Consider the following 144179-nt stretch of genomic DNA (forward strand, 5'->3'; position numbering starts at 1 on the left):
TGAGGTGGTAGTTTATAGCTAAAGACTGTGGAGAACATCAGAATCTGAGCGGTTTTGAGCGCTGTTGGGAGTCATACACAGCACTAATGGCTGGAAAAAAAAGGTGCTGTTCCTTGGAACCGTGAGATCCCCTCGTCTGGCCCCAAACCCTGACAGGGAAGGCTACGTGGTGGCAACCAGCCTGGAAACACCCAGCAGGATGGAAGCTTCACATCCCTCAAAAAGAAGCATTTCACTGTTAGAGAGCTGCCTGGAATGATCCTAAATAAAAATGAAAGTTGTATTTTGCCATTATTTTTCTTCCTATGTTTTCTACGCTAACAATTACCAGAGAGCCTGCTGGATGTGCTTTTGTACGAAGGGGTGTTCTTTTCATACGTGTTTATTTATCCTTTTTTTTAGTCCTGAAATGAGTTCCCAACACATGATTTTGTTGTCTCCGCGCTTCTCACAAGCTTGAATAAACAGAGGAAAGCAGCTTGGGTTGGTTTTATCCCCATTCCTGTTCTGGAGACATCACTGCCCGTACAAGATGCAAATGCTGCCAGCAACTAATTGTATTAAAGCACAATTAACCACAGTTTAACACATCAACAGAAATTTTCCTTGTGATCTTCAGTCTTGAAGTCACTTTTCATGAAATCTGAATAAAAGACTAATCTTAATTTAACAGTGTCCTTTCAACTACACCTCTAGATGAACAATCACATGGGCCTATGACATGTCCCACGGACACCCCTGTGTCCTGCTCCATTATCTTCCCTCGGACCTTACTGGTTTTGTTTGCCCAGACAAAAGGACTAAATTGCAAAAAACTAGGAAAACTGCTAGAGTCTGTCTCAATGATAAACATCATTTAATTCCCAAAAGACAAGAATCTTGAGTTTGTGTGTCTATATGATGAACCAGGCAGGATGTCACCCATCTGGTTTAGTTTGTGAGCTACTAAGACTCACGAAGGGAGCAACTACCACAACTAAGAGCAGCATTTCTAGATTCTACAAATACGCTCAGAAAATTTTGCTTTATATTAAATCCATAAATATCCTTAATGTATTTTCTAGTTCATGACTGATTTTGCTAAAGGGACCTTATCAAAACCTGCTTTTAATTTTCACAAACAGGAAATGTTTTAACACATGAACAAGGAAGTTTGGAGGCTTGTCCCAAACAAAAGGCACAATCTTCCAAGCTTCTGTCAGGTTTTTATTTTCCTGAAATGATAAATCAGCAAACATGGGTGACTGCATTTTACTAAGTTCTTGCTTCAGTTTACTGGACCTAGGGGAAAAACTGTAACAAAAGCTGTAATTAATACATACACTGACTGTCCAGGCCCTCGGCCAGCCGGGTCAGCTGTGCCTGCAGTCCCTGAGCTTTCTCAGGACACTTAATGGCCCCGATCTGTAGATAATGGATAAATCTATAATATAGAATAAACCAGCAATGCAATCTCCTGTGCCAACCAAAGGGACTCCAGGAACAGGAGGATACACTCTGGCCATAACCAGCAACTCCAGAACAGATGGAAACAACAGGATGAAGATGAAAAATAATTTTGGAGTTGGGCTTTTAAGATCTAAGGGCAAGTGACAGTGGGCAACTCCTTTTGGTAGCAGGGCATTTGCAGGAGCTGGTGCATCCGTGCTTCCCACCATGCTGGGGGAAATAGAAGTTTTTTGCATAAGAAGGTACTTTCCCTGCTGCGTATTTCCCCCTCCCTCCCAGGAGAAAGACCAAAAGCCATTTAGTTGATGGACTTTACGCAAGGTTTAAAGGAAGGCTACCTAACTGCCTTCAAGGGTAGGCCACGTACTGTTAGCACATCAGACACGCATAAAGATCCGTGGGCAAAATTCCAGCACAGCTCATTTCACAATTGCTCCTATCTTATAAAATGGGCTCTGCTAATTTCAGAGAGTCCTCGTCTGAGACTTGTACAGTTTTGATCTGGGAAGTAAAAGGCATTCAACAGCAGAAAATGGGTGCAGTTTTTTTGGCAGGGATATGATCCCTTCATCTATTTAATGGCCCTTGGTACACTTCTGAATCAATAAAAGCTTTACTACTGAAAACAGCACGTATGAACATCTTTGGTAATTAGATTTTTTAATTTTTTTTTTTTTTAGATTGCACTTTCAATAGCCAAAACCCTTAACAGATGAAATTCATGACAGGAAAAACTATAGATCATATTCTTTGATTCAAATTAAATTTTCCATATTGAAAACGCACAAGTGACTCAACATTGTGGAATTATCACACTTGTGAAGAACAACCATTGTAAATGCTCTGAAAATTTATCACTAGGCAGTAAAGAGAACTGCACTGAGCAAGTGTCATCATTCAGTGCTGCACAAATGCTCCAATTGCAGCTGATAAATATAGCAAGAGATGGCTTCATTTCCAGAGACACTAGCTTCTCTGGCATCATCTTTGGTGATACTGATGCGTGCTAATCCTTGGTTAAATATCCATTTAGCATCTTCAAGGGCCATAAAATAAGAACAATAGTTCATTTCCAGCTAAACATAACCACACTGTTTTTGGAAACAGTCAGAAAACAAACAACCCCAAGTGATATGTGACTCCTGATAGACTAGCTTACAGTGGACTTTGGTCCAGTTGCCAACTCAACCAGATTTACTTCCTTTTTTCGAAAAAAGCATGATTGTAATTGCAGTAAGTCTCTCATAGTCAGTGTCTGCTCAGAGGAAATGTCTCAACACTATATACAATCAAGGAGAAAATAACACTCATAGATGTAGAAGCAGCAGCAGGAACACATTGGTTACGCCAAGACTGTACAGAAAGTACCTTCAGATCCTTGTTTCAAAGGCACTGCTTCCGAGAGCAGAACCTTCATCTACGTAAAGGATCATTTCATTTCTGAAATGGATTGTTTTCTAAGAATAAGCGTCATTAACAGCAACACTGAACAAGTGATTCAACTGAGAAAATATCACACTAACCTTTTGTAAACAATAGAAGAGTTTCAGATGAAAATGTAGTTCAGGCACAATCTGCTTATCAGAGGTATTGGAGTTACTGTTTCCTTTCTTTTCAGAAATTCTGTGAACCAACAACTGGATTCACCTTCTGAAGTTCTATTTTACTTCTAAACAGCAATCTACCTGCAAATGCACATGTCCAAGCAACAGCAAGATCAATTTGGACCTCTTACTCCTGTACGTTTGTCTCACAAGTTGTTACCCCTCTGGTGACGACATGAAAGACTTTTGCCTTTGACTTTCCACTCTGTTAGTCTTGCATCAGCTAAAACCTAGCAGTAGGATAGATCTAAAATACACTGGCATACATTCAAATAGCATCAACAAACAGGCGCATGACAGATGGAGAATATTCTAGAAAAAAAGCTCTTATTCAACTCCGAGTAAAAAGCCCAAATATTTTTTCAAATATGAGTATTCTCTCTTCCTTTCCTTTTTAAACCTTGGTGTTATGGTCTGACACATGTTGGGAGTGCTTCCTCTAGCAGTAACGTATCAGATGAGCCACATCTCCAGCAGAATTTACCTTGCTAAACTCAGTTTGTATCCTGTGCAAAAATTTCCCAAGACCTTTCTGCCATTAGCGTCGGCAGTTGTTTGGGTTCATGATGGAATCCACCTTCCTAAAAAGCCATGAAATACGTTTATATGAAACTCCACCTTATTTCTACTAGAAAGTGAGTTTCAGGATGGCTTCAAGTTCATTCCCTTCTTAAAGGGAAGAAACCTAGTGGCACATTTGCCACAACTTGCAAAGAAAACCAAAGACTCATCCCCCTGCGTATTGACACCGCCACAGCACAGGGAACCGTTACACCATGGGGACCGAGGCGTTTGGATGGAGCAATAACCTCGGTTTTTTCCAGCCCCAGCTACTCTGTGATTTTACAGACTTACCAGGTTACAAAACAACATCAGAGGAAGCGATGACCGCCTGTGCTGCAGTGTGTGACTCTTCCTTTAGCTACAGGAAAGAATTTCCTTTGCTGGCGAACGCCGCCGTTTCATTCTCCACCTATGAAACTGCTGTCTGGAGACAACCAGGCGTCTGCACCGAAGACATACAGACACGTTATTTCTTGGCCCGTTCTTATGAACTATATTTATTTTTTTAACTTGCATCTTTCCTTTTGTTTCTGTGTCTTTTGTATGACTCATATGTTGAGGGGGCTGGTTTTATCTCATGAAAACAGATCCTCTGCTTGACCTAAAGTGCCTATTGATCAATTATACATGCACAATTAAATGCTTATGTGCAGAATTACCGGCATTTACTTCAGATTCTAGTGCAACACAAAAAATTTTAACTCCAGAAATCGTTCCTTCTGGTGAGTCCTGTGCTAATAAGCAATATGCAGATGATTCTCACTGCAGATAAAATTTATTTTCGCATTTTAACAGGTTAAATATTTTTTTTTTTTCATGGGAACACGTTATGAAATGCGAGTTCAGGCTCCTGCTGAGAGAGGACGAGGCGGGCAGCGCTGCCGCCGCGTGGCTGCCAGCACTGTTGCATTGCCCCAGGTCCAGCTGAAAGCAAAAATCCAGCACGTGCCATTAAAACCTCTATCTCTATCTTCCTATCAAACCCTCCAGTGATGGAATCTTTACATGGTTTTCATATAATCCCATTATTTCTAGAACATTTTGAAGAAAAACTTTTTTTTTTTTACCTAATTCCCGTGAAACTCAAAAGGAGCCTTATTTACCACAGCATGAAAACCTGGAATAAAATTATTACAGCTTGAATTTTAATTGTCCAAGTACACACACAAAAATTGAGCAATTAAATATTTAAAAAGACATTTTTTTCCCACTTTAATAACCTGCAGAAGGATTCTCAGCATAGGTAATGAGGGATCCCATGTGCAGCCACTGTGCTTCCAAGTCATCACTGATCTCACTTCAGATCTAGCAAAATTACACCACAGAAAAATGTGAGAACAGCTGAATTAATGTGGTTTAGTGCAGTAGTTCTTCAGACTTACTTGTAAGAAGGAAAGGTCTCACCTTCTCACACAGGCACACATATTAAACGATTAAATGGACTAATTCTAAAAAAAATGAACAGAATGTTCTCAAAAGCAGAACTAAAGGAACTTAAAACCAAAATTTAGAAGATCTGAAATACTGAGCTCCTTAGAACCAGTGCCATGCTGGACAAACGGCAAAGAGGTGCCGTATGTTTACTCACACGTTTCAATTTTTTAGACTGACAAATCCATTTAAGCTTAATGAAAACAGTACAGAAACTTCAAAGCAGGAAGAGAGCTATTAAAAATTATCTGACAAGAAGTGACACTTCATCTGCATCCACAGTATTTAATTTGTTTGAATAATATAGTTACAGATAAACAGGTTCACTCCATATACAATTACTGATACTTTTTTTTAATACAGCTCATATTCCAGTACATCAACACTATTTTATTTACAAGGTATTTATGTACATTAACATCTTTCTAAAGTCAGTGCATTGTCAATAAGTTTTATACAATAATTTACAAAGTGAATGTAGTTAATAGTTAACTTAATAAATTTACTACTAATTCATGAATTAATTTAATTTAAAAAAATTAATTACAACCAACGTAACAAACACAGAAGATCAAATAACATTAGTAGATTGTGCTACCTGCTTAAATAAAACTTTTTAAAGTAAATCAGTTGAATATCTTTCACTTTTCATGGAGTTTGCAGAGGGAGGAGTAGACAAACGGGTGTTGAAAAAGCTTCTAACCTAGAAATTCACAAGTCATGTTTGCTTTTCTTCAGTCTCAATGTTTAAAGATAAAAGACCATATAGGATAGGGAGCAACGCTTTACAACTGAGACGATACTTATTTTGGAACCCATCTGCTGTCCTCAAAGAGGCACGACCTCCAGCAAAGGCAGGGAGGTTTTTGCCTGAGTAAAGACAGCAAGATCAGCTGATACAACTTCTTAAATGGATAAAAGATCTTCCTGGTAATTATAAACTTACTGGTAGGTTTGGCATTCTTGTAAAACACATTAAAATGAATCCAAACATTTATTTCAGAGATCAACTATAAGTCAATTTTGTTAGCGAAGATACAAAAATCTCAAGAATTTGGATGATGACATACGAAAAAATTAGTAAGCTTCTTAGACTCAGCTGAAGAACAAAAGGCCAGAAGAGTGAAACTTTTTATCTTCATTCAGATATGCAAATAATTTAACACTGAAAATGTTTAAAGAAATGCCTACTCAGAAAATAACCATCTTTGTTCCAGTCTCTTCTCAGACTCAGTCATGCTTTCCTTCATGCAATAAGCCTGTTGACTTAAAAGAGCATGTTGCAAGGGCATGGAAAGCAATTCTGGTTTATCTGCAAGTATATGCATAACCTGTTGAAAAAAAAGGAAAATTTGAAAAGGCAACCAAATTTTGAAAAAAAAAAAGAAACTCCATTAAATTATGAAACCAATAATGAAAAAAAAATAATCCATCCATGAATGCTACGATAGCTACCTGACAGCCACAGCTTCTTATTTGTTTGAAATACACAGTGGATAATTCACAGCCATTCACTCCAGAGCCCTTACAACAACAAAAACAAACCATGTTTTTGAATTTAATTATATGAATTTTTAAAAGTGCAAATTTAAAAGCAACACCAGTCATGAAACATAAGCTCAAGCATCTTTCTTTCCAAAAGCTGGGAACATTTTGTGCAATGTGCACATTTTAAGACACCGTGCGTGTAATCACAACTACTCTCTTCAACCTGAAGTTTCTTCTCGAGGCATCTCAGCAGTCTGAGATAGCACTCTTCAGGCAGAAAAGCCATTCCTGAAACATGTTGATCTGCACAGCCAACACATGGAGAAAACACAATTATAATAAACCATTCAAGTGTAGAAATGAATCTCTTCTCAAATTATGATTTGGTTGTGCTCCCAACATACAGAAAGAAAGCAACTGACACATTAGTGGTGGCAAAACTGGAAACTTTTCTTACTCTTGATGATAATTCTTTAAGTCTGTGCACTAGTCATTCTCTTGCTTTCCCTGTTTTGCCAATAAAATGCAATAAAACTGCAGGAAAAAGGAGGTAGCAATATCGTGTTGCCCAAAGACAACACTACATTTTTTTTTTTTCCCCATTATCTTAAACCTAAAGAGAGCCTTAGGGATTTGTTAGAACAGTTGGTAAACTCTACACTACTTCGTTTAGCTCCTGTTTGGACTATTTAATTTAGCTCTTATTTGGTCCTAGTTGGCTTTTCTCAAACCATTTTATTTAAAGGCCAATGGCAGTCTCAGCCTGATGTCTAACATCAGAAACGTTTAGAGCATGTAGTGAGATAACAGAACAAAACAATACTATCTTTATATTAACTGCTATTTAATTAGGGTTTTCCTTTTGTGCTTTCAGATCACAGGGTACAATAACTACATTTAGGTTATCTGTTTCAATGACTTTTTTGTCAAATGTAAGTTTCAGGATGTTATCCCTCACATTCTCAAAACAGTCCGTGGAAGATCATCCGCTTACTGTAAAACACAGTATTTCTTATAATCTGACTCAAAATCTTCATCCATGCTGCTTGTGTCTGCCATCTTTTTGCCGTCTATCTTTGGCAGAAATTGTGCATAGTCTACCCCCTGCTGCTCGTAGAAAAGAATGTAGGCAGAGTCGGTGTCGATCTCATCGGGATGCAATTCCTGAGAAAGAGAAAAACACCGTCTGAAACGCGCAACGGGACAGTGGCGTTACTCTCACAAAATACACACAATTGCCCTAGAAACAGTGTTTTTAACTGGCTGTGTAGCACAAGAAGAATCCCATTTTCTGTCTCCCCTGATCTAGTTATCAGGCTCCATTATTTACTTGAAAAGTCTGACAAATTTTAGAGTGATAAATGCAAATACTTTGAAATGTCGGAACTTAGTTATTCAAGTAATTGAACACAAAAACCGCTAGCATCACGAAAAAATATTCTTAGACTTCCATTTTTAGTAATTTTTCCATCTCTGTACAAAACAAGCATCTTTCCTTAAGCATGGTGGCAGCCGGTGAACAGATGTTGACTTGAAAAAAAAACCAAAAAACATCTCATGCACAATTTCAGTTAATAATTTTAATATTTATCCAGTGCAGCTTTTAAGACTCATGATCTCACAGAACAGTTTTCACCAAATGTAACTTTTTTTTTTAGCGCTAAGTAACCAACATGAAAATTATTTGCTACAAAAAAATAAATTATTTACCTTACAGCTACTGTCATTGTAGCAGTACCACTTGTTGTTCGGGTTTTTGGCATAAGTGACATAATGACCCCCTCCCATAATTCCTGAATGGCACTGAAGAAAATGAAGAAGAAAATTAATTCTGGATCAAATAGCAAACCCCCGAATTTATAGAATAAATGATTCACAAATTCATGATCTTTAAGCGAGTGACAGTGGTTCATGACGATCTCTACATCTGGAGCTGACTAACTTTATATACTCGAGCAGAAAAAAAACATTCTGCAGAGATATATTTTTCAGTTGTACTCATTTTCTGGCAAATTTATTTTGCTGACAACGGCTCTGCTTTGCTCTCATCAATAAAGCCCTACTTTCTGTAATGGAAACAGAGGAAATGCATTTAGTCAAAACAATGCTGCATTAAAGATAGTTTACTCGCATAAAGAAAATCAACTTACCGAAATTGCATAAAGATTGTAAATAGGGTTAGCGCAAACTTCTTCTCTTTGGTCATCTGTAGTATCATCCTCGCTGTGGTTGTCGATTTGACCGTTGATGCTGCCATTGCTATAGGCGTTCTGCTCGCAGATGTATCCGTTGGCTAGAGTCAGCTCACTGTCCTGAGCAGTACATAGTTCACTCTGGCTACCACCCAGAATCTGCCCTCTAGTAAGAGCATCGCCTTGATCCGAAGTAAATCTCTGTTCCTGGTCAGTACCGTTCTCCTTACTTGAATCCAAATTTTCTTTGCTACTGGAGAGTTTGTTTTTGCCCAGTTGTGGTAGCCGCAGACGCCCTTTACCTCTTCCTAAAGTCCTTGGGCTACTATTTGGGCTACTGTTTTTACTTGAAGGACAGCTGGCTCCACTCTTCCTCCCCAAAGATGGAGACGCTAAAACAGAAAACATGTGGACTACTAAGATAAGTAAACACATAGTCCAGATTTTTTTTTTTTAGAAGTTGGTTGGGTTTTTTTTTGTATAACTAAACATTAAAAAACACTGTTTCACTACAACTAATAAGTAGTCTATAAAAGTCTTTGCACACACATAATAGGCTACATTTATAAACTGAAACGTGGAGGAGCACCTGCCTCACTCGAGCAGATAGTGCCAATATCAGTTGATAATGATTAATTCTTTTTCTTTTTTTTATTATGGTAAAGCTTCACTAAGCTTTCCAGGCCAAACAACAACAGAAATGAGTGTTTCAGAATCAATGTAGTGCTTTGACCAAAGAAACATTAAATTTTTTTCCTAATTATGTTTTTTTCCCCCTCCAAATATTCGTATTGACTGGAATTCTCCCTGATTACTACCTACCTTTGATATTATTCAAGACAGTAGTGTTAAGGGAGGATGGACTTCTGTGCAGTGTATCTCCTTCTCCTGGCGTGTAGGTGGCCTGCAGATCTATTTTTCTAGCCTCCCCTTGGAGAGTCCGTGGTTCAGGAAGGCTGTCAACCTGGAGCGTTAGCTGCTTTCTTTGAAAATTACTTGGATCCCTTTGTACCAAAAAGGCACTTGGGTCAAAATTTTCTCTGGGAAATTTAACAATTTTCTGAGATTTAATCCAGCGGCCATTTACAAACTGAAATCTTTTCAGGTGGATGATCTAAGGAGAAACGTTAGAGAAAATTAAAGGAGGACAATTACATCACAGTAACTTCACTGTTTGAAGATAATTTTTCCTGAAACATACACATTTTAGCACATGCTAATTTAAAACAGTAACGTTGTTTTAATGTGACAATTGGGATTTTGGGATCAAGCTGGTAAAATACAGAACAAATATTTTCATGGGGAAACGATGGAAAGGGTTGCTTCAGTGATTCAGCACTGTGTTTTGAACAACCTACCAAATTTGAAAAGCAACAAGTGCAGGTGTTACACAACTAGACAAAAGATCATGTTACCAGAAAGACTGCCTGAGCGTGAATCCTATGGCAGAACAGATGACACTGAATGCAAAACACCACCATTTCCTGCAATGTGTCAGCTAAAAAGATTCAAAAGGATTAGAAGCTTGTTTTATTTGTCTGCATTACAAAAATGCATGAAGCAAACGGAGTCAATGCCCCTCCTGAGACTGTCAGCAAATCAGCACAAGGAGACATACCTAGCAATTCAAGTTTGTGATCAATGTGCTTTTGGTTTTGTTGCTGTAGAGGGAAATTACACAAGATCATACCAAAATAGGGGGAAGTCTCCACAGATCCAGTTTTTTGGTGGCCAAACAATGGGTCTTGCATTTGGAACAGTAGTACATCTCATCCTCTCCCAGCTCCTCCTCACTGGTGAAGGCTCTAAGACAGCTATCGAGATTGATGGGCTCTGCTTGAGCTCGTCGGCTTTGTTCAACACTTTCATGTTCTTCTACAATCTGAAGAGAGATAAAACTGTATCTGACTTGGAAACATAAACCACTGCTCAGAGGAATGTTCTATTCACCATATCATACTAATAACATCATACAGTTATTTAGGATTAAAGATAAAAACTAGATGTACTAAGTTTTAGCAGAAATTTAATTTCAATTATGAAGAGGCAGACATACAAATAATGCTCCACCCTTATTCTTGTGTGCTGTTTACAAAATTATCCATAAAGCACAAGTTTACAGATTTAACTCACAAATTTGAACAGTTATTCTAGATTAACTCAGCTATAGGCTTACCTTTAGTTAGGTTTTGTTGACTCAATGAGGAAATAGGTTTACTCACGTGAATAACTGTTTATAGCACCGGTATGCTTAGAAAATGTATCCTATTAGCATATTTTGTAATATATTGTGGAGACTAGATCAAAAGCAACTCACAACACACAGAAAATACACTGTTGTGGATTCTTAAAAGCTTCCCTTCCACATTATGGTCACATTAAGACATTAATTTATCGAGAATATACTGTTCAATGATTACTGGCTTTAGTTTAACAGAAAATGGACAAAAGAAACATTGACTGTGAAAAAAAAAAATTAAGAGTTTGGTGGAATGGATTGTGCTTCGGGGCTATTAACAAACAACAAAGGGTCTGCATTGAAATTTTACCCGTTCTTGCGACGTCTGGTAGCGCAGATGGAGAGCTGTTGGATCCCAGTCTACAGCAATGTAGGCATTCCCAACACAAGCCCTATCTTCTGTGCACTCAATTTTACAGCCACGGCAAAATCTACATCAAAAAGTTCGATGTGGTAAGTAAACTGTCCCAAACTAAGTTTTATATTACTTCACACTCCAATTCTGCTCCTTATTTTGTAACATATGCAGCCCCAAAGTCTCAGGCCTTGCCTTCAGTGTAAGGCAGGCATTTTCATAAAATAAAGATTTGTGTCAGTTTGCTATTTTACTTCAAAACTTTAACAGAGATGAGAAATTGAAGCAGTTGGGTGAGCTCATCCATCCGACCGACCCTACCTACAACACCAGAACTGCAATGTTTTGTCTCCACAAGTATTTCACAACCTGATATGTACTTTATTTATCTAGCCGCAAGAGACTTTTTTAAAAAATAAGCATATGGTCTGAATACCTTCCAGCAAGTCTGAAAGCAAGGTCTTTGGGGAAAATTCCTAGTGTGCTTCCAGGGTGAATTTCTTATCATCCATTTTATTTTTTACTCTTCAAATGGTACAGGAACTAACCAGGGTAGACGATTTCTATCTAAAAGTTTGGGGTTTTATGAAAACCCCACAAATCCTCCAAACAGGAACACATATGTGCCTGCATATGTACACACACGCACACAGATTATTGGGAGGAGTTAAGAGGTTTTTAATACTGTCGTGTTTGTTTCCTAATTTAAAGTTTCTGTGTCAGCAGAGCTTTCAGCTCTCGAAGTCATAAAAGCTGTTCCACAGTGAAAGCCTGCCATGTGAGGGTTTTGGTTAAATTAGATTCTAGATTCTTATTGGTTGATATTACCTCTGAATCTGAAACATCTCAGAAACACATTACCATAAATTACATTTCTGCTGGCGTGATTCCCTTTCTTAAATCTTGAAAAGGACAATTTACCTGTACCACGGACACCAAGCACAAGAATTTCCATCCTTCTGAACTACCCTTAAGGTGAACGGATACTGATAGCCCATGCTGTCGTCACTGAAACAGAGAACACAACATGAAACACGAGCACTCACTGACTGCCAATTACCTTCCTTCACTATGCTTGCCATGTTTACTTAGAAAAACCCACCCAAAAACCCCCTTGAAATTCTAATTTTTATTAGATTAAGCTATTATACAAAACCTGTCTTTAGATCACCTAAATTTGTCAGATACAATGAATTATCAGTCACTGGATGAGAACGAACAAACCAAATCACGTAAAGCCAATCCTTAAGTGCAGCTAGAAAGTATGCTACATTTAACTGTATTAAAAAGGATTAGAAGTTATTTTTAATTACCACCATTATTAAATTGCAGGACTCTAAAATGATTTCTTACAAAAAAAAACCAACAAAAAACAACCACTAAATGGAATCTGCAGGCAGAAAGCGTGTGGAGTAAAAGCACAGACAATCATTCCTGAAGTTGTTGACATTTAAAGCTTAGTTATACATTAAAAGGCATATGTTCATTCAACAGAGGCATTACGAGAAGTCAAAACTAATAAAGCTGAAGAATGAATGGATTTTCAAATCTTTTAAGCCGCTGTAAACTCAAGCCAAAGACTGAGATGCCAAACTCACCAGTCTTGGGCATGATTACTAGCTTCCTGAGGCGGGAGGGGGCTAGCAAGCCTGGAAACCTGGATCCACACTGCATCATACAGGTCTTTTTTCCGTGTATGAACTGTACAAGGAACAATTAGTGGCATTCCAAAGAGACTGGGACGATTCTTCTGAGATGAAAGAAAATATAATTCTGTCCGCATCTGCATAGGTCAAATAAAAAAAAAATGACTCAGATATAAGTATGTATTAACTCACATTACCATAATTACTAGGATGTTGACCTTGTTACTTATTTCAGGCTTTGGCAATTAAAATAAACCATTAATTCTATTAAAAGTACTGCGTTTCAACCATTGTTTCCAATATTAAATACTGTAAATCTTGATCATTGACTTGAAATTGCCTGAAAACTTTTTTGTATGATATTATGGCAATGTTATTTAGGCACTAGACCACACCTAACATAAATCTGTATTTCAGCCACGTACAATATTTCGCATTTCCTGTGGTATTTCTTACATTTCCCACCACATGGTACTACTGTAATGCAGACATGCAGCTAATGATGCTAATACCTGCCCCAAAACAACCTCTGCTCTAGGCAAGCTCATGTTTTCTAGAGAAAGAAAACCCTTACGTCTAAAGGAGGCACTACAGACTTGTACACAACTTATTCTAAGCAGACAAACTAAACTTTAAGGCTACATCTCCCATTTCTAAGAAAGATTTACTGTCACAACTTAATGACACTGAGGTACAGCAAACAGCTACTGCCTTGCATAAGTTTTATACAATTAACCCTTTCCATTGATAAGATTTTTGACAATGGCAAGCACTGGTTCCTGGAATAGCTTCCACAAACAATTTTTAGTCGTTTTTAAGCTGTATAACTAGCAGCTTGCAATGGCTCAACAGCATTATACCAATCACCTCTGAGATTCTGCAAAAACCTGAATCAAGATAACAGTGATAACAGTGCTTAGTGGCCATTACTTGAGAGAACAAAGCAAAAACCCCTCATAAACACAGAGAGCGAAGAGGGAAGTTAACAGCCTCCTGGCCCACATCCCCCAGGCTCTAAATGCCAGCAGACTAAAGCCTGGACACAGCACACGCAGAACGTGTGGCTATTTGAGGTGTTCAGTCATCCGGCTTTGACATTTAGAGTTCAGCTTAACTACAGATGCTTTTACAGAGAGTAGTTCATGCTAACAGAATGCCCCAGGAATGGACTATTTATCTTCACTCTGCTTCCGTATGAGAAATAAGGCTTTTCCACATAATGGGAAAGAAATACATTTCTAGTAGCTCCTCTAATTAGAATTTTTTCTGCTCAAAGAGTCTGGAACATTTAATCAGGGAGTTAGCGAACGCCCAAGTATGCATCTCGGCATTAAAAAACTGGGAAGCATGCCAGTACTAAGGAAAGAAAAACACACCATTAGACATTACTATTTAAATTTACAAGAGTTGTGTTTCTGTAGAACTTGGCGCTCACTTAAGGAGAAAATATATTCATGCTCCCTCTTCTTAAGAAATAAAGATTAATTTATCATATGGACATTAAAAAAAAAAAATCCTCGCTGACTTTCTTTCAAAGTGCGTTACGTGAGCGATTTATAACAAATGCAAAAGCTACTCACCATTTTTCTGTGGACTGCAATTATATACCCTGTACACGGACTATCAGGAAGCGAGGGCACGTGGCCGTTGAGAGTCCAGTTGGCAAGGTTACGCTCTGTTCCACATGGCACTACAGTATTTGGCATTCCGTTTGGAATTAGGGTTGGTTTAGGAAGGTCCCCGTTCATCATTATATTGGGTGTCCCATTAGCTGATGGCCCAGTTGAGACATCTGTAGATAGACAGTTACATTCTCAATTACCTACAGTAACCAGAACTGATCACGAGACTTTTCACCCTTTCCTTTCTGTTCAGTGCATTTCATGAAATATGTCCTACTCTCCTTAAGAGCAACATCTAACCTTTTACTTGCCTACAACTTTGCAAAATCAGAGCATGCAAGAGCAAAGAGTAACAGAGGTGTTTACAACCTATGTATGAAACCACAAACAATAAAACCAAAACCATGCTTCCAATTTTTTATACGTCCTGCCTTAGAACCAACCCACAAGTAATAAAATACTTTGTGTGTTTGTGTCTTTAACTAAAGTAAGTATATAGCAATCTTCAGGCTGTTATCCTGGGCACAATCCTAAAAAACCACTCCCAGACTATCAGTAGATACTGCGACTGCTCTAATTTATTCGTCTTTTCTTTAATCCTCACTGTTTACCTATTTTTAGGAATTAAGGTTTTCTCCTGAATTTCTCCAGTACCTAAACCCTGGGCATTTTAAAAGAACAGGAAAATAAAGATGTTTTCTTTTACCTGTCTGCACAGGACTTGATGCTGATGTAGGTGATCCTGGAATTGGTATTTCAAACGCACACAAAAACCCACTCACTGATAACCGGACTTTCTGGTTGTCTTGAGGGAAGTTCTTCAGTAAAAAAAGAGAAAGTTAGTCAGACGTGTATATACTCCTACCTGTGACTCCAAACACGTGTTGTTCTTTTGAAAACGGTGTATCTAACAGCTTATCTCTCCCCTCCCATCTGCTTTCTTACACCTTTCTAGAAGGTAAAAAGGGAGCCAACACCTTTTTGCAGAGTTATTAATGGTTCTCTAAAGACACTGAGAGCACCCAGTTTCAAGCAGTTTTAATCCTATTCAATGACAGCAAAAAACATTAAATATATACACACATAGTAAAGCCGGTCATTACTTATGCCTCCAATGTCTCAACAGTGCTTAAACTCAAAGCACTCCACCTTGAGATTTATTACCTCAAGATGATTTTATCATTTTTTTTCCTAAAAATATAATTAGTAATCAATTCAACTAAATTTCTGCAAGCTTCTACATGACTATTAATTTTGTTTACAAGTGGTTTATTTTGGTTCAGTTTACTTTGATTTTAAATCTATTTAAAAGCAAGCCGAATTACGGTTTAAGAATCAAATAAAAGTTAATACAGAGATAGAACTAATCTGACTTTTTAATCACACGTTCAGTTAAATTATTTCACAGTTCCTGCAAGCAAAGCTTAATGTGAAAAAGAATGAGGTATGCCACGATACAAATAACAAACACAAATACCGTAAGTATGTTGCAGCAATTATTTTTTTTCCCCCCTTACCTTTATATTGGAGCTATGCACTTCTGCAAGTAGAATCTGTTCTGGTTTTAGCCCACAGAGTTCACTTAACTGTTTTTTCAAACCTGTATACTTCTCATCCATGTTCAATCTCAGGCCGTACCGAACAGGAGTAGTACCATCTAATTTAATTACTTTAAAGGGGAAAAGAAACACACTGGTCAGCAAACCAGGAAAGTTTTAATGAGAGTAATACATTACAGCTACTTAAAGTTTTTTTTTTCCTTACTTGAAGATTTTATATTTTTTTTAAACCAGCCAATTTTCAAGGTCTGCACATAAATGTCAGAAAAGCTCTTGCTGCCTAAGCAGTAGAAAATGGTTTCAAAACTTGTTTCACTTTATCGCCTTTGCCTCTTTTCCAACAATGCATTGGTTCTTCGCAGTATAGTTCATGACCTGTAAGTTAATTTTTGTTTGTACACTCCCCCCAACCCTTCTCTTTTGCTCTAGACAGATTTAGGACAAACTCCACAACACAGTGAACCAAAGGAAAGTTCCTTAGAATCTCCATTTTACAAGTTTCTGTATTAAGTCCTTTAGTCAAGACTAAAAACTGGCCATCTATGCTGGTTTTCAAGGTTTTATTTAATTTAACTGCATTCCAATTAAAATTCTTGTACTCTATTATAATGGTTATACTATTTTTAAATGTAAGTACCAACACAAACAAAATTTGGATGTTTTATAGCTATTGAAAATCTGTTCTACATATACAGTTCTTATTTTAGCACTGCTAAGTTTATAGAGTTAAATGCTACTACTCACCTGTAATTTCTAGGTGCATATAGCTATCCATTGGCAAAGGCAAGGATAAAAAATTAAAAGGGTCAAATCTAACGCTTATATGTCCACAAGTTTTACATTTTACTTGTGACTTCAGCTGCCCATGAAATAAATCTACAACAATGGATCTGTTTCTTCTCAGATGGTTTTCCCAGGCCTAAAATGAAGTACAAAAACCAATACGAAGTTAGAAACTGAAGACTACTCGCTGGAACTACAGGAAGGAGGATATGCTGCAAGACCTCCGAAGTTTCACTGGCCTATGGGAGTCAAATTATTTTCATAAAAGTTGTTTACCAGTTTCTAATAAATAGGAAGTATTTAGTTTCAACGTAAGTAAAGTTATTTCAATGAACACAACAATCAAGGTATGACATCATTTAAAGTACTTCTGAAAGGATCCATCAGGTATCTTGAAATATTTTGACACTCTGTAATTCTGAGGAGTTGCCACAATGATTGTTAAGTATCATATTCATGCTTCTATTACAATATTTAAAACTAATTTGAAAGGTGAAATTGACTCCTTGGATCACAGACCCAACAAGTTCCCAAAGACAATACAGTCCTGAGAGAGTATTGCCACAGCCAGCCTCATCAACAACTTAGCAGCTTAGGACTATAAGGAAAAAAGAAAACAGCAAACAAAGAAATCCCAAACCCCAAATTTTTAACCCATACCTCTGCCGCTACTTCCCAGTCTGGTCGACCATCACTGTCTTTCAGTTCAACATATGGCTTATCATGAACTCTGTTCAAATCCTCATGAAGACCATCCAAAAGAAAAGCCAGAAGCTCCTGCGAGTCTTGCTGTTGAAAGCCATTAAATCTTGGAGCATATTTTGCTATTGTCCACTACAAAAAAAAAAAAAAAAAACCAAAAAAAAAAACCAAACCCAACCCGGAAGTTATTTAACATCAGGTAACAAAAATTGTACCAATAAATCAAAATACTGTAGACAAGAGGCACGCTGTCAATGAGCACAAATTCAATTGCCAAGAGTTAAAGGTAACCCCCACGCCTGCAGAATAAGAGACCATTTACAGGCAAATGCATAGTCTTTTGTCCCTAACACGGGCTAGAGAAGCCACATCTACTATCACCACCTCTGATTCACATCAGGTAACTCCTTTGAGCTTACAGCCACTGAACCATGGTTGTACTCCACAGAAAGCTGCTCGAGTCCTGAGCACCAGGACTGATGAACCCTGGGCTCCTCCAGATGTGCACCTTGCCCCTGCACAGCCCCTTCCTGAACACTTCCCCTCCGCCCCTTATAGGCAAGAAAGCAAATTGTGAGACCTGCTTGGAGCAACACACGTGATAACTGACTGCCCAGGACGTGCTCACTGGCCTCAGAGCCACCTTCTAACGTGTGAAATACATGTCCATGCTTCCTTCCCTTTCTCTAGGGAAGATACTGGGTTGAGACCCAGAACCATTACAATAAAGGTAACATCAGGAAAAAGTACATTACAAGATTTCTGTTATTCAAAGAAGTTCTTGCTTTCTACCTTTAAATAACAGACATCACAGACTTACCCGCAGCTTTAACGGTGCTATATTCTTCTGAGTTCCACTCCACAACTCCTGAACCAAATCCCCATAGCACTTGGCCATGTGTCCTTTCATGCCTATTGGATTTGTCCTAGAAATCATCAAGTAATTAATACCATACTAAAATTTAAACAAAGTTCAAACATGGAGTAAACAAAGAAGGGCAAAGGCTTCTTGCTGAAGTGTTTTAACTCCCAGACACAAAAGAGTTTGTGTTTTCATGTAACCGATCTAGTGTCTGCTGTAGAGCTGATGGTTGATGATACTGAGCTTAAAAGGATTTATTCATATTGCCTACTTCTGAAAGCTGAAACTCATTTTAAAGAAATGTTACAGCATCTAAAATGCCAAAGGCCTCAAATAGAAAATTACCTGTTAAGTTCATAAAGGTGCCTTCCTGAGATGAAATAGCGTGTCAGAGGTTGCGTGTTACTGACACACTGGATACTGGAGTTCATGAAGCACGTGTTACCCAAATTGCTTAATCCAGTGGCACCCTTTTCAGTGGGAACTGAGATAAAGAGAACATAATTTATACCAACTGTGCAGAGATGAAAAATTCAGAGTGGTGTATCAGTAAAGTTAAGAATATGACCTGTTCACAGTAACCAATTCCATTTAACCTGCTCCCAGTTACGAGACTGCAGCTAGCATAGATGCAACAGAGGACCAAGCCTGTTCAAAATGTCTGCTCCTCTCAACAGAAGCGAACAGAAATGGAGATATTTTGTTGGATCTGATCCACCACAGACATCCGCACAAGCCGTACAAACTATTTTCAGGTAAGTAATTACGGTATTGAAATTTCGGGATTAAATTGTTAAAATCTTAACTATTCGTTACCTTAAAAAAATCCACGATAATAAACACAAAACCCAGAATTTGCTATGTGCCATTTGCTACTGCTGCACCTGAACATCTATAAATTTATCTATCTGTACATCCAACCCTTCCACATTTCCAGCATCTGACTTAATAAAACAGAAAGAACAAGCAAAGCAGCAGAGGCATAAAAGACCTTTTCCAAGGTTAAGAGCACTTATATTAAAAAGAACTGTTTCAACAAAATACAGCCTTTCGGATTTTTCTTCTCATCACAATTCAATTACTATGCTGAAACACTTACCTTTATGTCTGTCTATTTTACTGCTGTTTGCTATAAAAGACATCTCCTCTGGCCAGCTCATGTCTTTGTTTCGAACTAGAAAGAGATATGGTATAAGGATTTTTTTAGATTTGTTTGTAACTTACTCCTGAGAGCTTATACAGCTGAAGAGGTTTAATTAAAATTTTCTAATATTTGAGATGAGAAATTAGCTTATTTTTAGTTATTGTTTTTCCTAATTTTCATTTCAATGTTTCCTAACATTATTGGAAATCATTCTAATACTGGCATCATTCCAACCATGCCAGTAACATCGTTAAAAAAGCAGCCTGGAGATTTCTTTCCTGTTGGGTAACAATTTTTTTCAGAACTTATTCTAATACTTAATAAGGAGGTCCCAGATTTGAACAAATCTATTCACTTTGTGAGTGATCATTACTATTTTTTGTTGTTACGAACCAACAAAAGATTCAAGTGTCTTTCAAAACAGGGACAAATTACATGTGTTTCAAGATAAAGTGGGTCAAAAAAAAAAAAGTAAGCTTTCCTAAATTATCTGTACCACTGCGTTCCCACAGGATCCCTCTGTAAATCTCTATCTTGCACTGACACAAGCCATACAGCACACTGGCTTAAGGAACCTGGCTGAAGAGAGGAAAAGGGAGTTATTTTTCACCAGGTCGCCTCTCACAGCGAGTTCCTCAGATGGGTGCCAAGTAGTTGTCCACGGGTAAAGGCAAATGGCATAATAAATAGAGGCAGGGTGGACTGCAGCTTTCAGTGGCAGTGCTGACTTAATGCTGGTTTGGTTATTGAACTACGGCCTCGGGGTTCTGTTTCACCTGACAGAGCAAGGTCCCAGTCCTTCTCCCCTCCCTCTACAAATTCCCATTTCTCCTCTTGCATCTAGCGATTAATGCAGCTACACAATGAACTGCAGCAGCCACTCTGCCAACTTTAAATTGATTAAATACGAGCTGAGCCAAGTGGCAAAAAATATGAGTCCATCTAGCACGCCAACCTGAGGTGTAATAGTAAACCGCCCTAAGTGAAACTTGTATAGAAACAAGGCGAGACCCAGATCTTGCTTCTGTGACGTAAGGACAGCAGTAGAGTGGATTAAGGATGTACACTTCTGTTTCTCACATTAAAAAAAAATCAGCCAGAAAGGTCAAACTAATTGAAAACTCAACCAATCCATGCACCCTGATACCTCTGACAAGGGCTGATGGTATTTGTGACTGATGGCACTGCCTAGCGAAGCAGCACATGGCAGGAGGGGGAGACACAATAGACAAACTGAAACAACAACGGTTGAGATTGTTCATGATGCCTTTTTGTTGTGACAAGAGTCAGTCAAGCAGTCAAGTCCAAAGGTGTTAGGTTTTCTCCAGATGTGAAAATAACGGCAGCTTGTAATGAAAATCTTAGAAATGAACCTGACATGGACTGAAACATGCAGTTTTCTTCGCCTTTTGCTTTGTGAATAAAAGTGTCTTCATGCAAATATCATAATCTGAACTCGTGTAAAGTTAGTGAAAAGAAAAATGAGATCATGAAAAAGGCTCAGATGCTGCACACCACTTTCGTTAAATCTTTGGCATTTTAGTTATTACTGTAGGGGCAGTGGATTATTTTAAGCTTTAGTATTTCTTCTTGTATTTCTTTCAATACATACAGATAAAGAGACAGACAACTATTTACACATACTCTTCCTTCTCAAAACATTTCCAAAAATAACATATTTGGGCAGAAGGCCCATATATTTGTGTAGTTTGGGCAATTACAGAAATGGGCACTACATACAATTTATTAACCATATCTATACCTACAGAAAAATATTCATTTTTAGTATGTAAACCAGTGATAGGCCTTTTTTATACCTTCTATTACTAAATGCTGCTCATCTTGGATTTTAAGATACTCCAGTCTGTGATCTTCATCATCCAACAAAGTAAGATAGTTCTGCAGGAGAAAAAATACTCCATATAGTTATTAATTCTAGATTTAAAATCCTCTGAGGATACTTTAATCTTGAAGCAATGAAATTAAAACAGTGTTAACTTCACAAAAAAATGAGAGCACCAGTTTCCTACCTATGTTAATTCAATATAGTAGTTCACTGATCTCCAGAAGCATGTAGTTAATTGTTTTAATTTTATGTGGCATTTCTTTAGAATGAGAGAATTACATGCACTTGATGATTCGGAGGGATACATTCTGCTTGTTCATTGTGATTTCTTAACATACACGTTTGAAAAAGATCCTGGTTGGTTGTTGGCTTCTGTGCCAACAGAAGCCTAGAGCATCATGTGTGTCGAAGAAAGGATGTATTTTTATTTCCATTTAAAAGTTTCTATGAAACTTCCTATGAAGTCTTTTAATAGGTCAACCAATTGCTAATTTTTAAATACGTCACAGGATAATTAAATGTTTCTCAGGCTACTAGAAAAACAAGAGATAATTTTTCTGGATCATTAACTCCAAAATCTAAATTTCACTGCTTGGAGTGCATGCAAAACCTCTAGAAAACAAGGGGCAAGAATTTTCCTGCCTGCACAGTTAAACTGCAAAGGAAAGTTAAGTCTACTGGTTTTTATTTTCCCTGTGCACGTGTAGTTAATAGTTTCTAGAAAATAATAAGATACACAATATTCAATAGCTGATTACAAAAAAAAAAAAAAAAAAAAAAAAAAGACAGACCTTACCTCACTATTGTACAACCAGAGGCGCATATCTTCTTCTTTTATACGTAGCCTCTGGGAGAGATATTCATGAATCTCTTTAATTGTTTGCATTCGACTAAAGCAGCCGGTGTAGGCCAACACTCTTTTTAAAGGAGCATTCGGTGAAGGTACGTTCCCTGCGTTCACAATCGTAAGAAAAGGGCAAAAGATAATGTACACAGCAACAGGCCAACTGAAATCAGATCAGTAACAACTTAGACACTACATACTATAAGTACTTTTTGTGGGAAAAGTAGCACACAGTTCTACTGCTTCTATGGATAAAATGAGTTAGACTGAAAGCTAGCTGTTACTAACCCTTTGGGACAACAAACCAGCTATCACAAAGTAGATAAATTTATCTCCCTTCTAACCAAAAGCTATTAGAAAATTGCTCCCCTAAGATTCTCATAGGAAATAAATAATTTAAAAGAGGTTTTAAAAGACTGGGATTAATCTTTTTTTTTTCCTCTTAAAAAGAATCAGAAACAACAGTAATTTTCAAAATAAAGGACTTGAAAATTTCATGAGAATTTTCTTTCTGAGAGAACATTGTAAGTAAAAGAAAAAAAAAGTCAAAACCAAAAAAAATCAGTCTGACTATACTATGAAGTAGCATGACTTTGCTTCAGCTCTTCTATGGAGATGAATGCTATTCTGTGAAGATGAAATCAGCAGTTTCACAGCAGTAATATTCTTAATAACAAAATTCCTATAAACGTATTCTGTGAAGATGCCTAGGATTTTCAACAGAGTTCCTCAACAATCTCACGTTTGCAACACAAATTAATTCCATCAGTTGAGATGGTTGCTCTTTTCTATAATATCTTTGGCACAAGAGGTGAGGCCAACTTTACACGCTTTATTTTTTGAGTTTCTTCAATTTAAACTTAGGAAGTTCCCCACTTCTCACTGAGACAGGTCTGTAACACATTCATGAAAAACTTTTATTATGCAACCAAACCCAACTGGGCAACTGCATTACTTAAGCAACCAGAGAAGTGACATTGTTCTACTTTCACTGTCAAAATAAAATAAATAGGATCATATGAAAAGATGCAGCATTACATGCAATTTAACAAGAGAGAAAAATCATACTGTAATCATCTTGTAAGTCAGCAAAGCATCAGTCTTGTTTCAGTATACCAAGCAAAGTTGGTTTTTTTTTTTTAAAAACCAAAAAGCATTTTCTGAGATTAGGGATCAGAGGATTAGTTGTAAGATTACAGCAAGAAAGCATCTTCGAAAACTCAATAAGATTAATAACTGATTGGACAAATAAATTAGTGCAGAGCAAAATAATTCCAAATCAAGATCAAATTTAGCACATCAGATGATTCTCTTTATTTGAATTTGAGCATTTTAGGATGTCCAAACAAAGCAGTTTCCATTTTATTAGGTCAAGTAGGAAAAATAAATTTGGGTAGCAGGCAGTTTCTGTAGCGGAACTTGATCAAGCAGGCAGCTGCTATCATTAAATTTTAGATTCTACCAAAGCAGTGAAGAATTGAGCATCTGCATGAGATTTTTAAACACAGGCTAACACTAGCAAGGCTAAAGGATTTAATTTTCAGTAGTCAGGTGAGCCCATTTCTGGACAGATGTTACTGTGGATGCATATATCTGTGTGTATCCAAACACACATGCACGTGAACATCAGGTATTGCTTCAAACCTGTTGTGCAAGGCAAGTGTGCAACTGTGCACACAAACTGGTAACAGAAAACGAATCCTGCAACACACTTCAGCTGAAATGTGAAGCTCCATCTAAAGATTATTCTTATAGCCCATTACTTGTACAATCTTTCGGTGAGCGTTACCACCACAATCATGGCCATTATGGCACAATTTAGCTGGATATTTACACTTGCTACTGAATTGTCTTTCTAAATTGCAGCAATAATAGTCTTCATATGCCATTAATGCAATCGCTTTCTCAAGAGTATTAAATCATTTGGGGCATTAGAGCCCAGTTGCCCAACTCGGATGCAGCTGGCTTGAACAATGATTTCATTTGTTACACCCCTGTACTATCAGACACACACCCCCACCCCAACACACAAATTCATCTATTCTATGGCTGCAAAATCAGCTACCAACAGGATTCAGCACATGTGCCCTTCTTGGCCATTTAGTTTATGCAGTGCTCAGTTCTCACTTTCAACTCACCGATCTATTTGCCGTAACTATGCGACTTAACTGACTTCCCCGAAAATGCCCCCTCACGCCTCTTCCTTTTAAGAGAAGATATGAGGAAAGCCTTTAAATCTTTACCAAATGCTGATTGTGCCTTACAGTTGATTAGCTGGTGTACAAGCACAGTGGCAGCAAGCTTCTAGAGCTGTGGGTCTTGCTTTCTTAGAAACTGCACACTTGTATTCTTGCTGCATTCTTAAGTTACCTCTAGGTAAATGCTGAGGAAACATTCTCAGGCTCATCATACCCATATTCACCCAGATGTTTGACTGCTGTGTTCGAGTGGCAGGCTGCTGTCTCAGGAAGAGCAGATAGCGAGGAAATAACTCGAGTTCAGGCACATTTGTTTTGCTGTTTTTGATCACCTAGTAAAGATGTTTAAAACGCATTTTAGAGACCGCTGTTTGAAACGGGTGGGAAATCCCAATAGGAACAGGAAGTCATGATTAAAGCAGATGGTTAAAAAAAAAATAAACTGTGTTTTACTAGGAGACGAGAAATCTTCTGAACTTCTTACAGGGTCTTAGGCAAATATCCACAGAAACAACAATTTCCTGATTTCTAAGCACTTTCTGAAGCCTATTAGTTGCAGACTGTCAAAAGGAAACACCTTATTTAGTGGAGCATAGCTTCCTGTACAACACAGCATTTTTATAATTCCTGAAACGTTGTGAATCTACAATCAACCTCATTAATTCTAGTCAGTATGTACTTCAATATGTAAGTTTCACAACCGTTGAAAAAACTCACACATGCTGAGTAAGACATTTGTTCTGACCTTTTTGAACTACAGGACTGAATTAAAACCTTCATATTGTAAGAACAGGCTGAAGCCTGCTTCTGTCGTGTGTTGTTACGTTGATAGAAAAAGCTGAAAGTACCCCAGAACATGACTTGCAGCTTTTTCAGTCACCATTTCTAAAGATTTTGCTATCTAGATCTGCCTAAACATTGACATACATAAATGGCAGGACTGTTCACTATTTTTGTGACCATGTGAAGCAGAAGAAAACACTTAAGCTTAAATTGTGAGAAGCAATAGAATGTACTGAAGTGCCGCGGTATTAAACTTCAGTTACAACAATAGTGATGACATTTTCTGGAAAAAAACAACATAACAGTCCCTACTGCAGGGTGGGAGACCAGGACTGTGAGTGCCTGTATACACAGTTGCAAGTAATCAAATAGTCTTCAAGAATTCAAGTGTCAAATCTGAACTCGAAGTGTCAAAATATTCCTTAATTATGGACTGAAAAGCTACAGTTTATACATAAATTATTTATACTTTTTTTTTTCCCCAGACAGGATACCCAAACTAATTCTCTCATTCTGAACAGAAGTCTCTTTTCTAATGACCCTATCGCAAAAACCTCAAGCACGTTAGTTTGTGTATGAAGAGATCTGGCCTCTTCTGGATCATAAAAAGGTATTTGTTTCCATGGAGAATGTGTGGGAGGAGGGTAACAGAAGCCAGTGAGTTTTTCACTGTAAAATAATTGTCAGTACTACAGCTAACAGACCAAATCGTCAAAAAAAAAAAAAAAAAAAATCATACAGCTAATTCTCTCCCATTTCTGACACTGAGTCTTTGTGACACCAACCACCTAAACTCTGCTGCTACCACCAAAAAAAAAAAAAAAAAAAATCCCCTCATTGACTTTTCTCAAGTGTAGCTCCTGTAAGAGATTACCTGACAGAGAATAAACCAACCACTATAAGGAATAAATATACTCAACAGAAACTGAAGAAGCTTTCCAATGTTAAGAGTGAACTGACCAAATGACATCAAAGTTTGAGTCTAATATCAGGCTATTTTTTAATAAATTCATTATTTCTAATTCAAGGCATGCCAGATTTAGCCCCAAATGTTTATGGCCTGTTAATTGTTTTCCAGTATTACACACAGAGAAACAGAGAGATCTCAATAAATAGCAAGTAAATGATATGATTCAAAGGCTATTGCTATATAATTACTGCTTCTCTTTCAGAAATGTTGCTGTTTAACTGCAACCAAAAAAAAAAAATCTCACTGGGAAAACAGACTAAATTTTTAGTCTACTTAAGTCAATTCCATTTAATATATAGCACTTTCACATTTGAAAATTACATTCTGCAATACATTCTGCATTGTGCCCCAAATTAATTTTTAATTGAAGAGACTACAGCTTTAATGCAGGAAATACTAGTGTTAGTTACAAAAAGTCAATTTCAGTTCAAGTTTTTCCTCTTTTTTTTTTTTTAACAAATACAAATACCTTATCTTTGATAGGCTCTTGCTAATTAGCTCATTTTATTACAAGGCTTTAAGTGACTACAGGCAATTAAATAATTGTTGACATAAAAATGCAGTATTACCTATCTGTGAATACATTTTTATTATACAATAGAAATACTTATGTTAATTGTTTTGTAAAACTATTTCACAATTCGTGAGATACACTGGCTTTCCCGCTTGTAGTTGAATCCAAGAAATGTGAAAATTAAGTACATATGAATTATTTGCTGACATAGGAGTATTTCCTAAGTTTGGAGGAGTGTTACTGATTTTGTGCTGAAGAATGAGAATGACCATCACTTGCCTCACCAGTAAGATTTTTAATTACCCATTAGAAAAAATAAAGGCAATTATCATAATACTAAAAGAAGAATGACACAAAGGAACTCTTTATTTTTAATATATGATCTGCTCAAAATAACAAATGGTATTCACATGGCCAGGATACAGAATACTTGCAACAAAAATAAAAACTGAAGAACTGAAGCAAGGGGGGGCCTGACTGGATGAGTGTATCGGGTGAGATTCCTGGTGTTTGCTTTTAGCACTGAACACAGCTGGCCAGAATGATGCTGACACAGCCTTAGACAGTAGATGCCAACTCAGTTTTAGCATCTACTTCTCGTGGAATTGCTTATGATAAATGCTGTATTGAAAAAACCTTTGATTAGAAGCTGAACAGCACCACTAGTCCGTGCAGTACTCAAAAGCTGATACACTCACAGCAAATTCTTTTGAGGAATACCTACTCCTGCAGCTGGCAGCTACAGCTCAGAAGAGTTTCTGAGCAACCATTTTGACAAGGAATAGTCTTTGCCTGTTTTCTTCACCGGGATCACCTATTGTTAGCTGCTTTTTCAACCTTCTCCCAACCTTGCACATGGTGTTTTCTATGACACTGAGCTTGAAGGACAGCAATTGTTACCTTTCCCCCCACCTTCATCAAATAGTAAGAGAGAAGAAATGCGTTTTCAAAGCTGCAGGTGCCCCAGTTCTAATATTATTGGTTTTGCAGACCAGTTTAAAATTTATCTTAGCTTTTAAAGATGAGTGTTTTGATGACAAGCCTTCTAAACTGATCTCAAGTTTACTTGCGGCTGCTTTAGTAATCATGGTCAGTTGAGCAGCGCTTCTGTCCTGTTGCAGTATCTCCTGGGGATTGTGCTGCAAATCTCCTGGCAAATATCCACAACTTTCTAGGCATGTCCCTTTCTGAGACGGCTTTTTCAAGGCTTTTCCTTTAGACTATCCATTTTGGATGAAGTGGGAGATGACCATAAATGATTACCGTGTACAATGGGCAGAAGTTGGGACACATCAGGTTGTTTACATTATCTCGGTGCTTATGGCAAACAAAAAGTGCCAATAATCACAACTTACCGGCCTGGGCAAGGACAGATTTGCTCCATACCAATGGTAAAGTGCTCTCCAAACTGGTTCTGGCACCATTATGTAGTCCTTTCCTTCAATCAGTTGTGGAGATCGCTTTAATCTTCCACCTTCCATTGTTAATGATGCAGCCTTTAAATAAAAAGGGATTTTGTTAAATCTCAAGTGGAATAAATAATATACAGCTCCAATGATTTCAGTTCATAAACACAGGACAGTTTTTAATTGTTAAAAAACTTTTAGGTAGCAATTAATAACTGCTTTTCACACTGAAAGATGGTACTTAAAGCTAACACTACTTAATGCTCAAGTTTCACTATTTAACATTTCTCTAAAAGTCAGTCCAGCAGACAATTTGTAATATGTTTCTCTTGTGTCACCTTCTCCGACAACTTCAGACATGCATAGAGAAACCTGATCTACGCTCATCAGTGATGGTGCTGGTCTGTGTTTTACATTTTGTTTGCATGAATAATGGAAAAAACTGTCAGCTTTCTTTTACTGTTTAACTATTTTCTGGTTTTATGCAACAGCAATGAACTCTTCTATTTAGAACGAAAACACAGAAGTGTTTAATTATTAAACTATTCTACATTTAAAGGTAAAAGTTGTGTTTTCATAAATGCCTTTTCCATTTGTAAGTTTTAAAGAACATTTTGAATGCTTCGCACAAAACACTCAGTAGTAGCCTTAGAAGTAGAACATAGCTTAATTTAGAATTAATCCACTAGCTGAAAAAAACAACATATAAAAAAGCTGTGATAAAAATACACTAAAAGATACTTTCTTTATATTCACATGATTCAGACACATTTACCTTCACTGGTTCTTGTGTTACTAGGGGCTGGTTATCAATCGCTCCTGGTTTCTGAGGATTAAGCTGTAGCAAAGTATTCCCGTTGGTTCCAAGGAAACACTGGTTATTATTGTCCGAAGTATTATGCTGCCTAGCAAAACATACATCAGTCCCTGGTGTGCCAGGGTACAGAGTATCTGTAACAGAATACAAGGGGGAAAAAAAAAAAAAAAAAAGTTTCTGGTCATGACTCCATAAACCATGAATGAATGAGTTCCTGTATCCTTTGTTTTTTAAAAAAGGTTGTTGAAGGTTGCTATCCTTCATACTTCAGTAAAACATGCAACTCTTCCAAACTACAGTGACAAATACACTATTACTCTCAGAAAAAGGGAAAGAAGTGAATGTAAGAGATCCAGACAACAAAGCAGATACTTAGAAATATACTGGTTTGAAAACAGCCTAACTGGGTTTGCATAAGCAAATGAGTTTGGCATTTGCTTGTTGCCTGGATGTTTGACTATCAAACTCCTGAAAATTTTATATACAAAACTGAATGTATGTGCAATAATGCCTTATTTTTATTTTTTCTCTTTGAAAACGCCAATGTTTTTATTCTTACAGAACCTCCTTTGGTTATGCAGAACACAATCTAAATTTCAGGCTAAAAAGAAGAAAGAACCTTTAAACTAAAACTTGTCTCACTTCCTCTATAACCCCCAACCTGTACCCTAAAAACGATCAACAGTCATTTATCTACTTTAAATTGAAGTTACAGTTTTAAGATACAGATTTTTAAATACCAGATGCAACATTCAGATGTCGTGTAAGAAAAAAACAAACCCACATCTCAAATTTTCACAAGAACTGACTGAAAATCATCACTAAAAATCTCTTCTTTCACAAAGATGGCTCCTAGAATCTGCATAAACTCCTTTAGATCACATGCCCTGTAAAACTAAGTATGCTATTCCTAATTTTTTTTCAGCTTCTTTCCTTTTTGTAGTATCTGAGGTCATCTCATTGCAAAACATATTGCAGTATCAACTAGGTATGAGCTAGAAACAACTTAATGTGAAGAGGGGAAAAAAATCCACACAGAAAACAAATGATAGGACAAAAACTATCTTGAAAACAATTCTGGAAACTAATCATAGCATAAAAGATGAATTGCTGTTTAATCAAGACTCCTTCTTGTTTATTCACCACAGACTAAAAAATTCTAGTAATTCACCAGCGTCCACACGTAGGCCACTTCTGCACTCTCAACTGTGTTATCTTTTTGCCTGGAGGAATCCATGCAGTATGTAGTTTTCTCAAAACCTGTTCGACATTAAACCTCCAAGGAAATAAGATGTTATGCTTACTGCTGCTAGTAGTCTCTGAGGCTTCTGATGCAGTAGAAATATTATCTGAAAACTTTTCTTCTGTTGCACTGAAGTAATTAAGACCTCCCATTTTGTCTTCTCCCTGTTCTGAAGTATTGGCTGCAGCAGCTACGAGTGAATTCTTACCTCCACTCAAGACAGATGAAGGTTCTATCACAACAGGGTTTGCATCCTAAAATTGGTAGGCAAGTAAAAAAGTCAATTATAAGCCAATCAGAGATGTTTAGCATCAGCCAAACCAATCATCAAATTTCACAGCTGTATGACCACTTTTGCATATCACAACGAGCTTCATCGGGAAATATTTTCTACATCTACTGACAAAAAATCTGCAGAAACAAACAGCCAAAATTGTTAAACCAATCAAATGGACTCTTCTGCACACTGTAAAAACTGTGAAATACCAGGATTATTTTCTCTACCTAGATATATAAAAAGACAACCATTTAGACAGCTATAATTATAAATATTTGAAGATTTGTCCGTGTTGAATTTCATATGGTTAAATGAGAACAACAAGCAGAAGAACAAAAAAATTCTTTCCTCAAACCTGCAGCATTTTATCCTTCCCTGACTTTGTTTTGAAACAAAGTTCCTTTGTTTCCTTTGAAGAAAGAACATTCCAAAGCCAATCTGACTCACACTTGGGCAAGATAAAGGTGCAAAAAAAAAAAAAAAAAAAAAATCTGCATCCCCCTGAAAAGCGTATCTTGCCTGCCTGGTACAGGCAAGATGTAAGAAGAATCCTACCCAATTTACAGCACCAGTCACAACAATAAATGGCAATAAATGAGAAAACAAAAAAAAAAAAAGGGAATTAACTGAGCCTTAGGAGAAGAAAAAAGAAAACCCATGCAGTGAACATCACAGTAACACACTGGAAAAAAAGGGGTGTTGCCTGTTTTATGTTGTCCCCTATTTATCCCATCACTAAACACAGTGTCTTGTCAAATAACAAATCTGTACAGTAAAGCTAAAAGTACAAAAATAAGACTAAAATACATGTTGGAATTACAGTAATCATTTATAGAGTTTCACTGAAAATCTGAGTGTTCTCTCTGCTCGAGAGGCAGAGTGACTAAGAGCATTGTGCTACTATGCGAAGGATTAGGTATGAAATCATGTGCACATCTACTACAACAAGGATCAAATTACCTAGTATTTCAGGCATTGAAGCCTTCCTTTGTCCAATTCATTGTGCACAAAGAATAACTAATGACATGGTTAATTAATGCATGGTTTGCAGTTTTATGCAAATTTTTAGTTATTTATATTTATAAACCAACTCAAATACTTATATGATTACTCATCACTATATAAAACTCTTTCGAGAAATAGTTTATTTCACCTGTGTAACGTGCAAAGAATATCCCCATCTCAAATTTAATTTTATTAAATATGCTTTGTTTTGTAAAATTCATAGTGATGTTTTAACTGGAATAGTTTAGTTGAACAGTATTAAAGAGCACCCTGTAACTATAAGGTTTTAGTAGGACTCCTTTGATTACCATGAGGTACTGAACCATGTTTCATCATTGCCTATAAATCAAATTATACCAATTCCCTCATTTATCTGCCCAGAAAATGCACAGTATTTGTGGCCCAAGCAAAGTCGAAACCAAAGCAGGTAGCTTTATTATCAAATGGATCAGAAGACTTAAGGGAAGTACTATTGTGAAAGGATGTTTTTATTCAAAAAAATATTTTGACATGCAGGAATGATGAAAGAAAGTACAGAAAGAGATGGCAGTTTAATTAAATTATAGTGAAAAGCTCACCATGTGACGATGATTCAGCAAAACAATTATTTTCCACTAAGAGACAGGAGATGCTTAATTTCAAGCATTATTGGTTGAGCAGTCAATTGCTCCACACTCTTTTTTCATCAGCCATTCAGAATTACAAAGCAATCACTTGTTGAGTACACGTTGTTATTATTATACTTACGTATTTGACATATTCTTTCCACTGGTGCCACCATGGCATTGCAATAAGAAACCAGTTGTGCCCTGGCTGAAGGCCATACCTGCTTTCTCTTTCTAACCAGCCTCTGCACATAAAGAATGAACAACATGAAGTACTAGTTGAAACAGGAAAATTACAGTCCTTCTGAAGATATTAAAAGGTGATTCTGAAACCCATTTAAGACTCGGAACAAAGCACACACCTAATGATCTGTCCCTCCTCTTCTGGAGTGGCAGGTCGTAGCCCCAAAACTATATGACACACCTGGAAAAAGAAAAGTAATTCTTGTCAAGAATTTTATCATTATGAAACAAGCGTTAGGGAAACGAAAGAAAAGAACAACTCTAATGGGACTTTTCAGAAAATGCTTTTAAATTATGTAGCAAGATTACCTAAAATTGAACAAATCACTCACTAAAGAAGTCTTTTGAGCTGTGAGTACGAGATTCACAAACTGTTCCCGCTGTTAAGACAAAGCTACCAAGAATGTCAAATGCCCCAAGACAAATTAAGGTGAACAGAAAATGAATTTTCAGTATTTTCAGATCTGAAGCACACACTACGAAAGATCAGAGTAACTGTCACAGGTGGGACATACAAAAAGTTATGAAGTCTGGATGTACTGGAGAGAGGGAATGAGGAACTGGGAGAATGAAGGCTGTTGGAAGAGGATAAGCTAAAGGTTAAAGAAAAAAAAAAACGGAAAGGGAAAAAATGAGGAGTCGGGGTTATCTAAGGGACTGAAAGGAAAACAAGCACATGAAGAGACTGAGGGAGAAGTTTAAAGCAGTCCAACCAACCAGTCACCACTGGAAACACACTCAAAATCGTAGGACATCATCTGAGCGACTGATGCTATTTGCTGCTTTTTTTGTTGTTGTTTTTGAAACAAGCACAGATGAAAAAGGCACCATCCCCTAGATGGCTGCCCGGTTTGGGTGGGGTTTTATTCTGATGGCCAATATTTTACTCCTCTCTGGGCTGTGGTGGGGTCTGGCTGGTTTCTCCCAGCAGCTCCCCAGCCCCAGGGCCTGTGGCCGGAGCGAGAGCGGAGGGGAGCAGACTCTGCACGGGTTTTTTGTTTCCCAGTGCAGGGAGGAGGGTCAGCTGTCTCCTTTCCAAGATGGTTTTCAAATTGGTTGCTACTCATAACATGATTTATCGTCTTTTCCTTATGTCTCTTTTGAGGCTATCAATTTGCATCTCAGCTGGAGATTTCTAATGACTGGTGAGATATCTTATTTAAATTTATATTACAGTGTGAGAGACCATTTCACATTCTGAATAAAACAAAGGCCATTAGCTGCTGGGAAGCAACAGATTTTCCAGCACACACAACACAGCTGGCTCTGATGTCTCTTTCTAAACTCATGTAATACTGTGCTAGTATCAGATTCTTCATATGAACTAACCCCGCCGCAAACAAACCAATTTGTTGACAAGCTTCCCAAGGCGCTCCACTCAGACTACTTAGCTTTTCTGCCTGCAGATGAGACACACAAGCTCATGACAGTTCAAATGCTCAGACAAATTAATGGCAGACTCTGTCCTGTGCGAGCATGCTGTTGAGCCTGAAGCATGAGATGAGGGTGTGTCACGATGAAGTTATCAACGGGAATAAAACTAAAAAACTAAAATGAAAACGTAGCAGCTCTGTCAGGACAAAAAAATATTTTGAGTCCTCCAACAAGCAATGTGTAAAAATGGTGATGCGTACAAATGGATTAAATGTTCATTCATTCTACCTCAATATTGCACCAGATATTTTGTTAGTTGGTCAATATTAAATTATGACAGGATACTTGATGCCAGACAGTCCAGAAGTAAAGACAGGCCTTCTTGAAAAGGTTGCAATGTAAGCAAAACCTGATGCAATTAGAGATAAAAAAAAAATTTGTAGAACTTTCTGATTTTATTCTTTTCAGCTGTAGTGTAGCTGATGGCCTCAGAATACTCTCACTCAGTCATCCTGGAGTCCTTGAAAAAGCATAGTTCAAAATACAATTTATAAAGCAGTCTAGGATCAGAAACAGAGAGAAGCTGTAGTATGCTACTAAGGTAGCCTCTCACAACAATTTTTTTTTTTAAATAAAACCACACAGCTTCTCTCTGATGAAATTTTTTTCTGCTACAACCTGACCCTGTAACTGATGAAGCTTCACTGGTAAGATGAGAAGGGAGCCCACTGGTTCTCCCTGGCCCTCCCCAGAAGAGCCAAGACTGTCATACGGGGCTGGAGGTGAATACTAAATTAGGGCAAATCTTCAAGGCTCCATTAGGATTATTATTATTTAAATTCAAAGTATTAACCTCTACAGAAAATGGGTATGGAACAAACTGCAGTGAATAAAAATACTCTTAGAGGGTTATTTTCTGCACAAAGTGAACTAATGCTAAAATATGACTGGTTTAAGGATTTATAAAAATCCAATTCAAGCTCAATTAAAAACAAATTCAGTACACTCTTAATCCTCAGCTTCTGCAACAGAATAGTGATATGATACCACAGCTCTCGAGGACTGCTTCATTAAGAAAGCAGTGAAAGGTTCCTTAGACAGCTTTAACAAAATGTGAAGGGAAAGTGGTTGTAAAGAGTTAGCAATACTTTTTCTCATTTCCTGCGCCACCCTCTTGGCAAAGATTTGCAAGAACACCTGTTTAAGAACACAGCCTTTTTCTAATTGAAAATATAACTGCCGATACACTTGAAATTTCATTTCGTAAACAGTACATTACCTTCACTTTAACAAATTATGCTTTAGGCATCTCCATACACTGAAAAGAATAATAATCAAGAAGGGAATCATTCCATCAAGGTACTGCCCAACTGCAAAACCACATAACTTATTGCAACAGGCAAAACTGTAAGCATGTTGGCCCAACACTGACGTTGCACTTCGTGGACACAGAAAAAGCTCGTAAGTTAATTACCATAATGTTCCAGTTTAAATTTCCTCTAAACATACCTGAAAAAGTAGATTTAAAAATTCATTGGCAAGTGCACTCTTCACACTCCATATCTGGTAGTCCTCCAGGGTGAGGTGTCCAAGCTTAAAGGGAGGAAAAGGAAAGGGGAAGGAAAACCCATCAAACCATTAACCTATTTTTTATTAAAATGATCATTACATGTGTCATACAAGACATGACAAAGCCAGTGATTTGATAAAAATCAGCAACTACCACTCTGATAATAAAGTTTGATCCAGTAAAAGAAGAAAAATCCAGTTTTAGCATAACATATGAAACCCAGAGAACCAAAAAGAGTACAGAGGCCGAACACGTAAGCTTTTCTCCTGCCCTCCATCATTCAGGTTTAGCACTCATGCCCAACTGCAGTAGTGGTACTTTCTCAAACCACGAAACCAGCAGAAGCAGTACATGACTACTCAGGGCAATCACTTTGTAGGAAATAAAACAAGACAAAGACAATCTAAGACTTTGATCATCCAAATAAGTTCTGCACATGTAGATAACTTGCATCCATTCAGAACCCCACCATCCTCCTCTGTGGGTTGAGAAAAACTATTTTAGATCATCAAGTCTTTATGATCTTACCTTACAACACAAGTCCTATTAATTCTTAATCACTTGCAAAGTTACAGTAGCGTAACACTGACCAATGTCAGAGGACCTTCTGATTTTCAACAATTCAGTGACAAGAACAATTTTTTGTATTTGTATTTTAATATAATTCACAGCCGTTTTTACAGCAGTAGCAGTTACTCTGCCTCTTCTTACAAACCATTTTCTCCAAAGTTCACACAGGTCAAAGCTAACAAAAAGGTGAAGTAATTTATGTAATTACTGCATCATCAGCTCTTTCCAGCACTACATTCAAATGAATCTTCTTTTTTGCCTCGTTGTGGAAATGAGACTGCTATATGCTTGCTTGTAAACTACCCTTTTTAAAAAAGCAAAGAATAAAACCCTCAAAGGATGAAAGAAAGAGCTCACTGAAGCTGTATTCTCTACTGCTTTGCTAATGAAAGAATTATAATAAAATATTTGCCCGCCACTTTGTTGAAGTACAAGCAGGCAAGACAACTATTCAAACAAGTAATTAAGCATTTCTAGACACTCTTTATAGTTTTTTCTTAAATTATTTATAGTTTCCAGACACTCTTCTTAATTAGTGAAGCAAAGGATGAAATAACGGAAACAACGTCCCCTATATTGTTTGCAGATGACAGCACCTATCTTGAAAAAGCAAGAACATAATTCAAGATTTACAGCTAACTATAAAGCACAATATAAACTAAGACTCCTTGCTGTGTGTCACGACAGTCAGGACAGATGCCTCCATAGTTTTATGCATACTTAGCTCTGAAACAATATCGTCGCATATAGTTCACTGGTTGTATATAATATTATTGCCAAGTAGTTTGATAATGATAATGCATAAGTCACTACGGAATTAATACAGTTCTGTTCCAGCACAGGAGGATAATGTGTCTTTACGCAGCACAAAATATATTCATGCACTACTCCTTTTTTCACAAGATCATTTTTACCATGAAACAAAAGAACAGTTTCTCCAGAGCAAGTCAGGCATCAGATTTAAAACTGCTATTAATTATGCACAGCAAAGCCTTGCAAACAGTATATGCTTCCAATTAATTTCATCTGGTTATGTATTTTTGGTTTAGTTTCATATATAAAAATGGCTTATGAAATTCAAATATGTTCTTTCTCTCACATAACAATGTGGAAAATTTTAATGGAAAACCGACATTTCTTGAAAGAGATTATTTTATTGACACATCTCTGCTTTAAAGGAAACACAAGATTTTATTTACTTTCTTATAAATAAACCGAAGATACCAGGGTATAAAAATTCCTACCTTTGTGGTATCATGCATATTCAAGATATCTTCTACAATTTCAGACAAACCCATGTCCAATTCCTTAACAAACAAAAGGATTAGAAAACAAGAGTGAAATTCTCACAACACTCTGGATCCGTGCGTTCAGAATGAAAATATAACTGTAAGAAATGTTGATGATGCTTCTATGTAATTCCAGCTGAGTGCTTCCAGACAGTTGTACTTTTGTACTTAAGGTTTCTTTATCTCAAACAGCATGAATTATAGTCAAATCATTCTGCTCTGGTTAATGGCCAAAGTTATGTAAGGTAAGTTACATCCAGTTATCAATACTCCTACTAAGGTAGTTCAAGGAAGCCTGTATTGCACTGAAACCATGCTCAAACATTCACATTCCTACTTTTGAAGGATGACTGTATGAAACAGACACAAATGAATAAAAAAACCCAAATATAACTTACAGATATTTTATCAGTACGGTTATCTTTCCAGACCTCTAAAAGTGCAACCACCATTTCTTTAAGTTCAGTGCGAGACAACACACCATCCCGGTCAATGTCAAAAACCTTGAAGCAAACTGAGAAAAACAAAAAATTACTTTTCTATGTCAGAACTACACAACGTTTGGGTGTTTCGTTTTTTTTTTTTTTCTTTTTTCTTGCAGAATGTAAGTCTGCAGAGTCACAAGAACATGATTTAGTGCTGACAGTTTTGATGAGGCAGGATGCATGTGTTGTAGTGAGGAAATGGAGCAGCTGTGTTTCATAAACTGAAATCTAGATTCCTGCAATTCTGTGCCGTGTTTTCCGATGCGACATAGCAGGGAGCATATGTGCATCCAGAAATTTCCAGTGAATGATAGCTTTTACATTGCAGCAATATGGCTTTGGAGAAGTATGGAACAAAGGTTATTTCAAAACACAAGAACCTTGCAGGGAGACAGCTGAAAGCTGGACAATAAACAAAGCAGAACACGCTATTTACCACAAGTCAATCAAAGAGGACATTCGTTTTATATTATATATAATGAATAGGTGTTTGCACTTTCTATATTGAGATACACACACTTCTGCATCATAATGCACGACAACACAAAATAACTTCTGAAATGTTTTGGGTGGTTTGTTTGTTTTTTTTTTTTTTTTTTTCGCCAAACAGGTTGACAATTTATATGAAGCTATGGAAAAGTTATAGAAAATACACAATTAGGTTTAATCATCCTTTGTAAAAGGAAGCCTTGATATCTAAAATTCCTTTAATTTTTACACTTCTGATGTCTGTCATCTCTCAGACATACACTTGTTTGGTGGAAAAATTTTTAAAAAGATGGAAACAACTCAACTTCATTGCTCAAACTGAAAAGCTTCTCTAAAATTAATGATTAACATTTCTCATACTTACACTTCTGTCTTTCTGCCAAGGGTCCCCTGCAACATGCTGAGAGCCCACAGGAAATTTCTTTAAAATCTATGTGATTGTCTCGGTTTTCATCAAAAGCATTAAACAAACCTGCAAATCACAAAAGCATCTCCTGTTACAGCATCTGGCTGGAGGAGCTGACAATCTTACTGAGCATTTACATCAAGGGTTAATGGTTAACATTTTCAAGAAGTACAAACACGATGATAACTAAATCTTACGAAGTGTAATAAAGATAATTGATGACTTCAAGACCATTTTAAAGGTGAATTAGATCACTCGGGTATGGCTAGACAACTCTGGGGATGGGGAAGGAATCAAGAATTCTGAACAGCAGCCTTATTCTCACACCTTTCTTGTAATGCCTGATTTATAGAGGGTACATCTGAGCCAGGATGGTCAGGACAAGCACTTTCACAAAAGCCAAAGGAAAAAATAGTAAAGGTACTCAGATGCCAAATGTTTTGGCTTTTCCGAAGTGCCTGATAGAAACTCCCTTGAAAATCACTGAATACCATTGTAAATTTGGCCCTAAGGGAGTTAGGAACTTTAGTTACCAGCCTTCAAAGGATTTAAGACTTCTATTCATTCAGTGCATATAACTTTTTTTTAATCCCATGATTAATTTTTTTTTTTTTAGTGGCGGCTCAGTTGCACTACTCACAGAGGACACACAGAATGACCAAAACCCATTCAAGTTTCCCCACAGCAGCTGTATAAATTTATAGCACTAAGTAGATAAAGGTCGTTATTTAATATCCCTATTGAACTGAACATAAGTTCTGGTGTTTTAACAGCTTGCACTCACTGCAGAAGAATGTCCCATCTTCTTACTGCTGCCACTTGTCAGTAAAGCTGGTCATTTGGTGATAAAAAATTGTCACTTTAGGACTGCAGACAAAAACTAGCACGTAAGTAGGATGTTATTTACTGTCCTTATGTTGTGCGGTAAATGGCAATTAGACAATTGCAACCTCCAGTTATTACCAGAGTGGCTTCGACTTGAAAGACCAGCTTGGTTATTAACATGTCTGCACTGCGCCATGCAAACCTCCTGACCAAGCCTTCTGAACAAAATCTTCCTTAACTTACACTAGTAGGGAAGACTCTTTCATTGCCTGCATGATACAACTTCTGACTTGCATGCTGAATTGTCCTTTAATAGATAAAACTCATGTTTGTCAGTTAATCATCTTACCTCATTCAGGGGCAGTGGTGTACCTTGCCATCACAGAATCTTAAGGAACCCAATCAAAAATTTTAAGCAATACAGGGCAAATTATATATAAAGTTTAATATATTTCCTGACAACTAACAAAAATGCGCCACACAGAAGCATCATGTCCTTCATCATTCCAGAATTCCCAACAAATAGAGATTTCTCAAGCATCTTTTCTCATTCTCAACCATTCAGACCTCAGTGGAATGAACCTCTGTAATTTAAGTTTAAAATACATTTTCCAATAGGCCCACTTTTAAAGCCATAAAATTTGCACATCAACAGATTATCAGGCACTGAACACCACAGCACATCATTTCCTTGCACGTTTGATCCAAGTTCCATACCTTCACTCAGAGATGGATGAATAGGAGGGGAAACTAAGGGGGAAAATGTTTCTAAATCAAAACGTCCAGTTCTTGATTGAGCTTTTAGCAGCCAATATCGTTTTTCAAGATCGATGATGTCAGATTCTTCCACTGTACAATCAACAAAAATAAAATAGAATTTTGATAATATCTATACCATGTTAGAATTCAGTATCAAATAAAAATGTAGCATTATGTCACAAAAAGAAGTTATAATCATTTTTTTATGCCTGACTCTTTCATATAAAAAATAAACATATGAGCAGTAGAGAAATAAAGGTATGGTTTTTACCTTCTGTATCTACAGAATCATCTCATCTATTCACCATCTAGGAGTTCAACATCAACAACACATCATCACAAGTGTTTAGAAACACAAAAAATAACTTTTCCCACTCCTAAAGGCTCCAACAGTTTCTTCATTTTCACGTATTTCTTCTTCATGAACTGAACAGGTAGATTACATGTACAATATCTTATTTTCCCAAAGTATCCGATATTTAAATCCCCTAAAAGGACACGCAGTAACATTTCAAAACCAATCCCAGAATTCTCATGGAAAAAGAAAAAAAAAAAAAAGAAGAGTACTTGGCTAATCTTGGAAAATTCCTATTTGAAATTTTTAGCCTTCTTATACAGTAATATGGATAAATCTTAACGTGACATTTAAACGTTGTATGTCAGCGTTAATTTTTCCAAATATAAAAAAGTTTGTTTCACTTTATTATTTATACAGTAGATGTACTTAGAAACCCAGTAAACATTGGGGAGTGATTATACAAACCTAGAAGACACTTTATACAGAGGAACTCACAAGGTAATTTAAAGAAGGAGAAAAAACCAAAACCCTAAAACCTACAGTGAGTAAAATATAAAAGTATAAAAATAGCCAGAGGAACAACTTGTGTTTTCTTTCAAAACATTATATACAAATGCTGGTCTCCTTACATCTTATCCTTGAAATTAAAAATATATAAAAATATAAAGTTTCTGCTCAACAATATTTTTAGCCTTTTTACATATGCAAGTGTGTCACAACACTGCTTTAGGTCAGTGCAAATTAATTGGTTCTCAGATAGATATGTAATGACAAAGCTGTCTATATTAAGAACCACTATGTGTGATCCCATTCCCAGATGGTTCTGAGTCTTTAAATCCACGCCAGCTTTCTAATAGGTTTAACTTGAGCTATTTGGCCTGGTTTAGCCTACAGAAACAATAATAATCCTGTAAGGCTTAAGAACAGAAACGATTCCAAAAAAGTTACATGTCAAACTGAAATGCTTTCCATTTCTTTTCCTATTTCTGTCATTAGGCGTAGCGATTTAATCAGAATAGTAACTTAAGTAACCTACAATAAGCATGAACTAGTTGTAACTACCCAGCAGGCACATCGTATAAGGCATCAAAAACTACACAGCACCCTTCCCTCATCAGCAGAACGCTTGGGAAAATTTTAACAAAAGAATAATATCTGAAGTAGAGTTGGAGGAGTGGAAGGGGTTGGCATCTTCCTGTAAAACACTTCAGACAGCTGAACTAGAAAAGTAACACCAGTGAAGACAGGTCCTCCTTTTCCTCTGTACATTCAACACATCACAGACAGACCATATACGAGCACGCATTGCTCCCACACGAGAGCTGCAGTTGTGGGGTCACGTTAGGCTAACAGAGCTTCAGGCTGAGCAGAGGAAGCTCACCTTCCCCCTTAACCCCCTGCACGTGCTGCAGCATCCTCCCGTCCATCACCATCACTACTGTGCACTTACACAGTAAGTAACAAAACCGATCCAAAAATCAAAACTAAACCGATTTCCTTTCTCCTCTTCCCCTCCTTCCTAGATGGATCGATTCCCTTATCTGGCTTACCATCTCCTGGCTCCTGGATGTGTTGCAACCATAGAATGGGTTGGCTTAGGAGTGACCTTAAAGATCATCCAGTCCCACCCCCCTGCCCCGGGCAGGGACACCTTTCCCTAGCCCAGGTTGCCCAAAGCCCCATCCAACCTGGTCTTAAATGTTTCCAGGGATGGAGCATCTACAGCCTCTCTGGGCAACCTGTTCCCGGGTTTCACCACCCCCATCAGAAAAAATATTTTCCTTACATCTAGGCTGAATCTATCCTCTTCTAGTTTAAAACCATTACCTCTTGGTCCTACTGCTACAGACCCTACTAAAAAGTCTGTCCCTGATACATAAGGCAACAGTAATTTAAATATATAAAGGACTGTTATTCTTCAAGAAATCAAGAAAGAGGAATAGAGTAGTTATTTCTTTGCAGATCAGCATGTAGGAATATCATAGGTGCTTAGGACTGCCACAGACGTACGCAGCTGCACGATCCTAACAGTCAAGTGATGTAGAACTGCACCTGGTATGTTCCAAAAAATACAGGGATTTCTTGATGATTTAATGACATAAAAATACACTTTCTCCTCAATCTTGTTGCCTCTACAGGTATCAGGGTGCTACAGTACTGATAAAGAACTCACAAGATAGGACATTAGGACTAGAGTACCAGTATTCTGCAGGAAAGACAAGAAAAAGTATACTCATGGAGTGCCAAGAACAGAAATAAACAAGAAGTAAAACAACAAATGAAAGGTAAAAGCCACTTTACGGACAAAACTTTAAGTACACAAAGAAAAAAATCACAGTACTATTGTACTACCTAAACAAGTGCACATAAAGGGCAAGTTTGTCCTGTCATTTAGAAGAATTGCACATACACATTATTGCTCTAATTAGCAAATACAAAAGCATTATGCTAAGTGTCTTGAGCATGAGCATGTAAATCACTTTGTTTCCTTTTAATCTACCTTTGTTACAAGGAGGAGTAACAAATGTGCTAGTCACACATCACTCTTGAAATGATGCAACACGGAGAATATTCAAAAAACATAAGGAAGCTCACATTGTCTTTACTGAAGAGTTAATCTGCACAAACTTGCTTTCACTGGCAGGTGCATTATTTACCTTTAGTAATTAAGAACTGAAAGACTGCTTTATTTTCCCAGAGAACCCTTCTCAACTATAGAAGCTAGCTGTACTCCATTTTCTCAATTGTACTTCACAATATTGCTTTATTATTTTAATCTCAGAAAATAAAGGTTATCTCTGCATTTCTGTCGAGCAGTGGTTCGACTGACGGATTAGATTTACACAACTTAGGTAAAATACAAGTAAAAACGTGACAAAAGTATATTTTTCCTTCATAGTAGCAATGAATTGTAGCCCACTGCAATAGTTTTACTTACATAAAATACAGAAAAACGTATTGGATTACAGCACACATAGAAGTTTAACTCTGCAGTTGAAAAGCCAGCTGTTACATAATTTGATTTCTCCAAAGCGATTTTTTTTTTTGCACATAAACTTGTAAATCAGTCTCAGGATATGTAGTACACCATCTATTCCTCCATAAACATAAACTAAAAGAAATCTCTTGCAATTTAAGATATATGCCTATAATCATGTTTGTTATTGAAGTTTAAATGAAGCAGATAAAAGCAGACTGCACTTATTATCCAAACATACTAATGTGTATGAAAAAAGCGCCATATTCTAAAGAGGTTTTATATACATAAAGGATTTTAACTTGCCATTTTTCTTCCTAATGCCTGTTCATATCACATCAGGAAGTGTGAGCTGGGCTTTCATTCAATATTTTAAAATAATCAAATTCATGATTATTTTAAAATAATGTATCATGTATATAATATAGTCCAAAAATCAGAACAGACTGAGTTTCTAAGCCAAGTTAAGTATTCATTTTTGTCAATTAAAAGCATGATACCATTATTTATCACATGGAATTATTAGGCACCTGTGAAATCTAACCATACACTACCAGTTTATTACCATATGCTATTTTACGTCTCCCTCATCATTTGTCTTTCGGGTCTGTAAAATTATGAATAGTGTTTCTTACTTCGATACTCTAAGATAGACAAGTATAAACAGAGGAATGATAATGTCAAGTACACCTCAAGCTACAGCTTACAGTTTACAGGTAAACATTTTCAGCAAAAATACGCATCTGAGAAACTGTAAAATCTACTAAAAACGAGTACTAAAAGCAGCTGTCACACTGTGATTGACAGTCAGGTTGCATGATAGTGATAAACACTAAAAAAAAAGCATCCTTCATTTGCATGCCATTTCCATGAAATGTATGCTGCTCTTAAATATTACATAGGTAGCAAGCCACGAATAATCCCCCGTCTTAGAAAAAAATTTTAAAACATGTTTTCATTTCAGGCACTGTTTATTACAATTCTTTACATGACCAGAATTAATGAAATATTTCAACTTATTTTAAAACTTTAATTTTTACCCACCTATTGGTACAATCCTCACTGGTTCACAGCAGTAGAAGCATACCATATTCCCAACATTTTAATGGAAATTTGGGTTGGTTTACTGTTTACCATGATATCCTCCACACAAAACCCAGTCCCCAGTCGCAGAGAGAGCTCTTCATCGCGCGAGGGCTGAGTCAGAACCAGAGACCAAAACGACTGAACACCAAACAGTATTTCTGACTAAACACGCTTGTTTGTTGCTTTCAAATTAATACACAGAAGACTCTGGGACCTGGGCACAGAGAGCTGCTCTGCAAGACATAAAATAGCCTGGGAACTAAGAGGATAACAAAGTGGCAAGATGCAGATTAAGTGACACTGAGGCTTTTTCTTATTGGCCTAGTCTGCTGTAATACTTTCTTTTTTTTTTTTTCCTAATTGAAAAACAGACACACAGAGAAGGGAATATCATAACTCAAACCAAGATCCTTGTGTGTGTCAGACACGGCTCTCCAGGTGTTGATCTAGCAGAATATAGTATATTACTGCCTTAAGATGGGAACCCATTCAGAAGTATTCAACATCACAGTTCCTCTCAAAGCACAAACGTTCACACACTTGGAAGAAAATAGCACAGAATTAAATACGCTCTTAAAGGCACCTTTAATAAACCCAAAATCTTCAGAATTGTCTTCTAGTGGCCTTCCACACATCAGTAAGAGATGGTGTTTCAAGAGTGGGTACCACAGCTGAAGTGGACAAGGTACAGAACATGTATTTAACATCCTTCTAATGTGAGTAGAGTTAAGCGGTCACTTCATTTCACTTTGCTTTTACAGACGCATCTTCATCTCACCATAAAGCCCTACAGGTTTATAAATCCACCTCTGACAGAAGAGGTTATTTCCAAAACATTCAGTTCCAATTTTATACTGTTTCAAAAAACTCACTCTTCCATTTCAACCACGCTCTCCAGTTATCCAGGGCTTCTCTCATTTATTATGTTAAATTAGCGATAACCGTATTTTCTGAAATATAATTATTATACTGATTACACACTGTCTTGCTGCATCTCAGTACATAAGAGCTGTCAGAAAAAGCAGGAGCATTTTGATGAATTTTTCTGACGACAGAAGAGTCTCGTCAATTCAGAAGGGGATTAAGGTGCTATTTAACAAGAACTCAGTGACACAAGAACCAGACAACAAAAGAAATACAAATTAGATGGCCTGTCAGTTTGAAACCAGTAACCCCTCTGATAAATTGGAGTATTCTCCCCATGGAAAAGGGCTGAAAACCCAAGTATAAGCCCATCACATGACAATGAGACAAGCCAAAATGACTGTTATTAAAAAGGAACCACCACCTATGCTGCAGCAGAAGCATTATTTCCAGTCAACCGAAGGAAACCGATGAGGTCTCACCTGGGCCAGCATAACAGTAGTGTATCACCCAAGTCTGAGGTGGAACAGTGGGTGGAGCACCTGGTCTGAAATGACCTAAACTGGGCTTATTTTACTTTGACAAAAAGGTCAAAAAGAAATATTAAGAGTCCCCTGCATTTATGCTGAATGGTAAAAAGGAAGGAGAGCAGAGACTGTTGAAGCAAGGACATAATTAACAGAAAATTGAGACATAAACTGCCCACAAATACATGTAGAGGATGTACTGGAATAATTTTCCCCAATTGGATTAAAAAAAAAAACCAAAAAACAATAAGCCTCAGTATCTTATGAAAGGATTGATACAGTGACACCCAGGGTCTGCTCTTGGTGGCTGAGAACTGTTGTGTTATGGAATCACTGCATTTGGACTTAGACTACCAGAGAAGATTAGGTGTTTAATTTGTAATTGTTAAGGATGTATAATGATTTGGGGGAATATTCCCCTACAGAGAATTTTAGTGCTAGCAGTGATGATTTCTTAAAAACATTTAAAAAAAAAAAATAAAATAAATCAAAAGGTACCTGATCACAATACAAAACTGAGGAAATCCAAACTACTGCTAGTTGGTCAGTACTCAGGTATAGGACAGACTCATATCCCTGAAGCTGGTTTTTAGCAACAAAAGTCCAAGAGAAACTTCAGTTATTTTGATAGGTTTCAAATGAAATTCATGTTTATTATTTAAGTGAAATGGAACAAAACTTGATTAAAAGTAGAAAGTGTGTGCAACTTCCTGTAACTTTAAAATTCCATTTCTAATTATGTGTTGAGAAATACAATTAAAGTCATCTGCATACCAAAATAAATGTTATTTACAAATGAAAAATTAGAATGCCTTTGTTTCCCTGATAGCTTGGCTCATTAAGCAAATTTAAATGGAGTCATTGATGCTTTGCAATAAAATGTTCACTGTCTGTTTCTAAATCACTGTTAATAACTTTCACTATTTTTATCACTGCAATTTTTCATGTCTCTGACATGTTATTCAAGATGTTTCATGGGAAGCACACCATGAGAGAAGGTAGGGCTTGGTCTGAAGCCTGAGCCAGGAGAGGGTGAGCTGTGACCCAGCCAGAGTCCGGCAGCCAGGTGAGAAATTCATCAGTGCACTAGCAAGTTTCACAAATTAGTTTTCATTTTAGAATAGAAGAAATTTTAAAACCTTTCACTCTTCCACCGTATTGTGCTAACAGTGTTTGCCTAGGTTTACTAAATATTATTTCAGTTACTTACTCTCCCAAAAGGCAACCATTATCCTAGGTATAAGTAGTAAGAACAAGCCTGCCTTTAGAGAAAAAGAACTGTCATAACAGCTCTTACTGTTTTACACATTCAAGCTGTGTTAAGAACACTTCTGTACTAAATTTCTTATTCTTTAGATTGACCTGATTAGACTGCAATTATTAAACTTAAAAAAAAAAAACAACCAGCAAGGCTGCAGGAATTCATACTTGACTGCAATTACTTCCAAGTGCTCCAGCACTTACATTTTCTCTGCTTTTGCATCTGTTGTATGACATTCCTGTACTGTCTCAACTCACAAGGGAATCATTGGATACAATATAAAGAAAGTATTTGTCCAGACCTGAGGGAGGCTGGTTAGTTCACCAGCAGGTTAGTTCACCAATTCATCTTCCGATTATCTTAAATTCCTGTCAGTTTTCTGTATCTGTCATTTGGAAGATACCAGGCTGCAGACATTGTAACACTGCACAACTACTTTCTGGTTTTCTTATTACAACAGTGAACTCGAAAACAACAAAAATACAGTAAAATTTAAATTTTTCTAGAGATCCAAACTGCCATAGGACCTTTCCAAATTTGGTGAAGTAGACTGAGCTTGTGGACAGTATGCAGTTGGTAACATTTTCCTGACTCAAAAATACATGTAAGCTGCATAGTTTTCTGGAATATAATTTAAAGCTTGACTCTAGATCTGACATGCACTTGGAGATTCAATAATCACTTCAAACGCTCTCAAATATTTTATTTCAGCTTTCTAATCCTAACAATGGAAAACTTAATTTTTCACATTCTACCTTCATGACATTCAGTCTGATTTATAAAACTAAGCTGTCAGTAAAGAAACAGAGAACACCACCAACTACTAGAAAACACTGAATTTCTCAGTAGTCAGATACAATACATAGCAACAGAAATTCATTTTTTCTTTCGTAAGTTAATTTTTTTTTCCCTGAGAACATAGGTTGTGTTGAAAGACCCATCAGAGACCCAAAACTCTGCAAACATATTTCACAAGGCTTTAAAAATCTGGCTAAATTCTCCAACAGAACACGTAGCCAGATGAGCTGGCACACATGAAAGAACCACACATGCATGTTTCCTAGGAAAGGAAGACTAAACACTCCCTTCTGTAATTCAGTTCACAGTATCAGGTGCCACAATACACAGAAGTGTTATGAAATTATTATAAACCAACTGGATCACAGAGAGATTAAAACCAAATGCAGGAATATTACTTGAACTTCTAACCATAAAATATGAAGAATTACAAGATACAGCTACGTGGCAGGGTGAGCTGATCTCAGAATTGACATTTTCAACAAAGATGATGGCTACGCTGAGGTAGGATCACCGAGTCTGCTATGAAAGTTTAAACAGAGAGCAAGACAGTTGCTTCACGAAGGAGTCACTATATGTAAGAGCAACTAAGCAAGATTTCAGACCGTGCAGTTGAAGATGTCAGAGGTAACTGGGAGTCAGAGGGGACAACAGTCATTAAATGGAAAACGGACTACGCTCCTGCAGAATCTGTGCTCGGGAAAGGATTACAAGGCTGAGGTGGTAGCAGAGACACTGTGATTAGGTGATAGGTCCCCGCAATCAGAAAGGCTCAAATGTAAACTGAGGTACTGGAGGCAATTTGATTTGATAGAGACTGATTAAGTAATTGAGATTCTGTTAAGACAAAGGTTGAGGAACTGGAGATGAGAAGATGAGAATACCCTCCTCTACAGAACGAAATTTTAAAAGTAACTAGTACAGTAGAAACAAATATGACACAAAACCTGAACAATCTTCCTTCCAAGAATCAGAACAGATTCTGACCCCATTCTTTTTTGTCTAACGTGCTTCTCATCCAGTCTCCTTAATTTTGTTTTTTAATTATAGCACTCCACTCTTAATTTCTCTAATTCTTTGTTTAAAATGGAAAAAAAATCTCTTAGATGATGAAGAAAGAAAGACTTTATTCTTGACATAAGGTGTTGCTTGGGTAAAGCAGAACATTATACTCTTTAGTCTAAAGGCCATTTCTTTCTTGAATCATTTATTTTGCACATCTGAACTAGCTGGGAATACAGTTGAGGGCCTGGCTGCAGATGGTAACAGTGACAGGTATATCAAAAAGATATAAGTGTAGATATGTGAGAACAACATCGAACATGAAATAAAATCTATTCAAACAGTAGCTCTTAACAAATCTTTTATAATTATAAACCTTGTTTTCAGTATAAATAAATTCACTGCAAAAAGCACAGTAAAAACTGTTCAGAAAATGTTTCAATTTCAAAGCATTAAGAAAAAAAAAAAAAAAAAAATCAAAGTAAGCTCTGAGGTAACATCCAGAGGCCTGGGGTAAAGCTTTCTTTGAACACTTAGGGCAAAGGAGACTTGACAAAGTTGGAGGCATGGCAGATCTCAATTTGATACAGCTTGAGAGATTCCTCCCAGGGCTGAAGTCTAGAAAATTCAAAGACTTTTTTTTTTTTTTTTCCCCCTTTTAGCACACTCTTCTCTATTTTATCTGTCAGACCTCACAGTATTTAGTGGTCATCTGCAACCTCAATGTCTACTGCAGTCTCTCATGTCGTGCAAAGAAATTACTTGTCTGTAAACTCCTAATTTTATTATGTATTTTCATTTCAGATGGTCAGAACGGAATTTTATATCTAAAACCAAGAGAAAAAAACCTGTATGTTGCTTTATTCAAGTAACCCACCCATTTAAAGAGATTAAATGCCATGCTGTCACCAGCAAAGAAAACCTATGAGAGCACATAAAACACAAGCAGATTGCTCAAATCACTGACACTGCAATAGCGAACACCCTTCTCCCAGGGATACCAAAGTCCCTTTACTCTAAAATGTGTGCTTACATTGTACTTGCACATCAAGTGTAATTTATCAGCCTTTTGTTTTTACATTTAATTTAAAAACCAGCCACTGCTGCTTTTACATTAATGTAGACATAAGGAAACATTTGTTCTTTGGAGATTATTCCTAAATGCAAATCCTGAGGAGGCTTCTCTTTAGCTAATTTAGTTCCTTGACTACATCACACGCCAGGAATATTACTTATTTTACTGCAGAATGCAAATTAAGAGGTAATACTTATTTTTGAAACAAGTATTATTTTCACAACTGTCCCAATAGTTTTACGATCCACTCTGAAAGACCAAATATAAAACCAGTATTAACGTCAAGTCACTTGAGATAAATGTATTTGTCAAAGAGGAGACATTTTCCTTTTTATTTTTTTAATTTGTTCAGTAGCAAACTTGTACTATAAGACGTGTTGTAATCTCAGTATCGTTATCTCTTAAAAATAATGACCCACGGTGTCCTTGTACAGAACGATGTTTTACATGTCACAGCACAAAAAGCAGAGAACAAATTAGCACAAAGAAATTTATCTCACAGAAGAGAACTGCACGTATCTCATTGCGGTAGTGAGATTTAATGAACAACTACAGCAAGGCAACAGTTTATGTCTGTGAACTCTGAAACGCTTTTTAAAAATGCACATAATAACAAGCATCATTTACTTACAGTGTGTGACTCCAGCCAGGGTTTGGTAGAAGGTGGGGGTATCACTATCATCAGTGAGTGTCACATACACCCCTCCAGACAGCAGCCAGCGGGAAAACGTGAAAGCATCTTTGTTGTGCAATAGCCAAACCCTGAACTTCTCATAGTTTACCTTTTCACCCTGCAAGAAAAATAAGAAAGTGTGAGCTGCTTTTCTCTGCTTTCTCAGTACCAGTAAACAGTAACCATCCAGCTGTATGAACAAGAATTGGGACAATCTCCTATAAAAATAAGCACTAAAATAATTTTTTTCTTTGGATCCATGCCTGTTTTTCCATTTCGTTCTGAAATACAGCGCTGGGAGGGAAATTAGACTCCTCAGCGCTCTCTGCATTTCAACCACCTACTCAATGTGGCCTTTGGAAAGTAATTTACTCTGAACCTCAGGTTAAAGGGATTAGAAGAAAAATGGTTACTTACAACTCAGAATAAGAGAGGTTATTTTTATGAATTTAAATTTATTATGATAGATAAAAGCTCTTATGTGCCAAATAACAGGTGCTATAAAATCATAAACATTCTGTGCAAGTATACAAACACTTAACACAGAAAAATCAGATTTGTGAACAACTAATAGTATGATTAATCACTACGGTAGCATGTTAATTTTTTGCCTCCATTGATCAACGCCCACTTTGGAGCACACATGTAAACATGACGGTCACAGTATCTCCTAATTCAGTCTCTCCTGTTGGATGTTTTATGGAACTGCATGTTTGGGAATACATAAAAATTATAGATTCAGAGTTTAAATGCTGGAGAGGCTGTTCAAACCATTTAGTTGAATGGTTTCCAAGCTGTGACCATGAAACCAGAGGGCTCAGCAGACTAATTGCAACAGGACCTACAAAACTAACTAAAATAAAAGCAAACCTATTATCAGTAGACAAACTCATTATATGGAGATCCTCATCTCCATGGGAGATAAACAGGGGTCTGCAAAGTGAAAGAGGTTTCAAGCCATTGATTATTTTAACTGCTCTAATACCACAGACCATTAAACTCCACTGAATTACACCTCTACAGAATCTAACAATTTGCATTTGGCCACGGACTATCTGCGACTGCCAATTGCAGAAAACTGAAAATCCACTACTTCCTTTGCCAGGTTGCTCAAATGCTTGATCACCATCACTGCTAAAACATCTGCTGCATATTCCAATCGTAAAGAATTATTTCTGGTTCCACGTACTCATTTTTTTTTATGCCTCTTTTTCCTAGACTGAAGCGTGTTACATTTTCTCCCAACAAATACGTGCAGAAATACCCCAATGCTTCCAGCTACTGTCATAGACTTCCACACGGTGATAATTCAAGGAAGTCAAGATGCTGCACTGCTATTCCATCAGCAGTTTAATCTGTATATATCCACGCTACTGACTGACAGCATGGTCCTAACCTTCCTCTTACCAACACTGCTTCTGATCCCTCATCCCTTCGCTTTTGTGACCGCAATCACATTAGTGCAGTCATGTGGCAAAACAGATCTAGCTGAAAAATAACCTACAGGATTAGGAGCTACAGAAAAAGGGCTTACTTCTCAGCCAGATCAGTTTTCCAATCCAGTTCATCAAGGCATCATATAAATACTTGAGCCAACACAAAGGTAGGAGGAATGAATGAATGACAGAAATAGGGTAACTCAACAACGTGGGCTTTGCAGGATTTAACCCGTTATGGAGTCACTTGCTGAAGCAAAATACCCCTCTGCTGCCAAATTAACAGAGAAGCAAAAAGCCCACATTTTTTTTTTTTTTTTTAATTTCTCTATCAGTTTGGCTCAGAGACAAGATCATTTTCTTACTGCCTGTTCCTCTCTACTTTCCCTCTACTTTTTGCTCGGCTTTCTGTAAATGCAGCAAGAACTCTGTCACGTTTCACTAAGACTCTGCATTATTCCAACTGATTAGAGGAAGGGCAAGAAAAAAGAGGGACAGGAAATCTTTGAACAGGGGGGGAAAAAAGCATTTGAAGCAAGTAATGTTATAGCTAAGCCATCAGGGAACTTGAGCAACTACAGCAATACAGGTACCACTGGGTTTGTTTCCTGTATTTCAGAAGAGTGAGGAAAGCTCAGATGTATTTTAAAACTTGTATTTCTAGATGAGTACGTGCAATAATTCTGAAGAATAGAAGTACCTATAAACATCATCCTTGAAAGCATAAACTCATCCGCCATACGGCAGGAAGGCAGGCCCACAGCAGGAACATTAAACTTTCTCACTCTCCAGCAATGACCTAGTATGATTAACAGGCCAGTAAATCCTGCTGAGTGGGTTATTACACTATTTTCATTTTAGAAGAAAAATCAATATACTGCATTTTCTTGAACAGGAAAATGGTATGAAGCCAGATTGATACTTCTCTTCCTGCAAGTCTTCATGAAGTATTTCTGGATTTCTTGGACAGCGTGCAATTAACTTCTAGGGTGTAATTCATCACACCATATTGATGGGAAATTATAAATAGGAAATACCGAAGTCGGTCAGCTCTAGAAACTGGACTGCAGTACACATATGATTTATGATTCCAGCCAAGAACGAAGAATGTAATCATTGCCTACAAAGCCAACATGATACCACCACCAGATGAAATGAGTCTGCCTCAGCCAATGCCCATAACCAAAGTTACCTTCAATACCGTACAATAAAATTTAAGGTAAGTAATCTGATAACCACAAATAAAGCTTCTAGTCAATCAGTTTTTCAGTGGAATGTACGATGATGACTAGATTTTGTTGATCTATAGTCCTCCAATAACAAATGAAGCAACCAAAGCATAAAACCTGGGCAATTCACCAGGATCACTAGTGCCACAGAAGTACCTGTGAATATTTAAAAGTAACAATAGCCTGTTTCAGAGGAGGACTTCACCAAACTTCATAAACATTACAACTCTCAAACAACCTAAAGCATAAATAAATGTTATAACTCCTGGCAGGCACAGTGAGACAAAAATAATACTATAAAACTATTATTTTTAAGCAATCACTGGATGTAGTTTTCTTTTCCCCTTTCAGATCTGTGTTCTAGATTTCTTCCCTGATTGCAATAAAATGTCCACACTAATGAATACATTTCCACTAGCAATATTAGTATTTAAATTTACTTGATAACATGATTACCCTTGGGAAATTATATCTTTCAAGCTAGCACAGTAAGTAAGCAGCATGGAGAATGCCTACATTTATATACCAAGCTGCTATTCACATCAACACAAATTACAAGTAATATTACAGCATAAAAAACTATGAGCTTTTACCCAATTTAAACGAGGCCAATTTGTTACCATACATGCACGAGCATGTACATGTCAGAGAAAAAACAAACTACCCAATGTAATTTTCACTTTGTCGTAAATGCAACAGGATAAAACCTGGATGAAAGAAATACCTCAGAGAAACATTTCTTGAGTGATTCTGGGACTTTCCCATCAACAACATGCAGCATCTTCTCCATCTCTTCACGGACAACATAACTCCCAGATTCATTAGAAAAGAGACTGAAAATGTCTGAGGAAGTAGAGATATGTTTAAGCAACTATGTCAGTGACAGTTTTCAAATGTTAAATTTACAACTGGCTGAGAATGCCAAAGGCTGTGCAACAACTAAAGGACTAAAAACTTAAGCCGATTCATTTTCAACATAATAAGGTTTAGGTCAAGAAGTATCTCCATTTTCTTTTACCACTGTCCACTAATCAAAAGGAAAATAAATACTATCAAGTCAGATTAACAGGGAAGACAAAACAACAGAAGTCAGTAGGCAGATGCTTTCATTTGTTTTGAAAAATATCAATGTTGTCCTCCTTCCTCTGCCCACATAGAGCAATCAACAGTCCTTCTGTAGGATCCTAACATTTACAGTCATGACGACTTATCAAATATTTCATTTTGGTGAGTATAGAAAACAAAAATACACTGAATTTTAAAGTACACAGCTAAAAATGTCTGGAAAAATGCTGTCTTTATTGGCAAATGTATGCCCTGGTTAAATATAAAAATACAGACAGTATATCACAATTGATGTTTGCTTTACACAAGTGTACTTCACACTCACTATTCACTATCCTGTTGTTCCTGTTTAAGTTACATTACTTACATTTTGCTTTCTCTTCCTCTCTGCCTCTTGTAAGTAGAACTAATCCGACTATCAAGTTATTGAAGTGCAGCCCTTTGGATATTCCTCCAAATGAACAGTAGATAACCTAGAAGAATAAAAACAGAGAACTTTTTTAACCAGAAAGTTAACTGGAAGAACAGAGATGTCAGAGCTAAAAACAACATGTACTGAGGCTCTGTCTTATGTGGTTTTTAGGCCAGTCCCCTCCCATTCAGTTAAACACCCTTCTATATTAATTCTCTTACACTTTTGTAGATCTTACAGTATCTATAAAATAGCCCTCCAGGGTATTTTATTTAGTGAAATAGGTACTTTTCATGAACAACAATATAAAAAAAAAAAAAAATCAGAATCCTCCAATGAAGACAGCTTCTTGCTTGCTCACTGGTGCTACTTCCCCAAATTTCTTTATCAAGGTAATAAAGATGAAATCTCCTCCAGACTAAGCTTTGATAGTCTCAAAGCCATTAAGAGGTTGTTGGAGCATCAAGTGTTTCATTGCCCCAATCACAGGAGATGCACTTCCAGTAAGCCATCAAAAACTACTGCTTCAAAAAGATGTGACACACACTAAAAACTTCCCATCAACAATACCTCAAATATCTTAACACTGCAACTGTTGCTTGAATGACCCTTCCAGTTTAGCACCCCGCTCACCCTAACAACAGTATTTAAATCTTTCTTCCAATAGAAAGCAGTAGGAATCAAGACTTGTGTTCAGAAGTTACTCAAAGATCTGTGGAGCAGGCACCGGGAGCAACGCAGTCAATGGAGGGGCTGGAGCATTTACCTTTTACATGAAAACTCTGTACACTGCAGCTTAATTTACTCAACAGCATCTTAACAGTGATTCAACACTGATACATGAGATACAAAGTCAGTCGGTCATTTTAGGACAAAGAGCAACGACTTTCAGTAAATGAGAACTACCAACTCACTTATTACAATATATTACTTCACCTTGCCCCTAATACTAGAGAGCACAAATGAAAGGACACGTGCTGTACTGCTCTTCAAACATGGGACTCCTCCCGTAACCCCAAATCTATTCCTGCAAGCACCAGTACTTTATCGGTACCACAAGACAGAAATCTGCATTAGGTATTAGAATTTAAAGCAGTCAGAACTTATCAATTATTCTTACATAGAAGAATTATTTCAGTGTCTATGTCTTATAATCTGATTTTCTTATAGGTATCACACGGAGTGTCTAAGCATAAAGAGAAAGTATTAAGTCTAGCTGATGGGGAACTATTACTGTGAAAGACCAGAACAAAGTGATTTGTCACTGATCATGGTTTGGATCACAGACTTATTTGCTGAACCTGTTTTTTAAATTTAACTTTTTCAGAGGTAAAGATAAAGGAACTGAGATCAACACCTACAAAGAAAAGTGATCCGTACCTTTAAAATAGTATTTTCTTTACTTACATCTGAATTACATTCTAAATAAACAATATTAAAACCAGGACGTGTACACACCAGTTACGTATTACTTTTTCATTTTTCTCCAGTAAAGCCTTGAGTATATTTTTAATATGAGAATTTAGCCAAAGAGCAACAGCAAACTTCAGAGGTCAGCAGAGCTTCAGAATTATTGTGGTCAGATTCACTATTTTGTGTATTAGTCACAAAGTAAATCATTAGTAAATCATGGGATAAAACCCACAGATCTGAACTGCAATACCTGTATCCCTCCCCCCTGTCTTTTGTTAGTTTTTAAGCATATCAACTACAAACAAACACAGTTCTAAACAGCTAAAACAACATTTTAAACTTTTTTTGACTTCCTAAACTCGGGGGGGGGGGGGTGGGGTGGGGTGGGGGGGGGGGGTGTTTCCCCTTTAAAACTACAAATGCTTGCATAATGAATTTTAGCCTTTTTTGAAAGCCTACCAAAGAAGCCATGACACCTTGGGGCCCACAAAAATCCACCAATTTAGAGAATTAAAACACTTAAATTTTTTAAAATTTCCACCGTAACCCTCAGGAAACATTTACACTCACGGACGATTAGAAAACAACTATGGTATGTGTGACCGGAGTGACACTTGTCTTCTAGACTATCAGCAGTTCTGGAAAAAACACACATGTCACTGACATTATCTTAAGTGTGTGACATCCTGTGAATCTACCCAACAAGTCAGATTTTTAAACACATCAAAACAACCTACTTTTAAACTATCATTAAAAAAAAGATCACTACAAGGGCGTACAAATTCTTATATTAATTAGGACTTCAGTTCGAAGTTGGTACAGCACAAAATCTACCACTGTACGACGACCTCCCACAAATAGCAGAATTAAGGTCATAAACCTACTAGATGCATCCAGTGAACACTCCAGTATGATAAATTTATCTTTGAAAAAAAACACAGAAATAATTCTAAATGAGTTTTTTAAAAAATGAGTCAAAACTACATTTGATTAGAATCTTGCCTGTCTTTCTGCAGACACATACAGCCTAATTTTTTTTTTTTTTTTTTTTAAATTACTTCCCATCTTCTGCCCCTCAACACTACAGTTTCATTGCTGGTTTAAACCAGTGCTAACCATTCCCCTGCCCCAACAACTCACTCCCACCCACACTCCACTTACTACATCTATGCCAAAAGAAGCATTCATGTCGCAGGACTATGAATGAAATCAGGGAACCAACCTGGGTTTGAATTAATCATTTTTATTATCAGGTTTCACTAATCCAGTTTGAAGTGGATGATCTCAGAGTGAGAGTAAGCAGCCCAGAATGAAGCTGAGTGTGAAACTGGCACAAAATAACTACATAAATGATATTTCAAATATTACAAGAGACCTTTCCTACGCTACCACAACTACGTAGGACATTCTGTGTAAACGAGCATCATCTATTATCAGTTGTGCCCTTCAAAGGAGTCAGACAGCACAATGAAGCACAGTAAGGAGAAAACCAATTCTCAACAGGCTGAAACCCTTTTGCAAAAGTCTCCCAAAATAAGAACCCAAAAAGTTACCATCTCACTGCCACAGGTCTAACACGCCAGGAAATTGTTTTACCAAAGACCTGACAGCTGTCAAGCTGTAAGCGAAGAAATCAGCAAAGTACATCAGAAGAATATGCACCTTTCACACTGATAAAGCAAAATGTAACGAAATTTGTTGCCAAAAGATTTATTTACCTTAAAACAAATAGCTGAGCACTGGAAACAGATGCGAGAGAAAATAAAATCTTCCTGCGTTGTTAAAAAGAACAGCTTCTGAGGTCATCTGCTGACCACTACTTGTTAATAACAAAAATTTTAGCTTCCTTAGTGGTTTAATCACTTAATGTTTCATAATAAATTACTTGGAAATCACAAAGTAAAAGTAATCTGACACTTTTCAGAGACAGTTCTGAGTAAAGATGGAAACAAACTAACAGCAGCTAAGGAAACTCTAAATAGGTGCAGTAGGATCACTGTGAGACTTTGAACCTGTAGTTTTTCCTATTAAAAAAAAAAAGGGAGAAGAAATCAGCTGAAAATTCCCAAAGAATATATTATATGCCTGCTGACTTCCACATCTGCAGAGGCTGGCTGGCTCGAGAGTCTCTCGAGGATAATGGTGTGGGGCTCAAAAAAGGAGCTTCAGAAACATCTGATGACAAAGCTCAGACAGTATCTCAGCCTAAACGAGTTGGGATTCTACAAGAAGTTCATACGTGGAACAAGAAGAAAGTTACTGGAAGCAAAAGCCCTCTTTCTAGCCCCTCCTTCCCCTCCAGTAACAGCAGTCAGTGCTGCAGCCAGAATCCTCAGCACAAGGAAAGGGTGGAAGAGAAGGGTTCAGTACCAGAAGGGAGTGAATGACTTTCTCGGGTGGGGTTTCCATATCAAGTAAAAATTAAGCCAGGACTGGGAGTGACCAAACAAAACCAGCCATGGGGCTGTCAAGGGCGCTGGTTAAGATCTGGCTAAGCCACATAGTGCTACAGTAGCAAAAAAAAGAAAAGGAAATACCCAAGACAGACTGGCTACATTAGATTTCCCACAGCAGCTGCCCTTTGTTTCGTGTATAACAAGGTGTGGAAAAATCTACCACCGTTGCCTCTCCAGCAAAAGGAAGACGACTGGCAGAATTCATCTGCAGATTGTGTTTTACACCTCCAGCAAAGTATCAGGCAACAAGGTAGTAAAAATTCTAAAATTTTGTTCACCACTCTACCACAGTTCTTCCCAGCCATAATGCTGAAGCGGATTCCCTGAAGACACCGACCTCGCTATGTTGTGTTACCTTCAGTAAACCACCTGCTTGTCCACCCATCAAGCTATCACTTCTCATTGCTATCCACTTAAAACTATTAAAAGATATCTGAAGGCAAGTATTAAATGTAAATGAGGCTGATAATACAGACAGATCTAATTCTACCGAAAACGTTACGTAGAACCTGCAGCTTCACTCCACTGTAAGACACGGCGCTACCCAGACACATTAACTTCCCATAGGGTGCCCAGATCATCCTCTTCTATTACTGAGCTTTAATCCATTTACAAGTGCTTGAAGGGCTAAATTATTAAAACTTTGTGCTCTATTTGGACACAATGATTGTATATGCTTCATGGACAATGTCATGGCAGAGATTTAAATTCCACACTTTCTGTGTCTAATCATTCTGTTTTCACAAGACGCCTTCAAGGCTACACTGCATATGCAAGCAATTTACCTTTATATTACACTGGAATCAATACTTGGGTTTTTTTTAAATATGCAGTTAGCTCTGCTGAATACTATAGCTGAAGTCTTATTATAACCATTTTGATAAAAAAAAAAACACAAAGAGCACAAAAAAGGAGAGAATTCTTACATTTCAGATTAACGGGGATTCTAAGACAAAAAAATATACATATGAATAAACAAATGAGAAATCGCTGGGTTTCTTTCACAAATTTTAATAAAATGTGATCTTTTCTGTACACTTTATTCTCCACAACTCAAATTTAACCTTTATGTGCTTTTACTTTAAGAATAGTTATTTCATAAATTCTCAAATAAAACCATCTCCTCTCTTCATCCATCTGAAAGCGTATTTCTAATTCATACCCATTCCTGAGTTTTTCCACTCACTTCTGTTGAGCTCTGTACATTTTAGTTATGGTATCAGTTGAATGCCAAATATTTATATATTATTTCAACATAGCACATTGACTGTTCATGATATAAACACAGAAAAGGAATTCTATGGACAAAGTCCAACGTATTAGTATTTAACATAGGCCCTTACAACCACGGGCAGCTGGCATTCCTTTTAGTTTAGCTGCTTAATCATTCTTTGGGAAGAGTTTATAAACACTGAATGATTATATAACAATATATAACAGAGATTAGTTTGTATTTCTAAGGAAGGAGGCTCCAATTTTTTCACATTTAACATGGTATTTGCAAAACTCCTAATAAGATGCACCATCAAAATACGATGTAATTTTGTATTTTCCAAAATTACTTAATACTGTTGCAGCTTTACTTAAAAATAGCCACACCCAGACAGTACCACAGCAGTTTACATTTCAGAATGTAAAATTTAGTATAATTATATGGTACACAGTCTTTTTTTTTTTTTTTTTTTCCACAAAATTTAAGCCTGACATGTTATGTTTCATGGATAACTGAAGAGTTTAACAACAGGGTTCCTTTTCTGTTAACAAAACGGCTCAGTCTATATAAACAGTTCCCTTCAGGTCCAAATCCCTGGCCCTGTGCCCACACGCTCTAGTAAGCCTGCTGGAAGAGGAGAAGAGGATGCTCAAGGCATTCTTTTGGCTACTTCCTCTAGAGAGTATAAAATATCTTGGATTCTTTCCTGATTTTATCCTTATGACCCCTCTTCTCTCTCTGTCCTTGAGAAGTCCGAGTTCTTGTTCTTTTGGCAGCCCCTTCGACGTGGTCTTCATGTTTCTGTTAGCACCATCCCTCTTCTTTGCATTACTTTGACTGCAGATTAACCATTTAGCTACATTTGGAGAAAAAGATGCACTGACACTTAACGACTCAGTAAGTATCACAGAATGCTGTGTATAAACTGTCTCACAATCATAATATGTAGGTCTATATAAAAAGTATAATCTAATTAGTCATTTAAATGACTGCACGGGCAGTAGTTAAGAGATCCTTTCTCAACATTCTTCCCCACTTCAGCCTAAAACACAAAGCTACTAAAAATGCTTTCTTAAAATATTATCAGCATTCCATCCTTCCACTTCCTCTGGACAATACTTTTCCTATCAAGGTGCCCACAGCTGCATACAGTAACTGCATTATTTGTTTAGATTTAAAAATAAATGCTGTGTTCATACATCTCACGACCTGACCAGCTTTCCTGCAGTTAAAAGAATGCAGACACAGCACATCTCTTAATTTCATTTAATTAATATTTTCAACACCATTCAGAGTTCAGAACATTACTGTCCTGAACCTTTATTAAATGTTCCATGGGCATGACCGTCATGCAAACGGTTTGACCAAAGTTCCACTGGCCTCAATTCACTGTTTTATGTCCCTGCTGTAAAACTCTGTTTTTAATTTAATGAATTCCTGAAGGCATATTGCTACTCAGATATGCAAAACTATTATCCAAAACAAGCAGAGAAGACAGCCCAGCAATTTGAGGCTCAAAATGATCAATTTTAATGATTGAAAGGCTGAAAACTCAGAAGAAGGCTTTAAGCTGCCTAATGACTTTGCTTGCCTTTCCACATCCTGAAGCCAGGAATTACAAAGCATCCCTTTACAGTATGAGCAGAATTAAATCCAAATTTTGTCCAAATTATAGTATTGGAGCTCACAGATATGACTACTGCATTGCCTGAATATGGACGCTAGAAGTACACAGTCATTTGTACTAGAATTTTGACATGTCCATATGCCAGTTTTGATGAGACGATATCAAAAAACAATTATGATTTTTCTATTAATTTTATTTCACCAACTGGAAACCAAGAACTGCAGTATAAGTATAATCAGCATTAAGAAAAGATAATCATCACCAAAACCTGGGTCTTTAAGGACAGACTTTTAAAAAATAAAGTAGAAGGTAGCCAGAAGACATTTGAAAACCTGGAATCTCTATTTGTGACCAAAAGTTTACTTCATCCAAATCTGTAATTTTATCCTTAATACTGACATCAAACGGATTAAAAAGTACATATTAACTCATAGTGTAAAATCCTCAACACTTTGTATTATTTCAAATCTATCGTATACAGTGTAGGATACATCTTTTTGTTTAATCTTCTGGGCTACTAACAGTCAAAGTTAAAGCATTCAGACAACATACAGAGAAATTAATACTGAAGATGTGCTTTAAGCTACGGGTCAGTCATATACTTTCTTTAGATCTGATAGCACTAACACACACTGCAATTTTTCCTCTTAAGTGCTCGAATACCCACATAAAAATCAAACTGTCAACTGTATTAGAGGCAAGTAATATCATCCTCTTTATCAACACTTAGGAAAAACAGAAAAAATAATGGAGATAAGATTAAGCTTTGAAAAAAAATTAACACTCTACTATAGTGTTGAACCGTTTGCATGCACACTTCACTACCCACATTATCTAAATAAAACTGGAAGACTCGTATGGTGCCTGTGAGGTCAATAACACCGAAGATACCAGAAATAGAAGCTGTGATTAGAAATTACATGGAGCAAGATATCATTTGAAAGGTCTGGCTAATCTTATTCTTCTCTACCGACAATATTTTAATTTCTCTCTCAAGACAAGGGTAACACTATGAAAGAAAATATTTTTTTTTTTTTTTAAACATGCACATGTGCAGGTTGGTATTACTGGCTTTTTTAGATATATATGCACAATATTTATATCCATGTGCCATATTTTGATTCTGGCTGTTTTTCAGTTAATTTAAACATTTACCATACATAAAATTATTTTTTAACAACTTAAGATTAATCTGCATTTTAGAAAAGAACCTAAAAGCCAGTGGAATCTCAGAGGCACCAAAGCAAGTAAATCTCCAGAGTAAATAAAATCCTGTGTTATAATGCTATGTAGAATGTTAAAACTTCCCAATCTTTTACTCCCCCGAATCTACATCTGGATATTTAGGTTTCCTTCAAAGTTGTCTAACACCTATTAGTTGGGATGGGATCGGATCAGTAGCTCCACTGAGCACACATCACTGACAACCCACAATCCAAGTCTGGAACATTAGAGAGAAAGTACATTAGGATATTGTATGAAAAATTGAAATAAATTTGGAAAATGGAAAAAAAAAAACTGGCTGGTGTATCTGTATAGGCATATCTGTGTGTGCACATCTACAAGTGTACATTATCAACCATGCACGCCTCCCCACAAAACCAGCAAGCTCATAGATTACCTCAGCAACTTTTGGAGGGACTCCATCACCAAGAACTTCCCTGATGAAACACTGTTGAGTCATATAATAGGAGAGTCCACAGGTTCTCTTGAAAGCATCTTTCAGTCGCTTTAGCTCTATGTCTGTAACTGTGTTGAGTGAGAAAAGAGAAGAAAAAAAAAAAAAAAGATTTGGTCAATAAACACGTCATCGAAATATAATAGCTTAAGGACTCTCCAAATCCTGTGCAACTTACATTTACCTTTATAATAAAAAGATAGGAAGAAATTAAATGCATGATTTCACCTAAACAGTGGGAAAACTTGACTACTAGAAAATGAGATCTAATAATGCAATCTTAAAAAAAAATAAAATACATGAAGTAGGCCTAAAGTTAACATCAATGATTACAACAGTTCACTGCCTAAGTTTTCTCTGACTAAAGTAGCATATTATAATTTGTTCTAAATGAAGCACCATTATTGTCACACAAAAGGAAAATAAGGTAGCTTTATGATAAATTTTACCCTGCATGCAAACCAGAGAAATGACCTGTAACCAACAGCAGTGAATATGATTACGAGCAGCTCCAGCAGTGTGCTACAAGCAGTTTCATCTAGCAACCCGTCTACTTTTCTGTATATAAAAAAAAATAAATTAATCTCCACTTCAAGCTCATAAGACAGTACAGTGAAGCATGAATTTAACAGGAACACTACTGTTAAACTTTACACTAAATTAAAATCTTCATCTAAGGTTCTCCTGCACAGTCAAAATCTGCTTGCCAGCTAAAACCTGTTCAATTTTGTTCACAATCTGTAAACGTGAAAAATTTGACGACATCCCGTTTATACTTGCACAGGAGCTGCCTGAAAAGCAGTCCCTGCTTTCAGATTTCACAAGAGTAAAGCAACTTTCTAACAAAGCATTTAAGAAATGAAGCATCTCGCTGAACAAAAACAAGTCCTGTGTCAAAAAAAATCAAGTTGCGGAGAAGAACACACCATGACCTGGATCACCCCTAAGTTACCACGTAGTACAGAAAGAGTTATTTATCATCTCAAAGCCAAAAGAAATGACACTGTGCATGATCACTGTTTCACTGTATTTATAGTAAGGCATTTTCCTTACCCCGATATAACAAGCCAGACAGAAACAACACTGACATGGCCAAAAGCTTGTCAAGCTTTTTGTCAGCCAAAATAAAACAGAACACTCAAGAGCTTAATCCAGCCCTCTCTTTAAAACTTCTACATTTCAATTAATTCATTCATCAAAAGAAAAATCACTCCTTAAAAGTAAATCACATTGAAACATTCCGCCCTGATTTTAATCCTAGTCACCATTGAAACAGACGACTGACTTCATTTAACAATTGTGTGTAAAAACAGAAATTGGGTTATGTTTCTTATCAAATTTTATTATAGATTCTGGGTACTCTTAACCAGAAAGAAAATCAAAGGATCCATGAAATAAATCTAAAGAGTGACCCACACAGCACTGGTGGATTTGGCAAAAGACATGAGACTCAAGTTATCATCATCACGTATCTTGTTTTAATAAAACAAGCATACTTTAATTATACGGCAGAAGAATGTTGGTATAATACTGTTACCTGCCTTATACGGTGATTAAATTTCACTATTTCATATTAACATCTGTCCACAGAGTCATTTTCTTTCGTTGTGTCTTTACCCGTGATGCTTTAATGAATGCTCAGGCACTGTTAGACACACCAGTTACAGTTTTCTTCCAAGATTTTCCCTAGCTAACTGAAAACAGACTCTCGGATAGGATATTTCCAACCCGAAGCGACACTCTCCACACTCCCCAGCTCTTCTCAATCACGGAAACAGGAAGCAAAACAAAGATTCTGCAAAGAAACCGATCCTCCGCGCCGCGGCTTTTCCTCCAAACGTGCAAGAGATTAACAGAAGGGCTTCACATCAGAGAGATGCTTCACCTCCTCTCCACCTCTCACCCGCAACGTCACCGCAGCAGATTTGCAGTCAACAGGAACAACTCCCCACCACGTTTAATGAGTAAAAAAGCTCGGGATTGCTAAGGGGACATAAAAAGAAGGGGAAGCTACTGGTTTCATTATTTTGGCAAGATAAAGCCAACAACCTAGATCCTAGACAAAAATCTAGCAACGGTTCTTTGATGAAAATACTTTAAATCAGTCGTGGTTTTTTTTATACGCACGCAATGCATTCTGGGTTGGGTTTTTTTTCTCCCCTCCAGTTTAATTTTTTTGAACTCCTCACCAGTTAATCCAATCTGCTGTGTGGTCATTTGGCAAAAAAAGTTTATACACAAACAAAGCGTTAATTAATCAGATGCTCACGGCTTTACACATATTATAATGGACTTTCAAGCAACCTAATTATTGCTTACTGCAAAAATAAGGTTGAAACACACAAAATACACACAGCCACTTCATACAGCGTTGTTGTGCCATTACATTATTGACACTTTCAGGTTTAGTTTCCTGGCTGCATAGAAAATACAAATAACGTGCATTAAAAATCACGAGGGGAATTTTTTTTATTTTTTTTTCTTCCAGCATTCATTAGTAACTATGGATTTTGTGTCACTTGATCCAATTCCTTGAAGTTGCTCCCCAGCGTGGCAGCACGGAGGGGAGGAGGGAAGGAGGCTCCGTAAGAACTCGGCGGCACGACGCTGCGCTCCTGCTGCGCCGCCAGCTCTGGGCAGAGCCATTTCACACAACTCCAGTCACCTCCCAGCTCCTGCCACTGCTCAGCCTGCTGACTGCAAAGGCACTTCTCAAGAGGAACACAAATACAGTCTCACCGAGTTTCACTTGTGCGCTATTTTCTTTTTAGGATTAATTAAAAAAAAATACAACCACCTTAGCCATGTAAAACTTCCAATTACTATTTTAATAGAAAATTTTATTCATCCAATAAATGCGAACTGACTATATGTAATAGGCTAGAATATAAAGTGATTTTAGTCAGCCAAGTACTTTCATAATCATTAAATTTACTGGCCATTTCTTTATGAGATTTACCTGTATTAATAGAAATTCAAGTCATTTGTAATCTGACAACCTTAACTGCAGACCATATTAGTACTCCAGAGATATTTTATGGATCCCCTTACGTCCCTAAGTGCACGAAACAAGTTACATGTTTCTAGGAGTCACAGAAACGCAGCCACCTCTCTGGTGACAGAACCGCACAGAGCGGTACTTCTTGTGCTAAACTCTGACGTAACAAAGAGCAGTGAATTAATTTAACCTCGGGAGAGTTGCTGTCTGCAGTTTCGCAGGACAGAGGGGGCCTCTGCTGTAAGCAAATAAGTCTCACCATACCGAGCAAAGACGACAAGCAGAGAGATGAAACTTCTCCTGACTACATCTTGGGGACACAGAGTACTCCCAAGAGCACTGCAGGCAGCAGGCAGTGGTATTTCCTCGAGCACCTACAACTGCCAAGTGTGTACTTCAGGCAGTCTTCAAGAACAAGAAAATCCCATACGTACATATCTACCATGAAACACTGAAGCCCCTGAACTCCTACTGAAGGCAACGAGAAAGTTGGGAAGAGAACTTGTCAACCACTACTACTGGGACCTTCAGACAGAACTGCCCGTATATAATTTAATCGTAGAGGATCAGTTGATACTGCTAGTCCATGTTACACATCAACAGCAAGTTATTAGTGCTAGAGACCACTTAATATTATTTTTTGCATGCAGAAACCACAAAACAGGTCACAGAATTACAGGAAAGGTAATTAGTTCCATTCCTTCCCCAGGACACATTAAAATGACCAATGCTGGCCATTTAAAATCATCTGCAAACCTTTGTAAAAATAAGTTCATTGCACATTTAGATCCAGGCACATTAAAGTACTACCGAAATGAGCAGAGTATAAATCAAAGATTTTATCAATGTTTACTATGAGCCTGGAAGACAAATAAAATATTTGAATACAACATCCCAACACCGAAGTACCAATTAGTCAACGTAGAGATAGAACACAATGGCATGTTGGGAGGAAATAAAATTGTCTCAAATTGTGAAAGTAATGTTTCTAGAAGCAATCCATCTATTCCTATAATAATATTTTTTAAAAACAGAACACTCACATACTTACAAACTACCTTTTTTCTCTCAATTCCACAAGTCCTACGCAGCAAGCATCATAGACCACGGAGATATTTTTAATCCCACTTTTAGGTGTAAATGTAGTTAACAGCCCTCTTTCCTACACCGACTTAAGTTCCTTCATTAAGTATATTCACTTTTTCCAAAGGCACAGTCTTACCAAACACTTTCCGGAGACAGTTCCTACAAACACCTAAGAAAAGCCCATTCACAAGCAGCTTTCATTAGACGCACAAGGACAGACGCTACGCTATCGGATGCACTGTTGCTGCATTCATAACCCGACAGTGAAAAACAGAACACGTAAGACTTCCCAAAATAAGTTTATGGTAGTCAGCACAGCAAAAAACATCACCACATCTCTCCTACTAATAACAGGTGGCACAAGCTCAATATTATTGCAGAGAAAGCAACACGGTTGGAACTGCACACCTAATTCTTTACACCTCAAGACTACAGAAGCTAACTTTTTATCATAAGGTTCTAATTCAAAACACTAAAACCAAGTTTCAGTAGTGAAGACACTGTATTGTAATTCTTAAAAATATCTCTTCCTGCTTCCAAAAACCACCACTGAAACAACTGGTCTTTTCCACAAAAGGAAGAGTCACAGACTATGTCGTTCTGTCTAGGTAACTTTACTAACACAAACCTCCTCACTGCTACCTTAGCTGGATGGTTTCCAATAAAGTTAGAGATAGTTTAACAGAAGAGTAGCACTGCATCCAACTCTCCGGGGAATATTCGAGCTCCAGTTTGTTTAATAAAGTTTAAATGAAACCATGCAACCTCAGGTAAAAATGTCACTGTAACTTACAGTAATTGTAACAAACCTTCAGCTCAGCCAACCACCAAGGATATTTTTAGTTTAATAGTGTTACTTAAACTTAATGCTGTTTATATGGATTTACGGCTCTACTATCTTCTTAAATTCACAGCTGTCCAGGTAATGATTTGTGTGGTGCCTTCCAAAAGGCTCCCGTGCTGGAAACTACCCTCTTGACACTGCTTTCGCTCCACATGTTTATCACCAAGTCACTCTGGAGTTTTCCTTTTAGAATAAAACTATCTGAAGCTCAAACTATGCAAGCCTAGATGCCCAACTCTAGATTTAAACCTTATTTTGCCACCCATATAAAACTGACCTGAATTTCAGAGGGGATCCCTGCCAGCTATGTCACTGATGTAAATGGGAGCTGCAAGGAATCTGTCTCAGAAAACATATGCCACATTTATGTAGAAGCCTAACGTTAGATACCCCCATTGGGGACAGCAGATAAAACGTTCCATGTGATAAAGAAATGCAGGCAACAGGGTTGAAGTTAATGCCCTCCTCATCCTTAAAACTAAAAGGGGTGTGTAAAAATAAGGTTAATTATCTGAAGCATTTACTAGTACTCAAATTCTGTAATACTTGTATGTGCTCTGTCAACTACTCTCAATTTTAAAGTCTGTTTTTTATAAAAATTGTAGTCCAAATAGGGTATATAAAACCATAATTTACACATCAGAGTTTCTCTTCAAGCAGTGTACCCATTCTGTAACGTTAAAGTAACATCCTTAGATGGACCTTAAGTTCTGTTTAACTAAACTAAGCTGAAGGAAATCAACTCTTACAGCTGCAAGTTTTGCAGACGCATTCTCTAGTCATTTTAGAAACTTTTTTCTTTCCACAACCTATAGCGCCAATCCCACCCCCACCTTCTTGTCTTTATCCTGGCAAATTTTAAAATGCATTGTGAGTGATGTATGGTTCAATGTACAGCACAACCTCTGCCACTTCAAGACAAAGGTCGGACTGAAAAGCACAAGATAACTTTATACAACAAACACCCGTGCAAAACTCAGCAAGCTGGGAAGCAAGTACTGGCTCAGCAAAAATTACTCTGCTGTGACAAGACTGCTAGTGAAATTTAGTCAAAGTCATCATAAAAATATGACTACATAACTAAATACACCTCATATTGATACTCTTGCTTGTTCACTTCTTGTTTTGGAGAAAAAGGATAGAAGAAAATGGTTACATCAAAGCCAATTCTTTACTAATTGAAGTACTTACATTGTATACTCTATCATACTTCATTAGAGACTAATGAATCTAAGCTAAGGTTTGTACAAATTACCTCAATGGCATGTTTTATTCAAATACTGTAAGAAAGCAGTTAAAATCTTCCTAAATTTGTTTTTGTTTTTTAATGATGCAACACTAGAAACACTATTGAAGTCGAGAACATAAGAACTGCCACGCACTACAGTCTCTGCTTGGCACCATTAACTTAACTTGCACCTAAAGCAAGAACCAACAGAGTAACTTATCTTCCCATCTTTCAGCATATGGCTGCACTCCAATGCCGTTGCAAAGAAGTTTAAAGATTTACAGATGCACTGAAGAGAAGCAACTCCAAAATTTACGGGCAAGCACTGCTGCTTAAGATGCAACAGTTCACACGTGAATGTTAAGCATTATAAGAAACAAATATTCATTTTGAAGGGAGCCTGTCCAAAGGTTAAAAGAAGTGGTTAGTCAGGCTTAATGGATTTATCACAGCTTATATAACATAATTACTATATACCTTGCCTATGACATGTGCAATGAGAGGGAGCACAGCAAATGCATTTTAAATTCCTATTTATTGGGAAAGTCACACCAGCCACCAAAAACACCTCCCTTTACAATGCTTCTTCCCCTCCCCTTCAAAATCCACGCACACTTATGTAAAACGCTGTGGAAATACAGAATGAGATGCAAAATACAGCTTTCAAAAGCATGCAGTTGTCTGTTGCAGGAAAGGATAAGAACAAAAGCACTGCATTTGAACTCTTAATACCGCCCGAGACGTTCGGGCAAGAGACACTTAACCTCTCCATGTCTTAATTGTCTCAACACTAAAAAGAATATAGAATCTACTCTGCCTCAGACACATGTTTGATAAATGATCTAATATACTCTGTAAAAGTACTATAAGCTACTACTAAGAAGCTGCTTTAATCAGTTTAAAGGACAGAATCCCAACAGTTTAACTGAGGGTAGGTGGAGTTAATCTGCCATGGCTGCTATAAACTGACAGCCAATTAATATGATCTATAACAAACCGGACACAGAAACAACATGCCTATCTGTTTTCTCTCATCTTATTAGAGAAAGTAGTGACTGAAAACAATCAGTGATTTAGCAACCTCCATTTACACCAGAATCAGAGAAGTAACATGCTAGATCATCACTTCCATTAGTATGAGTAGCAGTAACAGCACCAAAAAGCTGATAATCTTTATGTCTCAGAAGCATAAAATATTTCACTTGGCTACATGAAAATAAATTACTCTCGTTTACAGGTGACCAGAAAAAAAAAAAAAAAAAAAAAGGCAAATCAAGGCAGAAGACCACAATAAGATCACAATATATTGATGGCTCTGAAGATCAAAACAGGAAACAAATCGCTGCATAAGCAGGAAAAAAAAAGAGCAGATAAAAAGTTGACAGGTCAAGAAACTCGGAGCTCATCTGACTAAAAGTATCTTACAATATATCTAGTAGGGCTGGTACTCTTCCCCAGAACTGTAAGCATCAAAATGCCCACAATACTCTACAAACACATAAAAAAATCTGAATTTCCAGTGTCACTACTGGATGAAAACCAGCTTGCTGTTGTGTCAGTGCCTTAAAAAAATCCCTAACAACAAAGCCCAAAACAACAACAAAAAAACAGAAAACAGCCCTGCCTATCTCAAACATACAAAGTGAGCAATAATTTGCAACCATCAGCATAACATCGCATTTATTCTTTTCTAAAAATAACCAAACCTGAATTTCAATAAAACAGACAACTTGATCATCCTTCAGGAAGCAAGCTAAATTCACCTACCTCAAGCTCTGCCCAACTTCCAGCCCAGGTTTTAATAATTCTAATATTTTGATTTTTAAGTGACAATTTTACAGGTTCAATACCAAACTCACAGGGCATATAATTCTCTAACCAGACAATTATCTTCCCTGTAATCACTTGCTCAATATTTCCCCCAGGAATCTTCATTCTAGTTATACATGGAAATTTTATTACTTTTTTCATTAGTCTTTATTGTGACTTAATGGCTGCGGTTATGAAGTCGTCAAGAACCAAAGCAATTACTAAAAAGCTTCAAAGAGGTAAAATGTGTAAGTGAATGTGAAGCATGTTTGGGAACAACCCCAAATAGGAACAAACTGCAAAATACAATTGAGATAAATGACCCAGCTATGACTAAAAAGACAAGCCGCACACTCACCCATCCCTGCTAAAAAGGAATCCACTTGAGAATATTTTGGGGGAAGACACAAAACAGAAAAAATCCTGCTTACCCTAAGGAAAAAATTAATCCATTCTCAAGGAATCTTTCATAACCAGAGTATCAAAAATGGCACCATTCAAATGACACAGTACATCTCACTAAAGACTTAACATGACACTTCACGGTAACAGGAATTTAAGGATAACAGTAACATAGTTTTAGCATTTAAAAACAAAACAAAACAAAAACAAACAAAAAAAATCAAGTTATTCACTCCAGCTGTATTTTTTTCCTCCTACCTATTCTTTGTTTTTTGGTAGTAGTGGCTCATTCTGAGAATAAAGCTTTTCTTGGTTCTATCAGACCTAACCATAATGCATATCAAAGGTTTAACATCTTGTGTGGAGAGCAGAAGAAGATTTAGTTATGACAATAGGATTTGCCAATTTTCTGTAACATGAATACTTAGCATTTATGTGACGCTTTTAATCTTCAAAGAGCTTACTTCTCACAGTTACCATCCTCAAAAAGAATGCCATTAAGTATTATTAGCCTGTTTTATCCATCTGTAAAGTATCTCCATCAGGGCACACACTGTCACATTGCTATTTGGATTATGTTTGCTTCAAGCAAAGCTAATCAGTACAGGTTCTGTGACAACCCCTCCCATAAGACTAGTGCGGATAGGAATTGCTCCATAATAGCCCCAACAGTGAAATAATCCTCCCACCATCTGAGCACTTAAGTCTTATTGGCTATATTTTATATCCTCAGGAATTAAAGGAGCCTAGTTTTATATGCTTACCAGTCCAACCCTGGAAGCCACAGCAGAAACCTGAAAGAACCCGAAAATTCAGAGACCTCTGCAGATCATCAAAATAACTTTTGCCATACGTATGACTACGAGTTGAAGTGCAATAGACTGCAACAGTAGGGAACAAAAGTAATTACTGTTCTCAATTAAAGAACTGGTAAACTCGTTCTCAGTGAGTGAACACAGCGATTTCTCGCCCTGATTGCTCACGGGATGCCGCCTTTCCCTGCCACAGGCCCCTGCCACAGCACTTCTCACTTCTTCAGAGATGAGGTGCTGTTACTGCTCTAATTCTCTGAATAAATTATTGCTGACCCTGGAGAAGAACAAACACACTCTGCTAGCTGACCAGCACGGCCCGGCAAGGAAACAGGACAGAAAAAGAAAATGAAAGGAAGCAGAGACCAAAGTTTTAAAGTGGTTTCAAACACAGAGCATAAACCATCTCACAGCAACAGCACCGAGAACCCTGAACTCCCCTCCAACAGGCAAAAGCATGGACAAAAATAAATCCAGACTTAAGGAAGGTCTAGAAGTCAGCAGCCCTGTCTAGGATGCTCACCTTCACCTGAACATAGTCACCGCTCATTGCCCAGCTTCTAGCACCTTCATTTCACATTCTTCTTTCCTTTTCCACTACTATTTTCTTCTGATGCTTCTTCACAGTTTGTACGTGATTTTCCTAGGATGATGGTTTGAGCTCTCAAGCTTTTCAGTATTTGGAATGGATATTTAGTCCAATTTAGATTAGAAACAAAACTGCTCTTCTGAGCTGTCCCTTCACCGAAGGTTTGTATTGCCGTAGGTGAGCAGAACAGCTTCTGCCACGATTCAGAAAAGCTGTTTCCACTTTATTAGCACCATGAAAATCACCTAAACATTTATGCTTAAGATAAACAAAAAGACATGATATAACTCATTTCTAAGAAATAAACAACCTATTAAAATACAAGACAAAAGCAAATGCCAACTATGTAAAGACATAAGGACCTTGCTACCAAATACATTGTAATATTAGAAAGATTTGATAACCTCCCTCCCAACAGCACCAAAGATACTAAATGCAGCTATACTATGAATTGTCCTTTAATTTAAAAAAATACAGACTAAGCCTGAAAGTTAAACATAATCTGCAACTTTTGCTTAGGAAGGCAGCGTTTCCTAAAGGCTTTAGCGAGGACTAAAGGCAAGGAATTCTAATTTGCAGTTGTTGGTATAGTTTTGATCAAGTCTCTACTCAAGTGTTTGTTAGTCTCTGGCAACTAAAAGAGCCAACTCTAGTAAAGCATACTGCTTTAATATTATGACAAGTAAAGAATAATAAAAGGTTCAAATATTTATACACTGCTAAATTTTAATTTCTAAAGTTAGAAGAAAAATCTTACTCAGAAGTGTTTTGGCACAAACACATTACACGTGTGTACACAGCCAGCTGATGAACAATAAAAGGCGCTTGTATTTTGAGCTTTCCTATTCTCAACTCCTGCAGACACATTTGTCTAAAATATAAACCCCAAACTCAGATGCAAAGTGAACTATTTTAGTGTCAGGTCACAAATTTGTGTCTTCTGTTACACCATTATAAACACAGGATAACAAGCTTGCTTTATTATAAAATCTGTGAATGGCTGAAAAATAAAAGCAGAATCACAGATAGACACTAGCCTATATAGTCAAGAAATAAAATTAAAACTAAGATGTGATTAGTTCTGGGACCCTATTACATGTTTGGTAGAAGACCAAGAACTGAATCAGATTTTTTTTTAACAGACAAGAGCAAACAATTAGCATCACTATTTCCAAAGCATTTCCACTGCTGCATCTCCTGCTAAGAGAATTCCACATTAACATCTGAGGACTAATTATTTTGAAGAGCTATCCTGAAAGACACCATACTAGTTTTAAGTATATCTGTGCTCTATTACAAAATTTATCTCTAAATATATTCATCATTAGATGTATGCTATTCCTATGGTCCCACATTCTGACAAATGAAACCACATATTTAGATAAGCTGGGTAACAGCTGTACGGGAAAACGCCTTCCAGTAATTTTACTGCCACTGACCAGTTTAGATTGATGTGATGACTCAAATTGCAGAGTTTCATATAAACACGCTGTCCGCTGTTTCACAGAAGGGAAGCATAGAAACAGAAAAGGTATTAGAACGACTTAACACCAAGAGCTACAATGCCCTGAACAGCGTCAGCAGTTGGAATCTCTCCCTGAATCCCTGAAGAGACTCACAAGATGTCCCCAAGGACATTACAGTCTCTATCAGAAGCAGTACATTTACATAATAAATTATGAACATTTGGTATGAAGAGATATTTAACAAATATTTTATATCCTGCTTTTTAACCTCTCTTCTTCTGCCGGTATTTTGCCAGTGTTCTACAGTAGCATTAGTGTGCATTATGGTGCCTTCCTCCTCTAACCTATCTACATTGCAATCTGCTCATTATTTAAAGAACAAGATTAGTTCACACAAGACATTTACACAGCTATTCTTTAAGCAAGGTGATTAGAAGGCAACACTGAATTGCAGGTAACACAAAAGAAGGGGGGAATTTGTTAGTGGCAAAAAGATCAATTATAATTCTTTAGGAAAAGAAAAATCATGTTGTTCACTGCAAGACTGGAAAAAAGGGACCAAAAAGTTCTTACATTACTTTTCCACTGATAACAACCTTCGTTAACATCCTCACAGAACACAGAGCAGGCTACACGGACTGCACTATCTGCTGCTATGGATTTTTTCTTAAAGCAATGCTGCTTCAGCTATGGGAAGTACAAATCCACTTTTCTAATTTTTAAACTAAAACCCAGGATTTAACTATATCCCATTGTTAGGGAAAACGTAAAAACCTTCTTCACAAGACTAGGAAATTTCCAGTGGAGAGTAAGATTTTGTTTCTGGATAACACCTAACAACTAGAAACATGGATTGAAAGGAAGTGCTTCTTCAGCCCAAAATAGATTCATGATGCCATATTCAAGTTCATTTTTAGCACAAATTTAATCTGCAAAACTGAAGTTCTCATAATTACTATCCCAATACTTTCAGTTCTTTTTCTCTGCATCCACTGACATATTAAATCTGGCACTTCCTGTTCTGCTTAGGTTTCTGAGATTCTTCCACTTTTTTTTTTCATTCAACATTTCAGAATTTTAAAAGAAGAAATTTTCCAAGCTAATGAAGTAAAATTAATCATTGAAAACAACTATCCAAAAATCCAGCTAAATCAGTCTTCATTTGTAGAGTTCCACTAAGACAGCAGCATATACCTGTTAAAGTACTTCAGTTCATGACTTGCTGCCAGTCTGCCACAGGACAAAACCTGAGCATTTCCATTATCACTATAAACTAAAATAAGGAATATCAATTCAAAAAGAAACGTAAGTATACATTCTGTGTTAAATACTTCACATGAAATTAAATTGTATGAGCGGATGACAACTGAAAGACCAGTTAACAAAAAGATAGATAGAATGTGGGTCAAAATCACAGCTTGTGAGAAAGAATTCAAAATTGGTTTAATTTTTAAAGGACAAGGATTCCAGTTTTATACAAAATGCAATTAGCTCTTATTTTGGCCCGGTGACATTGTGTCTCATAACTTCTGGGTCCAATTCAGATTCTAAATGAAGCAAAACAGTTTCAAAGGATTAGGACATTTTTAAAAAATAAATAAAATAAATGTTATACAAGACATTGAGAAGTGTAGCTTTGTCTTCCCTTTGCAGTTGCTGGTTAGAGGCACGTACAGCACCCTGAGGCCTCACCCCAGACCCGTTCTACACGGCCTTTCTCTGTCACTCACCACAGGAACCAGCAGCCAACCTGACCACAAGAGAAATCAAATCCCTTTTTAAGGTACGGAATGTCTCGCTGACCGTTTATAACCATTCTAAAAGTCAAAATTGAAGCGTATGACAACGTGCAACCCCAGATGATATTTCTGCCCATCTTCTCAGTTTGCCCAGGGTTACCTGTTCCAGAGTACGGGACCGTCCTGTTACTTCCAACAGCATCCTTGTCCCAGAAACTGCCTGGTTGGCTTTGCATTTGCATTCCACCTTAATGCACCGGTGAACACATTAACCTATGCAGCTTACTGATACCATTCCAGAAAAGAGATCGTTATTTTGCCCCAAATACACTACGATGACTTGCCAGCCTCATCAGCACAGTTCCACGTGATGGGAGAGGCGTTATGTGCTGTGACAGGCTAAAAGGAGAAGGGAGGGGAGGATTTAAACACCCTAGAGATCACGACATGTCACTTGATATGCCAAGTCACCCTACCTGAGATAGCTAATCACTTTAGTGGAGGTAATGATTCAGGTAAACTGCTTCAGTGCTTTCACCATTTTTACATGAAGCAACATAAACAGTGGGAAACAAACCCTGGTCATTACAAACTGCCTTGAATATTGTTTGTCTGAACTTTTCTCAAGCCTATCCTATCTTGCTTCAAAACCAAATAAAGGCCTTGTTGCAAATGTTACCATATTTTTAAAAGAAAGTAATCTGGTAAAACTATTAGTGTGTTTCTTGGCTAAATAACCTATCTCCTAGAACTCAGCCACGTGTCAGTACTACACTAAAGTAACGAAGGAATTCTTTTTTATTGTCATTATAATTAACGACTTAATGGTCTACACAGAAAAAACGCTGTGATTGATTATAACTTGCTGCAGTTTTTAAACAGATTTGCTGAACCACTACAAAATTCTACGTAGACAAAGATCAATATTCAAACCAAGATCTGAACCCAGCTTATACTTATGGAGAACCAAAAATCCAAAACTTTTACACCAGTTTGATAAAACTGCAGTTAAAAGAGATGCACTTTTCCCAAACATGTCCCCACCTATAAGGACTACAGCAAATCTCAACTGTAAACACAAGCTCATAAAAAAACCTCACTTCTCAGAGGTGTTAAAATTCATTATATAAAAAAGAAATGCTAAGTATTATTACACAACTAAACTGAAAACACTAAAGCTATAGAGTCATTACTACCAAAAGTAAAATGTCCCTGAAAAAAATCACAAAAGAGAATGTGCATTTGGATTTTGCCACTCTTTAGGCAAGCAGGATATTTTTCTTTCAGTAAGTGCTAGCAATAATAGAGTATTCAAAGTTTTGTGAATTAGACCATTTCAAACTCTTAGGCAGAATCTACCTTAATGGATTTTTCTTCTACATTCATCTTTGCCCAAAGGCGTCATTGTCTCATTACGTAAATGATCTTTTCATATGAAAATTAAATGTTAGAAATGCTTTTTGTAGTTCTTCAATACTGCACATATCACATGGACATTCACAGTAATTCAGACTAAGTATAATTTAAGGAAAAAGCAACTGCTTCAAGCCATATAACAAATTAAGAAATAACTTGATTTTAAAATACTTAAAAATTGAAAGTCTTACTTAGAATTAACCTCCAGAACTTTCTTTCCTATACGGAAACTTAAACTAGGAAGTCATCAGTTTTATTAGGAATAATATCAAAGACTAGACTGTAAAATGCAGTTCTGAAAGCACACGTGCAGCACTTGGAGACCCGCACATATACCTCCAGCACACTTTCCATCTCATCGGACACTCCCAGTAGAACCCAGCTAGCAGTCAACACCCAACTGGAGCTCACCTACAGCTCAAACCAAACGCTGTGTGCTCCCGGGTAGCCTCCACTGAACATCCAGTCCCATATGTTATTCAAAATAATTCTGTGAGTTAGCACCAAGCAATTCAGTACTGCTGGCTCCCTAGGGTGCAGTAACAAAGCGAATAGCAAACACCAACCACGCTCATGACAAAGGCAAAGGCTGATCAGTCAAGGACAGGCAGAAAAACTCTCAGTACGTCTACTCATTAAGAACGCAAATTTACTATCATTCAAGGACAGGCAGAAAAACTCTTAACGCTTCTTCTACTCATCAAGAACACAACTTCACTTCGCAGGTGTCCGGAAGTACCCAGCTCTAAGGTTTTGTGGAGAGACACCAAACATTTCTTGATGCCCTCAGTCAGCAGCAGTAAAACAAGACCACAGCTCCCAACCCAAGGAGGAATCCGGCACCTACCTGGCCTAGCAGGACTCAAGTGGATGCACAACTCCCCGCTGAGCAAATCTTTAAAATTAAGAGACTACTGTTAAATAACCCAGGAGGCCCTAAAAAGCACAATTGAGTAGGCTCCGGTTTACAAAAATCCTTGAAATAACTTAGTCAGTGGACAGAAATAATTCTGGTATTTGAAAATGCAACACTTGTTCTACCTCTCTCCTCCACTTCTGTATGCTCACTGTATTTTGAATTTCTTCTCGAACCAAAAAAGAGCAGGATCATTTTAAAAATAAGTAGCAGCTAAGTCATTCAGATGCCATGATAAGAGCTCAAGGACATACAACTTATTAGACCTACCTGGCACTCCCTATATACCCAATTATTTAGAACAAATGTACGAATTCACAACCTAACCAAAAATATACTCAATTTTCAGAAGATCTTGTCATTTTTCAAATGACAGACAGCTGTAACATCTGATTTTTTCAAAAACAGAAAAATCATAATCAGTCCTATCACAAAGCAGCAGTTGTACAATAACCTTAATTTATGAAATTAAATAGACATATCATGCCTCACCTAATCACATTAGTTGCTAATGCTGTGTTCTCTTTTATTCTCACAAAGCTTGTCATCCCTTCACAGGCCCGGTTTTTGAATGTGATTTCATTTTTTTGAGTACTGAAGAACTGAATGCCTTGCTTATTTTATGAAATGAGACAGTAGGCTGGCTTCCCTTTCAGCACAAGTAAGGGGGTTGAGGGTTGCTTTACTCATTTCTCCCATAGTGCCAGCAGCCAGAAAGCCTGATACTGTTACAGGTCAAGTACAACAGGACTCAAGTCGCCTCCTCTTTTTTTTTTTTTTTCTTTCACATTTCATTAGAGATGCTTCATATCATTTTGGAAAGCTTCCTAGCTTCTATTTTTGTCTTATTTTTATTTTTTTCTGTAGGATACTGTCAGGTACATTTAGGACCCCAATGTTATACTTCACAAAAACAAGGCTTTACAAAGTTCAAGATGAACAGAAATATTTCATAGAATCTATCAGGTTGGAAAGTATCTCAGGAAGTCACCTAGTTCAACCCCGAACTTGAAACTGGGTCAGCACTGAACTCAAACCAGCTTGCGGAGTGCTTTGTCCAGGCAGGTCTTGTAAATCTCTAAGGATGAAAATTCAACAACTTTCTCCGGGTGTGTGTATTTTTTTAAAAAAGTACAAAAAAAAAAAAAGCCTGCTCTTACGAGAGTAAAATCTAGAAACTGATTAGAAAGGGGTGATCATGAAAATAACTGATTTCACTGATTAAAACACAAGAAATAAAGCAGAACAAGCAACAGATGAGCTATGAGATATATAGGCATATAATTATAAAACAAATATTTTGAGTACTCAATTTTAGTCTACATCAATATAAGAAAATATATTACATATGTAATTGCCTGATAGTGTACTTTTAGCTTACATCAAGATGTTTAACACTCAAAATGAGGATTTGTTCAGCTTATCCTTTAACTTCCAGCCACCACGGCTGGAATGATATTATCTACTTACGCTCATTTGGCAGCTTTCCTGACCGCTTTGATTTGAATCTCTAGTAACATGCCAACAGGACAGAAATGCATCTAATATTATGAGACTACTAGTATTTAGAGACACGATTCACTGGTTGAAGTAAGAAACCAGAGGACGACATTTACCGAATCATATTTAAAGGTTTTGAGGGCTTTTTGCTTTAAGATCTTACAACTGTTTCTCGTTTATGAAATGCCTACATTCTTAAATCCTCTTTCACAAGACTTACACCACTGCGTGCACATCCAACATTTGAACGCTTACTCACCAAGTACAGCTGGACTTAGGAACCATCTAAGAATTACTAAAAACCTACTAAAAGGTATGCGACCAGCTCCCTCAGAACCACAGCACTCACAGAAGCCTAAGCAGAAGGCAACCTTTTCCTCTAATTCATGAGTTTTCAATTGGTATTTCGTAAAGAACTTCTAAAGACCACAAAAAGCATCTCAGGAAAGGAAACTTACTGTTAGTTGACATAAGTTCACTACACAAACGTTCCTCATTTCCAATAGGAAATAACAGGCAGTTATAAGTAAGAAGAGGTTGAAAACCACTGAGTACACTTCTCTAAACTTGGAACCTGAAGTAAAAGAAGAGAAAGTGGTCACTGCAATTTAGCAGATGAAGAATTACCGATAAATAACCTCTCTTATAATAGTAGCCTCTTTTCATCAGTTCAGGGAAGTTTAGGTTGAACTCCCCAAGTCACTTGTGCATTGTAGCACGTGTTCAGCAGGGACTACTGAGGTATCCTCCCCAAACAAGCATCAGAACTAAATGCCAAAGTTGTGAAATAATTACTGCTCTGTGAATTTGAGCAGCTCCTCACAGCTCTACAGATTTATAAACAGGAAGTGTGAAGCTATGCATTTGTACCTGCTTTAATCATATGACAGAGCCCTAAAGCCATCAAATACCGGCTGACATAACAAGTCTCACTGTATAACCTAGGCTGTCTCAACAGTGGATCCTATTCATTCTGATAGCTAAAAAAAAAAAAAAAAAAAAAAAAAAAAAGCCGAGACAGATCTAGGCATTTTCATCACATGCATCTGAAAACTCCAAGCTCCTTAAAACCGGTTTATACCCCTAGAAAACAGAAAACAACATAGCCTGAAGAACATTCTCCTACCTACAGTGTTCAAGCACTGTTTTTCAGATATGAGAGAAAAGAAAGTAGAACAATTGCCTTCATGGGATAGAGAAAGAAAAGAATAAACCACTAAAATCATTCCCTAATCATTTTTCCTAAAAATGCATCTGGGATTTTAAAAGTTAATTTCATAGTCTGGAGTAATAAAAAGTAGTCTTCTATGGGCTCAAGGACTGAGTCCCTGGATTTTGTCACCAGGTTGAGATCAAGACAACCTCAAATGGATGATTATATATTTGCACAAGTCTTCCATCATCCTTTTCACAGATTTATTACATCTGTATGCTTGAGGATGTTAATGATCAGACACCAGATATATATGCCTCGATTTAAATAAAACAAATGTAGCTATTTTTCAAATTCAATCAAGACACAGAAGGTCATTAGCAAGATTTATCCCCTGCCCATCAGATAACATTAGTCATTATTGGAAAGCATACTCACTAACCTTTTTGTGGATTAAAGGGGGTTTTCATTGCTTTGACAGGCTTGTTGTTCTCCAATCGGTGGCATCTTTGAGACGGACAAACAGGAAAGAAAACTGTCTTCAAAAACTACAATTTCGTGACCTCACCAGAGGCAAATCCTGTGAAATCAATATACCTGCAAGCTTTGCCTCCATATTAGCTGGCATTTTAATTGCAGGTGCATTTTTGAAAGACGCCACTATTTTTGTTCTTTCTTTTTGCTCTTTTTCTTTGCACAAAACAAAACACAATGAAACGGATCTATCAGCAGCCAGCCATTTCTCCAAACAGTACACTCACTGACCACACTGACAACGTGACAGTTCCCCCTTCTTCCACCCCAGCACACAAGCCACAACAATTTTACCCTACTTTAAGACAAAGAAAACCCCATCTTCCTCTCTCTAGCACAACTTTGACAGATCCATGATTATTCACTAACATTTCTTTTGTTTTAAGGGGTTACCTGACTGAATATTTAGCATACATAAGCTGAAAATGGCCTGAGTTAGCATGACCTGCTCTAAGTAGCATTCACACGAACTTTGACTATAGATTCTGTAATCTCATAATTTTCAAGTACCTTCATAAATTTACGCTCAGTCTGTGATTATATTCTGAAAGTTACTTAAGCAGAACACATTAACAGTCACTGGAAGATACAGTCCTTAGAGATCTGAAATAAATTGGCCACTGATACAACATAGTCATCTCTTTCCTAGGGAATCCTTACTAAAATATTCTACACACAACGCAGCACAGTGCAGGAGCTGCTGTGCAGGAGTTGATACGATAGTAATAGCAAGTTCTTCCTTTTATAAAGTTTTATTGGCCCAAAGACAGCCCTTTAAGGAATCGGGTGTCAAGGCTGCCAGCAGAACAAGTAAAGGATAAGGCAGACCAGAGCACTACGTCCTTGGCATAAGGCAAAGCCTAACACTGGGCTAATCTCAGGAGCAGCGAGCAGGCAGATGGCCTGATGAACAGCATGGCAGTAGAGGGGTCGGAAATCAGAGACACGCGTTGGAAAAGGCACTAAACCAAAAAAGGGATGCTGACTGGTCTAAGGAAGCCTGCCCAACATGCAGCACTGGTCTAGGAATTAAACTGCTGTTGGAGCTTAGGGCTAAGAAAAAAAGAAAAAGCAACAAACTCAAGAGCCACGTTACTAATGTACGCTATCACAAATTTAGTTGATAAATAACCAATAATCTTATGCCCAGTTTGGAATGAACCATTTTTTTTACTTCACCTATACGACCTGTCCATGAATTCCAGCTCCTTACAAACAAGTCACCCTCAGAAGGAGGTCTGCAGGGTCAGGAAGAGCTCTCACCCCACGTTCAGAACCCACACCTTTTCCACAGCAACAGGCAAAGCAGCGCTACCATAAATAAGATGACCATAATTCAGCAGTATTCATAACAAGAGATGTCTAAAATCGCATCCCTTACTTTTCACTCCCAAACCGTGCAACTGGACACAGATTTTTACAGGGCATGAGGGAAAAAGGGCGACTGACAAGACTCAGTGTAACATGCACTGAGTGGACACAACACAACTTCATCACGTCCATCCACATGGCCACGTCATCCACAGCGCAGTCAGCTGTCTCTGCCAGCAAGCAGAAAAAAAAAATAAAAAAATTGCAGTACTATCTCATGCTCAAGGGTGAAAAAGGCCATTAACACCAGACTGCTCTCACATTTTCATCTCCTTGAATAGAAGTTACATTTTAGCTACAGTTATTTATATTGTGAGCGTTTAACCACAAAAACTCTCCTCACCTTCACAACCTTTGGTTACTCCCAAAATGGAACTGCACTAAATAAAACTGCAGCCATTCACAGCCTAAAAGTCAGCTTTATTTTCTGAAGCTTACAGAACCAGCAGCACTCACTGCATTTTTCCAGATATTCTGAACAACTGAAATTAAAACTAGTGTCTCAAAAATACGATCACAACATTCGGAATGATCACTACTTCTACAGGTATAGTTAGCCACCACTGATTACATACAGAGAATTCACAGTTGAAGAATTTGTATAATATTACCTAATATAAAACTTTCTCAGCATTTAACGACCAGGACACAATGTTAGAGAAGGCAGATCTAATTGGACATAAGTATATTTGGCTTTCTTTTTGTAATGTTTATCCATTATCACTGTTTGAGTCCACAGAAATGCCACAAGTTCCAGCACGGTTCTGTGTAAGTAAGAATGGCCTAACAAATAATGTTTTGATAACTAGCCTGTTTTATACATACAATGATTCACTGGTTAAGTAAACAACATCGTTATTTAGCAAAACATCAATTTATATTAGAGAGCCTAAAACAACCTTTCTGTTCTCCTACAGAAAAACAGTATTAAATGCCTCACACGGACAGAATAACATCAAAGAAAAATACTACATTCATTGTGCAAGAAATAATTGTAAATAACTTTTTAAAAAATCAAACTTATTTTCATGTCAAGTAAACTTTTAATTATGAAACATGCAGATCAACTTCTTAGATTTGGAAGCAGTATATGAGTTGAAATCTAACTTTAAAATTCAAAACATTTGGTTCTTCTGATTTATGAACTTTAGAATACACTTCTTGACCAAACGAATATATTTTCCACCAAAGAGTTTATTTCAAACACTACCTGTTATATTCAACTTCACACCCCTAACAAGCTACATTTATCACTCCAGCTCTTCTAAAAATACATACACCGATGCTTTTAAAGACCTCCTATACTTTCACTAGAAGTGAAATTCTTCAAGGCTGCTATGTTTAAAATCTGTAACGAAAGGGAGTTTGAATCATGTATTTGTTTCTTCTGCTTGACAGTATGTTGCTTCATTTCCTATTTGACATGGCATCCCTCAGAGGCTCCACCATAAAAAAAAATAAAATTATTTAATAAAAATCCCATTTCACCTTAATGTGGTTCTCCTTCAATTAACACTCAGTGTTCCCTCCCAGTTTTCCCTTATCAATCATTAGATGCTTCTCAGATGTAAGTAGAAAAAGGGCAGCCATGTACTGGTCTGAGGTTACAAATTTTATCAACGCTTTAAATATCAAACAGGTGAACTGCTTTAACAGCACTACATCACATGAATGCATAATAGAGCAACAATTATAAAAAACTATCCTCCCTGCAAACCATTTACTGCTGGAAATTACTGTCCCTCTTTGTCCTTGGACTTGGATATCAGTTCTAGAGCAAGGTAGCTGACAGGGTGTAGCTTGCCTGTCGCCTTGGAGCCCTGCAGCTGCAAGTATTCAGCATTTGGCTTGTTTATATCTTCCCTTCTCTAGTTCCTCTTTAAATTCTCCAGGAGAAATCTAGAAACGGACTGAAACAGCAAGATATATCACAAACCACATCCATCTTTCAAGCCAGAGATGCAAGATGCGTGCTCCCCGTCACGGGCAGCAGCAAGTAAACATGAAGAGCCGGTGGGTACGAGAGAGCCGGGAGGTGACAGCGCGGGGAGCGGAGCAGCGCGGCAGGTCCCGGCACCTCGGGACGGCAGCATTTCCCAACGCCGTCTTCCAGGGGAGCTGCGAGAGCCGGGAAGCCACGGGGAGAGGCAAGGCCGAGGGCTGCGAGACAGCGGGAGGGTCTGGCGGCATCAGCGCCCGGCGGGTGCCTCTGCCCCTCCCGCCCTCCCCGCCCGGCTGCGGGAGCGGGACGGCACCGCCGAGGGCCACCGGCGGCTGGTGCCAAGGCGTGGGGGCGGCGGGGAGAGGAGATCCTCCCCGCGGCTGCTGCCCAGGCCCCATTATTAACCCAGGGGAGGTAGATAAATAAATAAATTAATAAATTAGAGAAAGGGGGGGCCGGGGGAAGGAGAGGAAGGGGGCGGGGAAGGAGCCTGAGGTAGAGGAACGGCGCAAGTGCCTCCGCGCCGGGGTCTGTCATGGTGGTGCGAGGAGCCACCAGCCGCCGCCTCGCCGCGCCGCCCGCTGACAGGGGCAGAGCGGGGCCCCCTCCCGCAAGCCGCCCCGCAGGCCCCGCCGCGCCGCTCCCCCTCATCCTCCCGCACTCACCCCTTCGCAGGGCCTCGTCGTAGCTGAGGAAGCCGATGCGGGACTCCTTGGCGCCCATGATGCCCCTCAGTCCATGGCCTCCCCCGCCGGCCGGCGCGGCGCCGCTAGCGACTGGGGAGCGCAGGGCGGGGGGGGGAGGCGGGGCGGGCCGGGGCGACCGGGGGGAGGAGGCGGCCGCGCGCCCTCCCCGCCGCCGCCTCCATGGCGGGTCACGTGAGGAGGCCCGCCCGCCGCGTCACGTGACGGGGGAGGGCTGCTCCGCGCCGGCCCCGCCGCGCGCGCTCCTCTCCCCCCCCCGGCGCCTCCTAACGGAGAGGGGGCGCGCGCGCGCGCGTCTCCCGCCCCAGGGGGAGCGCCCCGCGTCACGTGACGCGGCAGCGCCCGCTTCCCGCCAACGGCGCCGGCGCGCGGCTCCCGCCGTCCCTTAGATGGTACCGGGGGAGGGGGCGGCCCCCCGCCGCCCTTCCCGTGCCGGGGGCGAGGGCTCGACAGAGCCCGGCTGGGGCCCTGCCTGAGGGGCGTTGCGGCCCCCGGAGGGTACAGAGAGGAAGGGCCTGTGAGGAAGAGCGCTGCGCTCTCCCCGTGGCACCCGCGCTTCAGCATTTGGCATTTGCGAAACACTTTTCCGTAGGTGCGCACACATGCGCGGAGGGAGAGGCGTAAGGCGGCGGTGCGACGACGACCCGGGAGTGAAGGCTTTTCCTTCTACGGCAGAGCGAGCGTCGCGGCCCGGGGTCCGGGCCCGGTGCCTCGGCCCTTCCCGCCCTCCTCGTACCTCACGGGGGAGCGCGGTTCTCCTCAGAAAGTCGTCTAAGGAAAAGTACTGCGAGGATGGGATGACAGTAGGAAGTTCCTCTTCCGCTAAAACGTCTTTTCACTGTCAGAAATAGAGACACGGACTGAATTGTAGAAGGATCAAAAATACCCCTGGCCTTTGCTGTTCTTCAGCATGTATGCTTTTAGTATTCAGTCCCATACTTACACAGAAAGGGAGGATTTCCCAAATGGCTTTGTTACAACATTAAGCCTTGTAACATACCCTGGGTCACTCCCAAGCAGAAAATACAGAGTTTGAAAGAAAACACTGATTTCCAAGGGCAGCTCATTCCAAGGATCGTTCCTGCACAGAAACAAAGCCTGTGAAAACAACCAGTTGCAAGTCATTCCCCAGGTTACGGTTTCCGTACTGAATGATCTTACCACATCAGAGTTGGAGAAAAGGTCAAACCGAAGTTACTTTCTTGCTGATGTAAGTTCACGCGTAGGTATTTTTATAGCAAACATTCCCAACAAATTTCATATCTGATACGCAAAGCCAGGAATGCTGCTCACATTCGGCTTGAAGGCCGAATTTCTCCTCGTGTAACACTACTCAAGTGCAAACTACAAATGAATTAAGCTTTGTAAAGCCTCCTTACATTTTTTTCCTGATATCCTCTGAATTGTTTATTATCTTAGATTTGTGACAAGGAATATAATTATTACGCTCAAGTATAAAATGTACCACAAAGGGCTTTTTGCCTCTGTGGAATATAGACTGTGGGGGTGTGGGGGGAACTTAAGTGCTTTTTAAAAATTTAAATGAAGTTGTTGGAAACCTACTTCACCCACCAGCCACTTGTTACATACTTACCTTTTAAAGAGATGTAAGCTCCCTTATATCCTCTTATTCCTGTGCTATTTTGACATATCTCTTTTCAACCTAGTCCCTTACCCAAGCAGCTTTCAATTTAGATATGATATAAACTCTTTAAAATATTTGAGACTATTAATTCAACAAACAAATGTGTGGCAACACATCGATCAAAAGCATACATTGGCAATATTAGAAAGAGCTGGAGAAGTCTGTTTTATCTTGTGATTAAATTAAATATTGCAAACCCTAAGCATGGCATTTCTTGTGCCATGCTCTGTTTGTGAGGGATCACTTTTTTAAGGATTAACTTGTAGCTGAGGAGACATGGTTTAATTCCTGACTTCGCTGTGGTATTCCTGGGTGACCTTATGTCTAGTAATAATCTTTTAATGTTTTGGTTGCTCCTCTGAATTACAAAGATAACAATACACAGAGAGTCCCGTTTTGCTTGGAACAAGCTGCACTGGGATACAGCCAGACCCAAACTGGCAGAGCAGTTACAGAAAGCAATTAGAGCAGGAAGCAACTACAATGTGTTGTAAGACAGCCTCACACCAATTTCTTCTAGTTTTCATGCTGATTTCTCCATGACTATTCACCCTTGCCTCACCTCCCTTAAGTCTCTTACTTTCAATAAGTTCCATTATTAAAAGGCAACAACAAAACCCCAAGTAACAAGGCACACTGCAGAGCTGACGTACCACTCCCAGGCCTGTTTCATCTAGACACGCGGGAGTGAAGGAACCTGCTGGGACAATTCCTGTCGATGCTATTGCAACCACCACAATTTAACTGCTGTCCTGCATCTACTCAATTCTGTGTTGCAACAGGGATGAATTAACAACATCCTTCTCTGTGTATTTACAGAAACCCATCCCTTTTCAGCTTTCAAAAAAACCCATCAAATTAAGCTCTTTTAGTTGCCCCTCTCTGAAGAAATACATCACTTCATCAATTCTTAGCAGACTCCCTCTATGCCAGATCACTTTTTCTAGTATAGATAACCAGACTTTTATTCCATTTTTCAGCTGAGGCCTCAGCAGCACTTTGCAAAACTACTCCATTTTTATCTGTTATGTCTTGACAGAACCTCTACTTGTAGCATACACAAACCCTGTTCTCAGGTAGCAAACATTAGGCCGTACAGGGTTTTTAATGACAACCGGTTCACTTACTAAATTGTGAAAAAAATGAACATCTAAAATGACAATTACAAGCCAGATCCTGCCACCTGCTTAAAGTATAGTGACAAAGAGCTGACAATATTTGATGCAAATGAGGAAGCAGAAACTTCTAGTGAGGAGTTTCTTCCTCTAGAGGAAGGAAAACGGATTGGAATGATGGTTAACACTTCAGATTTTTAGAAAATGCTCTTTCCAAAATGGTTAAAAATATGTATTACATTAAAACTGGCTGCTTTTCACAGCTAGATAAGTTGTTTAGACTTATACTGCATTTTTGTATGACATTTAAAAAAAAAAAAAAAGCTAAAGTGACATCTCTTTTATGTCCCAGAGATACAAATGATGTCTAACAAGCAGTAGAATTTTGTTTGAAGAGTGCTTTAAAATAATTTACTTCATCCATTGTATGTACCATGGCTTGCACCAGATTTAATAACAAAGATATTCTAGATTGGAAAATCAGACTGGAGGCTTACGATGGCAGTGTCTTTGTTCAGATTAAATTAAGCATGTTCTCAAAGGCATTGAAGCAGGAACCTAGAGATAAGACTTTCTATGCTAACCATGGATTAGATCTGGCAGTAAGTTTTTAATGAAGCCTTATTGGGGAGCATAAGATTATAGATGTTGCTGCTATTTAAATGTTATGTCAAAGGTAAATCAAATTAAGATACAGTGAATTTAAACTTGTATTAGATGAATCGAGGTCCTCTCTTCTGGTAGAAAAGTGCTGCATATGCGAATCTAACCGTAACTGGCCCTGTGTCGGTTTGATTGCGGTGATTTATTTAATTATTTGCTAATCACAAATTAATTCATAAGCACTTAGCAAATATCTTTAAGTGTCTTTTGCATCATTGTCAAGTATCTGTGGAAAAACAGACATTTACTGCTGCACAGAAGCTGCAGGAGGCTTGCAGCAACGCTGGCTTCTTGGCAGAGCAGCTGTCAGTCACCAGGAGGGTGGTTGGCAGTCCACAAGGCTACCAGAAATGGGGGAAAAAAAGTCACACAAGCTTCAGCTGAGGCTGCAGTGGGCATCTGCTAAGGAAAAGGTGTTTGGAGTTGCACTGAAGAGGGCTGAAAATAAGCCAAGTAATTGTGGAACTGCTTCAGTGAATCTAAAACAATTCTGACGAGATCTGTGTAAGTCCCTAGGATTTCCTGATTTAAAATTCAGTAGAAACAAGAACCAAAAATGCAAGTTCTACGCCCTGCTCTATTATTTGCCTTTAAATCTGTGCCTCTTTCCCCAATATCTGTCTCCCCGCCCTGGGATATTGATAATTTTTTAAGGATAAGTTGATTTTTGCAAACTACTTCAAAATATATAAATGTATTCTGCTATCCTGTGTAAATGCTGCACTCTTCTCCAGAACAGTTGACATCTTTATGTTGAGGATGATATAAAAAAAAAACAAACAACAAAACATTAGGCTACTCTTCAGTATTTGTACTTAATATGAGGTTAAGAAGTAGGGCTGAATGGGTTTTCAGCACAAAAATGAAAAAGCATCCAGAGAGCTAAAACCGAAGCTGAAACTGCAATATGTGTTGTATAGAAGCTGATGGCCCCACAGACAAAAAAATACAAAATAGCACAAGGGGTTGAGGAATTGATAGAATAATAGGAAAACTCATGTCAAAGGCCTACGCTGGAGCAGAAGGGATCTCAGAGTTTGCAACTTCCACTGAATAGCAGCCCATAGCACCAAAGATTCACTGACTCGCCACATCTCGTAAATATTTCCTTATAATTATCACTTAGCTGTAATATTTTTCTAAAGTAGCTTCATATTATTATGGATTATCTACGAACGGGAGAATTCTGCTAAAACATTCTGTGGGATGGGTCACCCTTATCAATTTGTATATTAGGAACCCAGTAAGGGACTTTTCTGGGTTTTTATTATTTCTAGTCATCAAAAGTCAAAGCTATGTCTAGAAAAATATGTGAGCATGTAAGTGCTCAAAACAATCATGTGGGGCTTAAATATTTTCATGTCAGAGGTCAGCATTTCAGTCTGCCCACTATTTAAGAAACCCTTCCTTGTCTGTCCTGATCTTCCCCAAGCAACTGGAGGCAGGGAGGGCAAGTCCTCCCCAAGCATTTAAACATGATAAAACCTTTTCTTTTTTCCTTTTTTTTTTTTTTTAAGTAAAAAAACCTAAACCTGAACAAAACCACCATCCCACGCTAGAAGCACATAGAAAACGTCATTTTCTCAAATGGTCACAGAGCAGAAATATCAGAATAGAATTTATTATTGTGTCTAAAGGATTGTGGCCAGAAAAGTCCTACTTGCTACATTAGGATTTATTCTTTTAAGACATTTGTGTGCTTTTGAAATGTAGATCCCAAATCTCCAACACAGACACAGTGAACAGAACTATCTTCACCCCTCGGTCTGGAAAGAAACTTGATGAAGGACTACGAAGGCCAATTATCATCTGTAATTTGCATTGAGTGCCACCAGTGAGGATCTGAGACGCTGTGCACTGTACAAACACGAGACAACTTTCATCCCTTCCCGACTCCCAGACGTTCCTACGGGCGCAGCAGAGCACATCTCAAATACCTGACAGGAGCAGAAGGCACAGTGTTTGTTCAGGGCAGGCCTGCGGTGTTCGTCGCTAAACCATTTCCTAACTAACGAACTGAGGAATGAGAAACACCTGGAATCATTCATTACCTGCCAATCTATTTCTGATGTAATCAGAGGGAAGGGGGAAAAGGCTCCCTCAAAGAACAACAGAAACACATATGCAAATTGCAACTTTTATCACATCCCACATTTTCTAGGAAACAAGTAGTTTAGAATAGTAGTCAGAGGGTGACATTTGCTACAGATTTATATGGAAAAAAAAAAAAAAAGGAACAGATTCTCACTAGGACCCTCCTATGTCATATTGTTATCATATAAGCCGTACTCCCACACTATTGCCAGCATGAACTTTGTAGCAGAACTTTGCAGGTGAAAAGGGCATGGCTTTTATGGTCAAAGCTGAATTAAAAAAACAAGAGAAGAAAACACATGTAATACTTACAGAATTCAGTTTTATTAAGCTCATGGTAACTAGCAGCAGCAGGGAAGATAATGTTAAGACTTCCTTTTCTTATTTCTCAGAAAGTCCCATCCTATTTTTAATAAACTTTGTGCTTATTTTTTAACCACAAATATTCAAAGAGCATTTCTGCAGACTCAGTAATCATCTCGTTGTTGAAGGGACATGTTAGTGAATGCAGCACTCACCAGGGTTGCAGTGAGGTGTAGCCAGGCGACTCTCCAAGTAAAACAATTTGGATTTTTTCCCCCCCTTATTTTCAGTATGACAGAACTTTTTTTTTTTCTTTTTTTTTTTTTCCCCTCACCCACCCTGCAGATCCCTGCTTCCCAGCGCTCTCATGACTTGTTCAGGCAGTTGCCCTTCCTCACCCACCCTGACACTGCTGCCTCTGGGCTGGCCATCGTCCCCGGCTTCTTCCCGGCAGCAGCAGCCACTTCATACCTTCCTCTTCCTTGATGAGTCGATACTGCGGAAGCAGGGTGGGGAGACAGGAGAGAAGCGTGTCCCTCTGCCCCAGAGGGCTGAGCTCTAGGGACAGGACAGCGTGGAGGTGACAACTGCTGCTGCACAGGCAACAGTGACAGGAGACGTGCTGCTCGCACCCGCGTGTGCCACACACCCTACCTGCATGGCAGGTTGTAGCAGAGATGGGAAGAGGCTTTGGGCAGCACCGCTCATTCCTCTAAAGGAAAAGACAGCAAGGGAAGTGGAAGCATCCCACAGGCCTTACTGGAGCTGTGGACTACCTCCGTTTCAATTCTCTTATAAAGGGGTGGTAAAATAATTAATATTTTTGCTGAGCCACTTCCCTCTGGATGTTTTTGTTCAGGGAGCTCGTGACAGGTTTAAACCCACCCCGAATTGCTGCTCATGTTACTACTCAATACATAATTTCAGCTCATGTTATTAATAGCGTTATCTACACAACCAAAGAAAATGAGGTACGTCACATGAGTTCTTAGCTATTTTAAGATTTGTGGGTAAGTGATTCCCCACTTTTACTGCAGTTGCCTTTGAGACACGCAGAAGAAAACACCATAAGGCACCCTCAACTCTTGATGTTCTCTTAAGTAAAGCTTCCCTGTGCGTGGAAGGGTGACACAATCACACTTGAGGCCCACAAAGAGCAGTAAAAACCCTTTTTTTTTTTTTTTCCTGGCAGACTTTGCTGATGTTCCTCCAACCCAGAAGTAACAAGGTGCCACGGCTAATGAAATCACAAGGTAAATTCAATGCATTAGAAATTTTTATAACTATCACATCCTTCCCGATTTTCTATCGACCTGTTTGATTATGCCGTATACAGGGAAAAGTGTGATGGAATTAATCAGCCTGCCGGAGTGAACGCTAAAGGAACAGATGAGCTTTGGCAAGGCTGTTGCTAGCATTGAAAAAGAAAAACTGTGACAAAAAAAAAAAGGCAGACCTAAATCCAGAAGCATGTCATTCAGAAAGTGAGACATGCTATGATTTATCAACGTAACAAAAATTGATGGGAGCATAGATCTCCCATTTCAAAGTGTTGTTTCTGTGTAGATTAAGAGTAGTGTCTGTCATCAGGAAACAAGAGGAAAAGAAATATATTTGATAAAAGCGACTCTGTGCTCTCTTGTAGACAGAAAAACACTGTTGTTGGAATGGAAGTAAAGGATTTCTCTGCAGTTCCACCCTCGGCAGGAAAAAAAGAGTGATGTGACAAGAGGAAGTGCCAATAATTAATAACAGAAGATCAAATGAAAGGAATGGCTGGGCAAGAAGTGACTAATGTTTACTCCATTTCAGAAAAGTCCATATTGTGTTGCAGAGAGGATGCTTGCATCGCCCCCAGAGCGCCGCAGCAGCCCCGGTGCACAGCAGGCAGTGACTTACCACTGTGGCACAACGGGGCAACCTTGCCTTTCAAAGAAAGAGCTGCTTTCTTCTCAGCTCAACAGCTGCTGCACACAGGGTCTCCAACATCTTAGCGGTTTGATTGTTGTATTTAGAAAAGGCAATACCAAAGCATAAAACGTGTAACAACTTCATGAACGTTTTGCCAGCAGCTGATACAATGGAAAGCGCATCTCGAAACAGCAGGGCAGCAGGGTAAAACAAAAACCATGGAGCCAGTACCATCATGTCATTTGGCACATCCTTGCACTTCCCTTAATTCTGTTCCAGATCTTGGAAGGAGAGGCCAAAGCATCTTATTTGCTAATTAAGGTTTCACACAATTCGAACACTGAACAAACAAAGGACATCCCCAAATAGAGAAACCTGCCAGCCTTCATGGCCTTGCCAACAGACTGATGTCTCAGTTCAGGGCTTTCACAACACAGATAGTAAAAGAACGTGGACAGCTGCATGTACAGATGTGTGCACACACACACATTTTTATGCTGGTATGCACACACTACCACTGATCATGATCCAAAAGTTACACCTCCCTGTGTGAGTTAAGGACACTCCAGACACCCTACAGAGAGGGATAGAAAAAAAAAATAAAAGACATTAAAAAAACAGACCTCTATTTTACGGTGTCAAACGGCTAATGATAGTAATTAAGGATTTTAAAAGTTCTTTCCCAAGTAGCATTATCTAAGATAGCATCACGCCTGTAATCTGTCCAGAGTCAATGAAGAACTGCTGATCAAGCCAACATAAAAAGGTCCGACGACTCGCCACCTGCTCAAACCACTACATCAGCCCTCATTCCCCTAAACACAGCGATAAGCCACAACAGGATGCAGGTGACCAGGTTGTTTAGCTGCCATTTCAGCTGAGCACGCCGTGGCTGCTGATGTGTTACAGTGGACTCTCAAACCCGAACATGACAAATCGCTGCTGGACAAATAGCTCCTTCAACCTTTTGCCTTGCCATTTTTGTGGATTGAGTGTACCCGTGCAGCAAGGTAAAGCATTAGATGTTCATCAAGATTTTGTCTGCTATATTATGTATTTGCATGTGGGTTTATTATATAAAACACTGTTAAATGATCCATAGAAGCCTTTGGCACTCACTGTCCCTTTGGTTACAAGCCCAGGTAGTCCTAAAAGAGCTTTTGGCCTAGCAGCTCGTTTCCACTACTGTAATAACAAATAGGCCTGGAATATTGAGTAGATTCTTGAGCAGATTCTTAGGATTAGAAGACAAGTTCAGAGTTGCTGGAGGTTACCAAATTGTTGCAGATTGAAAAAGAAAATTGGTGTATTCAAGGAAAGGAGCAATTTGAAGTTCTTATAAAGCACTCGAACAGCACGATGATGGACAGGAGTTTCTCCACTCCTTTCTCTTATCACTTCACAGCTGTTTTTTCCACTTTCAGGTAGTTTCAATTTATCCTTCCATTTTTACCCATACAGTTAACTAACAGCCTTCTAGTTAAGATTCTGCTGGTTATAGTGATGAGGTACCAGCTGTGCATCCCTGCAAGCTGGTGCATGTATGACCTTGAAATTTTCTGTGTAGCCAATCAGAAAATGCCTTTAAACAGTGTTTCCTATCTCCCAGAGAGCATCTCTCAATTTTTAGCATCAGATATATATCACTTTATAGCATCCAAAGCATTGTGCAAACGTTAGCCAGCTAATACCAACAAGAATCACTCCCCTCCCAGCCTCTACCCTGTTATTGTCTAAGTAACAGTTCCTCCATTTCACTGAAGCCAGCCTCGGGAGTTGTTTTTGCTTGCTCCTCTGCAGGAATATTAAAACAGAATGAGAATGAAGATAGCTGTTAATTTTATGTCACAGCTAGGAAACGGAAGGTCTTCAGATCACACTTTCTCCGCAGTCTTTTAATTGCAAAATTATACTTCAAGATTTGATACAAGTTTCTCACCTCTTTATTTTCAAGCTACTACCAAGCAAAACCAGACAACCCCCCCCCTTTTTTTTTCCTAATCTGCAGAGCCTGCCCAAAGCTTTAATTTCAAGTAAGTGAAATTCTACTAATTACTAGCATATTCTAACAGTCCTTGCAATTTTAGAGAGCGCTATGTCGAGCTAAACCAAATTATAGGTCAGAATGTGCCAATCTTTTCATCATTATCACTAATTCCCTTTGTGGTTTATGCCCCCCCTCCCCAACATGTGTCTTACCAGGTTCTTTGAGCCTCTGGCTAGCATTGCTCAGCCGCTCCATAATTATTCATCACACTAGATCCAGCAACAAGACATTCACAGCATGTTCTTCTCACATTTTGTTTAAACATTAGGTACAACAGCAGATAATAGAAAATTCAGATTCTGAGGCAAGAGACACGGGAATTTGGGTGGAATCAGATGACTAACAATTTTTGCTAAAAAAGAAAAGGGGGTAAAGAAAGATTCTTGAGCAGACATCATGCCTTTCTTCCTTTTCTGGATAAGCACTAGACTCTAGAATGCTCCCTCTTCTAGATACGATGCTTAGTAACCCGTTCCTAATTTCATATTAAATTTTAATTAAAATAGCAGGAACGTTCCCTCAGTAACTTAGATGACGACTTCCTCTGATCCTCTTCCAGATCCAGCACTTCTTGCCTTTGCCACCAGACCTGCATTACCTCAGCAGCGCTCTTGCCTGGCACCCCGAGCCCTCGGGCCCCACCATTCCCTGCAGCCACCCACCGCCCCTTTCCCTGCGGTTCGACTCCTCCTGCCGAGGCAAGAGGTGCACACCCTGCATCCCCACAGCACCCAGGAGCTTAGCATCTACAGCCCCAGCTGGGAATTATACAAGCAATAAATCATCAAAAGCCTTTTTTTTTTTTTTTTTTTTTCCCTGCAGATTAATGTTATGTAAGTTATGCCTGCCATAAAGTATAAACAGCATAAAATGCACCTCTTTGCATTCCAGTGTGTTGTGGAAGATCATAAAAGCACTTAATATATTATTTAAGCCAGTTAAGCTATATAGCATAACAGCAGTAAATAGCAACAATTCTCCAGATCCCCATATGCCAGACAAAGGATCATGTTTAGCATTTTCAGGCTGGTAGGAGGGAATCAGAACATTGCAAAAATTAAATGGCATGCGCTGCTTTTTTTTTTTTCTTCTTCTTCTGCCTATCTCAGCAGAGCCTACGTTTCACTACAGCTGCCCCACTGCACTATCAATACAAGAGACTGAAACCCATCATAGAAAGAAGATGGGCTTTTTTTGGTTTTATTATTTTTAAGCATAACAGGGTGTTCAATGCTTTAAGAGAAATGAAGCCACTTCTCTTCATAGCTACGTTCTGTAGGCTGGAGGGGAATTTCCTTCTTTTTTTCTTTTTAATAAAAAAAAAAAAAAAATTAAAAAAATACCCCCAAACCCTGACTTCCTCTGGAAAATCCTTGAGCTGAACTGTTAAGTGGAAATTTAAAAATACTCCAAGCACTAGCCATCCTTCTTGCATCCAGGGTCAGGCACGGGGCAGCGTGATGCGAGGCACAGGTATGGGAACGGGAGAAAGGTGGGAAACACAAGGCAGGACATGCACGAAAAGGGCATCAGTGACAACCGAGGGATGAGACCTGACTACTACCAGGAGCCTGAACTTCGTTACCCCTTGCAACCCTGGCACACACCACGTGCCCAGAAGCCTCATCACGCTGCCTGCCAGCGGGCAGCCAGCCCAACAGCACTGACTGCACTGGGAATTGTAGCCTGGCTGACACCCCTGTGCAAAGAACACTGGAGGCAGATTTCAAAATCTAAAGGAGCAGGGAAAGAAGATACAGATTTGAGAGCCTCTGCCATAAAGGGAGGCTTTGAAATTGAGGGTGCCATGACTTGGAAAGGGGAGAGACCTGATGCAGACAGTCTGCTGGCTCTGAGCCCCCATTACTCTGAGCAGTTGTTATTTTCTGTCCTCTTCGTATGCAGAGATACAACACAGCAAAAGTTTTTCCCCACTGAGTCGTTCAGAGAAAAGCTTCAAGACTGGGAACAAAAACCAGGATAGGAGAACCCCTTCTGGTAGCTTGACATTTTATTTCTCTATTGCAAAGAGAGGAAAATCCCTTTTTATTCCTCTACAGTTTTTACTATTTTGTGATTGCTTTTATTATTTAAGTCCTCTCCATTGCAAAGAGAGGAAGAATCTCACAGGAGAGCAGCAGTTTGCTGCGGTGGGCTCGCAGCACACCCAGGGCAGAGCTGTGAACGTGGGGCACGGGGCACACACAGATCTCAAGCTCCTCACCTCGCCTCCCCGGCATGGAGCTGGGCACAAGGGGGCTGGCACTCCGCTCTCTGAACCACCAGGGTTTTTCCCAGGACTTAGTTTTCTTTATATCTAACTGAAGAAAAAGCATCACCAAGTTCTGTACAGCCTCCCTGAAGGCATCCTTGTCTTGATGAGCATTTTGCTACCAGGCTGTCACCTTCTCTCTCTGCCTCAGCCTGTTTTCTTCCATTTTGAGACAAGGAGAGCTCTTCCCCTGGCTCCAGGAGCAACTGGGTTTCCCACCTGGTTATGCCCACCTTTCTCCCTTGCTGTTGCTTTTCAAGCCCTCTCCTCCCTCCCAAGCAGTGCTTAGTTCTCCCTAGTTCTCCCATCTCTCCCTCTTTTTTTTTTTTTTTTCTTTTCTCCCCACCTCTACACTGCGGGCTCCTACTTGGCTTATACATTCAGTGCCTCCCTGCACAACTTGCTAACCCCATGCAAACCCCTGCCACATTCCCCAGGCAGAGCTGACCTTTTGGCACAGCCATACCAGTCTCACCATCTTCCAGGCTTCTCCAATTCATTGTTAAGTTGGTGGGTAAATTTGTTAGGGGAAGTGAGCAAGGCAGATATCACCTAGGGCAGTTCATATTACATGATCCAAAAGATTAACGAAAGAAGTTAAATTATTTTCAATATTAAGAGATACCCAACTTGTTATAGATTTAATTTTATAAGCAGCAGCAAAAGGATGAGCTTATTAACATCTCATTGACAACGCCTATTACAATTTGCATGAGAACCTGGAAATTTGTGAATCATGATAAAAGGAAAGCCTTTAACTATCTTGTTTCTCACAGGCTACAAGTTGCAAAGTATGGAGGAAGCTGATAATGCTCTTTCAGTTCCTGAGTACTTCAATCAGCTTCAAAAAGTTATATGGCATTAGCAGACACCATTAATAAGCTCACTAACAGCTGGCTGAAAAGCTCAAGATAAACATCTACAAAATTGTTGAAGCATAAAATAACGTAGGAACGCCTGAAGACACAGCTGTTGACGAGGAGGAGTCCAGCACCTGAGGTTAGTCACTAGCAGCTTTGGGCACTGGGAGGATTTGGCTAGCTGTGTCTTCCAGTGGGGGAATACTGGGAATATACTTGATCAAATTTTGCAAGGAGTGGATAAAAGAGATACAGATGTATTTATGGCTTCTACACACCACTGGTCACAAATTATGTTTGGGTTCTTTACCACAATTGATGCAAACAAGTGATTAAATGAGCACCTCCCGACACTGACCAAAAAGGGGCTCCTAGGGTATACTGACACCTCTAACAATGTCACACAAACCCAATAACTAGGCCCAAACTCTCAGATCTCTTCCCCTAATACAAGATTTATTAACTTGTGCTGTATTTACTGGCATCCAACTACAGGGAGAAGACAGGTCTCCAGTTGCCTGTGAAAGTTTTCATCATCCTTAAGCACCAGGAAAGGAATTTCCAGATCCAATTAGCAAAGCCTCCACCCCTACAGTCTGAGCAGTTGCACTATGATTAATCACTATCACATGAAGCATTCACCACCCTCCTGGTAAGAACAGGTTACTAAAAACCATTACAATTCTTATTAAGTACTACATTGCAATACATCTGGCAATGATGTTTGGTTCCTTTTTAACTAAACCACGTGTACATGCAGTAAAATGTAAAATACCTGTATATTTATCTGCATTTATCAGCTCTGCCTCCCCATGACCTACCAGTAAATAAATATTGCATCAGTGCCTGCATGTATTATATGCAACCTGACTCATCGCATCACACATGGTATTCTTGCTAAATCTCCCTAAAACAGCAAATAACAAACAGCAGCATAAACAGAGCATTTTCACAACTGTTTCCTTTTTGGCTATGAGCCTACTCTCACACTGCAGTAGCTGCTGTACTAGAGAACTTGGTTAATGTTTGCACTTGCACAGCTCCTGGAAGACAAAGACACTCAAATAGTAGAAATTAATGTTCACAAAACAGCTGTCAGGGGAAAAGAAAAAGTTTTCCCTAAGGTGCACTGTTACAATACAGTGTGTTTGACTGACACTTCGGCTCCCTTCCCTTCACGGAGAGAAAGATGAGGTGCAAAATCTGTTTGTATTCCTGACTTTTCCCCATCCAATTAGAACATTGTTTCAACGGTCTGCTGCCCTTAAGGAAGCAACATAACCCAACAGATTTACATAGATGTGGTCTGGGTTATGCTGTCTTCCAGCACGATAGGCTGCAAAGTAAAAAGTAATGTCTTGCAGAGGGGCGGGGGGGGGATATGACTAGAGACTTCTGAGGACTCAAAGGCATGTCTCGTGCCTGATCGCACAGGAGTGGGCTCATCCACAAGACCTTGCATGATGAACAAAAACTGAAATCTGACTCAGTGCTACCCAAAAAAATTCAAGAGACAGGGAAGGGTTGTAGCTTCAGTGATCAGAGCACAGCTTTGAAGTTTATTCAACAGTGCAAAAAGACATTTTTCATCCTCAGTCTCCTGCTCTGGTACTGTACCATGTAATGGCAGAGAAGATAACTAAGATCACTGCTCAACTGCAAACCAGGTGAATAGGTAACTCCTAAATACACTGAGATCCTCAGATGAAGACAAGCCAGGGAAGTCCATGTGTACCTCCAGCACGGGCTGAGCTCCGAGTGCAGTGTACACAAAGAGGTAGAAGAACAAAGACTGGGAGTCAAGGGGAAATGAAGGCCTTCTCCATCCCCTGGAACGGTGAAGTGTACACACGATAAGCCAAGAGAGCCTCTCCGTGTTGTAGTCACATGCTCCGTGGAAGCTGTAATCTCACAAGGACACAGATATGGCCATGCAAATATGGGTTATGCCTATGCTAACAGCTGGCCTATGTCCCCAGAGCTCCTAAAAGCCTTTTCACTCTACCTGCCAATGTGTGTGAAAGCTTGTGCTGAAGAAGCTTCAGTTTCTCTTGTGCTCCTGCTAGCCAGAACACGCTACCCTTCAATACCTGCCTTGAGAGGTGAGAGCATAAGCTGGCAACTTGTTGGTTTAAACCTCTGGAGGTGAAAAGGAGAGGAGCTGCCTGCCACACTGGGGACAGATGTCAGGACAGGCAGCAAAAACAGCAAGAGGGCAGCTGGTAACAGGCACTGAGAAACCAGCTGCGTTTTCAACATCCCCTTCAATCAAATCACCTCCGACAAATCCTCACAAAAACCAGGCTGCAGGTAGCATAGGTATACTTACGTGGGCTATCACCACTGCTTCACTCTGCATAACTTAGCTAGTGTTAAGTAATACATAACATACTCTAAAATCCTAGTATAGGCTAAACAAGTTGTAACACACCTCAGATGGTCCATCAAACCTAACTGCAAAGCATTAGAAGAGAATTGTCTTTGCATCTGCTCAGCACCAGCCTGTGCAAAGCTTCTGCATCAGAGAGCTGACAGCAAAATTTCAGATGAGGGCCAGACAGAAAGCAGATACAGGAGGGAAAATGCCACAAACATCTTAAGGGGAGGGCTTGTCTTAATGGATTTGTGTCATTGAATTCAACCATGGGTAAAGGCCAAACTTCCCTAAGACAGCCTGCACACAAGAACCTGTCTCTGTCTCCAGACCCAGCAACAGGTACTTCCCAAGGCTACTACGAGGCTACTCCCTGCACCAGGGGTTTGGCTCGGCGGGTGCTCAGCACCGCTGGCCACGCAGAGCAACACCTGACCCAAAGCATCCGAACTTTGGCCAAGAGCAGTGCCAGTTTCTCTGCACAGCCATGCCTGGGGAGACCTCAGAGAGGAGGGGGGGCCGTGGTACAGCCCTCAGGACTCCCCCTGGTGCCAGAAGCGACCTGGCACAGGAGCACAGCTGAATCACAGCTGCAGCAATTACACTAATTGTCCAAGGGACAAAACAATTGCACTTGTCTGACTGGTCAGGGCATGATGGGAGCCCAACACATTTTTCTTTGTGAAAGCATTTTGCCTTGAAGTAAATTTCCAAAACAAAGTCCCTTTAACTGCAAGCCTTTCCAGACTTCTTCCTGGCAAGTGCAATTTATTGTTTCTAAAAAGGAGAGCTTTAAAAGAGACATTGCCCAGGAGAGAGAGATATCGCTGCAGTTGGCTTTCACCACTGTCTGTGAAGGAGATAACCCTGAATTTCTATTACACTGTGATGGGAATTGAGGTCTCAACTCCAACCAGCTCCCTGAAAAGCACCTAGGGTGCAGTCCAAGGTCCCTTCTCCTGGTTGCACTTGTGTTCCCCGTCAAATGGGACTGTCTCTGTTCCAGAGATCATCCCCGGCCCCATGTGAGCCAGGCTCTCTGGGCCTGCCCCGGGGCCGGCGCTTCCCTGCAGCACAGCTCAGCAGGTGCAGTGGGAGAGCGGGAGAAAGACCTGTCTTGAACTTGCTGATGCACAAGCCGTAGAGGAAAATTGTGATTGCTCACACCAGGAGCTGCACACCCACACTCACAGATAGCCAACGCAGCACACAGTGACTCAGAAAGAGCTGTACTTTGCACCACCTTCAGAGGCCAAAATAATCCAGACTGATGCACAGTTACAGGTGCTGGGCTCGCTGCAGCACAAACCCAGCACCAGCCAAGAGCCCCAGACTCCACCAAGCTCCCACAGGTGCAGACAAAGTCAAGCAAGAGACCTTTCCCTCCCATCACCCACAGGAGCCACTGCCAGCACTGAACACCCTGACCACTGCCAGCAAGGGGAAAATCCAGGGGTTTCTGCCCATTTCTTTAGAACCACAAATCAACAGCAAAACTGATGGGGAGAGGTGACTCTGCCCCCAGGGGCCACGGTGGTGTGGGGCTGGAGGGCCCCAGCAGTCTCCATGGTTGGCGGAACTCAGAACTGGTATCCAGGTGCCCCGGTCACCTCGGTACCCCTGGCACCTTGGCAGCTGGGCAGCAGTTTTCCCTTCCCACCTGGCACGAGTGAGGCCTCGGGAAAGGAGAGGGGGTCTGTGTCCCATGGCGGAGATGGGCTTTGAGGATGAAGTGGATGGAGCCAGGGCAAAGGGTGGCCGCAGGGACAACACAGTTGGCCAGGTGAGCATGAGCAGGGAGACCAGCACGTAGCAAGAGCAAAGCAGAGCCTAGCTTCAATTTCACCACTGAAATGTGGTTTGGAATCAAATTTACAGAGAATTAATCTTCCAAGGGAGCAGAGCATGTCAGAGAGGAAAGGACTTCTCTTCCTACACACTTCAGCATGTTTTAAAAGGCAACATAAGCTGGTGTTTAAGTCAGTTATGTAAGTGTTGCTTTCCAAAAGATGAGTGGAGGAGTTACCTACAGAAATTTGACACAGGGAAAACAGCCATTGCCCTTTGCAAGAGAAAACATCCCCCTCCCCAGACCAGGGAGGTGTGAGTTCAGTGGCTGAGGATTTTGTTTTGTTTTCAGTCTGGCTTTGCAGCAGGTCAGCCATGGTACCTTTGCCATCAATAAAAACTGCAGATGGAGCCGTGGCATTACAATGAGCCCATTGTAACCACCTATTGCCACTTCACAAGCGACTGCCAGCCCCTATTTGTTTAACTCCATTAGGAACTAGTGGCCATTGTTCACCTTGTAATTTAGTAGAGGTAGGATTTCCAAAAGGGACTTCAAGTAGGCACCTAATTCTTATAGACTTTTAATTATAATTTAGTATCTAGCTTCATTAAGCACCTCTGAAAACCCAATCTGAAATGATTTGGCAGGAAGCAAAATGCTTTTAAGTCTTAGGACAGGGTTTGGCCTTGGCAGGTTTTTTTAAGGAGAGGATGCAGGATTTGCACAAACTGGAAGACTAACCTATGGCTTTGGCAATTTGTAGACCCCAGAGAAGGATGTGGCTGAGGCAGCGAAGGAGGCAGCCGTTGCAACGGGCAGTGAGAGTGCTCCCCCCTGCAAGACCCCACTCATCTGCTGCGCAGACGGCCTTGATGAGGACACCTTTAAAATTGTAAGATACTGAATAGAATTTAGCAGTAGAAAAAGGCAGTGGCATCTTAGGTTCTTGAGATAGAGGGAGAAAATAAAACCCAGGAATTTGGCAGAGGGAGCAAAAAAGCAGGACAAGACACTGTTCTGTAGCTTTCTTCCATGTCTGAAGGTTTTCACCTCAAGGTTGTATTCCCGTCATCTGGACATCACACTTTTAGTTTAAAAAAAACACACAAAACGAAAACAACATAACACAAACCCTCCCAACAAACCACAAAAAATCCCCAAACAACAAAATAATCACATTTCACATACACTGTTTGGTTTTTCATAACACCTACTGCTACATGATCATTTCACATGATGCCACCTGCTCCCTGGCACAGTGGTTTGGTTCCTCTGCATCACTCACACCACAGCCACGGAGCTCCATCTTGCACCAGGACACGACCTTCCTATTCCTGGGGTGTCATGGCATCACCAAACCAGCCCCCATCACAACCTGGGGCGCATAACATCAAAAAAAAAAAAAAAAAAAAAAAAAAGGACAAGAGGGAAGGCATCCAGATGCAGCGTTTGCTCCTGTGTCACGTGCAAACGTTTGCAACACATCCCAGGTTTGGCCACAGGAAGAAGCAGCGTGAGAAAAGCAGTAAGGTGGTTCCCTTTCTGCCTCCCTGCAGAACAACAGCTTTTCTGTAGCCTGCAATTTATACCTTTCCCCCCTACAATGTTAAAAAGAAATACCCAGTCTTGGAAATCCCTCAGTTCCTTTTTCCTGTCACCTTTGCCCGGGGTGTCACCAACCTTGGGGCGTGCAGGAGCACAGAGTCACCCACCAAAACACAACGGTCCTTCAGTGCTTTCCCAGGCAGCTATTTCATCAGTTTATTTAGTGAAAAGGAGTGCCCGAGACCTGGATTTCCAGTGCTGAACACCTATGCCAACACTTGTTCTTTACAGTGCAAGGAGCTTTTCAGACCCTTTAAGAAGTCACTTAAGAAACTGCAATTGCCCCAGCACCTCCCCAGGGAGAAACAACTGAAATACATGAAAGAAAGTTTGACCATAATTGGGGACCGCGTCGATACGTTTCTCCAGCAGTACTGCAGAGCCTCGGAAGTCAAGCACTGGCAGAAGTAAGAATCTCCTCTTCCCCAGCACTGGCGAGGCTCCCAGCGTGATGGGCTCCCACCCTGCTGCTCCCAGGGGGCATTTACACCCCTACTTTGCCTCTACAGTTCCAGACATGAAATGAGATTGTATGTCAGCAGGAGACATGTATAGCTTGCTCAAACTGCTGATTGCTCACAGATTTTGCAGGTAATTTTAGCAGAGGCCGCGTGGCAGTAGTCCTGCCCAGCAGAAGGCCAGTTTCGATGTGCTGTCTGTCCATCAGCAACATCCCTTTGCAAGGAAAGGGGCTCCTACGTGGCCACCTGAGTTAACGGATAGTCCTTCCCATACTGGGACAAAGAGAATATTTTCCCATATTGTGAAAAAAGGACATTTTTCACAATGAGAGCAATCAGCCATTGGAATAATCTCCCCGGCGAAGGGGTGGATCCCCCAACATTGGATGTTTTTAAGCTGCTTTTAAGATTCAGCTGGACAGGGTGCTAGGCCAGCTTGTCTAGACTGTGCTTTTGCAAGAAAGGTTGGGCCAGACGATCCATTAGGTCCCTTCCAACCTGGTGTTCTGTGATTCTATGACTTCTTTAAAAGTTTATAAGCTTTGGGGAGAAAAAAAAAAAAAAAAAAAAGAGAGGGGTGTCAGAGGGAGGAAAAAAAAGCTGTGCAAAGGGTATGTCAGTGGTTACATTCACCAAGCCAGAACTGGGGAGCAGAACAAGGAAGAGGATGAAGTTTGCACTCACATGCACAATCCATGTGTCTTTCTTTTCCCAAGGATGTTCTGGCAGTTCATCTCCCTCTTCTCCAAGATGGATGGAAAGCAGCTGCAGAAGCTGTATAAGTACATCAAGAACAACCAAATGGATAAGTTTGTGGTAAGCAAACAGCAAATTTCAAACCTCTTCACTGATCTCATGTTTCCAGTTATGCTTTACAGACCAATTTTGATCCATAGTTTTATCTGATGATATAAAAGTTAAACTTTGAAACAAGCAGCTAGTTCAGATAAAGCCTGTGCTTGCCAAAGCTCATTTCTGTGCCTGAGCATCAGCTACACAGGGAATCTGTAATGAACAGTTTCCCAAGAACAGCGAATCCAAAGGGTTAACTCATTTAAGCACACTCATAGCCAACCATAAACATATCTCCTGAGCAAAGGCTGAGTACACCAGGAAGTTCAAAGGTCCACAAGAAACACATACTTTAAGAAGTTTATTAAAAAGAAATTAAAACCAGATCTACAATTAAAAACAAAACAAAACAAAAAAAGGGTCGACTAGGAAAGTGTTTTGAGTAAATTAGAAAACAGCAGCAGGCAAGACCTTGTTGGGTTACTGGGACACTGCTTGCTTCGTGTTAAAAAGGGAGCTGTGGTCATCTGATAGCTGCAGTGATAAAGCCATAAATAAGTTTGCGGCCGCAGGTAAACAGCTCTCTCCTCCAGCTAGAGAGAAGGGGAGAAGCTGGCCGCACAGTTTTTGCTTTTAGTTCACAGGGAAGCAAAGCCATTTCTTTTATTTTTAAGGCTCTAAAAAAATATTCTAATAACGAGGAAATCAAATCTATTGTAAAGAAAAAAAAAAAAAACCAACCCCCAAATACAAATTCCGGTTGCTGGCATGAGACACCCGAGATTAATTGGGAGATATTAAAAAAGCAACTGGCAGCTCTGGGAAGCAGGCGGTGAGAGGCGTTCTTGCTCCCTCAAACTTGTGGGAATTGAGCTCCATTTCCAGCACGGCCCTTGTCAGAGGCTCAGCCAAGCCCAGGACACGACCTCAGTTAAGGACAAGTCCCGCTGCTCCCGCAGGGCGCGTGGCTGAGGGCAGAGCCCTATTGCCACCTTGGAACAAGTATTAAAAAGCAAAAGAACCCCCCAAACACCTTCCCATCCTCTTGCTCCCCGAAATAAAAAACCACAACACGCAATCCCACATCTTTCTTTCCAAGGAGGGGGATTTTAAAAAAAAAAAAAAAAAAAAAAAAAAGCAAAACCCAAATGGTGGGTGATGAGCGTTAGTCACGCTGCGTCGTGTGCTGCTGTGGGGATGCACCGGCGTGTGCCGGGGAGCGGGCACCAACCTGCAGGCAGGGCGAGCCCGCCGGCTACGGACCGGGCTGCCTCCGAAAAGGCCAGGAGAAGTGACAAATTCTGCCTTATGTAACGGTTGACAAATGCCTTTTGTTATGCAAGACAAGTGGGAGAAAAATAAGCATCTTTGCCCTTTGTGGGAAGGGAACAGCAGTCAGCTCCCTGCTAGAGCATAAACAACAGGCTGTGGATCTAGGGGCGGGGGGGAACCGGCGCGTTCGGCGCAACAGAAATAGATCATTTGGAAATGCCTTGTTATTTAGATGAGTGAGCGTAAAAATACAGAATCAATATGTAATTAGTAAGTGATGGAGGTTGTCAGCATGGTAATTTGATAATTTTGTCAGTTTTGTTAAAGGAGAGAGGCTAGCGAGCTGCCGTCCGCTAGCTTTGCTCATCAGTCATCTTAGAACCATGAATCTATGTCCCCTTCCCTCACATTTGGACTTTTAGGCTTTTTATTATTATTTAGAAAACCCCACAGCCACATTTGAATTTAAACGCTGGTCCCAACTCTGTTTTCAGACTTACTGAAAATACCAGACTAGACCCACTTCTCAGCTTCGAGCTAGAACACACCATCACTTCCCTTCGCGATCCGCTGCCTCCCGTACGCTGCTGAGAGCTGTAGAAATCAGCCCCACGACTGAGTCCGTAAAGAAGTCTTCTAGGCTGAGGCTCTGGAAGTTGTGTTTTGGGTTTTTTTTTAAAACAAACAAACAGCATGACCAGTGGCAACACAAAAATTATTTTCCCTGGGTTAGCCTAGAAGGATGCGCAGCGCGGCAGCCGCTATCCATCCCACCACCCTTGGGCTGTTCAGCGCAGGGACCCACCGCCACTCCCCACCGTCCTCCCGGTGCACAGAGTGCTACAAAGCGACAGTGACATCCAGTGGCAGCACACCCCTCCACACACCCCACACACCCCCCCGACCCCGGGGCAGCAGGGCTGAGCAGAACCCACATCCCATCACACACACGTGAGCTCGAACGCAGCCACCAAACAATACCATCGGCTACTGACCATCTCCCCAAAGGGCCTGAAACACGTCATTCCTCTCACCAGTGTGCTGAGAAGCGTTCTGGCTTTAAAACACAGAGTTTTAGGTGTTTGGGTAGACTGGGCTGCACGAAGAGCTGGGCTGGGCTGGGTGTCAGCACACAGGAACAAGACAGAGCAGAGAAAACCCAGCTTAGCAGAGGCCAGCAGGACCTCTGGTGGGATGGGGCCTCGGATCCCAGCTGCGAGGAACAAACACTCCACAGGGCGAGGATCCCTGCAGATGGTACAGTCATTTCTCAGCTCATTGCTGCTGCCACCCAACAGGACCACGGTGAAGCAAGAGTTATTGCCCAAGCATGAGTCAGTGTGTGGTGTTTGCTCATATAAATATCTTTAAAAGTGTTTTTTCTTTTCTCTTTTTTTTTTTTTTAAAAAAAAGCAATTATGCTGTCCTTTGGAAAAACCGGATTCAGTTCCAGAACTCGAAGAACAGAGACTGAAGCAGCTTTACATCAGCTGGGGTCTCTGCAGAGATACAAGAGACCTGCAGGAACACCCGGGTCAAAGAGACAGTCACCACCAACACGCCTCGAAAGCCACCGCCCGGCAGCGAGAATGACAGGTGAGAGGTACTCACACAGCCAGTGTCACATCAGCACCAAGCAGGAAAAAGCACCTTCCTGCTCACCTACACTTGACATTTTTTTGCTAAAGGATCAGCAGGTGAAGACATGATCAGTGGTGGGGCTGGAGGAGCTGGGCAGGTTGAACTGCTGTCTCAGAAGAGACATGGGAATAGGAAAAACAGCCTCAAGAGATGCTCCTATAGCATAAGGCAGTAGCAGGGAAGGAGAAGACATCCCTTTGTTAGCCCACGTCAGTTGGCGTTAATTAGTGTGTTTTACATAGCAATCTGGATGCTCAAAACATAGTTGTGGTTTGCCTTTGGGCCCACCCTAGCAAAGCCGCACACGCTTGGTCTTCCTGAACAAAAATGCAGACCAACCTGTAGCAGGCGTGTTTGCTAACCAGAGTCACTGGCAGCCTGTTTACTCCTGCCAGAACTCTGGCATACACAAAACCCAAAGGAGGAATGAAAAAGGGACACAAGAAGCAATCGCTGACGAGATCGGCTTTGCCACAACCAGGTGCCACAGACTGCCTGCAGAAGGAGGACTTGTCCCACATAAGCCTATTTTCAAGCTGCTAAAATGCAATCACATGTCCTGTGGGAGTTCTCATGCACTCATAACCATCTTGCTTTTCATCTCTTTTCTCCCCAGTCTCTATTTACCTCTAAAAATGTCCAATCTGGTATATAACAGCTCTGGGGGTGCATTTAAAATCCAAATTGATAAACTAAAAGTCAAAAAACAAGAGCTAGCTAGACAGTGTGATCTGGGAGGCTGAGTAGGAGTCCCACACTAACCTGCCGGCTGTGAGGCTCCAGGCAATCCTCCTCCGCTTGTCTGCTCCCCTCTAAGAAGGGGGAAAACACCACCCAACCAAATCCTTACGTAGATAAACGTACCAGAGACACAAAGCGCGTGAAATACTAAAAATTAAAGCAACTGAAAAGAACACAGCAAGGATTTGGGATTGACAGCTGCTTGAGAGCCCAAGTAGTGAGAGCCTGGTGCTCCTCTAAATTTCTGGTGACAACGTATTTGTGGGACTGAATCATATGCAGAATCCACCCAGTAAAGCCCCCAGAGGACAGCTTGGGCACACCGGTATCAGCTCCTCTGGGACACACAGCCTCTCACAGGCTCTCCTTCCATTGACTTTGTGGGTTTTTTTGTTTTTAAGGTTCCCAGACAACTTCAGAGGTCAACAGAAAGACAGAAACCAATTACTACAATATCATCACCTGAACAAAAAAGCAGGGAATAAAGACAGTCTCCATGGTTTCCCGAAACCACAAAACACTGAAATACTTGCAGCGTCATAGCAACAAGCTTCGACCCAAGTAAAACGAAAATTATGCTGTTTTCAACCTTGTGATCTTATTTATTATTGTCCTGGAGTTTCCTAACAGCTGTGCACCAGCTTCAAGACTTCATCAAGGATGTGTAAGTATCAAACCTACCTCCACTACCTCACTCTTTTTGTATAGACCCCAACAATGGAAGAACATGTCTGTAAGGAAGCAGGCAGCTGCTCCTTCCCTTGCTGTGGCAGAAACCCTCTTCTGAGAAGAGCAGGGTCTGCTCCCCATTCGTTTCTACCCAAACGTACGTGTGCACACACACAAACCCTCCACGGTCAGCAGCTGTTCACCCAGGGAGGAGGGAACGGAAGGGGAAGGGAAGAGAGCAGTGTGCAGGAAATATTCTGGTTAAAAAAAAAAAAAAGTTTTCATAACTTTTACACATACACTTGTCATTTCTGACAGTTGTGGGCAAATAATGGCCATGAGCCCGTACACAGCAGTGTTCCTGGCAGGTGCAGCAGCTGCCATCCATCGATCCAGACCGAGGCGGCTGTAGCCCTCTGACTGCTGCTGCAGGAGGAGACTCATCTGAGAGCCAATGCTTCAGGAGAGGAATAGTGAGAAAAGAGCAACAAAACGGGCTGGTTTGGGCTTCAGGGTTGGCTAGATTTGATGTAGGTGGAACCTAGAGTTTAAAAAAACATCAGAAACTTGAGTAGCTGGGTATGGAAATCTTTTAGTCTGACCAGTAAAAAAAAAAAAAACCAACCCAAAGATCCTTTCTTCCTATGTGCTAAAAATCCAACAGCTGGGTAGGGGGCTCAGGTACTATCTTCAGATCTGAACCCAAGCAAGAAAAATCCCTCCTTTGGAAGGGCAGATAACACAGGTCATTTTTAGAATCAAGACAACTGATTTCCTTTTTGAATGGCATCTTGGATCACATCCCCAGACCTTGGCAAGCGACTGCAGTCCTTGGCTGTGCTGCCTGCGGAGGCGCCGCTGCCAGGCGGCCACAGAAAATCCTTCGGGAGGGTTGTGACAGAGGGTGTCGTGTGTTGCCTTCACCGGGCAGCGGATTCAGCTCCTTGCACTGGGTTTCTCTGCACATAAGAGCAGACACACAGTTATACTGGGGGATGCTGACCTCTTGCGTGGTGCGGACCTGGTTCAGCAGCAAAACGGGAGGAATTTTCTTAGCATTTCTTTCAGCCAAACGTTTTGAGTTTTCTCCACAGCACGCGGCGTATAAACCACATGTGGTATCGCATACAGCTGCATCAGAAAAATACTGTATGCCCTCAAAATGTCACACTTAAGACGAAACTGAGCAAGATTAAAGCCTGTTCAAGACTTGGATTATTCATTTTTTCCAGTAAGACGTGAGGTGACTTAGAAGCGAACAGGAAAGCTCTCAAGGAAAACCGAGCTCTGCCAGAAATAACCTCAGAGAGTTTGCTGGCCAGACAATGTGAGCAGAGAAAGGCAAGAGAAAAGATTCCACCTTCGGAGGTCCCTGCTCTAAACGTACAATGAGAAAACATTCAGTATAAACCGCAGGATGCATCAGTGCCACTCGTGCAGCGTTACAGGGATTGCTTTTTCCTGCTGTTGAATTCTGGGAGCCGGCGGGCAGTGGTGCTACCACAGGAGACTTGCACAACTGCACGGCTCGTAGTGCTCGGTGCACGTTTCCTAACCAGGGCTGTTTCTCTTTTCCATTTAAACAGAGCATCAGGGAATTGACTGAAGCGTTGCACAACAGCAGCTCTGGCTCTTAAGGAAAGTAAGATTTCCATGCATTTTATAAAGTGTCAGTGTATAATGCAGAACCAAAGAATAATAATAAAAAAAAAAGACATAAACCCCCATTTCCCCCCACGAAACCACAACCTGAGGAGATGCAAGCAGAAGCCGCTGTTGACAGCTAAGTTCAGGGCAGCAAAGTGCACATTTTGTGCCATAGGAAGCAGAAACTTTGTTCAGCAGGAAACAAAAGATGTCAGGAATAAGCAGAACGTGTACTGCCCGCAGCAGTGACGCCTCGTGGCAGCCGGTGCCCTGGGACCAACACCCCCAGGAGAGGAGCCGTCCCTGTCAGAGAGGCACTTGACTTTCTGCCAGCCAGAAAGAGCCCCCCGAGCGTCAGGAAGCCTGAGGGAGCATTTCTCTTAATGCTTAAAAAACCCCCCAAACTCAGAAACAAACCAGCCTCCCCCCAGCAGCTCTCCTCAGGTCAGTTTTAGGGGAATTGTGGTTACGTTTTGTCAGCATGAGGAAAAGCGTGATCCTTGCTGATGTCAGGGGTTTGGACTTTGCTCAGACTAACCAGGGGAAGAAAGTCATTACTGGGAGGCAGCATTTACCCAGCCTGATGTGTCAAACGCCCCCCCAATCACCAACACAGCCTCATACCTCTGTTTTCAACACCAGGTTACCTCCACGTGGGCAGGAACAGATTTTGGGTGGCTGCTGTGAATTCTTCCTTCATACCAGCTGAAGCAAATAGACTCTTCACTGAGTCTCCTGTTGTTGGTTTGTGCTTGGTAGTTTGGCTTCAGCACTCCCCAAACGTCAACGTTTCCCTGGGGAGAAGAGAAAGAATTGAGAAAGTTGCAGGAATACACACAGATGCCCGGGGACTTGCATCTTTCACCCATTTAAATTTGCACAGATCTAACGTATGGAGCTACACAACTGCCAAGGGCACTGCTGCAGCCCTGAGGACTTCAGCCTCACCATCTCTGGAGTCATCCTCATCTTGCAAGAGGTGAAACTGGCACAGAGACCTTACCTGCGCTCGTTTTTTTAACAGCTGGGCAAGTGTTTAACGGCATTTTTGTCTTTGAAAACTGAAATCTCAGACCTGTGAAACAAGGAGAGGTCTCTGCCTGAGGCCCCCACGCAGCTGGCGGGTTGTAGCTCAAACTCAAATGACTCAAATCCGATGGCTTAAAAATAAAAGCCCGTAGAAACGCCCCATTTCCAACCCCTCCTGTGCACAGGCAGCCACACGAGAGGCTTTTGGGCTGTGACTATTCACTTGCATGACAGACTTTGTGTTCCTGTGGCTAGTTTAGGAGGAAAAAAGACCAACAAGAAGGGCAAGATGCACATCTCTTGCTCTCCCTCCTTCCCACCTTCCTTTTCCCCTACGTTTGATTTCTCTCTCTGTTCTCTCTACTCCCTACTTATCTTTTTTCTAACATCTTGCACCCTGTCCCTGCAGGGCTTCTCCTTCCTTTTCTAGGGATTTTTCCATCTCTACTTCCACCAGGTCTTCTCACCCCTTTTTGATTTCCCAGCCCTTTTCAAACTCTAATGCCCCTCAGACCTCACACCCCTTTTCAGCATCTACTTTTTTGTGGCCCATATTTGCCCTCTGGCCTCTACTTCCCCTCCCACCCCTTGTCAGCCTCCACTTTTCTGTGACCTCTACTTCCCTGCAGCCTCCCATCATGTTTCGGCCTCCACTTCTTTCTGGCCTCCCACCCTGTTAAAGTAAAGGGTGGTGACAAAAGGGGGGGCGAGTAAAGGGGGGAGAGTAAAGAGTGATAAGGGGGAGTGAGTAAAGGGGGGGTGTAGTAAATGGTGGTAAGGGGAGGCGTGAGTAAAGGGAGTGCGAGTAAACAGTGGAGTGTAAGGGGGGCAAATAAAGGACAGGTGAGTAAACAGTATAGAGTAAGGGGGGTGAGTAAAGGCAGAGTAATTCTTAACGTAAGTACTGTGGGGTCTTAATCAAGGTGTGGTGTCAAGGGAGTATTTTAGGGGGAGTATTTGAGAGGTACTATTTTGTGGGGAGGATTTCAGGGGAGCATTTCAGTGGGGATTGTTTCAGGGGGGAGTCTCTCAGTGGAGTATTTTGGGGGAGTGTTTCAGGAGGATTATTTCAGAGGAAAGTATTTCAGGTGAGTGTTCCAAGGGAGTATTTTGGGGGGAGTATTGCAGGTGGGAGGTTTCATGGGTAGGAGTATTTCTAGAGAGTAATTCAGGGGGAACTATTTCAGGGTGTAATATTGCAGGTGAGTATTTCGGGGAGGAGTATTCCAGGTGGGAGTATTGGGGGGTGCTGTTTCAGAGGGGACTATTTCAGGGGTGACTATTTTGAGGGAAAATAAGTCAAGTTGGGGAAAAAAAATCAGGTGAGTATGGGAGGAAGTTAGGGAACAAACCACACAAATTTGGGGAAAACCCAGAAAAATTATCGAGATTCAGAACACTTGGGGCAACTGGAAAAAAAACTTAAAGGGGGGGTAAGTAATTTCTATATCAACTGGGGCAAGTAATCTCAGGAACACAGATGGTTGCTGGGGGTTTACAATTTACAGCTGAGCTTAGATTTTAAGACATTTGCGCCCCCCTCCCAGGTACCTGACAGGCTCAGTCCGTGGCTGCCGCTGCTCCCAACCACCATCTGTGACCATTTGCCCCTTAAGGCCAGGATTAACAACTTTGCTCGACGCCCAGGGGAGCAGCCGGGTGTTGAGGATCACAGCATCTGCCCAAGGAACGTGGAGCCACCGGCCCCCCAGAGGCTGCCAAGAGACCAGCTCCACCTTCCCGTCCAAGCAAACACCCACCTCTCCACCCCTCAGGGTAAGGCAGGGAACAGGGCAGCGAGGGGGCAGGCATTTATCAACAGCTAAATTTTAACCAAATTCAATGCAGATGCGTCAAAATGCGGGAACACTATATTTATTAGGTCAATATTTCATTTTAGCAATACAATTACAGAATATCACAATGCTGGTTACAAACATAGTATGGTTTGATGGTTACAAATAATGTCGGGCACTGCAGTCTGTGAGAAGGAGGATACGAAACATTAGTCTTGACACGACAAGTAGGGTGGTCTTCAAAGTCTAGTAATGATTAAGATACTCTCATATCAATGAATGTGGCACTACAGGTAGAGAATCTGGTTTAGAGGTGGGTTTTGTGTAAGTAGTTCGATTTATACAGTTATACAGTTCAAGCAACATCTTTTTTAAAATGCTATTAAATTAAAATCCCCTGTAGTTCAATAAAGTATAAAAATAGTACTGAACCTGGTAATATTCAATAAAATGTAGAGTTCATTCACATCATTAAGTAGTAAAGAAATTGTAAAGTTGTAGTTACCATGGCAACATCGCTTCCCATAAAGGAATATACATAAAAGAAAAAAGTTACACATATGGTACCTGCGACAATTATTTAGCGATCCAACACTGAACTTGTGCACCACAAACCAAGTTTCTAAATATCTCTATATATTTATATAGTATATATCTTTTTCATCTTAAAATTTACTTCTGAAAAAAAAAAAAAATGTGCACTTCAACAAACTCACTAAGGCCACTCATGCTATAGATACCTAGGATTGCAATGAAATATTGTTAAACAAGACCCTAGAGCACGCACCTTTATATCACCAAAGGAAAAAAACCTGTTTCACTGCCTAAAACATTCCTGAGATGTAGGGACAAAAGCATTACCAGCGCCGCCAATTTTGTGTACGCAGTTTAATTTATTTCTAGGTAAAGGAAATTTCTTCCCCGCTTCTCACAGAAATCCTCGCGAGGCCAAGAAACACAACGTGCAACAGGCTGTGTCAAATGTGGAGAGTCAGATTTGCAACCAACATTTGGCCAGTAATTTTCTTGTTACAAAACTAAAGGAAAAAAAAAAAAAAAAAAAGGGAAACAACGACCTTTAGCTAAAATAAAGTTTTCTGCACAGGCAGCAGGGGGAAGGATCTCCGTTTAAAGACTGAATATAGCAACATCTCCCCCACCCGATTTGCTGCTAGCCTGCGAACTCAAATCCGACCCACACAAATCAAGTAAAGTTTTTGTCAATAGCTTCAATCATGTTTTAGGCACGATGCATTTTCCTTTTTGTACTCTACCAATACGTAGGACTATCAAAAGGAAATCAAGTCAAACGCACATTTTTTTGTACCATGAGAAGCAGCGCAATGGCACCTTTAGCAAATTTCAGACCGCAGCACATTTAAAGGAAAAACAATTTTTAAAGTTACAAAAGAACATCGTTGTCCTAATAAGTTAGAATTAACAACACAAACCCTTCAAAATTATTTAACAAAAACCGTGTGCAAAAAGAAAGAAAAAAAAAAAAGTCTTAACCAGAAGGTCTCGCTACAAGGAGCACACACGAGACAAGGACACCCAGGCAGACGCTTCCTGGGTGTCATTAATATCACACTGTAAAAGTGGCCAAACTACTGTTTGGGGCCAAAGAGTCACTAGTTGTTTTACTTCAAGCGGCTGAGGGATCTATTTATTTTCAAATCTCTTTCTGCAACTTGTCCCTTCCCCTTTTGTCAGCTCAAAATCTTGGTGTACTTCTCCCCTAAGGAGTCACTCCCACCAGCCCCGGTCCCAAGAACAGCAGAGGAATCCTGCCAACACCTTCCTCCCTCTTTACTCACTGCAGTGTTCACGTAAAATAGGACATAGAAATTACCGATTCAAACAACGTTCTGCTGAAAATAAAATATTAAAGGTTTAATTAAAAAAAAAAAAATCGTTAAAATAATTTTAAGGTGACCCTTGTCCTCACCACTGGCATCCAATTACTGCGGTGTGATTAAATGACTTACCTTCACGAAAACCTGGCAGATGCCTTCCTCTGGATTTCCACTCACGGGTCTCCCCCTCTAATGCCAGCACCCACTCAGCGAGTGGTGGGTGCGTTGTGCCTCTATAAAACGCCAATAATTAATTAACTTCTCTCGGGTTTCACAGTTGGGTACCCGGGTCACGAGGGCCACGAGCCCTCCCGGCACGTGAGGCCAAGGGACAGCCCCGTCCCCAGCACCCCCCTCCCCTGCGCCGGGGCGGGAGGGGACTCCCCGGCTCTGCCTCTCAGGGGGGACAGGGAGGTGCAGGGTCTGTGGGGGGCAAGTCCCACACCGGAAAACTGCAGAGAACACGTATGGACAATGTAGGGGATGGCACCCGCTGCTCCTCTAACCCTGCCTGGTGCAGAAGTCACGGACTATCGAGTAATACTCCAAGATCTACTCCAGCCACAGCCGCACGGAGGGACAAGTCATTTACTTTCCTCTGAAGTCACCTGTGGGACTCCCACGTCCTCAGAAATACCAACAAGCCGTACGAGCAGAGGCAGTAACGGCAATTAACACCTAACATCACGTTGCAACTAGGCTCCAGCTGCCAACACGGGCATCTTCCAAGAGCTCAATCCCGGAGATGCAGAACCAAGAACTCAAAAGGTCAGGTTTATGTTATTAAGCGGAGAATAAGTACCACATCCACAGCAAGGACAGCGTTAGGGGAAGGCTCCCAGCTGGGGCACGCAGGCGGGCAGCAGAGCGTTCTGCAGGCGGCTGTGCAGTTGTTCAATCCTCCCCCGCTTTACCAGCCTCAGCCATCGGCCACAGCGTCCCTGTCCCCCAATTTACGTGCCGTGGCAGGGCTGGAGGCACAGGGATGCTCCAAGAAGTTCAACCCAAGAGTCAAGTTAGGCTCTAATTCAGTCCCACGAGCAACACAAGAGCAGTCTCACTGGGAGCGCAGCAGCTACTCCTGGCCAAGTCACATTTCTTGACCTAAATCCATTATCCAAGAGAATTCTGGGTGACTTTTAGGACCTTAATCACTTCCAGAGAAGCCAACGCACTGAAGTATTTAATGTGCTGGTGAAGCAGCTTTAGGAAAGAAAAGTACATCCATCCAGCAAGGTTTGAGAAGCCACCGATTAAACAAGCTGAACGCCTGCATTTGGCTGTCAGACAGAAGCTGACCACTGCCTGACCTGCCCGAGCCAGAAGGCAAAGTGTGAAACACAGACACAAACCAGCGGTGGGTCACATAAACCACTAGCACTGGGATCAAAACCACTCCTCGTCCCAAACACAAAACCGAGACCTGTGAGATTCCTTAGGTAAAAGCTGGAACTGGAGACCCGAGACTGGAAACCCTGAGCAGATACACCAGCTCCAAACAATCTGAGTGTAACTCCACGTACCCAAGTTTGAAGCTTTTAAACGCTTCTGCAAATGACACAGCTTCTTTAGGACAAGCTGAAGCACACCTTCCCCGCCCAAATTCTGACACAAGCGTTACGGACTTCGTTTAATTTTAAGTAGTTTTAACAGGCCTTAAGAAAAGAAATCCTAAGAACTTTTAAATTCAACAGTGCCCCGCTGTATGGGCATTCAGGGATAAAAATGTTTTGCTTTGTAGAAGGCTGAATTTGCTTGCAGTCATAAACAAAAATTGCTATAAATTAGATTTTAAATCCATGCATAATGATAAGTTGGATTTTCAGTGAACAGCCGTTGAGGATATACTGCAGTCTAAATCTTAATGCCACAGGGGTTTTTTTATGCAAATACTTCTTTTCACATCAATGAAGATATGCCAAGTATGCAATCATTAAACCTGCATTCGCTAATTACATAACTGCATTTCAAAGTTGGTATTATTCAACCTTTCCCCCAGAAATGTACTTGAAGGCACCAGTATATGAACTATTAGCCTGTAAAATTTCAGTTCTTGAAAGAGCCATTAAGCTCAAAGTTGTGTCTGAAATTTCTACTACTTCTCCGTACTCCTTGAAGACCAACAAGCAGCTTCCCCTGCCCTAAACTTCAAAGGCAGATTAAAAACCAGACCCCGAACCAAACATCCAGTCCAAGTCCCACCGAACCGTGCTCACCGAGCCTCCGCTTGGACTGACCCTCCATGGCCAAGTTAAAGCCCTGAAAATAGGGGGGGAAAGGGAGAAAACCCCAAACTGACAGAATCCAAACACTCGGAGCACCGGTTGTGCCGCTATAAGAAGAACTGAGGTAACAGCAGTGAGTTGTTCCTAGTTTGCTATGTTACACAGACTTTCCAATGAGTATTACCTCAACGTTAAAAAAAAAAAAAAAAAAAATCATGAAAACAAAAGCAAAAAACACCCAAACCAAAAAAAAAAAATTAAAATAAAATCACACAACCAAGCAGCCCCCCCAACAGAAGAAAAATTAAGACAAGCTAGTGAGATAGGCATTATGAAAGGAGCTTTACAGCTGACTTCTGCTTTTTAAATTAATATAAAGGAATCAGTTTCTGGTTGTACTATTGTTTAATGTAGAAATGAAGCATCACAAAAAAAGACCTGTTGTGCTTTTTGGCATTTTCCGCTGACCCCTGCAGACTGTACAATAAGTTGTGTTCTCCAGAAACATAAAATTGAACTGGATTGTAATACAAAACTATTAACTGGTATAAACAAGTTACTGCCTCAATTATTAGAGTAAGCCCATTCAAAAAGGAAAAAGAGATGGCTGCAGCAAATAGTAAAGCGTTTCTAGTCTTCGCTTGTGGCATTGACATTAATAATTGTATAAGCTTACTAGGTAAAGACATGCCATCGCAACCGCTAAAGAACGTTCACTTCCTAGTTTTGTATCTATTACATGAATATAATTTTGCACTGATCATACATCTAAATGAAATAATTCTACCGTAAGAGTGAATGCAGGGGCAGAAATATTAAATTAAAGCCACTGGTCCAAAAACTGTTTCTAGCAGGCTGGTCCACTTGTGGTTTTCCTGGTCCTGTTCAGATCGGCACTCTCGGTCGGTACCCAAGAGCGCTAAGGCTGCTGGTCTACTGGTCTTCTATCGCTTACAGATGAACACTGGTCCAGTTCAGGGTATTAACAACAACAACAACCTGTCGTGGTTCTCACAGGGTATGTTGCTCTCCAAAGTGGTTCTTTGCCACTTTTCTCCGTAAGGCAGCAGCCAAGGCTAGGGCATCCTCCCTTTTCTTGATCGTTACGATTAGCTTTGCTACAATGCATACAGTAGAGCGACCTTCCCCGTGTAACTTCTTATAGTACAGCACTTATTCTTCCATAGATCAGAAGAAAGCTCTTGGTGAAACCTTCCATTCATAATAAGAATGCAACTCTTTTGAACTCAAACAGTTTTATTTAAGGTTTTCTTGCAGACTTTCTGCAAAGTAGCTTCTTTCCAAAGAAGACAGAAGGGATTTTTCGGGAATACCATTAAAAATGTGAGCCGAACTAAACATGCCATACACATGCTGATAAGAATTTAACACACATTCATCCGTATGGGCACTCTTCAGTAGACTGGACCAGTGTTTCAATGCAAATTCCAGCCCCCAGAGAACTACATGGTTTAGATTTCACAGTATGACTTTTCCCCCTGTAACCTGGGGGAAAAAACCGTAACTGGTTAATTGACCAAGTTCTTAGCTACTCTGTCCATCAATGTTCTGAGACATCAGAAAAGACTGGACCACTTCTTCAGTGGATTGAGGGCTGGTGCTTACGTCCTCCAGAGCATCTGTAACTGAGAACTGCCGATCCCGCAACCGGTTCCAATTGGCCAAAATATTGTGGTATTCAAAAACTTTCTCGTAATTGCCAATGGAATTGTACAGTTTAATGAGACCTCTGTAATCGTATTCAAGTCCACTGTATCCTTCGCCAAAAAGCTTCTTTCCTAAAGGAAATCCAAAAGAAAACAAAATTAAGAGGCAATCCACGCAGATCTTGCATCTTATTTCTCCTGCCATTTTTACCAACGACAGGAACCTTTCGGTTACGGCAAATTATCACATTTTTGTTAAGTAAATCAAGAACATGAGCAACACACAAGCTTCCTGGATGATGGTTTGAATTCTACCTACCTTCTGCTTTAAGGGTAACTTTAACTTGTCCTCAGGGACTCCACAATTAGATCATTGATTCTACTATAGCTGTACACACGCAAAGAGTCACCAGTCATATCAAAAGACAAGCATTTTGCTTCCCAAATTTGATTTAAACAGTGACGCTTTTTCACTTTTCTACTTCAAAATCCTAAGTTTTTCTGTAACACACTGTACATAACTGAATCAAGTAAGATCATCTGTCTCAGAACTGAGCTACAGCACGGCCCAAAGATGCATTTGATTTAGAACTGTAAGTTCACTGCAAGTGATAATAGGGCAAGAAAAATATTTAATGAGAGCACTGTCAGGCTGACAAGCACAATTGTTTTCTATTTCTTCCAAAATTTAAGTACATTCCGTACTTAAGTTCAAGCCACAACTCCAAAAATGTAATCTAAAGACTAACGCCCAAGCTTTTAATGAGCCAGTTTCCAGATGGTTTCAAGCGTGAATTCTGATGGAGCTCTGAAAATAATACAATTCCACAATTCAGTCCCTTGGAGCACATTCAAGAAAAAGCATTATATTTAAATTGAAACCACATACACAATAAACATCTTGCATTTCATTAAATTCTTCACTAAAAACTTTAATACGCTTTTTAATAATAGCGGTATTAACACTGCTACGGAGCCACACGTTGTAAGAATCACCTACCAATTGCTATGGATCTCAAATAAAGCTTTTCAGCATTTTCATATTGATTCATATCATAATTATAGAGAGAAGCTAGATGACCCACTGACAGGGCAACTTCATAATCTTCTTGACCTAGAAGCTGCTCCTTAATCTGAATTGCCTTGATGTGCATTTCTTCTGCTTCCTGTGAGGATCAAATTCACAGAGGTCAGTCAGACAACGACACTCGCCATGGCATAAAAAGAGGAAATAAAGGGACATAATTCAAAAGAAATAAAGAAATAGGAGGAAATAACAAATCAGGAAAGAAATAAAGAGGAAACAAAGAAACATAGTTATGTAATGGCTAAATAGCCTGTAGTATTTTATAAAAGAGGCAAAAAGTAAGAAAGCCAAAACCAAATCAAGTTCTCCAAATCCTTAAGTTAAGCAGATCAGCAATCAGTATCATTTTTTCTGGCATTAAAACTGCTGTCACCCTGTCTCTGAAGGCATCACACATCTTAACGGATTATTTTTGGGCAGAACTTGAGATATGAATTATAAAGCACCATAAAAACCACCGACTGAATTTACAAATTATGGACACTGAAAATCATCATTTGTTGTGACAGACTTCTAATCGAGACCTTTACATCAATATAATCTTACCTTAAACTTTCTCATGGACTGATACAGTCTCCCCAGGTTGCCATAGTGTTTTGCTGTTTGTACATTAAACTCCCCGAAGGCTTTTTTAGCTAACTGGAGCGAGGACAGGTGTAAGTCATGAGCTTCTTGAAGTAACCTCTGCTCAGTCTCCTTGTTGTGACAGTCTATCGCAATCTCCTCCAGGATAAGTGCTGAGAGCAGGAGAGAAAAACCAGAGTTACTGTGTTCCAGAGAGAGGTGTCAGCTGTAGGCAACAGGAGGCATCGAGGCAGGACGTCTCAGGGGACATCTCATCAGGCTTTGTGGTTATTACAAACTGTTTTCAAACGGGTATGGCCAGAATCAAGCTCCCAATATAATTTTTATATTCTGTATTTTTACTGCTTCCCCCTTCCCCCCCTCAAAAGTCTTCCAGCTGAATTTTAAATTTTTTTTTTTTTTTTTTTTTGTATTTTACAAGTATGTCGATAGAGAACACCGAAGACAACAAATATTCTGGAGTGATCTCCATTTGAAAAAAACAACTCAAGTTACGTTGCCTCTGTTAGGGCACAGGATGAACGTCTGAATGACCGATTTCAAGCTGTGCCAGTAACGCAGTTAAGGTTCTACCTTTAACTCTCTTTGAAGATGCCAAGAGGAGATGGTCTTCTGGGAGAATGTGAGTTATAATGCCAATAGCACGTTCAGCGTGGAATCTGGAGTTCAAATTAAAAAATTCAAGATACAGATACTTAAGTTAGCAGCTGACTGATAAAATGTTGGCAACATTAATGCAGTAAACAGATGTGTTTAAATTCTAATTGGAGTCTGTATCACTGAACAGCATTTTTCTCCATTTACAGTCCAACTTTTGCTGCCAGTACCTCAAACAATTGTACTCACAGTGCATTGTCGAATTTTCCAGAGCTGTACTGGTGAACATATGAGGAGTACGCCAAGTCTTCATGAGCTGTAGCTACATGTATGTTTTTCCCTCCAAATACTGACTGCCGGATATCAAGAGCTGTCTGAAAGAGTTATGAGGATACCATATCATCAGTTAACACAGAAAAAACCCCTAATGAACCTCCCTCACTGGTAAAAAGGGGAAAACAAAAAAAAAAAAAAAAAGAAAAAAGAGTAAATCAACTGGGTCTGAAATTCTGTAGGCCTCTACCTACATACTTGAGGTAGTAAATATATAAAAGCCACTTAAGAGTCAGGGGGAAGAAAAAACTAGCAGGGTTGGTTTTGGTTTGTTTGTTTTTAAAACAAGCGTTGCAGTAATTAAATCAACTATTATCAATCTCTACCAATTAACTGTAAGAGCTTCAGTATTAAGATCAGACTATCAAGAGGAAGCGAAGACAGACACTGAGCCCTGCCACATACCTGGTAGATGGCGACAGACTGGCATATGTTGTCTACGTTGAGCAAGTAAAATCCATAATCTAGTAGCGTGTCGGAGTATTTGGGGTGTTTGGCTCCAAAATGCTCCCTGGAGAAACATACTTATATTACAAAATTGAGGCAAATTAAGCAGAATTGTAAAAGGGATTTTTTTTTGGAATGCTACTTACCGGGCAAGGTATACTGCATGTTTTATCAGCTGTTCAGCCTTCTTAAATTCCCGTTTTACAACACAAGCCTAAACAGGTCAAAATGAAGCTTGTGAAAAGGTGTATACTCAGAACTCATCTCCTTCAGATACCGGCCCAACTGCCAACTACTGGTTTTAATTTCAAAATATCACCACGGTTGCTAAAGCACTTCTCAGTTATTTAAGAAAAGGTTCACAGATAACATTATTAAACCTGTATTTTATTCTGCTGTGAATGCCTCCAGGGCTAGTACTGTACTTAGTCTAGATCGAACCTTTTTACAGAATGCTCCCAGGTTTACTTTGTTATGATCTCCATTGGAACAGCTGTAACTCTGTTTCAGGAAGAAGGAAAAAACCAGACTCCTCACAGGTCCGAGACTAAGGTGGCTAACTTAAACACAAGTAACAAGCCATAAGGCTCATGAAATGGACCTGGTTACCCAAGTACTCTGGAGGTACTACCCATGCTCACCCATTCTTGGTAGCAACGTAGTTACAAAAGAAACATGGAAGATTTTAAATTCACCTTTGAAGCTTGTCGTAAAACATCCACTACTACTTTTACAGGCAGGCCAACTGTGATCTCCTTCATAGCTTCTATACACCATTTATAAGCCTGTTGAACAAAGTTACCAACAGAATGAAGCTGGAACTTCACCACGTTGCAATGTTAAGAAATCTATTACTTGCTTCTGAAAAATAACCTGGTCATTTACATTACAAAACTTAAAAAGTTCTATTTAATTGCTTATGTCTAATAAAACTTGTTCAGCTAAGTCTTAAGGCAGACCTGAAAGCCATCTTAAGATTAATAGTGAATGTGCAAGTGTTTTATACTAGCCTAAGTTCTGTATTATTGCAACAACTGTATTATCTTTTACAGACAAAAGAGGGAGGTTTAATCTTCAAGTAATCCTCATAATTCCTGTTGCGTGGGACAGCTTCCTGGTCAGTGTACTTAGGAGCTAAAGCAAAACCACAGTTTATACAGCAGTTACACTTAAGCCACTGTTTTTTAGAAAATAAGTGCAAAGAATTGCTACCTACGTTCCGCTATTCATTTTTACTTATTCCAGTAAGCTTTTCATAATATTTCCTTTACAGATTGGTAGTACATGTTGGCTCCCTATCACACATCACTTCTCAACCTCGGTCAAAGTACCATTAAGAGCTCACAGACTAACTCAGAACAACCCACAGAAAGAAAAGTCAATAAATCAAGTATTGCCTCCAGTACTGTCACAGGGTACCAAAAGAGATCAGAACTGGAGCTAGAAAGAGAACATGAATAATGAGCCAGTCATGGAACGTCCTAGCAGATTTCAGAAGCAGTTTTCTGAAGAAAAACAAACCCCAAATCCCACTCACCTCATCATAGTGGCTCTTGGCAAAGAGCAGCGCACACAGCTCCCCGTAGAGCGCCGCTTTGTTCGCTTGCTGACCGTGCTTTGCCAGTTTGTCCATGTAAGACTGAGCGAGTTTGAATGTTTCTTCTCCCAAGTGATATTTACAGTTCCCGTTTCGAACGTGCAGCAACCTTAGGAAGACGTAAAGAGATCTTCTAAATGGTGCCTGAATAAACCATTTCAATATACACCACAGATCTGCAATTCGGTATTACGCTTACAAGAGAACTGGGCTGTCATCCCAACAAAATTGCTCTGTCTGGGTTCAGTAATATAGAAGAACTATTTACAGATTATTGTTTCAGTACATCACGCTTTGTCTCTTGCACAGCAAGAGGTTTTACCGTTGGAGATGGCAAATGATTTTACATATTGATGCAGTTTGACATATCCAATGTTTCAACCACTTTGGATTTTATGAAAAATAAACCACAAAGCCACCACACCATTCTTCTCAACACTGATAAAATTCCACTCCCACACCCCTGTAATATACAGTATTAAATCCCTTCTACCTCCTTTCCAAGGGACCGTAGCCTGAATGAGCACAGACATAGCTAGTTTTCATGCACCTCTGCACTTTTTCTCTCAAACCTTAAGCAGCAGAGTGCTTCACAAGTGGACAGTTTTTGTTCTGGGGGTTTAGGGGGGTGTCTTCACGAGAGATTCAATCCCATCCGTTCGATGTGATATCCAGCAGTGACTGTTTTGTTGACCCAGTTCACAACAACTCTAAAAAAAAAAAAAAACCACCTCTCCCCCCGCCTTGCCCCAGCTCCTAACCCGCTGCTTTTCCATCTGAAGGATTAACAGAAGCTTCGTGAAACAACAGCCGGACGCACACAAAGCACAGCACTATTGAAACACGCTCTTGTTTCTCTAGAGAAGTAACAATTTCAGCTTCTGGCATTTATTTAAAACAAAAGATTTTTTTTTTTTCGTTGGTGTAGGCTGATGCTTATTTACTTTAAAAAGATACATTAGAAATGTGTGTGTTATCATCTTCCAAGCCTAAAGGGCAGAGCTGTATTCCCAGCTATTGCAGGCTAAGGAGAGACAGCTGTTCCTGCTCTCTTGTGAAGGCCTGCCATTTAGCACACATGAAATTTTGGTAAATTAACCTCCATTGTGTCCCTCCTGGAAATCTGTTATTAGACAGCGAGTAAGAGATTGAAAAACACCAGGCAAGCCTTTGCCCATCAGGAGGACGACATAACCCAGGAAGAGAAGTGTATAAAGCGAAGCGCAGCACAATGTAACGAAAGAGGCTGAAACTCTTGAAAACACGAGCTAATGTAAAGCACTTTATACTGTTTACAACACAGCATCACAGACCTTCCAATGAACTGTTAACGGGGAGGAAGGAACAGTGAGCGTTTTGATCAAATGCTTCTCTTCTCTAAACCTGTTTCCTGTTACCGCTTACTCCGAGTAGAGATTTAAGTTCCTGTAGCCATTCCTCCTCCAACAAGATGTCTGAGGTTGCCCTCTGAATTCAGCCTGCCTCTAACACAGCTCATTCCTATGCTTTCCTGTTGAAATGGATCAAACTCAACTACTAACAAGAAAGGAAATAAAAGTTCACATTTTCACAAGAAGGGAGCGGCAGGCGAGCACGCAGCAGATGTGTATTAGCCACGCAAAGGGAACATCAAAAGAAAAGACCTTCAAAACCCTGAAACAAGCTACATAAACAAACACCCGCTTTCCAATGAGAAGCACAGCCACATGGCTCAAGAACAGAAAGAAAAAGAGCAACAACCATATTTTTCCTTAAATAAGGTCTGAGAACTAAACATGATGTATAAGTGCATTGTGTTCTTGGTCACAGGCAGCAGCAAACTGTAACATTCAAGCAGGAAGAGACAGGAATTTTAAAGAAACCAGAGAGAAAAGCTAAGCAATTACATTTTCCCTAAAGAGGGAAACTATTTTGCCTACACCATTCAACTGGGAGCTGCTACACAACATCAAAAATACGAAGCCCAAATCCCATGGAACAGTATCAGCCAGTGGGGATGGTACTGCAATTTAGATAAGCGCCTGGGGAAGAGAATATCCACTACCTGGATGCTTCAGTGATAGTGTCTAAAACCAAAGAAATCAACCAAAAAACCAAGCTAAACCTAACCCAATCCTCCAAGATAAGCGAAGTTTATGTGATTCAGTTTTGAGTAACAAAAAATCCTTTATTAATCCAAAGGAATTTTAGAAGATAAAGCCAAGAGGAAGAAAAAATGCCTTAGGACATTTATGCTAATAGCCATGAGTCGTCTTTGATGTCTGCAATAATAGCTTTTGGAGAATGGCTCTCCCCACAGCCCCCCAGCCACAATCATTCTCTAAGAGCATATAAACACAGCAAATAGTGTTACAGCAGCTTAGGAAGTCTAAAAACATCAGAAAAAAACCCCAAGAACCAGCAAAATGTGAAACACTGAAGGGGGAGATCATGTATTTGTATCTTACGTTCAATAAGGCACAAATAGATAATGAGAGAAAGCAAACCAGGAGAACACCACATGCAGGAAAGTAGTATACAAGCTTGCAGAAATCGCAAATCTTCCCATTTTCTCAAGTTCCTCTGAATAATTTACTATCACTAGTAAAAAGAAACACCAAATTGTGTTTAAATAACACAAAACTTCACATTTTTAAACTGCATTCTATTAATAACGCCATGTATTAAACTCCCAGAGATTTGACTTTCTAGCTTGTAGAATAAGATCAGTCACTTTTTAAGCGTTGCGTCGTATTTTCAAAAGCTGGACTTAAATTTCTTTATCTTAAAACTGCTCCTAAGCCCAGTGGTAAGAACAAGCTACTCAGCAGTAGGGATCAGATGGTAACAAGGAAAAGTTTCTCTTACTGCCTCATGCCTTTGAAGCAAGTGTAATCACCGCTCTCTCCCACAAAAAAGATAATTCAGATTTTACCTACTTAGCACTTCGGAAAGTGTTTCAAATTCTTTCTGATGCATTTCCAAAGAAATGATGCTGTTACTTCATTGTCTGGGAAATGCCTGAACATGAAGCAGTGTCTCCCCCTTCAGTGCTGCCCAGAGGGACTTCACATTGCCCGCAGGCCACCAGGTCTTCCTGCAGAACCACGGCTGCGTCTACCCAAACAGAGTTAACATCTCCAGTTCAGAAGAGTTCATTCTAACACAGGATGGGGGTTTTTAAGCATAAAATTAAATTTTTTCTACAACTACGTGGACTGCACGCTGTAGTCCAACAGAGTGAATTAATTTTTTCCCCTCTTTCTTTACCTTCTTTTTTTCTATTTGGAGAAGGAAAGGGAGTTTATTTTTAAGGCAACTTAAAACTCCAGCTTGCCGAACAGCCCAACACAACCAGGAAACTTTTTTTAGATTAACTGGAAGGCAGAAGACCAAGTACTACCAGTGGTAAAACATTCATCATTCCCCAGTTCTAGGAAGGTGTGTGTGTGCCCAGTCTTCTCCTGGCACAACCTCTTTTCTGGAACGAAAGGCAGCAGTAGCTGGCAGGGCAGAACCAGGCAGAGCAGCGACCGTTGCCATGGCCCCCTGCTCAGCACAGAAAATAAGCAGCTACTGGCAAAGCCTATTTACTCTTCATATTTGTCCAACCATAAATAAGACACAGGGGTTTTTTTGAGCATTTTTCCAAAACAAGTTTTCCCCTATGTTCAGATAAATACAGCCCGTATTTTGTTTTTCATTACAGCAGCTAAAAAGAAAAAAAATCCTATTTTAACTACACTCGCTAGTACAGATATTTGAGTGCATACCTGCAGCGACACAACAGAGGTCAGTCATGGCACCACCAACAAAAACAACACATCCAGGCACACAGATGTAAGAGCAGAGCAACCCAAAACTAAAAGCAATCATCACTGAGGCCTCTGTGAACAGAATGTGAATCTCAATGGAGCCCGCTACAGGCCCTGACAAACAAGGCAGGTACAAACCCCAAATGCCTCCTAAAAAGCAAAACTTCTTTTCCAAATGTTTAAGCTGTGGCTGAAAGTATCCATAAAAATTGGACATTTGGATATTTACCTAATCACATGGTTAAATACCTCAGCACAGAGCAAGCAAACTCATCGGATCTGGAATTAGGAAAGGGGTTTTCCTTTTATTTCTGCTCAACTGGATTTAGAACATTTGTAGTCGCATTTGGGAAATTCTTCTTGCAGTAAATATAATTTCAGTGAACACCAACACGCAGCATTCCTTGGCATGCAAAAATCCTTGAAAACAACAAGATGCTGGACCCCTCTTACTGTGCAGCACCTGTTCCCTGTGATATATTATGCACAAAGGCAAAATGGTGTTTTTTTCCCCCTAATGAATTGTGCTGCTAATTTACAAGTTGAAAACCCAGAGACTAGTGTAAAGCAAACACCTCCTGATGTTCAACTCTAGCCAGGAAAGTGTTTTGGTGCAGCAGAACACTAAAGGAACATCTGAAGCTCGATGGCTCCAAGGCAGTTGGTAACATATTCAGGTGGTTTCAGAGGAGGACATGCAAGAATTAAGGGGAGCTCACCTTACACAACATTCTACGGCACGAAACCAGTGAAGGATTTCATCGTGAAGGGTGCATAACTGAAGGCAGGAAAGAAATACCTTCTCAGCATCACTGTACCAGCCTGCATCTGATAGGAACCCACCTGGGAAAAAAAAATTTAAAAAAATCAAGAACAAATGGGAATTTGAACAGCAAAACACCTTTTTAAGAGAAAAAGGGTTTGCTCAAGTCTTGTAAGACTACTCATTTCACAGAACTGCATACTACACACGGGAATCCTGTCAAGGTTAAGCCCTCCAGTCCTGAAGTGAAAAGGATGAGATACAAGAGTAGAACTTCCCTTCAGCTGAGGATGACTTTTTGGTATTGCATAGTTTTCTTACAGTTTTCTGTCAAGAAATACTTACCAATACTAAAATTACTCAAAGCCTCAATGTTAACCATCACATCTGCTCACATTTAAAATCAAAACCATCTGAAATAGCAAAGATAAGCCTCTACATTCTTAGATATTAAAATCCAATATATTTTTCTTAAGACACCAAGTAGTTTTCTAAAAATTACATTCCAAAAACACAAGTTCTTTAAAAAGAAATCATAGACCTTAACAGGAAAAAAATCACTAGCGTTGGCTTAACTGAAGCTTGCATGAAAGAAAGTATCATACTTTAAACAGCCTATCATCACCAGTTACCTAAAACAAAACCAATCTGGATTGCTTTTTCTTTTACAGCAGAATCGGATTCTGCTATGTAGGAGCACCGTCTACTGAAAGAATAGGCCAGTACAGAAGCAACTTTTACTCCATGGTCCATCAAAGCCTGAAAACAGTGATGAAGCAGATGTCTGAAACAAAAGAAAACAGGATTTGATTACACATGAAGTTTTTAAAACACTGCAGTCAGTTGGCTCTTGAGCGCCGTGAATTCAAATGAGCAGTGATTCAGAGAAGTAACTCCAACCCCCTCTCAAATCAAAACCCAGAAAAGTACAGGCATAATTGTCAATCTCAAGGCTAATGGATTATAGTCGTTGGATTATCCAACAAATAATGTGAGCAAAGTTCTTAACAAGGACACCCTCCAGTGTAAGCAAAACACAAGCTACCCACACAACATGAAATCTGGAAAAACCACATTTTCAGCTAAAACTTAAGAGGGGAGGGAAGTCTCAAATCCACCCTCACCCCACAACTCCCACAGAAATTGCAGATAAATGAGCAGTGACGAACCCATTAACATCACACACACAAACGATGGGAGGGAGGTATGTCTAAAGACTCAAAGCTTATTCCGGTTAAAGAATCTGATCTAAAAAAAAGCCAACTTCTGAGTGTAACACCACAAATGGGAATATTTAATGACAGGAAAGCTTTTTAAACTGGGGACATCTATCAGCTCGATAACCCTTCACTTAGGATTTGCTACAACAGCAAATAACAGATCCTCCGACTGCCGCTGCTCAGGGACTGGCTGGGCATCGTCTGGTGGTGAGCAATTGGGGTTTTGTGTATCACTTGTTTTTCTTGTTCGTGCTTTTCCTCCCCTTCTCTCCTTGTTGTTGTCTTTTTCCTCCTTTTTTTTTTTTTTTTTTAATTACTAAATTGTCTTTATGTCAACCCACAAGTTTCCACGCGTTTACCCTTCCAGTTCTCTCCCCCAGCCCCCTGGGCAGGTGGGTGAGCGAGTGGCTGTGTGGTGCTTCGCTGCCTGACGGGGTTAAACCATGGCAAAGGGGAAACAAAAAAGCACTTTGGGAGCCAATTTTTGTGTTGTTGGTTTGGGGTTTTTTTGGTGCATGTACATGCAAGTACTGATGACTTTATTTTTTCGAGACAAAGACACATCTAACTCCTTAAAAGTTCATCTGTAAATCTAATGAGATATTCTTACGGTTCTTAGATGGGCTAGTAAGACCAAGAAAATAAGAGACAATTTCCAAATTCAAAACCTGGGTCAAGAGGTAAGAGCTGAAGTGAGAATTATCACTGTATTAAGATACTTACCTTTTATCTAAAGCTCGTAGCACCTTTGCAAAAACTTCTAGTTCACAAAATTCACTACCCAGCTGGCATAAGCGGCCCTGTTGGTAAAGCTGAAAGAAAAGTATAAATATATTTTAAAATCTGAGTGTTTCTGGGAATTTTAGCTTGATAGTAAAGATGACTTATGAGGAAATCTAGACTTCAATGTATTGAAATACAGCAGACTAAGTAGTAATAGTTCCACGACCTCCACAGAGGAGCACAACTTTAGTGTTTAAAGAACTGAGCACACAAGCTATGGGAGCTCTGTAGGCAGTTTCAACCTGCTTTTATCCACAAATGTATTTTCAAATGTCTATGTCCACCCACATCACAGAACACTGCAACACCTAAGCTAGAAAGCCAAGACAAAACCAAAAAATTCCTTGAGTTGGCAAAAAATACAATGAATAGCTTCTTTGATATCAAATGTTTTGAAAACATTTTTTTAAGTGACACTGTATCTAGCATCCAGCACTGCAAATACATTTTATATTATATAAAAATATAGATAAATAGCCCCCAAACCCACAAGTTCTGCAAGGGGTGACTTGCCAAAAGCCAGAGCTAAAGCCAGCCATGAGCCCTGCCCCCATTAATACCTGAGCTTACACAAATAATTCCTGCATGAGTAAGTGGGAAAACTCAAGTGAATCTGTTCATGCATTTGTTAAAAACAATAGCTAGTTTTATGCCCAAACCGATTTGTGTCTGCAGATAAGCAAATATATCAGTTGACTTGTTCATAAAAAAACCCCCACCATGGAGACAGTTCTTTATGCAACACATAGTTTAGTTGCAGAACTATCTGCCACATTATGCTATAAATACTGAGAATTTACATAGGTACAGAAGTGACTGTACAAATATACGCCAGAAAAATCCACTGCAGGCTATTAGTCGCTGGTATCTCGAAGCCCCTGAACCACAAATGACTGAAAGAGGGGGGTGTAACCTAAGGAGGCACCACTATGCCCTCGCCAGCCTCTGCTAGAGGCACTGTGCTGGATCACACAGGACTGCTGCAGTACAACTTTTCCTTATTTTAGGTGTTCTAGAAAGGGAAAAAATAAAAAAAGCAACAAACCACACACATGCACTTTTTAAATTTAAAAAAAAAAAATAAATCTGAGGCAGTAACTCCATGGAGAAAAGGGAGAAACCAGTAGCTCATGTCTTGTGGGCACATCTTGAGAAGCTGCACCCTTTGACACGAGCCACACAAGATCCAGTCCTGCTCTTCTGCAGTACCTGTGCTACACAACACCCAGATCCTAAAACTAAGGGTCACCAGCAGACACAAACCAGGTGACACACCCGAGTTTCACACCGTCATGAGGACGCAGGTAGAGCACTGCTGTGTTCCACTCTCAACAACTGTTGGAGATGCTCAAACATACACTGGTCATACCTAAAGCACGGCCCGCTGCGCGCTCTGAGCTGGTTTTACAGCTATGAGGAACTTTGTCACGAGGAGGACACCTACACTTATTACGTAAGCAAAAGCAAGGCCAAGAGAACACATTATTTAGAGATGTTCCATTACAAACCTTGAGTTAATGAAAACGTTAATATTCCTCTCGGATGTAATAATTTCTTTTAAAATTTTTATTGATAAGTATCTTATGTCTGGTTCACCTTTTTCTCCATAAACATTAGAAGCAGATGAATTCGTGTTCAAAACAAAGCATGTGAGAACCATCTCCTCCAGCCAGAAATTTAGTTTTGGTCAACTCTTCTTATAAAAGCACATGACACTGATTCTACAGCACAGCAAGTTTGTTATTTTAACAGAATCTACAAAAAATACTTCAAAAACCACTTTGACCTAATAACGTCAGTTGCCAGAAATGAATGTTTTCCTTTTAGTCATCTATTTTGCTGGGGAAAAAGAAAAGGGAACTCTTTAAAAAACAGTGCAAGTTTGCATGCAGAATTACTCCTCAGATAAGACAGTGCCATGCCCCCGTACTTCAAAGGGACTGGAGTTTCTTCTGAAGCTATATTCTCCCTTGCAATGAAACATCCAGTCTGGTGTATTTAAAAACCACAGTCATGGTTAAACGTGCTCATTTTCTTCAACACAGCTGCCTAATGGTAACTGTTCTATAAAACCTAAAACGTATTTTCTGCAATCAAAAAAAAAGGTGATTAGATCTCGCCTAGTATTCTATTCCAAAACTGAAGGTGGACATCTTACCAATAATTGATAAGATCATTTCTGGAAGAAGCTAAGACTCAAGCTATTTTACCAGGATTTAACACAATCAAAAATACAATCACACACGTTCAACAATTAGGTTTTCAATCAAGTACATTATCACTTCCTCTCATCACCTTGCTAACTAAAAATCCCGGAGATTACTCTGATACCAGTTTAGCAACTACTAACTGTAGTATGACTTTTTAAAATTAATGTTTTATGAGGTTACATAAACACACCATGTAATATGCCCACTGTTACATGGGATTCTTAAATTGCTAATGAATCAATGCCCTGGTTGGGTGGGAAGGAGGGGGAGGTCCCAAACTGCCCCCTCAATTTTGATATATCAATTATTTCAGACACATGTAAAATTGGGTTTACAGCCCAAAGGTCCAAGCCTGCTCTTGGCCCATCTCCTAGCCCAATTCAAAGGTTAACATCTGCACTGTTCTGGCATGCAAAAAGCCCCAACCTATGTTTTTTACTGGTATAACCAGAAATACTGTATCCTTAGGACATTTACCACACTATTCACCCCTTCCCTCGACATACTGGCAAACATTTTTAAGGAACTAACTCAGCGTGAAGTCTCTTGAAACTGTTGTAGCTGTTACAGCAATATTTTCAAACAAAATTTGACATGGAAATAGTGAGTGAGTATACGTCAAACTGTGAAGCAATTCCAGGAGATTCAGTAACACTCATTTGTCCATTGAGAAGCAGTCATGAGGACTGAAGAAATGGTTCTCTTGTTAAAGCTCTAGAGAAGAGAAAATTCCTGACCACAAGCCTTGCTACATAACACAAAAAACAAAACAAAATAGTGATTCAAGAAAAACATGCCCCAACAAGAATGGCAGAGGTTTGGACTTCTGAGGAACTATTCTTTTCTTAAGAAACAAATGTCTTTTAGACACAAACTTAACCTATTTGGAGCTTAACAGAGATTTTTTTTTTTTTTAAACAATGGAAAAATGACTAAAAGCCTGCAATAGGACTTCCAACTTCATCAACTCGCAGCGACACGTTAATCCTGGCTCTGAAGACAGGAGCCGAGGCAGAAGTTCAGTATAGAGGTGTGTTATTATACACATGCACAATCAAACTGTTGCACAGCTGTGAGAAAACCACCATTATCCTCACTCAGGATCTAAGGCTTAGTATTAAACTCCTAACACATTCACCTAAACATTCAAAAGCTGCATGTGGTGGGGTCCCCAATTAAACACATTAATAACATTAACTTGTAACTTATCTATTATATCATCACATACATGTAATTCCATTAAAGTTCTTGTCAGATTTCTCTCTCTGGATGAATTAAACTGAGCTCTAACTGCTTCCTAGCAAACCCCTGGAAATAAAGACAAAGATACATTAAACTGCTAGCAAAAGCAAAGCCGTAGCACAAGAGAAAAAGCTACACAATATTTGTATCACCAGCATTCTGGGCTGTTTCACTGTGCACAGGCACAAAAGACTTTCTAAACCTAATGAAAAAAAAAAATAAAAATGAAAAAAAAAAATTTTAAAGCAGCTGGAGATTAATTCTAACCAGTTGTAAAAGGACCCTCTAGAAGAGGAATTGCAGCATACGCAATTTGAAAAATATGCTCCTACTGCTCCAGTTTGGAAGAGGACAGAAAAATTAATATGGATATTTCAGTAAGAATTAAAGATACAAACAATTCCAAGGAGCTCCCCAGCATGTTTTGTAATGTCTAATAATGTAATGTGGAATATCACGCCAAATTTGGGAAGGACTGCATACTTAATCAGTATTTGGGAAAAAAGTTTGGCTGTAACCACAATCTTCCTTCCCTACTTAACAAGGAAGGAAAATGTTTCCTGAGAGTCAACACTGCACCAAATCAATCTGTTGACAAATGACTCATTATAGATGGAGTGTGGGGGGGAACAGCCTCAGAAAATAATCACTTATAAATATAGGTACCTTCAATTCTTTTAAATCAGTTTCAAAACTATCTACAAAGCCTCTGGACAAGCATTAGTTTAATTGGGTATTGGTTAGGGCATAAAAAAAGAACAAACTTTACAGCTCTTCTTTGAAAACATATTGCCAATTACCAGGCTGATCGTTAAGAACCTCAATTAAATAAATAACCAAGAAAAACCACCCAAACCTTATTGGATAAGTCTAACTTCAGCGATAACTTTTGAAGCCTACTGCTTTCACACACAGCACACTTCTTCACATCTTCCCACTCCCTCCACTTTCTCTATCATATCAGCAAAGTTTTTTATTTCACATCTACACAGAGTCCAGCACAAGGGATACGAAGTCTGAGCCTTACAGCCACCACGAGTATCATTCTCCGCCAGTTTGCTCTGAAGTTAAATCAGTACAGAGGAAATGGAATGGAAATAGGAAATACGGTTTGAGCAGAAGCTGAACCTCTGTTCATAATGTGACCTCATTATCTGAATTACAAACTCTAACGTCCAAGATTCAACAAGGATACTGAGAAAAATGGGGAAACTAGAGCACATCAGGATTAGAAAACGTGCTCCACAGCTAAGAGGTTCAAAAAAAAGCAAACTGGGTGATATGAGTTAGAAGAATGATAAGCGAAGGCAAGAAGTTTCAAACCAGTAAAAACATAACAAGGAAAGATAGTTCAGTTCTAATCTAAATTCGGACTACAGAAATAAGGCACGTATTAAAACAGAGTAGGAGTAACTGGACAAAACTCATGAAGCGATGATTCTTCTTCACTGTGAGGCTTTAATTTAAGAAGGGGGCAATACAGGGATGTGATTTAATTCAAGCAGCAAAGGCCAACTGCATGTGCTACTTGAAGTCTAACCAGATGATCAGAGCGGCTGTACGTGTGTGTGCGCACACACGCGGAAATCATGATCGTTCCCCACACATACATTTAATTTCTGATCCCCCAAAATACCACAGCATGAATGTCATTAAGTCTTTGTGAAGTCCCACGGATCTGTCACAGCAAAAGGCCTACAAAGCGCCACCCATTGGCTCTGGGATTTTTTTGCCTCCCTCACACATTGCTTGCTTATGACCTTGTTTGTACTCTGGTCAGAAAACCTCAGGACTAAAGCAGCACAGCTACACTTCATTTCATCGGTAGTTTATCCTCCTCCCTCTCAGCAAATACCCAGGAGACTGAAGCCTTGAGACAAGCTAGTTTTATTCTAATCTTAACAGCAATTATGCTTATAAAAATTCTCCATCAGTAAAAACAATCTCTACTGCAATGCAGAGAACGGACGTTCTATTGCTTGTTGTGAACAGTCAGCAAATTCCTGTTTATTAATTTTGTTTGGTTCAAAGGATACCTAGATGTGATAGAACAGCTTTTATTAGCCATGCTTGGGGTTTTTTTTTTTGGATTAGAACACAGTGAGGAGACATGATACTGCAGCTACACTCATTATTAGTTAGAGCTATCAGGATCTGAACTCAAAATCTGGTATTTTGATTCACATCAAGGCAGGAGCGCTTCAAAATTTTATCCACCACTTCAAAGAGAAAGCATGATACAACCTTTTGGATTTTGCCTAAAAATTTTAACGCAAAACAAGTTAGCATAGAGCAATTACTAAAAGGTTACAGGTGTGGACTAACTAGCTAAATCAAATTAATGTCATCTCCAATTGTTCCCATGGTTAATGATCTCATCAGAAAACATGCAAACATTGGACTCCAGTGGTTTTCAAGAAAAATCAACATAAAAAAAGAAAAAACACACAATCCAGAAAAAACATTCCAAAAGGAAAATGAACACTGGATGGAAACTCCTTGTTAGCCAATACAAGTTCACGATCAGCCTGCCAGTGTGCAACTGCAACAAATACCTATGATAGGGAACACTACAACTAATGAAGCAGTTTCTCTTCAAAAGCACCGTAAGAACCAAAAAAATGAGATAATTATGCATACTAGAATATAAAGCTGAGGCATGGGAGAAAGAACTGAATTCTAAGACACTAACTGAACAGTCGTTGGACTAGTTCAATCTCGCATTTCTGCCAATGCAAACTCAGGTCTTTACATGAACTTGTTCCGCCAAAACACTACCCTCTCCTCAGCAAACTACAATACAATAATTTGATTTTCCTCATTTTGTGGGTTTGGGGCTTTTTTTTTTTTTTTTAGGCCTTACAGTTTATTCCAGTTTTAACACAGTTTATTGTCACCTACTTTTTAATACAGAATTTTGGCATTTGCAAATGCTGCCTACCTGCCAGGCATGTCCTATTTTAACTGAGATTCAGCATATTTCTTTCTTTGGCTTCTAAAAACTAGACACCCTCTCTCTTCCCTCCCAAAAAACAACAAGAAAGAGAACCTGACTAGTTCTACTAGGAAACAACACAACCAGGATATACATAAACCTGGCAAAGACACAAAGGGAACAGAATATGATATCTTTGCACTTTTTCTTTCCTCAGATGCAGGTGTTACTTTATCAAGCTCTTCAAAATACATCTGTGATTAATAAGACATTTATATATCTTTTTTTTAGCACAAAGGTAGACTTGAAGATTTCCAGGATATTCTTACAAGCATTTTGCTCTGTCTCTATTATTTTTCTAATGGTTGCAAGGAAAAGTCTGAAAAGAATCCAGTAACACCCTGCTGGACAAGTACAGGTTTGTTGTTTTACTACAATCATGATTATTTGATATTGCCTTTTTTAAAGCTTTAGTCTTTGTTTATGAATGCTAAGGAAGATAAATATGATTAATATGAGCAGCCTGCCTGTTTCTGTCACCTTGCACCAGAACCCATTTCTTACCGAGTCCACAACAAAGAACATTCTGCAACTATCCCAGGTTTGAGTCCTCATTGTTAACTGCAAATGTGCAGGTTTATAAGGCATGTCCTAGAAGCTAACAGTTCTGGAATATGTAGAATTAAAAGTAATTGGGTTTGTTACAGAATGGGAAATACAGGCAATATATTATGACAATAAAGCCAAACACTGGATCAGAGAGTACCCTGGGGAAAAAACAAAGAGCAAGACACTCTGCTAGCATTTTCCTCCCTTTTAAACAATAGCACATGGCTATCCACACTGTTGTAACAGTATTGCAGCTACCTGTGCCTTCTTCATCAGTGTGATCAGGTTGGCAAATGTTAAGTTTGAGCGTTCATACCAATGAATATGACAAAAAAATAAGTTTTGTATGGCCAGAGCCAATTAACATCTGTGTGCCAAAATAAAATCTGACTGATACTACCTTTTACTTTTTGCAAAATCAGTGGCAGTTTCTTCAATATCAGAAACCACGGTTAATACCTGGATAACAAGCTATTATTTCCAAGTTAGATGTGAAAGACTGGCAACATTTTTCTTGCCTTTAATAATCACTTTTCGAGGTCTAAAGGCAAGCATTTTCATGCAAATCCTCAATTACACACTTTTCCTCAGCTCTCTTTGAAGAACGAGTACTATTCCATACGATACCAACAACTGACACCCCCTCAACACAGCAGCAACAACCCCCACCACATAGTCAGAACAAAGGTTTAGAAGGCGTCAACTTGTCTTAAAGACCATTAGTGATTTTAGAAATTCTGCTTCACAGAACTTTACGGTCAGGATGTATTGACTATAGCTCACCAACCTGAAATGGTATTTGATATCCATGTGATTTTGTAAATAACGGTGTCCAGACCCAAAGCAGTACAACAAGCACTATACACAACGTGAGAGGACTGTCCGAAGGTCGGATGCTGTCCTCATTTCAACCTATCTCAGCTATGGCATTTGTATTGCTGTAGCCAACCAAACACAGAAAGCAAGGATCAGTTACTAGGTGTTGTACAGGTGCATAGAAAAACACAAACACTGCTCCAAAAGGTTTGTAGTCTGGGCCAGGCTTTGAGGCACTCCTTGCAGGTAGACATCTCTGCATATAGGACGTAAGGGCTACAGATTTCCTCTCAGCATCCTCTCCAAGGTTTAGTTACATCTACAGATAAGCTAATTTGAATGCGACTGATAAAGAGCACAGGTTCTCCTCCACAGAAACGATATAAAAAGAACCCAAACAACCAGTGAAGACATGGAAGACCAGCCTACCATTGGCAGCAATGGCAAAGCACTCCCTGCACTGTGTGGCCTAGTTTGATCTATTCAGTATGTGGACATCTCACAGACGTGTATTCGTAAGAGGAACAGAAGTGCACCTCACATTTCTGATTATCAAAGATCATCCTGTTGTAAAATACAGAAATAATAGAAAAAGCAAGGCAAATTACAGTCATTAACAGAAGTTACACTGGCTAGCGATTAGTAGAGCAGGAACATTATTCGAGGACAGGTACATCTTCTGCCTAACAAGAGGACATACCAGCGTACACAAGTGGAACAAACAGATTAGAAAGTCTCTTCAGAAGTCAGATATACTTCTGGTTCTTTTTCATGATGGAACAACTCCATATGAATCTGATTCAACACAACCACTGAAGAGTGCTAATAAAAGGATAAGAAGTCGATCTATTAAGCTCACCTACAGACGAGTTCTTAAACAGTCTGGGAATGATTTCTATTTGGATATTCCTACCATTAGAAGAAGGTTTATTTTTTTACACTTTTAAAAGCCACAGAATACCATCCTTTCATCTGAATGAACATCAGGACAGGCAATGCCAAGAAAATTTGTCAACAGTCATACCTACTAATAGTTAAAAATAAACCCCAAATTATTCTTCCACATTGTTAGTTCCTTATCTTTAGTCTTTATCTGACAATTGCCGTATGTCAACCACATCATTATCTGAGAGCATGCTCATATGTGGTAGAAAGGGGTTTCTGTGTTTCTCAACACATAAGACAGACAAATAATAGCCAGTATGTGGAAAATATACATGCCTGTTTTAACGCTGTAGAAACAATTTCCCTGTCTCTAGTTAAGATCAGCCTTCCTTGTAAATACTATTACTCTCTATATATGTCTGATGGGCCACAACCTCTGGTTCATAAAGATTCGTCTAAAGATTTACTTTGTTTAGCACATCCTAGATATTTTAGAAATGTACTGGCAAAGGAAGAAGCGTTATCCCCCATCTTAGGTGTTTTGGTTTTTTTGTTGTTTTTTTTTTTTACACATTGTTTCTCTCCTGACGAACACTCATTTCCAGCCGTCCCCGTACATGGATGAGATGCCTACTTAGTGGACAATAGAAATTAATGGACCGTCTCGGCGTACATTTTACTCTAACTGTGGATATTTTGGAGGCAGCTGAATAAGAAACAGCCGTTTCGTGAAAGAATTATTTAAGGCTAACAAACTATATCATTAAATGAGTCCATTTTAATCTGGTTCCTTCAAGATCATTAGAGATACACGAGCACGGCAAACTCCACTCCTTCTACCACTGACATCACCTTATCCAATACATGTAAAAACTAAAAAAAAAAGAAAAATAAAAGGAGAAAAGAGGAAAAAAAAATATTCCAACATACATAGCTTAGTCTCATCCTGCCCCTACCCGTTCTCCGGCTCCAAAGGCGAGGCAGCATCCTCGCCCGCCCGCGGGCCCTCACCCCCGGCCCCCAAGGACAGGCCCCTTCTCGCGGCCCGCCCAGCGGGGCTCCCCCGCCGCCCTCCCCGCGGCGCCGGGCGGGCCGTGCAGGCCAGGAGCGGAGCGAGGGGGAGCCGCAGGCCCCCGGCCCTGCCCCAGCCTCCCCCCGAGCCTTCTCTTCTCCAGCCGCAGCCCGGGCGGCCCCACACAGGCCCTGACTCTCCCGGCCCGGCCTGCGGCCCTACTCGGCGCCGGCGGGCAAGGCCCGGAGCCCCCTCACCTCCGAGCCCCGCGGGGGGAGGCCGGGAGCGAACCTTCCCTCCTTCCTTCCCTCCTCCTCCTCCCCCGGCCCGCTTCTCCTTCCCTCTCCCCCAGGCCCGGCCGGGCCCGGCCTCACTCGGTCCCCCGCCGCCTCCCACGTACCTTGTAGTACACATCGAACTGGATGTTCTCGGGCAGCGAGCGGATGTCCCGACGCCGGGCCCGCCCGTAACTATCCACCACGGCCGAGATCGCCGTGTTATAGAGCGTCTCGGGCACCCACTCCAGCTCCACCGCCGCCATCTTGGGTGTGCGGAGCCGCCTTCCCCCCACCCACCTCCCCCCCGCCTGCCCGCTCCACCTCCCGCGCCTCAGGCCCCGCGGCTCCCGCCGCCCTGCCCGCGGAGGGCGAGACGGCAGCGGCGGCTGGAGCGCGGAGGGTGCGGGGGTGATCGGCGGGGAGGGAATCATCCGCCTGCGCGGGGCTCGAGAGGGCGAGCGCGGGGCGGCGGAGGGCTGTGGGGTGACGGAGTTATATCGAGGGAGCGAGAGGAAACATGGGGGAGGAGAGACCTTGTGGTGCTGACTGGGAGCCAGGAGGGAGACGGTGTGGCAGGACTGGGACCTGCGGGGGGACGGGGCCTGGCTTTAAGGTGCCCGCCATGGTACGGCGCCTTCCCCACGGCCAGCGCGGGCCTCGGGCCGCTGGCCCGGCCGGTTCGGTGCCTCTGGGGGATTTATGACTCCGGGGAAAGCAGGCTGGGCCCCCCCTGAGGCAAACTGCTGGGGGGGGGCCCTGAGCACCGGGGCCCGGCCAGCCCCAGGCCCCTCTTAGGAGTGGAAATGTAGCAACATACTGCTAATATTGAGCTTTCTGTGGCTTTCAGGTGTGTTGGCAGCTCAAGGTGAGCGTTATTTGAGAGCCTGGCGTCTGAGGGGCTTTGCTAACGCACCTGAAGTGCACCTGCCTGGTCTGGTCTTCCTCCCTGGCTGCCATGTGGTAAAAACACTCTTTTCCTCTAAATTAACCCCGTGACCCCTCATGGAAATAGCACTATATTTTGTCAATATCTCATTATCTGTATTAAGCAGTTTGAGGCATGTTTTTCTTTCTAATTTGCTTTCCATGTGGGGCTTGCACACACCACTAGCGACGTATTGGATAGTTCTTGGACACAGATGGTAGATTTTTAAGCAGAGGGAAATAACATCATTTGGTCTAAAACACACAATGCGTAGCCAGCGATTTAGCCACCCCAAGTGCAAGGCAGTCAAGGACTCAGATTACTAGTTAGACTAAGTTTTGATATCACGCTAAGTTAATCTCACTCAAGTTTGACTGCTCTAGCGTGGTCTGGAACAAACCTTTTATTCAGAGTTAAATATTTTGCATTTTTCAAACTTTTCATCGTATGTGCAGATAGAAGAAACACAAACCCTAGATGCACTAACTATACCAGAAAATATTTCTCCTTCTGTCAAGTCTTATTTTGGTTTTCTTAGCTAATGTAGGACTGCTACTGTGACTTATTGTTTGTTCTTCTTTATTTTAAAAATTACAGGAGGCAGGGCTGTTGCGGTTTTCCTTTGGGGACTGTTTTTAATAATCCTAAATTGTTGCTGTTCCTCCCTCACCACATTTTGTGAGAGGACATTATTCTTTGTCCTTTACTTGCAGAAAGAAATGTTATGGGGTGGGAAGAAAAGAATGTGATATAAACAGACCATGGAAGATCGCTTTGGCCTCTTTCTTCTTTTGTTTTTGCCTATTAGTGGCTTCAGGTTTTTCTTTTATTTTCGGAGAAGGTGTGGGTTTTTTTCAGTTGAGGAAAGACAGCTGGTTCCTATTGACAATTAGTCCCCTGAGAGGCAGAGGCTATTTACCTCAGTTACTTTTCAGAGAGCGAGTTTGGAAAGGTTGGAAGCCTGTTAGGAATGGACAGCTAAAGCAGTTTTCCAGGTGTGATGGAAAATGTATTGATAATACATAGAAAATGGTAATTCTTGAACCTATAATAGTCTTTATTTTGCTTTAAAAGAAAGTAATAAGATTTCTGAAAATAGCAGAAAAAGTAAATATATTTTTCAAGGCAGTGCTGTGGTTGTGGACTTCTTGATAAGTTACTATGTCTTGAAAAATTAGCAAGGCTACACTGTTTATGGTCTTGTAATTTTTTGTAGACAAAACTATAGCGTGCGTATTCAAGGAGAAAAAAGAAACATATCTCTGAGAGGACATGGCATAAACCTCTGGAGTATATTATGTTATGTATTCAGTCTGTAATTCATTTTGGTGGTAGAGCCTGAGGAATAATCTTTATGGTAAAAGTGATTTAATTTCTAGGTAGAAGTAAAATTTAGATATAGTAGCATTTGTAATTTATGAATACTGCATAGTTTGATATATTCATGTATTGAACAACTTGATGATCTTCTATCCTAGATACATATTTTGTTCTTAAAGGCATTATTAGAGAGTTGGTGGAGTTCTCAATTCAGTGTGTGTGTGTTCAATGTGGAGACAGTAGTAGGTAGCCATACAAAGTAACAAACTTGGAGAAGTTTATTTTATTAAATAATTGGTTAATTTTCTGAATACCTTTAAACTTAAGAGGTATCCATTTGAATGTATTTTTTTCCTTAAGTTGCATTGGGAACTTGCTAGCAAAATGGCTCCATTCAATGATAAGCTTTTCACATCCATAAATTATTTTAATGTAATTACTCATTAATAGTTGCAGATGTTAGAAAATCTTTCTGACTCTAGTATTTGTTGGCAGAGGTTCTGATGG

General features: G+C 39.8%; 3 protein-coding genes and 1 long non-coding RNA gene across 9 annotated transcripts in view; 2 read left to right on the forward strand and 2 right to left on the reverse strand.

Annotated features, from left to right (window-relative positions):
* Nucleotides 1–5206: 5206 nt before the first annotated feature.
* Nucleotides 5207–85865, reverse strand: USP32 (ubiquitin specific peptidase 32). 6 transcript variants are annotated; one of them, XM_074922672.1, is made up of 35 exons: nt 85719–85865; nt 63192–63319; nt 54817–54922; nt 54109–54227; nt 50678–50837; nt 40117–40248; nt 38533–38640; nt 37593–37708; nt 37150–37212; nt 35275–35358; nt 32511–32572; nt 32291–32393; nt 30470–30515; nt 28977–29152; nt 28151–28291; nt 24701–24860; nt 22283–22437; nt 21458–21539; nt 19596–19670; nt 18842–18980; nt 18455–18560; nt 17593–17766; nt 16894–17068; nt 16108–16259; nt 15297–15408; nt 14549–14760; nt 12921–13105; nt 12244–12330; nt 11278–11398; nt 10419–10610; nt 9551–9842; nt 8687–9120; nt 8247–8339; nt 7531–7700; nt 5207–6379 (listed from the first exon to the last, which is right to left on the reverse strand). In XM_074922672.1, the coding sequence occupies exons 1-35, from the start codon at nt 85774–85776 to the stop codon at nt 6316–6318; spliced, it is 4782 nt and encodes a 1593-aa protein (XP_074778773.1). In that variant the 5' UTR covers nt 85777–85865; the 3' UTR covers nt 5207–6315. The 6 variants fall into 6 exon arrangements, with proteins under 6 accessions (XP_074778773.1, XP_074778769.1, XP_074778770.1 ...); XM_074922668.1 differs by having other exon boundaries at nt 30323–30515; XM_074922669.1 differs by having other exon boundaries at nt 24743–24860; nt 30323–30515; nt 85719–85864.
* Nucleotides 85866–102746: 16881 nt separating this feature from the next.
* CHCT1 (CHD1 helical C-terminal domain containing 1) lies at nt 102747–108556 on the forward strand. The gene is made up of 5 exons (XM_074923234.1): nt 102747–102824; nt 103597–103725; nt 104670–104845; nt 105616–105715; nt 108377–108556. The coding sequence occupies exons 1-5, from the start codon at nt 102747–102749 to the stop codon at nt 108554–108556; spliced, it is 663 nt and encodes a 220-aa protein (XP_074779335.1).
* Nucleotides 108557–114556: 6000 nt separating this feature from the next.
* APPBP2 (amyloid beta precursor protein binding protein 2) lies at nt 114557–141709 on the reverse strand. The gene is made up of 13 exons (XM_074922665.1): nt 141550–141709; nt 131381–131469; nt 130070–130221; nt 129394–129517; nt 124821–124989; nt 123979–124068; nt 123430–123497; nt 123242–123347; nt 122753–122877; nt 122480–122565; nt 121868–122058; nt 121235–121400; nt 114557–120366 (listed from the first exon to the last, which is right to left on the reverse strand). Exons 1-13 carry the CDS (start codon nt 141688–141690, stop codon nt 120113–120115), a joined length of 1761 nt encoding a protein of 586 aa, XP_074778766.1. The 5' UTR covers nt 141691–141709; the 3' UTR covers nt 114557–120112.
* Nucleotides 141710–141788: 79 nt separating this feature from the next.
* The window catches only part of LOC141968386 (uncharacterized), a 3785-nt gene continuing 1394 nt past the window's right edge, over nt 141789–144179 (forward strand). The window contains exons 1-2 of the long non-coding RNA XR_012634853.1: nt 141789–141827; nt 142275–142387. This is a non-coding gene — a long non-coding RNA (uncharacterized LOC141968386). The remainder of the gene's footprint in view (nt 141828–142274; nt 142388–144179) is intronic.

This window comes from Athene noctua, chromosome 19 (assembly GCF_965140245.1).
Source record: "Athene noctua chromosome 19, bAthNoc1.hap1.1, whole genome shotgun sequence".
Taxonomy (NCBI): Eukaryota; Metazoa; Chordata; class Aves; order Strigiformes; family Strigidae; genus Athene; species Athene noctua.

Coding starts and splice junctions, on each gene's coding strand:
- USP32 (XM_074922668.1), bottom strand. CDS start 85,776: ATGGGCGCCAAGGAGTCCCGCATCGGCTTCCTCAGCTACGACGAGGCC. Junction 63,320..85,718: donor CGACGAGGCCCTGCGAAGGG/GTGAGTGCGGGA, acceptor CACTCAACACAG/TTACAGACATAGAGCTAAAG. Junction 32,573..35,274: donor TTTTAAATCTACTTTTTCAG/GTATGTTTAGAG, acceptor TTCTTTTTCCAG/GTGTGTCATATAGTTTTGGG.
- CHCT1 (XM_074923234.1), top strand. CDS start 102,747: ATGGCGGAGATGGGCTTTGAGGATGAAGTGGATGGAGCCAGGGCAAAG. Junction 102,825..103,596: donor GGGACAACACAGTTGGCCAG/GTGAGCATGAGC, acceptor GGCAATTTGTAG/ACCCCAGAGAAGGATGTGGC. Junction 103,726..104,669: donor ATGAGGACACCTTTAAAATT/GTAAGATACTGA, acceptor TGTTCTTTACAG/TGCAAGGAGCTTTTCAGACC.
- APPBP2 (XM_074922665.1), bottom strand. CDS start 141,690: ATGGCGGCGGTGGAGCTGGAGTGGGTGCCCGAGACGCTCTATAACACG. Junction 124,069..124,820: donor CCAAGAGCCACTATGATGAG/GTGAGTGGGATT, acceptor TTTGTTCAACAG/GCTTATAAATGGTGTATAGA. Junction 122,059..122,479: donor ATCTTCAAAGAGAGTTAAAG/GTAGAACCTTAA, acceptor TCCTGCTCTCAG/CACTTATCCTGGAGGAGATT.